General features: G+C 32.4%; 5 protein-coding genes and 1 long non-coding RNA gene across 10 annotated transcripts; 3 read left to right on the top strand and 3 right to left on the bottom strand.

Annotated features, from left to right (window-relative positions):
* Positions 1 to 9497: 9497 nt before the first annotated feature.
* LOC148283721 (uncharacterized) lies at positions 9498 to 9920 on the bottom strand. The gene has a single exon (XM_088243374.1). The coding sequence runs from the start codon at positions 9918 to 9920 to the stop codon at positions 9498 to 9500; it is 423 nt and encodes a 140-aa protein (XP_088099500.1).
* Positions 9921 to 21787: 11867 nt separating this feature from the next.
* Sam-S (S-adenosylmethionine Synthetase) lies at positions 21788 to 35364 on the top strand. 2 transcript variants are annotated; one of them, XM_088243417.1, is made up of 10 exons: positions 21788 to 22364; positions 22697 to 22774; positions 22885 to 23007; positions 26572 to 26684; positions 29368 to 29511; positions 31253 to 31339; positions 31614 to 31745; positions 33483 to 33665; positions 33979 to 34112; positions 34744 to 35364. In XM_088243417.1, exons 1-10 carry the CDS (start codon positions 22250 to 22252, stop codon positions 34844 to 34846), a joined length of 1212 nt encoding a protein of 403 aa, XP_088099543.1. In that variant the 5' UTR covers positions 21788 to 22249; the 3' UTR covers positions 34847 to 35364. The 2 variants fall into 2 exon arrangements, with proteins under 2 accessions (XP_088099543.1, XP_088099542.1); XM_088243416.1 differs by lacking the exon at positions 26572 to 26684 and adding an exon at positions 23338 to 23450.
* Positions 35365 to 39294: 3930 nt separating this feature from the next.
* LOC148283719 (myosin heavy chain 95F-like) lies at positions 39295 to 53475 on the top strand. Of its 4 annotated transcripts, XM_088243403.1 has the most exons (7): positions 39304 to 39500; positions 41426 to 41507; positions 42323 to 42399; positions 42711 to 42876; positions 43129 to 43243; positions 45336 to 45581; positions 53193 to 53475. In XM_088243403.1, exons 1-7 carry the CDS (start codon positions 39424 to 39426, stop codon positions 53327 to 53329), a joined length of 900 nt encoding a protein of 299 aa, XP_088099529.1. In that variant the 5' UTR covers positions 39304 to 39423; the 3' UTR covers positions 53330 to 53475. The 4 variants fall into 4 exon arrangements, 3 of the variants coding, with proteins under 3 accessions (XP_088099529.1, XP_088099530.1, XP_088099531.1); XR_015825524.1 differs by lacking the exons at positions 42711 to 42876; positions 53193 to 53475 and having other exon boundaries at positions 39295 to 39500; positions 45336 to 45358; XM_088243404.1 differs by lacking the exons at positions 41426 to 41507; positions 42323 to 42399 and having other exon boundaries at positions 39306 to 39500.
* Positions 53476 to 55868: 2393 nt separating this feature from the next.
* Vps13 (vacuolar protein sorting 13C) lies at positions 55869 to 123933 on the bottom strand. Its single transcript, XM_088243395.1, has 56 exons — positions 123761 to 123933; positions 122106 to 122192; positions 116806 to 117003; positions 115281 to 115504; positions 114869 to 115007; positions 114592 to 114790; positions 114221 to 114509; positions 113654 to 113765; positions 113303 to 113540; positions 111897 to 112030; positions 111026 to 111149; positions 109845 to 109997; positions 109480 to 109657; positions 107797 to 107990; positions 105643 to 105712; positions 104883 to 105030; positions 103900 to 104165; positions 103187 to 103324; positions 101354 to 101468; positions 100933 to 101165; positions 99638 to 99793; positions 99185 to 99424; positions 97327 to 97545; positions 95778 to 96062; positions 94493 to 94793; positions 93775 to 93953; positions 93179 to 93364; positions 92603 to 92697; positions 90981 to 91114; positions 90288 to 90431; positions 89992 to 90197; positions 89741 to 89878; positions 89130 to 89303; positions 88017 to 88219; positions 87828 to 87936; positions 86103 to 86294; positions 83994 to 84269; positions 82203 to 82433; positions 80925 to 81140; positions 78235 to 78438; positions 76354 to 76491; positions 75973 to 76119; positions 75279 to 75427; positions 74081 to 74212; positions 73562 to 73777; positions 72986 to 73151; positions 70915 to 71131; positions 69835 to 70010; positions 68127 to 68356; positions 66493 to 66688; positions 64522 to 64645; positions 63656 to 63771; positions 62094 to 62263; positions 60060 to 60186; positions 59171 to 59296; positions 55869 to 57316 (listed from the first exon to the last, which is right to left on the bottom strand). Exons 1-56 carry the CDS (start codon positions 123858 to 123860, stop codon positions 57119 to 57121), a joined length of 9855 nt encoding a protein of 3284 aa, XP_088099521.1. The 5' UTR covers positions 123861 to 123933; the 3' UTR covers positions 55869 to 57118.
* A 2246-nt stretch (positions 123934 to 126179) lies between these two features.
* emei (transmembrane protein 161-like emei) lies at positions 126180 to 135260 on the top strand. Its single transcript, XM_088243394.1, has 9 exons — positions 126180 to 126332; positions 126463 to 126831; positions 128271 to 128350; positions 129481 to 129696; positions 130179 to 130295; positions 130408 to 130548; positions 132387 to 132561; positions 133162 to 133419; positions 135007 to 135260. Exons 1-9 carry the CDS (start codon positions 126330 to 126332, stop codon positions 135124 to 135126), a joined length of 1479 nt encoding a protein of 492 aa, XP_088099520.1. The 5' UTR covers positions 126180 to 126329; the 3' UTR covers positions 135127 to 135260.
* LOC148283717 (uncharacterized) lies at positions 132942 to 134921 on the bottom strand. The gene is made up of 4 exons (XR_015825523.1): positions 134809 to 134921; positions 134507 to 134664; positions 133621 to 133809; positions 132942 to 133399 (listed from the first exon to the last, which is right to left on the bottom strand). It is a non-coding gene; the product is annotated as an uncharacterized LOC148283717 (long non-coding RNA).
* Positions 135261 to 142332: the final 7072 nt, after the last annotated feature.

The following is a 142332-nucleotide window of genomic DNA, read 5'->3' as shown; positions in this document are numbered from 1 at the left end:
CATTTAAGAGAAGGTAATATAGAAGTCTGGGCATCTACAGGGCATCTTCATCTCTGTTGCAATATGTTAATATAAACAGCTCCCGAGGGAGTTGTATTCAGTCCTTGTCTGTGAAAATTTGGACAAACTCAAAATATTGTTGTTGAATACGCGTATTTCTATTTTTTTGAGTTTACCTTTTAATCTTTATTTTCTATTGTATATGTTCTGTAACTTGAATTATAAAAATAAAACTATTATTTTATTGGTTGGTTGGAAGAAATTGCCATTTCGCAATAAGCCCGCCAGTGTACAAATAACATTATGTACAAAAAGTTAAATAAATGTTATTTATTTCACATAAAACTGTATTCTTCATCCACACGGACTCAGAAATAAGAAAAATAATTGTACATAACAAAAACATAAAATCATATTAACGACCGACATCACAAAAAGAAATCGAATGTGTCGGAATTCATATTAATATAGAAAACAAACTCTCTCCATACATGACTTTGCTAATAACATCGTAGGTGCTTAGACTACTGAAGCATATTAACAATATAATACACCTTTGGATTAATGTAATATGATTATGTAGCAGGTACATTATAAAAAGAGTGAGTGTCAGTATTCTCAACAAAAATTTCGAAATCAAATAATGACCTCATATTGCACTACCTTTGAAATGTTTAAGAGAACGATGAAACTATTTTAAAAAAGAACTAGGTATTTAAATTTTATTTCCTACGATAAATGTTTTTTTTGGGTCCAGTGCATTTCTGCTCTTCGGGTAAAAATTTGCGATGAGTTGAAATGTTTTACAGAAAAAAAAATTATTTAATTAATTTATTTCATATTCAAAATAACAGTACCAAAAAAATAATGCAAAGCCATATTTAATTTAAAAATACAACAACAAACCATCACGCAGTTTCCCCGTAAGGGTAGGCAGAGAGGATAGAACGACACATCACTCTATCTTTAACATGTCCATCTTCCAAGTCCGACTTTTGACATGTCCATCTTCCAATTATTTGTTGGATTTGGTCATGCCATGTCTGTCTCGGTCTTTCTCCATTTCTGCATGCATCAACATTTGCATTGTAAATATTCTTAGCCGTTTTTTCGCTGTCCATTCGCTCTTCATGTCCAAAACAGCGCAGAGCTCCTTTCTTGATTTTGTCGATAGTGCTTGTCTCAACCTTACATAATTTACCGATCTTAACATTTGTGCATCTATCGTATATAGTTTTACCACACATTAGCCTTAGAGATCGCATTTCGACAGCATTCAGCCTAATTTCATCCCTGTTTTTCCTATTCCATACTTTGCTCCCATTCATCAGTGTCGGGACCAGGACCCGTTGTGAACTGCTAATTTTGCTTCATGAGACAAACCATACATTTAATACGAATACTCTTAGTAGAGGTCAAATTATTTTTATTATAAATTACTGTTAATAATATGAAAAAAATGAATAAATAAAAATAAATAAATGAATTTACAATCAAAAGAAAAAACAAAAAATATATAAATAATTAAATTTTTGGCACCATTAATTTATTTAAAGCAAACCGTTAATTCAATCTTAATTAATAATAAATAATAAATAATTATTTAAAGCAAATCAATAGACATGTATTTTGTCTGCGTTCGGGTGGATGAAGAATACAGTTCTGTTTGTGAAATAGAACCAGAACCCTGGACAAGTGTTTTCTACATGGTGGCTTATCTCAGGTAAAAACCCTGAAAAAGGAAATCAAGTGTAGATGAATCCGCCAACTCGTGTAGTAGTTGTCGTGTACGCCTGCCATGTTTGAGGTCCTGAATCCTGACAGGAGGGATGTGAAATATTGGTTTTTAATACGGATCTAAACTGCAAGATTTCATTGTCCCTAGACTGGCACCTGAAGGGTGAGACTGAACTGATCAGAATACGCTGCAATTGAATAACCAATGCAGTCCCCTATGCACCACCGGGAGTGGATATGATACAAACATATGTATTTATTGTATGTACGCATTTATTTATTTCCTGGGATTTCGACATTAATGTAATTGTTATTTTCTGTTGACTTTCTAATCAAAAATAAATGATTGAGTACTTTAAAACTTTTTTTCTCAAGTTTGAATTGAAGAAAAATAAAATAGTTTATTACATTTTAAATGGCAAATATTGTTCTCATAACACAGTGGCATTTTGCTTCAATTTGACAAATATGTATTGAAAGTTTCGGGAGTACAAACAGCAATCAAGATAACCTAACAATTCATATCTTTACTGTAATGTAGCGAAATAATTCATAATTATGATTATTGCATTAAAAATAATAGTCATAAATAAAAACAAATATTAATTTTTATTCATTAATTATTTGAATTGTAATAACAAACAAATCACTATCAAACGTCAAATACTTGGTATTTTAATTCTATTCACTTAATTGTGTACTACTTTAACAGATTAAACATAAATATAAAGAATTTGTACTATCTTGAGATAGTCAATAGGTAGATAATATATTTGAATACCTTATGTTTAGTTGATGACTGACGATACGCGACGTCCCAACGCCGACGCCAGCGACGACACGACGCCGATGTCGACGCATCGCGACGTCAAAAACGTTAACAAGTTTGTCGTCGAATTTTAATGAACTTTCAACGAATAAAGCGATGATCACATAAATTATACATATTTTTACGTACATTGAAGGGTTAGTATTATGAAATGTATATACCTGCGGGCATTGGGGAACTATGTGTTTTTTTACAATTTTAAATTAATAAGGATCTATGAAATACATTCACGAAAAAAAAACTTTACCCAAGAAAACGATTCATTGCATTTGACCACGCTCCTAATTCGTCATGGGTCGGCTAAATTTCGAACTTTGTTTGTGACCGTTTAAATCAAAATAGAACATCGTCATGAATCTTGACGTCACAATTGTCAAGGCCAAAAATTTCACGGTTTTGTAAGGACATGTTTAAAGCAATTTCTTTTTAAAAATCATGCACGAAAACATTTTTACAATTAGTTTTTCTAAATAAATTTCACACGTTTTTTTTATGAGTATTCGTAGTATGTGATTTTTCCCTATTTAGACAAAACACATCTTTTACATCTTATTGTAGGAAAACTTTAAAGTATTTCGTATTTAAAATTAAAAGATCTTTAATAACGTACTCGAATTTAAAAATTGAGCCGAACTTTCATAAGGATATAAAAAATTAATCACAAATATTCTACAACATTATTTTTTACCACACATAATAATATTCACATCACATAACAAACACTTTTAGAATTTTGAGTTACACATTTGAAGAGTTTTTTATTTCAATGCAAATTTTGATAGTGACACTTTTGAGTTTTTAAAAAAATGTTGAGCTGTTTTCTTGGTAAAATACATCTTGCCCGACGTGATTGCTGTGCAGTATACAATCGATAATAATTGTTAAAGTTTCTATTCCGCGCTTCCATTTTCGTTTCCTTCCACAAAACATGTACACAACAAAATTAATTATGTGTAATCGTCATTCACTAATAATTTCTAATCATACTTTTTTAATTCCGCTATTCCACACAACACCTAGTCATCTCCTATGCGTTGTATGCAATCAAACATCCATAAAATTTTGTATTTCAGTTATATGAAGAGAACATAAACGAATTTAAACTAAAAATATAACATAAGGGTACATATTCGTGTAAATCTGTGATCCCCCATATTAAAACTGTTTTTGTACAATAATTGATCTTCATCAATATGTATGTACAATAATTGATCTTCATCAATAATAATTATGATATGCTAATTCGAAGCTAGTTTCTGATAGTAAAGTATCATTTCAATTTACATCTTACATCATCGCCACCTACTGATACTTCCGGGCCACATAATGTCAGCGTTCCTAATCTCGGTTCATTACTTTATCACGACATAACCAATTTGACAAACAACCTCCGCTACCTTTTGCAGACAAAATGAGTCTTCGGTTCACTAATTTGACCCCCGGTTCTGAGATAAAAAATTGCCCAAAAACATTCGTAGCAACTGGTATCTTTTATTTGTTGCATCATTTAAAAAAACGTTTTAAATTATGTACAAAATTCATTTGAAAATGTGCGCATCACCAAAATATATTTGATATGAAACGTATTGAATTGATGCAATCTTAGACAAAGTTAAGAAATACTGTAGACAACAAAAATATTAATGTTATATTTTACATTCATGTTTCAAAACTAGCTCAACTAATAGTTTCATTATAACTAAAGAATAACACATTATTTTTTAATGTTTATCATTTTTGCTCTGATACTTTTTCTGTGTCTTTTTTTAAATTAGTGTAAATTAATATAATGTAAATTCGATCTGATTTGATATTTTTGATACAAAAAGTAATAATTTCTTTGAATTTGACCCTTCACTGCCTAATTTATCGAATTCTAACTTAAAATATAGATTAACGTTAATATTGGTAAATATTAGTATTTAACCACTTGACGACTTTTTATATATTATATCGTATCTAGAGAGAAAAGGGTACGTCTCAAAATACTTATATTTACTAACATTAATTAAAATGTGTGACCACAAAGTTAATGCTGCGAACGTAAATAATATCAAATATGTATTTGTGAATAAATATTTTTTTTATGTACATACTAGAAAAAATAATGTTATTTTTAATTTTTTTTTCGTACTTTGGATACGTGATGCTGCATCGGGCATAAAAGTTTCAAAAATACAAGAATAAAAGGAAAACAAGAAAAAACGTTTTTCATGAAGAGTTTTTTCATCTAATAATGAAAGTTGCGGAAACAATTATAACTTAAGAAAATACAAAGAAATCACCATTCGAACATTAGCTTAATTTGTCTTTTGTCAGAACACGTGCAACTCATTGATATACATATATGTATACACTAGATGTAACACTAAGCAGCCATCTTGTGTTCCATTCAACTTAAGTTCCGGAAGTTACAAAACATATTCAATAGAAAAAAAATATTTGAAAAATCTAAAATTACCTTGAATCAATATTCTTACTCAATAGGAAAAAGGAATAATGAATAAAGAAGAAAAACAGTTGTTCCAATACATGAAAGTGCTGGATATGAGACAACTGTACCTAAAAGAACCACTTACATAATTTTGGTCGAGCAGTAAGGAGAGATCTCAGCAAAATGTTCATACGAAGTTTTCCCAGAGCACGAATTATGCCATAACCAAAATCTGTACAACTTTTACTCAGATACATCTCTCCTTTATCGCACCGAGAGTGTTCATTGTTTTGGAAGAGCGTATAGCGTAGCGTCCTCTCAAGGACCAAAATTATTTTCAAGAGAGGAGTTTAGGACTGGATTTTCTTTAGTCGGAGGGATTTTAGTGGGAAACTCATTGATGATTTTCCAAATGTTTGAGTTTGCTGTTTACCAAATTGATATGCCATATATTTATTTTTTTAAACTATTATTTTGTTTCTGATCCTATATAACATTTGTGAATATATACTCGTTTGTCTGTGTCGAGTAATTACTCGTCCCAACTCAACACAAGACCTTTAATCCCATGGAGTTGGGACTTTTGTCAAAAAAAATGTGCAATATACTATTTGTAAGCAAATAAATATATTATGAATTTATCTGACTGATTAGTCACACTGTTTTTTAAGTAAAATAAAAAAAAAATATCTGATGTTATTGATTTAAAATTAACGTACCTTCTTACCTGTCCACTCTCGTATTTTTTCGAAACCTAGACACTAAACAAAAATATAAACTGTACACAATGGTAACCAATAATGCATTTCAGATTGTTACTTGTTATTTTTGTAAGAAGTAAATGACATTTAGTTTTGATTTTTTTATTTAACCAATTGGTCCAGGAAGAAGTTTAAAAATTGGAAAATTGTTTTCAGGCGTTGCCTAGTTTGTGAAATAATTCGATCAGATGAATCTCTTCACAACAATAAAGGTTTCAGCTCTTTATTACTACTACTACCATCACGCCAATTCCCCGAAGGGGTAGGCAGAGAGAACTGCCACACACGTCTATCCTAGCATACATTTCTAGCTTCTTCCACATTCATACATCTTGTCATACATACCCTTCGGTTCTGCCTGCCTTTGACGTGACCAGACTTAAGATTTTGGTTTATCTGATCATGCCACGTCTTCCTTGGTCGTCCTTGTCTCACGACACCATTCATTTTCGCCATATTTATTTATGTATTTATTTATTCATATTTTTTGTCTTACAAACTTTAATTAATAATAAAAATAATGTCCCTCACTGGGGTGGTTACCCGTGCCGAGGACACTTAAAAATATACTTTTTTTAAAAATATTTTTACATTTGAGAATAAACAAAGAAGACTTACTTAATAAACATAAATAATTAACAAAATGTTACTGACATAATTACTGACATAGTATAATTAAATTATGACTCATAAATTGTGTTCAGCCCCTGGCATAACATATTAGTTTTAATTCATTGTAACTTGTCCTATGTACAATGATAGCAGTTAGTTCGCTAGTCATATGTATATTGTATTACATACAAGAAACTGAACGCTAAGAATCTAACAAAGATATATTTTTTTAATGAAACAATCAATGTTTCAACATTCACAGAATTGTGAATGTCACACAGTGTGTAGCGTGACCACTCCAAACCAGCCAAAGACAAGATAATAATATAATAAAATAATTTTGAAAATATAGATCAATGCTTGATATTTTAATTTATTTTTCATTACTCTCTTTCCGCACTCAATGGTGCATGGAGAACTGCATTGGTACACGAAGCTGATATTGAATGGTTTCGGGAAGGTATCAGGATAAGACGATCAGTCTTATGCTCCATATGCCAGTCCGGGGACAGTAAAATAATAATCATATTTATAAACACAACTTTATGTCGACCATGTCGGAAATCAGACCAGAGAAATTTTTCATAAAAGGCAAACGCGCGAGCTATTCGTTCATTTATTTGCTTTAGTTAGTTAATATTTTACAATATATTTTGTACATTAACTGATATTTACAATTATTAAACAAACAAACAAACAAACAAACAAACAAACAAACCATCACGCCGTTTCCCCGTAAGGGTAGGCAGAGAGTATAGAACGCCACAACACTCTATCTTTGCATACAGATCTCGCTTCCTCTACATTCATACATCTTCTCATGCACGCGCGCCGATTATTCCGACTTTTGACATGTCCATCTTTAAGTATTTGTTGGATTTGGTCATGCCATGTCTTTCTCGGTCTTCCTCTGTTTCTGCATTCATCAACATTCGCATTGTAAATATTCTTAGCCGTTCTCTCACTGTCCATTCGTTCTACATGTCCAAACCAGCGCAGAGCTCCTTTCTTGATTTTGTCGATAATGCTTGTCTCAGCCTTACATAATGTACGGATCTCATCATTTGTGCATCTATCGTACATAGTTTTACCACACATTCGCCTGAGAGATCGCATTTCGACAGCATTCAGCCTACTTTCATCCCCGTTTTTCCAAGTCCATACTTCGCTCCCATACATCAGGGATGGGACCAGGACTCCGTTGTGAACTGCCAATTTTGCCTCTTGTGACAAGCATTTATTTGCCAAGGTCGATTTAAGTGCACCGTTCACTCTGTTCCCGGCACTCACCCTCCTTTCAATATCTTTCTCAGTCATTCCATCCCTAGTGAACAAACTTCCCAGATACACAAAGTCCTCTACTTGTTTTAGTATAATTCCATTCACAGTGATTTCACATTTAGTCATACTCTCATTTCTTTCAAAAACCATCACATTTGATTTATCGACATTCATCAGCAAATCGCTTCTCTTGCATACATCGTAGACCTTTATTACCAAGAATTGCAGTTCCTCTTTGTTATTAGCAAGGAGTACAGCATCGTCACCATACAAAAGACAATTGACTTTAAATCACCCATTTTTGCTCCCATTCTTAAGCCTTTCAGTTCTTTCATGCAGTTATCGATATACACGTTGAACAGCCATGGTGACATAACACATCCCTGCTTCACTCCTTTATGAATGTCAAACCACGATGTGTATGATCCATTTACCCTAACACATGCTGTGCTGTCTTTATACAGAGAAGCAATGGCACGTGTTAGATTTCCGCTTACTCCGTACTCCGATAACACCTTCCATAATTTTTCTCTGTCAACTCTATCAAACGCTTTTTGCAGATCGACAAATGCGCAGAAAAGCTTTTGGTTTTTAGCAAGAAATTTCTCTGTCATGTTTCGTAAAGCAAATATTTGATCCATACATCATCTTCCATTCATAAAACCGCTCTGAATATCCCACACTCTATCCTTTGTAACTTTTCTTACTCTCTCAATCAGTATTCTTCCAAACATTTTGCCAACAGCGCTCAAAAGGCTGATTGCTCTATAATTTCCGCATTCTACTCTTGCACCTTTTCCCTTGTATAGAGGCATAACAACAGCCCTTCTCTAGTCTGGAGGAGTGTATTCTTCCTCTAAACATCGGTTGAAAAGTTTGTGCAGCCATACAAAAATTATTTCACCACCCGCCTTTATAAATTCTGTAGCAACATTATCAAAACCTTGCGCTTTTCCATTCTTCATATATTTGGCAGCAATTCTTATTTCTTCCATTCTTATCTCTGTCGTACCATCATATGCATTTAAACTTACCTGAGGAGGTGCTGCAGTGCTTATATTTCCTGTATGTGCTTCATACACCTCCTCAAAGTATTCCTTCCATCTTGTTTTTATTCCACTATCATTTGTCACCATTTTCCCATTTTTTTCCTTTTATAGCTGTCATACATCCACTTTCATTACTGTTTTGGGAATTTTTCACCGCTTTCCAGAATATATTTATATTTTCTTGGAAGTTCTCGGTCATTTTGATTCCCTCTTTTTCTTTCAACAATTTCTTTCGTTCACACACACCTTGTTTCAATCTCTTCTTACATTCATTATATATGCTTTTTAATTCTGCATACCTACTACCAATCGCTTTATTCACTGTCAGCAGATTTAACCATGCTTCCTTCTTTTCTTGCACTAGTTTTTTTATTCCATCGTCCCACCAAGCATCACCTTTCTTTCTTCCTTGTTTCGTTATACCGCATATTTCCATCGCAGATTCACACATACCATTTTTCAAACATTCCTACATTGCATCAATACTCATATTTTCCACACATTCATCAATCAGTCTAAGATTTACGGCCCTTTCAAATTTATCTTTTATGCAATCATTTTGGAGTTTTTCAACTTTGACTCTAGAAGGCGCCTGCATTTTGCGGGTCTTGGACCGCCATCCTTGAAACAAGATTACTCTTGATACCACCAAGAAGTGATCTGTTTCCATTTCGGCTCATCTGTACACCCGCGTATCAACTGTCACAGGCCTCAATCTAGAGTCAATGACTACATAGTCGATAATAGATCTTTCATTGCCTCTCTCCCACGTATACTGGTGGATATCCTTATGATCAAAGAACGTATTTGACACAAAAAGATTCTAGCAGTCTTCTTCCATTATCATTCTGTTTACCATCCCTGAACATGCCTAGGGCTGACTCCATCCCGTCTCTTCGAGTTCCCACCCACCCATTCAAATCTCCCGCAAGTATTACTCGCTCACTATCTTTTTTTCCATTCATTACATTCATCACACTTGTCCAAAACTTATCCTTCTCAGATTCGCAGTCAGAATTCACAGGAGCATATCCTATTATTAAAATAATACTCCTCAATCCAATCTTGAATCTGACAAACATAAGTCTAGAACCTATAAGGACATACTCTTTCATACACTCTATCATTCTGGGCGATAGAAACGCGGCAACACCCTGGCAGGCTCTGTCTGTATCTGGGACACCTGACCAAAGAACCAGGGCGTCACCGTGTTCCATCGAACCGCTTCCTTTTTTCCAACTTTCCGTTATACATAATATATCTTAACATTTATTCCTCATCACATCACACAATTCGTTCATTTTTTCACCCATGCGTCCCCTTATATTCCATGTCGCAATTCTGCATTCTTGCGTTTTCCTCCTCTGAGCATATTTTCATTCATGAATATTTATTATGACAACAAACAAATCTACTTCCAGAAATCTCATCCTACATTTGTAATCCTTTATACATCAAACTATTTGACAACGACAAAGATATTTTTAGGTAGGTTAAAAAAAACGTTAAAATAACTGGAGCTTAAATATAATTACTACGTCGCAAATAATAATCCCGCGTATACAGAAAGTACATTCACACTTTGTGTGTTTCTTCATCTAAATCAATGTTGAGGACATATTGCGCAACTGCAAACCTTTGAATATGAGATAAATCAATATTATTTGCAGGGATGCATTTCCCGGGAAAACTACCCCCACGTTATGATTACAGGCAGGTACGCTCGCTCCTACTATGCAGTCTGTGTACTATATCTGTCGCGTGAAGGGTAGAATATTCTCATTTCTAGATGCATTCCCGGGAAAACTACCTCTCGCACATTATGGTCCCAGGCAGGTACGCTTGCACCTACAAGTACTTTGTAGTCAGCGTTCATCACTGTATCTGTTGCATGAACGAAGGTAGAATATTCTCGTCTCTAGATGCAATTTCTTAGAAAGATTTTCGATAGCAATTTACGAAGACGTTTTAAAATTATTATTTTTTCGTTTCTTAAAGAAAATCTTTCGGGTTTAAACTGTCAGTAGGGTCGCAGTGAGTCTCATCTTGCTGAAGGGTGTGATTCTTTAAAATGCTGCTAACGCCCAGTTGCATTCCATGAGCAACACTACTGACTAATCCTACTCGAAAGCGTCCACATCGCGAACCCCGGGCAATGGGATTACACTCATAACGGTGTGATCACAACGGATAACGAGAGGATGAAAGGTGAATTTCTGGCGCCTCCAAACCAGAACCAACCAGCAAAGGGAAGGTAACTCCGACAGAAAAATCCACCAGAGAATTCAACAGGAACCCACTCTGGTCATCTTTTCCCAGGAATCACTATGGCGAGTACATCCAATAAGCAGTTGTCCTGGCTGCGGAATATAAGAGTAGCGCAGGACCGAGATGATTTCGCTGTAGTGATCGCCAATGTCGAGAGGACTGCAAAAAAATTGTAATTGTTCATTCTTGTACCCATCATCATTTCTAGAAGGGATACTGGATTACATCACCCTCGAATCTCTTCGACAATTTTTTCTTGAAAAACATTTCTGCACGCTGATTTTTAAAAGTATACATAATCCAAATATACTGAAAGAGATTACTTTGCATTATCCCAATAATTTTACTAGAGCGAGATCTCATGCACTGTTTTACGCACCCAGAAGCCAAACAAATGGAAGTCAGAATTCACCCATTCATATTCAGTATCTAATATCTATTTAGAAACTTAAAATCAGCGGTTCTACTCGTATGATTATGGGATTTTTCTTTAGGTGATTTATATGAAGGGCGTCGGAGTTAGGGAATTTAAAAATAATGATAGTAATAATTTAATCTGGCGTTATTAAATTTATAAAACCATTATAATGGACATAGGCACAAGTAAATACAGTATTTTTGACAATGCGAGATTGTTATATGGTCATGAGGGTGAATGATGGTTGTTTAATTTATACATGGACAACTGTATGAAAGAGATAGAATGTATGGGTATTGGAGCAAAAATGGATAATTTTTCAGTAAGCTGCTTGTTGTATGCTGACGATGCAGTTCTGTTAGCAAGTAAAATAGTCTCTAGAATGTATGATGTATGCCTAGAGAGCGAATTGGCGATGAACGAAAGTAAGTCAAAAGTGATGGTATTTGAAAGGGATAGTGAGGTTACTGACTGCATAATAAATGTAAACAACGAATGTCTCGAGCAAGTAGAAGAATTTGTGTACCTGGGAAGCATGTTTTCAAGAGATGGAAGAGTAGAAAAAGATGTTGAAAGAAGAGTGAATGCGGGAAACAAAATGAACGGAGCACTAAGCACAGTAATTTCTAATAAAAATATGTCAATCGAAGCTAAACTGGCAGTGCACAACGGAGTTTTAGTCCCAACACTTATGTATGGAAGTGAAACATGGAACTGGCAGAGGAAGGATGAAAGCCGAGTGAACGCGGTTGAAATGCGATCTCTTAGACGAATGTGTGGGAAATCAATGTATGACAGGGTTACGAATGATGAAATCAGGCGAGAGTGTAAATCTGAGACAAGTATAATTGATAAGATTAAGAAAGGGTCTCTGAGATGGTTTGGTCACGTAGAACGAATGGACGACGAGAGAATGGTAAAACAAGTATATATGGCAAAAATGAACGGCAACGTTAGACGAGGACGACCAAGGAAGACGTGGCATGATCAGATAAACCAAAATCTTAAGTCTGGTCATGTCAAAAGCAGACAGAACCGAAGGACATGTATGACAAGATGTATGAATGTGGAAGAGGCTAGGAGTGTATGCCAGGATAGACGTGTGTGGCGGTCCATTCTCTCTGCCTACCCCTACGGGGAAATGGCGTGATGGTAGTAGTAGTAGTAGTAGTAGGGTGAATGACAATATCCGACAACGACTCTCCATATAATATGCCAAACTCACGGTGAAAAGTAGTATCAGTAGTTAAATTCAATTAAAATCGCGATAAACGAAATGAAAAATTTTACAAGAGTAACTCACCGTCTTTCAAACTGTTTCAGGTATGTGGAGGAATGTACTTTCGCAGCTTTCATTTTCTTAATTGAATTTCTCTTTCTTTTTTCCCGCGTCGTAATACTTCTTCGTCACAAGCTCTGTCTATCCCGGTGATATATTATATTACCTCTATGGTCTACCTATGATAAAATTTCAAATGCTTCAATCCACTTTGTGACAGCTTAGGTGAGAGTCCAGCTTTCGACGCCTTAGAGAAGTTACATTTTGCTCACACAAGTATAATTGGCGAACTCGCTAACTATAAATAACTGCAACTATAAATTATATTTAAGTAATTGTAAATTAATCATTATGTGACCCATTTCTAAAGCATTTTAGATTACTCAGCAGTCTAGTAATACGAGTAGATGAATGACCTCTGAATAGTACCAACTACCAACTTATAAACAATATTTTGAGTGTGTCCGAATTTTTGTAAACAAGAAATGAATTTCACCCTCTAGTGAGTTATTAAGTATAACATATTGCAACGGAGATGGTGAACATTTAAGAGAAGGAAATATTGAAATCTCAGAATTTACAGGACTTATGACGTGTCATTAGCTGGGTGGTATTTTAGATCTTATCTACCCCTAGAGATTGATTAATTTGAAGAATGTTATTTTATTTTTATTTATTAAGGAAAAACAACAGTTGTTATATAAGAATACAAAATCTAAAAAATAGTACATACATCCAGTTAAAGTTCTTCACAAATATAATGAGAGAACATGTTACACAGTAAAGAGAAAAATAATATATTATATGAGACATGAGAGAAAAAAAGAGCTCGTAAGAAGGTTAAGGGATGAGGAAATATAGTGGAGGAGTGGAGGAGAGGGATTTTCATAATATAGTTGGCCAATTCAAAATTTTGATATTATAATAAAATAAACAAAAATAAAGGAACATAAACTTATTACACACTGACAAATGTTTCATTTTACAGTGTTTCAAAAAGTTTTTTTTTTTAGTCACAAAATTTTGCGTTAAAAATATCTAAATGAGGACAAAGTAAATGAAATTTGGAGCAGCTACGATAAATAAAATAGTTTTAAACATTTTTTTTTGGGCAATGAATTATAAAAAAAATTAACTTGTGTTGACTTTACGGGACAATTGATTGAAATATGCTCCAAGAGATATGGACCATCGATAAAATTGTTTAAAATTTTGAAGAGAAAGGACCGATCAAATTATTATTTTAAAGTGACGATACCTTAATTCACATAATGGCCACACTGATGATTAAACATCGATTTTCTATATCATAGAGTACATACTTCATTTCATTTGGCCCCCAAATCATCGAGCCACTCTCGAGTCTACTCCTCTGTTGTGGTATGGAGCCTGTTTTTGCACTATGACTTGGTTGCAGCATAATTACAAAATCCCACTTTGCATTAATATGTCAATTGTAGAAAACTAAAGTAAAACAATGAGATCGCCAGAATTATTTCGAGGCGCTGCGCTGCCGCCGGCCATCTCAATACAAATTTATACGTAGACAGGCAACTTACGTTTCGAAATATTTCCAGAATTCGATTGAATTACAGTGAAAATGTAATCACTTTGAAATGGTTTAATGCATTATTTAACTTGTTCAACCTGGGATTTTGAAAGAATTTTTTAACAGAATGTCGTGTAACAGGCGCACTGAGCATGACAGAAAATGCATTTTCGCGTGTTTTAACCTCAGTTTCTGCATTTATTTCAAATGGGGTTTTGAAAATATCATCTTGAGATTTAAATCACTACATACCTTAAATATTAACCTACTTATCCGAATAGAAATAGTAGTTCAATCATCAATAATATTGCTTCCGTTGGAATGATGCAAAGTGATGTTTCTGATATCTGACCCTTAGCATATGTGTGAACCATATATATATATAAATATATATATATTTGTCAGTGTGTAATATATATATATATATATATATATATTCACACATATGTTAAAGGTCAGATATTAGAATACATATTAGTAGTAAAATAACAAAATTATTTATTTTTATTATTTATTTATTTTATTTATTTATTCTTTTACATTGTTTGTATTCTTTTTTTATACAGAATTATGTTCCTTCACTGAGGTGTCCCGTGCCGAGGGAAACATTTTACAAAATGTGAAACATGCCTAAGATTAGCTATTTAACAAAGTTAACATAATAAAAACAATAAAAAAAACGTAATTAATCCAATTAAAATAATTATAATTAACATAATAAACAATAAAAAACAAAAATATTAATTAAAAACATAACCAATTTATATAGACCAATCAAAAACAAATTATAAACTGTGCATAAATTTTACCTATTTGGTTTGATCCACTCATCGATCCGTGCGCAACCCACATCCACTATCTATTTCTTAATAGCAATTTTATATTATGAGAATTTACTGATTGTCCTTATGGATAATGGAAGTAGATTGTACACTTTAACAGAGTAGTAGGTCAATCCTCTTTGACCGAAGGTTGTATTTTTAAAAAAAAAATTGCAGCATCAGGGTGGAGTATCTAGTAACTCTTGTATTTGTAACGGAATTAATAAAGTTTTTACACAAAGTTGTTTTTTAGATTTGACATTAAGATTTTCAAATATACCAAGGGAGTTAGTTTATAATAATACAATAAATAAATAATGTTGTTATTTTACGCATTACGTACATTTTTTGTTCATAAGTAGGTATGTCATTTTAAGATATCTATGTATATTTTTGTTATTTTTTATTACAATGTCGTCATTCGTTTTATCGAAACATGATAGTACTAATATAAATTTGTATTTTGTTATGTTTTCTGAAACGTAGCTAAACACTTACATGAATTCATGTGCAGTAGAACTCCAACTATCCGAATTGATTGCGACCGGACTTGTTCGGATAATCGAAAATTCGGATAGTTGGATTATTTCAGAAAAATGGGGGTATTTTAAGTAATTACCGAATGTTTGTTGAAAATTAAAGAAAATCGTCATCATCATCATTCCCTTTCCGCACCTAATGGTGCATAGGGCACTGAATTGGTACGCCAATCGCAGCGTATCTTGATCATTTATGTTACATGAAGGTAAAATGATCAGGTCTTACGCTTCAGGTACCAGTCTAGGGACTATGAAATATTTTAGTCTGAAAACACCCCTTTAAATAAATATTTCGCATCAACCATGTCGGGAATCGAACCTGAAACCTCTTGCATGGCAGGCTAACACGCTGACCATTACGCCACGAGGCCGACAAAGAAAAAGAGCTTTTAATTAATTAAATGAAAAGGCAAAACTTTTACATGTTAAACGTAGTTACAAGTGCTGTACATTAGTACAGTTTGTATTTTCACAAAGAATCGGACCCGAAATTAGGTTTCCCATAGAACGTTGCTGCAAAAACCCCCTGAAAACGGCATCTTCTAAATCTTTGTTTGTTTCTGCCTTCATTGATTTTCTTGAAGAACTTCATCTTCGTTTTCAAGCACAGACACGAAGTTTAAAAGTGCAGGTTTGCTCCTTTTGATGTCTGAAATCGTTGATTGTCCAACGCCGTACATTTCAGCCAAATGTTCACCCGTAACTCCTTTACCTGGTTCCTCTACAATTTTACACAGATAAACATAGTATAGACACACTGACTGACTAATCAAAACTAACAGTAGAGGAAGGGGGACAATTCGCAGAGGGAAGGACAATAGCGCGCGGAGACGGAATCATTATTTTGCGAATCGCAGTACGTTTCCGTCTTTTTTTTTTCTGAAATTCTGAAAGCGATTCGGATAGTCGAAGTCCGGATAGTTGGAGTTCTACTGTACATACTTTTATTTCTACTACGACATATTGCATTTAACCTTCTAGAGAATTTCATCAAAACAGGTAAACAAAATTAGCTCTCAGAACTTAGAAAAGGAACATGTAAAGTAACGTTATATTTTTATGTTTAATATTAAACAAATAACCTGACATTAAAAAAAAACATTGTTATTTACAATACAACTAATAATATTTTTATATGATTTGTTTAATTGAATATTGGCGAGCTTATTTCCAAATGGCAATTTCTTTCAACCAATTAATAAAACAAAAGTTTTATTTATAAAATTTAAGTTATTCAATAGATAATTAAATACAAAGCTAAAGATATAAAACAAATGGAAATAGCTGTATGTGTATGTAAATTACTCTAAATCAATACGATTACTCAATGGGAAAAATAAATAAACAGGAAAAACACAGGGGAAAGAGGACAGATTGGAAGAGAAAGGAGATGTTTCTTCAGACCTGATATAAACAGAGATATTGTAGAAACATCTTTGATAGTGGGTGGGAGATGATTCCACAGTGAAGCCGCATGGGCACCATATGAGTTAGATAAGAAAGAGGAAATGTGGATGGGTATTAAGAGGTTGCTTTGAGAATTAGAACGAAAATGTAAACCACCATGAACTGATAAGCGTTGAAAATTTTCACAGGAGTATATAGGTGCGTTAGGACTATGAAGTACAGTGAACAGAAGTGAGAGGGAGTGATAGTCTCTCCGCTGTCTAACTTTGAGCCATTTCAGTTGCCTACGATAATCAGAAATGTGGTCATATTTTCTGTGACCAAAAATACACCTAATGTATATATTCTGAAGTCGTTCAAGTTTAGGTATCGCTTTGCGCACAGCTTACATCAGTCGTGGAAACATCAGCGTGGGTGTACTAGAATGGGTGAGCATTTGATATAAATGGGTAAGAATTTTTGCAACCTTCTAAGTGAGTGAAAACTGTAAAATATTTTGCGGCTTAATTCATCAGTGTGAGCTCGCCAGCATAGATGTTGATCCATCAGTACACTTAGATTTTTACAGATTTCCTAAATCGGATGTATAATAAAATATGTTAAAAACGTTTTCCCAATCGTAAACAAAACCTGCGATGAAGAATGTTTATGTATTTATTTAAATTTTATATTAAATTATTTATTTACGAGTATAACCGTAACCCGGATTCAATTAAATAAATTTGTAAAAAAATGGTTACTAGATTCAGGGAGAGAAAAAACGGAAAATTTACTCAAAAACATTATTAAATAATAAATGGTATTAATTCAATATTGCATAACTGCATAATAAATTAATTAGTAGGTAGAAATGGTATTGTTTATTTTTGCATAAAAATGTCTGCCTTAAAACAGGTTGTATGTAGTTAGGCAGACTAGACATAATCCAGAGAAATATATTACCTAAGTATATACTCGTATGTGGTAGATAAAGCAATCTATACATGGACAACTGTATGAAAGAGATAGAATGTATGGGTATTGGAGCAAAAATTGATAATTTTTCAGTAAGCTGCTTGTTATATCCTGATAACGCAGTTCTGTTAGCAAGCAGCAACGGGGATTTGCAAAACATAGCCTCTAGAATGTATGATGTATGCCTGGAAAGCGAATTGGCGATGAACGAAAGTAAGTCAATAGTGGTTACTGACTGCATAATAAATGTAAACACTAATGTCTTGAACAAATAGAAGAATTTGTCTATCCGGAAAGCATGGTTTCAAGAGATGGAAGAGTAGAAAAAGATGTTGAAAGGAGAGTGAATGCGGGCAACAATGAACGGCGCACTAAGCACAGTAATTGCTAATAAAAATACGTCAATCGAAGCTAAACTGGCGGTGCACTACGAAGTTTTAGTCCCAACCCTTATGTATGGAGGTTAAACATGGAACTGGCAGAGGAAGTGTGGGAAATCAATATATGACAGGGTTACGAAGGATGAAATCAGGCGATAGTGTAAATCTGAGTAAAGTATAATTGATAAGATTAGGAAGAGGTTTCTGAGATGGTTTGATCATGTAGAACGAATGGACGCCGAAAGAATGGTAAAACAAGTATATATGACGAAAATGAACGGTATGGTGAGACGAAGACTACCAAGGAAGATGTGGCATGATCAGATAAACCAAAATCTTAAGTCTGGTCATGTCAAAAGCAGACAGAACCGAAGGGCATGTATGACAAGATGTAGAATGTGGAAGAAACTAGGAATGTATGCTAGGATAGACGTGTTTGGCGGTCCATTCTCTCTGCCTACCCCTACGGGGAAATGGCTTGATGATAATAGTAGTAGTAAAGCAATTGTATTTTTTTGTTAATAAACCATGATTATTGTTATTATTAATTAATTTTTTTTTTACATTTACATTTTTTTTACATTTTTTTTTTTGCACCACAACAGGCCAGGAGGCCTAATTACAGTGGTGAATTACATCACAGAGCACCCAGGCTTGAGAAAAATCACTTTTTTTTTTTAATTTTTTTTTTTTGTGTTCTCACCGGGAATCGAACCCGGAACCTTCCGTGCGTGAGTCAAGCGTCTTGACCACTACACCACGGAGGCCGCCGTTATTAATTAATTATGAATATGCAAAAACGTTTCACATTTATATTTTTATGCAGACCCAATCGTAAATAGAACTCAGAACTTTATGTTTAATTAGCATGAAGACAGATTTTCAATTATTAATAGTTGACAATTTAAAAATGTAAAATTTTCAATCAGTGTATTTATTTGTTATAAATGTTTTTTTATTTATTTGGAAAAAAAACAGTAAATTTATAAACAATTCATATTATTATATAGTGTATTTAATTAAAGTAGTTCTAATAATTTTTCTTCTTGCGGTGCCTTGTCAGGTCCCCCAGACGTTGGCCATCACTACAGCGAAAGCATCTCGGTCCTGCGCTACTCTTGTATTCCGCAGCCAGAACAACTGCTTATTAGATATACTCGCCATAGTGATTCCTGGGAAAAGATGACCAGAGTGGTTTCCCGTCGCCTTCTCTGGTGGATTTTTCTGTCAGGGTTACCTTCCCTTAGCCGGTTGGTTCTGGTTTGGTGGCGCCAGAAACTCGCATTTCATCCTCTCCTCTGTGATCACACCGTTATGAGTGTAATTCCATTGCCCGGGGTTCGCGACGTGGACGCTAACGAGTAGAACTGGTTAGTAGTGTTGCCGGTGGAATGCAACTGGGCGTTCGCAGCATTTTATAGAATCACACCCTCCATCAAGATGTGACTCTTTGCGACCCTACTGGCAGTTTGAACCCCTAATATTTATTAATATATTTTCACTTTAGAATAGTAATCCTCGGACTGGCACCTGAGGCTTAAGACTGATCATTAATCATCCCACCTAGCAAAAATAACAGAGATACGTTGCGGTTGGCGTACCAAGTAGCAATGCTATAAATCTATGCACCATACGATGCGGATAGGAAGTAATGATGTTATATTTACACAACTTATTAACATTATTTATTTATTTATTTATTTCATTTTATTTGGGATTTTTACAGCTATTACATAAACAAAATAATTAGAAAAATCTTAACAATACTAAAGCCAATTAAAAAAATCCACTGTAAATATAATGACACATAATATATAAGAAAAGAAGTTTAGTAATTTTATTTGTGTGACGTTTGTATTCATGTGTATGTGAATGTGTGTATGCGTGAATGAATGAGGGAGAGGATACATGTGCGTGTGGGAATGAAAGAGGGAGAGGGTGCGTTTGTATGGGTGCGTAAGTATGAAAATAATATATTTGCTTAAAACTTGTAAATTGTATTAAAAATGGTACAATAAAGAGCTTAGTAAAAAGTTAGAAACCTTTTTGTTAAAATTCAAATGACGAAATGATATAAATCGTTTTTTTTTTTTTTTTTTAAGTATGTTAAATTTCAAAACCGTATTCTGAAGAAAAAAAAAGCATTTTATTTTTTAAATTTAACTGATACACATCGAATGAATAATGTGCGACGAGTCCTATACAATACAGTAGGTAATCACAAAATGCAGTAAATACGAAATAATGACAATTATAATAGATATTAATTGTACTTACCACACTCTTTTTCAGGACTGATGCACGATACACTGTTTAACGACCACATCACTTTTTCATTGTGCTGTGTTTATTTTTAGATCGAAAAGATGTTCCTCTATTATCCTAGAAAACCCGTGTAATTCATACTGTACGTATGATGACCATCAGTGATCCCATGAAGTAAACAGAAAGGTCATGAACACATATGAACATACACATTCCAAAACACATTTCTTTTGTTTACACTGTGTCAAGTTTCAAGGGCTGAATAATTATTTTAGACGATTATTTAGCATATTATTCAGTTTTTAATACAACCCAGGTGCCTATCAATCCTGCATTTTTAAATATGGCAATACCAATAACAAAAAACTCAAATTTTATTCATTACACATTAGAACTAAATTTGAATTTAGCTTTTATGAAATCATATTATATAATGGAGGACAAGTCGATTAATAAAAATGTAATTATAATTAATAACAATATTATATATTATATTAATTATATTATATTAATATAATATAATATACTATATTATAATTGTAATTGTAATTATTATTGATTTTGTAATTATATTTTTTCGGATTCGCGGATCAAATGTCCGTGGTTCGGATCCCACTCTACTCCAACTTGATTCCCATTTTCTTATGTTGAGTTATTTACAACTCGTTGAAAATGACCCTCAAAATGAAATATTTGGGTAAATCATAAGAACGCAAATATTTTCTTGTTGACAAAAAATAAATAAATCAAAACCCCGTTTAAAAGATTAAAAATGTATTGATACCATGCATCTACCAATAAGCGTTTATACAAATTAGTTTATTAAAAAATTAACCAAAGAACCTGTTACTACAGTGTTAGATAGTTTAATGGATAAATTGAGTGTATTTAATCGTAAAAAAAAACTATTGGTCCAATCGGAAAAAATATTAAGTATTTTTCATGTTTTGATTTAGCGAAATTCGTCACATATTTTTTCCTTTTCTCCAATAATTTTAAATGTTAGTAAAAATAACACCTCTTGTTACACATAACCGACTACTCATTTTGTCGGTGTGAATTGTTTGGGGGTAACAAAAGACTATTCACAAAATGTTCAATTAAACCTTAAAATATAACGATTTCGCGTAATCTCCTTTAGTCCGTCATATTCGCGAGGGTTAATAGGTCAGCCATATATAAAATAGTGTTGCCAATAAGGCAAGAGTATAAATTACGATTACGCTTGTGAGAGCGGTCGTGTGTGTTCTCCGGTGATTTTCTTATAAAATAAAAGTATTTCCTTCATAAAAGTTATAACTAATTATACAATAATACTATTCGCATAAAACGCTCCCGTTTCATTTTTTCAATTGTGTAAAGAATATAAAATATAGGATTTCTGCAAAACCCTGTGTTCAAAATATTATCAAATAAAAGTGATCAAATAATACACTATTTTTAATTTTTCTAATCAACTGTTAACTAGTTATTCGAATTTCGCGGCGTTGTTCATATTGCGTGCGCTCGCATCACATAGACCAATCGGATAGCTCGTAACAGTCAGCTGACCTGTCTGAGGCGAAGTTATAAATACAAGTGAAAATATCAGCCAGGGTCTCTTTTCCAAAGTATTTGTCAGGGGTTGTTGGGGTATTGAGTTGAGTGCAGCGTGAAAAGGTTCAAAATGCCCGAGACTTGCAAAGTTAACGGCTACGCTAAGAGTAACGGTCATAATTATGAGACAGAGAATGGATCCACATTCTTATTCACGTCGGAGTCTGTCGGCGAGGGCCATCCAGGTTAGTTTCCAAATTTTCATTTGTATCTACCGAAAGAATATGGCCGACGACGCGACATGTGCGCGTCAATTATTGTAAACATCTCTTTATCCGTGACATTTCGGGAACTTAGCAATTTTTGACAGATGCATTTTTATTAGTATTTTAAATTTCGTAATCAAATCGGCTTCTGGTACCTATCTTTGTGTTTGTAAATAAGTAGGTAAACCACGCGGTATTTTTAACTGATACCGCACGTGGTGCTTAAATGTACCGCCAGTAATGCTCGAATATGAAATATGATACAAACGACATAACCACATAGCCTCTAAACTTATTCTTTTTTATTTTAGACAAAATGTGCGATCAAATAAGTGACGCTGTTCTGGATGCGCACCTTTTACAAGACCCTGACGCCAAAGTTGCCTGCGGTAAGATGCTTATCAATTATTTCCCTCGTTGAAAATGCATAACTGCTCCTATACTTCTTATCCAAAAATTCAAATACTCTAATTTAATTGTTCGAATGACTCAATTTCAGAAACTGTCACAAAAACTGGAATGGTCTTACTATGCGGCGAAATCACATCTAAAGCCGTTGTGGATTACCAGAAAGTGGTCAGAGATACAGTGAAACATATTGGATATGATGATTCTTCCAAAGGTAAATATTTCGTCACTCTAAATATCTGTCAAAATAGCTGTTGCTACGTGTTAAATTAATAAGAAACCCTAGAATTTATGTGCTGTGAAAATTAGAATACATTGAACCCCGTTAAAAGTGATATCTGCTGTAGCATAATAATATTGTTATGAGAATATCGCAAGTAAAGTATAAATACTGCGCTAGTCTTCAATCTCCTCTAGAAAAGTAATTTTGGTGTGCAAAAAACTTCGGTGTGTTCTTGCTATGATCTATTTGTTGGTTATTTTGCCAAAATGAATTTATGTTCAGTTAGCATGAGTGATATTATAATGTTTACAAAATGGTCAGGATTTGACTGGAGAACCCTCAATCTACTGGTAGCCTTGGAACAACAGAGTCCTAATATCGCCGACGGTGTTCACACCTCAAGAGAAGAGATGGATATTGGCGCTGGAGACCAGGTACAGAGGGAAAACCTTCCGGGATGCCTGCTTTTCATGACCATTAGATTAAAGCTTTATTATAATACATGCAAGTGGGGCAACTTCATGAAACATAATCAGAATCATAATTTTATAGATTTAATGCATTTTCTCCCTGCAGGCTGATATCGAAGAGCAACAATTTTTTCAACATCAAATACTCTATTCTAAACACCAAATTCCTACAGTTAATTTATTTCATTTACTGTCTTTACACTGAATTCAAAATGAATAATGATGTTTTAATGCATAAGGAAATTCAACAGATTAAGGCAATATAAAAATCGTATCTCTCGGTGCATGATTTAAGATAATGGCTATACAATTTAATCAAAACAAAAATTGCGCATGTCCTGGGTAAAAATATATCATTTTTGTTCGCATCCGAGTATTAAAGCGATTAGAATTTATACTGATGCGATAGATAATTAGATTTCAACTTTTATAAATGAGATATGAACGCATTAGTTTATTTTGGATATTTTACATTTTTAAATCATTCATTGATAACCTTTGTTCCTCATACAATCCACAAATTGTTTTCTGCATGATTTTAGTACAAATGTAACTCCCGGTATTCAGATTATTTTCCTTAAACACATTAAATAAAATAATATTGTGTATCAAATTATTTAAATTTCTGTGATACTGGCTTTCGATCAATTAACAAGTGTGACCCTCCGATAACCTCACATTACCTAAAGGAAGATAAATCACTATTCTGGCACTATTAGATAATAATAATTATCATATGTATAACTGTATACACATTTAAATTACTTCGAGTCACCATCCACCAATAATTTATTCATTTCTACTGATTACAATAAGCAAACAAACTAATAGCAGCCGTTCTGTATTCATATTTAACTATTAAATGGGTTGTTTTAGGAAATCGGACTATGATCCCAGAAGTGTTGAAAAGATTACAGAACTTTATGAAAATATTTTTCATTAATTCCAACAAAGCCCGACCTACTAAGACGGCACAAAAAACCAGACACTCGCTTACAAGAGAGGGAAATAATATGCTCGTATTAATTTACATAGGTGTATTTTCCCTTCTCTTTTCAGTAACTAACTGGGCGCAAGCGCCCTTTATATACGGTGCTGCAACCTAATTTATGCATTTTATGTATTAACAGAAAACTTTTAAAGGGGGATTAGCCTTATCAACAGAAATCTGCATGGATGAGAATCTTAAACTTAAATATGACGTTTGAAACAGTCATCAGTTTCGATCGTCCACCTAATTAATCAGATGATAAGATTTAAGTAGTGACAGCCTTCGTGGTATAGTGACTAAAGCGCTTGACTCACGCACGAAAGGCTCCGGGTTCAATCCCCGGCGAGAACACAAAAATATAATGCCATTTTCTCAAGCCTGTGTGTTCTGTGCAATTCGCCACTTTAATTGTGCCTTTTGGCATGTGTAAAAAAAAATAAAAAATTTTCAAAAATTATGCAGTTTTATGTAAAATTTTCCTCTCATCGCCGTAAAACCTCTGCAGAATTCAATGGTAATATTTCTTCGGTTAATTAAAAAAACCATTCCTAAATGATAGGAATAAAAGCAAAAACGCCACTTCTCATGATCATTGTTTTTGGGAAGACTTATTTCTTTTAAGTTCAATGTGCACATTCAACTCAACGTGAATAGTATGTTTGCTACCTGTTATACCACACACAAGTTGCGCGTGGTATAACAGGTAGCAAAAATTTGAACGTAAAAGAAAATCTTTTCGCTAATGGTTTTCTTGGTCTTCTCAAAAACAGTGATCATGGACAGTGTTGATTTGGTGTTAAAATAAACCAGATATTTTTGGTGACAATTTTAATATTTATTTTCTGATCATCTTTAAACTTGTAATTTGGAGATGTCTAACTAGACTAGCGTTTCCCAATCGCAGGTCCGTTGAGATTTTATACTGATCCGCAGAAATGCTTGCCGCCCATTTTAAGATTCCTGTGTCATTTGTTATTTCTATTCCTTTTATAATATAACATTAAAAACCAATAAACAAAATACTACATGAATAAAAGTTTTTATACCTGCGTTACTGGTCAGAAATTGTTTACCGGTCAGCAGGCTTAAAAAGGTTGGGAAATGCTGAACTTGATGATAAATCTGGCACAAGTTGGTAACTAACATTTCACTAATTGTGACATATTGCACTTAGTTAAAAGCTCATCCCAAATCAACAATTTATATAAAACCACAAGCAAAATATTTTCTTTTCATTAATAAATTTCATAAAAGTTGCATGCTTTTTTAAAATTCTATACATATCTACTTCTCCACATCTAGTAAATATTATCACTGTAACTCTCCAAAAAAAAGAGTCTAACTCTTGTGCTTGGAGAGTGACTTATATTATAAAACATTATTTTTTTATGGAATTTTACATATTTTTGTTTACTTTTCAAGCAATGATTATTTGATGCAAGTTATGAATCAACCAATTTTTTTTTTAAATATGTAGTTACCGACTTGTGCCAGAAACCTTACGATATATTCGTTTAGTGTACTTTATCACTCCAATGTATTCTTCATTTCTCTTGTCGTAATACAAAAAAAAAAAAAACACTCATAGCCTGTAATAACAAAGTAAATTGTTTTGCTCAAATTACAAATTCAAAAAGTTAAATTAAATTAATTACTTTTTATAATCACTCGTTGTAAAGCACTCTTGAGGTATTATATTATGAAAATGGCGCTTTATAAGTTATCCATAATAATAATAATGTAGCTCAAATATATACTATATATACTCAAAAATAATTTTAAACGTGAATTTTTTTTGTCATTAATAAATTTTTAAGATATATTATTCAAATGAGTTTTTAGATGGGCGATAATGCATGCCAATGGATTTTTTAAAAATCAAAATTCAGATATCAAAATTTTTTTTACGACTGAATTGCAAAGACTATACCATAAAAAGAATAATTAAGCCTATAGTAATCTAATACATACGTCATTTCGTATGTATGATATGCGATATTATGGGGAATATGAATGTCAGGGTATCGGTATTGCCGGGTGGGGTATGTTAGTGTGCATGTTGTATTAAGACCTTTCCGTGTGGGCGTGCAACAGGTTTCGACTACAAGACATGCAGCATCCTGCTGGCGCTTGACCAACAGTCTCCCAACATCGCGGCTGGAGTGCATGAGAACAAGCCTGACGAGGAAGTTGGTGCTGGAGATCAGGTCAGGCCTCATCATACTCGCTTGCTATTCTCTCATTCTATGGATAATCTATTCAATCATTTCAAATTGAAGTACCGATTAAATTCCTTATTTCATTGTTTCTATTAAAATCACTATGTATTTCAAATAATGTTAAATATTAGTATGAGTCGTTGAGTTTCTAAACACACTCTGGATGAATTTAGAAATAAAATAAATAGACGAGGGGAGGGTATCATTTATTAATGTTTCAAAAAATCAACAAAATAGAACTGAGTTGCAAAACCCGCTCCATCTCAGTACGTTTACTGTGTGGTATATTGTAAAACAATTATGTATTAAGAGTTACAAAACACGCTCTGGGCAAATTTTGAAACATATTTAGTTTTTGTGTGTTTTTCTCATGAGTAGAAAAAGCCGCCGGAGAAGATTTTGTAACTCAACAACTCATATAACCTCTCTTAATGTCCCCTGGTTTCATGACGTACCTGTCTCTTCATCAGGACTCTCGCTACATTATATGTTATGTGTGAGAACAATTAAATGGTTGCAATAGTTATGTTTCTGTTTATTGACCATTAAAAACTGTCTTCAAGTATATCACTATTCATTAAACTCTAGTTCAGTTAATAACATTTAAGTTAATCCTTCATGCACTTCATTTTTTACTGAAAAAAATCAGCTGAAATCCCGAATAAAAATATGCGTATGTACACAATACATTATACCATATGTTTCTTACGAAAAATTCTGGGTTTTGCTGATGATGCAAATTGTAATCCCTTTTTTATTAACTGAATGCCTTTTCATCTCGAGGTCTTCACCATTGCGCGCATGTTCTGTTGAACTATCTTTACAAAACTTGAATTAAGTATCTGAAATAATATGACTTTATCAGTGTTGTTTTTGTGCTCAATATTAACAAAATACATGATTTGTTCTAGAAATTTGCAATGGCCACAATCTTTGTTTATTCCTTTGATTGTATTAATTATTTTAATATCAGTAAACATTTGACTGAATGGGTCAGTAATAATAATGATGATATTGTATCGAACACTTCCAATTGTTATCACATTTTCTTGGCTATTATTCTGTAACTGTTTCGGGTCTCATAAGGTCATCGCATGCGATAAGATAAGATAGACACATATTGTGGCCAAATATTACAAAATCTGGCTAACATTTTATGAGAGGGGTGGAAAAACTCACCTCAGCATGTACAAAATTAAAATCATTCATATTACGTACCTGTGGCAACCAAATATGGTTGAATTGAAAAGCGATCAATTATAGCTTGCCTAAATAATAGGTATATTTGGTTTGGTTTGATTTGGCTATTGTAATCGGTATTTTAAACAAATTATTTAGGTGCTGCCTAAGGCTGTGTCTTACATTGCGGCTATTTAAAAAGTAAACAGCAACAGTGAAGCACTAATGTAACAGTTATTGCAAGATTAGCAGATTTACTGCTCGTTTAATAATTTACGTCCCATATAGTTACATCTCATATACATAAATACTACCATGTCTATTGTACTGTCACAATAGATCCATACACAGGTCAAAGTGACATCAGGAGCTTATTCAGCACCTACTAAAAATAAGAATGTCTATTGTCAATTATTATTAAAATCATGGTAATACATGGTCAATATACATCTTGTATATGTTAATGGTTTTTTTTACATATTCCATTAACAATCTGAGCTCCCTGCCTAAATATTTGCTGAAATTCGACCCGCTGAGTCAAATATAAAGCAAACTGTATTATGCAACAGGGTGATCGAACCTAGAAAATTGACAAACCTTCATATAATATTACGAATAGAGGGACACCCAGTTAGCCAACCAGATCGGAGTCTGGTTGAAACCAGACCTATAGAGGGACGCCCAGTTAGCCAACCAGATCTGAGCCTGGTCTAGTGATAAATAAAAATCCAGGGTAACTTGTAATGTTCATTCAAGTTTTTCACCTTCAATTTTAAAAATTGTTTCCTCTGCCTGCAATTTAAGAATAAAATAAATACTGTCCTTGCAATCACTGTGAAACACTCGTGTAATATGAAACTAACTAATGAATATATTCAATAGCAGTATTGTTTTGTTTTTATGTGTATTTTCATTAAAATATATTAGACAGCCAGCGCTGAAGTGAATGGAAGTCGTTGAACCTACCTTTTACCATCCAATTATAGATGACTCTCTTCCATTGCCAGTTTCAACACCCGCTATGTACATGGCATCAGTTCCACATGTTTGTGGGTTATGTCACTTCTGCACTGACTGCTTCACATATCGTCAGTGTTTTGTATTAAGGGCGAATAAGGCATTTTTTAGGAAAATGAGACTTAAGGCGATTATCCATTAAAAAAATCATCTTGCCGCAGAGTATCATATATATTTTTTAGATGCTCAATGGCAAGTAATTTACCTAGAGTATCATGTCAAAAATTTAAATTTTTGTATTAGGTAGCTCAAAAAGTAATTGAAAAATTAAAATACTTCTCCTGTAAAATTGTCATTTGGTTTATTCGCCCTTTCTTCTACTAAGCACCAACAAAATAAGTTAAAAACTACAAATCGGTTTTTCTTTGGCAGCTCTTCTGGGAACCTAAACAATATTTCGCAGGAGCATTAAGTCACACTAATCGTGAACTTGCTAATGCTAACAGTGATTCATATTTGGTTTTGTTTCTATCAGGGATTGATGTTTGGCTACGCAACAAATGAGACAGAAGAATGCATGCCTCTGACAGTTGTCCTCGCCCACAAACTGAATCAGCGTATTGCGGAGCTCCGACGCAGCGGAGAATTCTGGTGGGCCAGACCTGACTCCAAAACACAGGTAACATTATCTGACAGCCTTTTATCAGTATACGTCACATTATTTATTATATTTGGTCAACCCGCTTTACCCTATATAAAAAAAAAAACATTTGTATATAGTCTAAATATTTTTTAAGTTCGTTGGCTTTTCATTATATCCATTATTGCTTGCAATCTGTTTTTTTGTATTTAGTTATTTTTTTAAATTAGTATCAGATAATGGAACATTAATTAACGTATGTATCATAGAACTAAATGTAGATGTTTATGGGAAATTAGATGATTTGAGGAATTATGTTTTTTTTTTAATATGTCTTTAAAAATGAAGTTGTTTATCTTTATTTTATTAGTTGACATCCGATGGTTGTCTAGGCATTAATTTGTTTATTTTATTCAGAAAACACAGTCATACATAAAAGTATTAAAAGTAACATTTTTTTTTAACATAAAAAGACCAATTTAGTTTTCATAAATTATGCAAAAGATATAAACATTAAATGTGACAAAAAAAAAATAATAAATAAGAAATTCAAGTGAGAAAGTAATAATTGTTAACATTTGCGTTTTCCATGGAGGTTATCTTTGGTAATAAATTAGAATAAATAAAAATACCGAATGCACACTCCGAGCCATTCACGCACACACATGAACGCACATATAAAACATACAAAAACATATACATGCGTATTACATGTGGCACATATACATAGCATAAACCACTCAAGATGCACATTCAGTAACTATCCCAAATAATCGACCCCATGAAGAAATTTTCTGTACAAATGCAATGTGCAGTTAAAAATGTCTACATCAATACTGAGTCCATTATAATTTCTACAGGTACGTCTAATGAATGAATTTGAGGTATAATTGTTTTTACAAGTTGGTATATAAAAAACATAATTTAATCTGGTATAGCTAAGAGGACAACGGAAACTAATGTTTTGTTAAAGATACGGCGAATCAACCATAGTATTTAGAATTTTGAAAAGAAAAATTGAACCGCACTTAAAGCTCCTTTTTTGTAGTGATTCTATATTAAAATTAATCAAAGATGTGCCGTAATCATTTTCAATGTTACCAAAACGATATACCAGGCTCCTTATAAATTTATTTTGAATGTTCTCGATTAGATTAATATATACATTATACTTTACTTGCTTTTAAATTTGTTATTTAATTAAAACCATTTATTTTGTTATCACGTGCTATGGATTTATTCGAACCATCACTTCACTTTCACAGCCTCGCACCTCTGCTGGGAGAGCATTCCATGGCATACGGCCTGCGACCGCAAATGCGCGTTCACTAAATTTAGTGCGCTGTTTGCGTAGAGGTATAATAACTTTTCCTCTCGCCATAGACGTAGCTGATCTAAGCGTGAGACGCCTGTCAGCTAGTTCATCTGGAATGGATAGTTCCCTTAGATATTCTGCAGCAGAGTTGTGCAGTGATTTATATAAGCCAACAGAGTTTGTATTCCACCCTCTATGGAAAACATAGCCAGTGTAATTCCCGTAGTAGTGGAGTGATATGACTGAACTTAGAGATCCTGAAAATAAGTCTCGCTGCAGCGCCTTAACCAATTTAAATAAAACTGTTACAGCTTCCTGACTGGTTGTTTTTTTTTCCTTTCTTTGATTTAATATATTTATGTATAATAACTAGATGTAATATATTTACAATTTATTACATCTTAAGTCATTTTTAATATCTAAAACAAAACAATTTTTTGATTTTCTTTATAATGGTTGTTCCAGGTGACATGTGAATATCTGTTTGATAATGGTGCGACAATCCCACAGAGAGTGCACACTGTCGTAGTGTCTGTACAACATTCAGAAAAGGTGAGTATTTCAATTACAAATTCTCTTTTTTTATATTCTTATTTAAACTGTTATCAAAAACATTATAATTGTTAGTAAAATCAGGTATGTATGGGCAGCCAATCACAGGTCATAAGCCCTGTTAAATTCCTCGACTTGCGTATCTTCTCTCAAACAGGTTACTACATCTTTGTTGAAACATTGGTCAATTCTGATAAACTCCTTATTGTCAAATCCAAAATTTTTCTACTTAGATTTGGGCACATTATTTTTTTTTTTTCCTATTTGTCCGCAGGTCACTCTTGATAAACTACGTGAAGAAGTGATGGAGAAAGTTGTAAAAGGAGTCATCCCCGCTCAGTATTTGGATGACCGCACGGTTGTGCACATCAACCCGTGTGGACTATTCATCATTGGCGGTCCTCAGGTTAGACACAGGCAAATTTTGTTTCTTTTAATTTAAACTGAAATTGTTTTTTTCGCTTCTCTATAGAATTGTTATGAATTTGCACCATTCTTTCTTCAAATTTATTTTTAAATCTAGATTATATCTTTAAAATATATTAATCTCTAATGTTTTTTGGTTTTAAACTAGAGCATTATTAAAAAATACCAGTATTTTATAAATGAATTTTGCTGAGTAATAAAATATACCAATTTATTAAAAAAATTAAGTGGTCAAAGCTAAAATCAAGTTTTTTACATACTTATAATTAAAATGCAGTCCCACCAAGAAAAATGTTAGTAAATATTTTTATACAAGTATTTTAATTCATATGAGGACCCGCAAGTATTTTTATACAATGAAATTCCATCAAAAATAGTCAATAAATAACATTAATTGAACACATTATTTCTATAGAGACTGCAATTACAATAATGAGGAACTTCAGCCCTATGGGAAATTAGATATAAAAAAATATTTCTTATGCGTAGCAAAAGTTTGAGCACTAAAAATGCATGAAAAAAATAATAAAAACCAACTAATTTGAATGACGTCACTAGTTTTTATGAATCAACCAATGATAAGATAGTTGTGAAAGATTTCTGGTTTACGGTAAGTCAACAGGCTAATTGGCAGAACTGACCAAAACGAAGTGGAAGAGAACTGACGTCACACGCGGAGTAATTCCAAAAATACGAAACTTAAAGAAAATCGTAACGTTAATAAAACTATACATAAATTGTTTTAAAAAAAAAATTTGGCTTAGTTTAGTAGTCAACAACAAAAAAAATATATTAAAAACACAGCGGTGTCAGCGGAACTTCCCTTTATTCAAATAATAACAATAAAATTATAATTTTATTGTTATTATTTGAATTTATGTGTCGGAAAATATTTATATCCATATACAGTAAAACCTCGTTTTTACTTATTTTTTGTTTTGTACACCATTTTGTGAAAAGGACCTAAATTACATTGTTATGGTATTTGTTACAATCAACATAGTGTAAAGTTTCCGCAAACCAAGTTTTGTAAAATTTCCATTGAAAATCTAAAGTGTCTAATTTTGACATTTTACTCAATTGTGACATGCGGTTGACGCGTGAAGAATAAAGTCTTTACATCAATTAAATTATGATGCAGAAAGTTTGGAGAAAAAAAATATTATTTGAAGTTATAAACACAATTTGGAAAGAAGATTGTTTAGACAGTTATCATAAAAGTGTGAAACAGTTTTGCCGCGATGTAAATGACAGTTAAAAAAGTGATACTATATGAATAAAATTTTCCAATATTTCGGGAAAAAATCATTGTATGCATTTTATGCTCATTCAAATTTTTATTTTCGTGTTTTTAAGGTTAAGTACCTACATAAAATTATTTAAGCATATTTTTTTTTCATTCATTAAAAAAAACACATTGTGCTATTGATTGAAAAAGTACAAAATATTTCAAATGAAATCATAGGTAAATATGAATAATCCCCAATTATGACAGTTTTTGAAAAAAATTTCTGCTGTTTTTCATTTCCTCACTTTATTGTTTTCCTCGGTTTAACATTTTTTTGTTGCTCTCTTAAAAAATATAAAACAGGGGTTTTACTGTATTTTAAAACTATTTATGTACATGCATTTTAAGTATTCTCTTCATGTAAAATAAATAATTTTACTTTACTACGAAGTTGGTATGCAAGTGTGCAATGTTTTATTGGTTTTCCAGTCGGACGCCGGGCTCACGGGAAGAAAGATCATCGTGGACACGTACGGGGGCTGGGGGGCTCACGGCGGAGGAGCCTTCAGCGGGAAGGACTTCACCAAGGTGGACCGCTCGGCTGCCTACGCCGCACGTTGGGTGGCCAAGTCTCTCGTCATGGCCGGCCTTTGCAAACGCTGCATGGTCCAGGCAAGTGGTGGCTTTCTATTATATGACCGTGACTGTCAACCATCTCACAAATATTCTAAATAATTAAATCCTGTACATGTGAATTTACTATTCCTCGGCCTGTGTGCCTAGTTGTAGTTGTTCTATGAAATCTATTGGCAAACTAATTTTGTAATAATTTTGACATTGGTCTGTGTCTAATTATAATATGTCGAATTTCATCTATTTATTAAATTTTGGTACTGTCATGATCCCAAACCCCGGACCAAATGTTGAAGGATCAGTTTCTACTCTTGTACTTTCTATTTCACATAAAATTTCCATTGTATTGCAGGTTGCATATGCCATTGGTGTAGCGGAACCCCTTTCCATCACAGTTTTTGACTACGGAACCTCCAAAAAATCACAAAGCGATCTCTTAAATATCATTAAGAAGAACTTTGACTTGAGACCGGGAAAGATTGTGAAGTGAGTATATTCAAATTAGAATTATAAAATGTTTAGAAATATGCATTTGTACATATTACAATGAAAGCATCCACCCCTTTCCCGAAACTGTTCATAAAGACTCGAGTCTTTCTTCAGTTTCGCATATCAATATCAATTTTTTTTTAAACTAATGAAGTGAAAATGTAATATTTCTTTGCAATCAAACCGCGGAAATAACAACTAACTTTATAACTTTAAAAGCTTTCATTGTACCCCTCACTGCAGTATTGTCAATTTGTGATCAATCAAATACACGTGATCAGCACAATCACCTTTTTCTAATTTCCCAGTATGACAGTGAAGGAATACAGTGTTAGTTCCAAATTGAGACCGCGGCCGCACGCTCCAGATCCCGCCTCGGAAAGGAAGAAGAACATAGTAATACAAACAAATCAAACGACACAAAACCTAAATACATATAGGAAACATTAGAATAATTTGCCCTATACAACATGCACTCAAGCAACAGAAGAAAAACATATTAGTACAAATACTCTTTTAATGGTTTAAAGAATCTGCTATAAATTTTAATTGGGCAACGGACCAATTCCCTTTTACCCAATTTCGGGCATACGAGTAGTGTCTAATTATCCCACTATTGTTGTTTCAGAGAGTTGAACTTGCGCTCCCCGATCTACCAGAAGACAAGCACGTATGGTCACTTTGGACGTTCTGGTTTCTCTTGGGAGAACCCCAAAACACTGATTGAATGACTCCAGACCTGAACGGATCGGTGTTTATTGTACATAATTTATTCGGTATTGGTTTTGTGTCCCAATTAGCGTTAGTTTAGCTGTGGTCGCCTCCGAAACCTTGCTACGCCGTCCGGCGTTTAGTTGGAAATACTTAGGTTAGACATAAGAGGGGCCCACTTGACTAGGATCAGGCCACAGTAGGCCTCGGCTGTGATATGCGGCCGGAGGCCTTTCTGCAAATACTAGCACGGGTGTGAGACCGGACTAAGAATCTCGCACCGTGTAGTTTGTGTTGTGTTTACGTAAAGGAGCCGTATTGGAAAAGAGCCATTCCGAAAACACACCGGCCCTCCTAGTGAAGTGGAACCCTTTTGCATTTACCTTTTGCAGTGTCATTTCACGATCCATTTCCTATTTCCCTTTGGTAAATATACTCTTAGGTTAAGTATACCCTCGATAGGTCCGCGATGCTACCGGACCGATAATATTTATTGGTAATAAATGTATTTACTGGCCAGAACCAGGGTAAAAACTCATTTATTTTTGTATTACCTCTTTTTTCCTCCTAGATTATAAATTAAAATCGTTTTGGGGATCTGATTATAAATAATTTCTATAAAACAGGCCTATTGCCAGATATTGTGTCTTCTATTTGGTTGCTACTAATAATAAGATAAGATTTTTTCAATCATCCACTTAGTCAAAGTCAGACAAATACATAGTTGGTAGCTTTTTTAACAGAGATAATAATAAGACTTTATTTGTGAAGGGAATATGACAGTCTAAGAAATGACCATAAATCATGAGCTCTGTACAGTGCATTAGAATATTTCATAGGGGCAATACGTTTTCAAATAAAATATTTTTGTGTGCTGTATGTTTACCACTTGATTCACGACAGCCACTAACACATTAAACCTATGATTGACAAACATTTGAACGCCTAGACTTTTTTCATGTTAAAAATGTCCTCCGTCTCTGTTGAAATGTGTATTAGTCTGGATAAACTCCGAGGGTTTGAAATTGAAAATATGCGATTATTATTTTTATGGATAACTTATATTGCGCCATTTTCATTCTCTTTGTATTCTCTGCAAATCTCTTGAATCAGTATTTTTCAACCCTTATGAATATACGATACTCCTTTACAAGTTAAAAAAATCTGGTGACCTCCTCGGAACCCTGACTTATTTTGCGATAGGAATTTCAACGAACTGTATTTTTTTTTCTATCGATACTACGATACGATACTAACTTTCTTTCTATCGATACCTAGTATTATACATATATTAAAAAATCAATTGTAAAGTAGGAGCGGACGCAGCGGGCTGTCGCCGTTGCAGAAAAATCAGAATATTATAGTTTTACTGGTGTTGACGTGCTTAAATAAAATAAAATAAATCCGCGTGAGATTTACGTCTTCTGGACGAAGTAAAATGAAGAATATCCGGAACTTGACACAGGAAGCTTTGAAATGATCGGTACCATTTGCCACATCCTACCTATGTGAACTAACGTTCTCTTCGATGGTAGACATAAACATTAAAAAGAGAAATAGATGACTAAAATCAAAAAATATTTTTTTTTTGTGTCTCAAAAATAGAATCATTCTACAAATTGATAAAAAAAAATACACAGGCATAGCCTTCTCACTGAAATTATAGTATTTTTATTGTAGTGTATGACCTAAAACCCTTGCTTTTTACTTTTTTAACTTGCTCGTGACTGCGACCCCTTAAGCGAGGGTTTGCAACCCCCTTGGGGGCGCCCCCAAAGCCTCGCTCATGCGCACGACCCATAGGTTGAAAAACAATGTCCTAAATTATTGAAGATTTGTTGCTCTTATTTGCTTCAACTACAGTCGACTCCTCATTTAGATAAACTATTGATGTTGAATACTACATATATATGTATGTTGAATACTACATATATATGTATATACGCACAGTTAGCAAGAATTACTTGATAAATGTTTTTTGTGATAAAATAAATTTTTTTCTGACTTTCTTTGTATTCATTATTTGCACACTTGTGTATGCTGAGAATCACAAAATAAATTTTTAAATGATAATAGTTTTTTCTAAAACTGATTTTAATTTTGTGTTTAGGTACATATCGAAATGTTTTTTTAGTAGCTTTTAATGTAACCAAAAGCACAAAAAATCTCAATTAAAATATGAAATTCGTACGTAAGTTGTGTCCGAATATTTTTTTTTTGTTGGTATCCTCAAAAGTATGCAGGAAGATGCGTAAAATTAGTATACCTACTCACTGCAAAACTTACTTCATCCCAACCAAAAAATGAGGGAATTAAAAGCGAAAACATTGCTGTTTTTGGGAAGACTTATGTGTAATATAACAGGTAGCAAAAAGATTATTAATTTCAAGTTCAATGTGGACATTATACTTGTCTTCCCGAAAACCGTGATAATGGACGTGAAGGTTTTGCTTTAACTCCCTCAAATAAGATGCAAGATGTAAAACAACACAACACAAAACAAATGGGAAGTATTAGAATTTACAATGGCCATCACTGGGTAAGTATTTTGCAATAAGAATCATTAGAAATTACATGAACTAAAGTCACCCTAGGGTGTCTGTGAAATGGTGGCAGATAAAACTGATCCCATTACACCAAAACCATTTTTGTGCGGTAGATACATTCCACGGGGAATCGCACCAAAACACAAAAAAGTGAAGATGCATCCCTTGAATTTTAATTACTTTGAAATAGCTAAAATGTACCCAAAATAACATAAAACGAGTTTAGAGAATAATACAGCATCAAAAATTGTGTGCTTTAAAAATCTTTATTCATGTTATTAAAAAAAATATATTTACTTATTGTTTTGGTGGTATTTTAACCGGTCCAATGTTGAATCTCATTTGACATCGATTTTTTCCATTTATCATACTTCGGAAAATTATTGAAACTAATTTTATCATTTAAAAAAAATAATAACCATTTGTAGTAAAAACACGATTTATTTTTGAAATGTGGATAGTAATTATCTATATTTTATAATTTTCCAAAGTCTGAAATATGGAAAAAATCTATGTCCAATTAGATTCGTCATTGGGCCGGTAAGGGTTAAGGATGGCTGAATACCTGTAATATTGTGATGACGGTGTGCGCACCGACTAGAGAAATATTATAACTATCCATGCTCCGATCGCTCTATTCTTCAGAAGGAATAATATGGGCAGTTGTAAACGTGCCATTGTTCACAATCAATACTAGTGAAACATTGGATTTTGTATGTACATATGTGAACAACACGTTTTTAATTACATCCTTTTTTAATGGCTTAGAAAAACTGCATAGCTTCAAAATTGCACCACTTCATTGAGTTTACACATTTTGAACAATCAAATTTCTGAGAACTGATAATATTTGCGGGCAGAAGTATGTGTCAAGTCAAAATTAATGTTATAACTTTTTTACCATGATGATGAGTAATTTTGACATTTATCTTTGTATATAATCTAAGGATAAGATTATTTTTTTAAATTTAGGTTTTACTTAATATCTTAATTTGCAGTGAAGTATATAAAAAAAAAGTATCTAAATGGTGATTTTCACATTCCCGATAATTCCTTCATCTCTTTTGAGATATCGGTTTCTAGATAAAATCCTTAGTGTAATAATACGCCCTTACAGACAAAAACCATTTTATGATTATCAAACACGAAGTAAGCTACAGTTTACAGCAATGTAAAGCAGCAAGGTACTCAGGTCGAGAGCTGTGGTCTATTTCTGCCCAGGGATTTGACGCTGGTAAGATCAAGGATAGTAATGTAAAACTACAAAATTTAAAATGGGCAATTCTTCTGTGACTGCTTTAAAAGGGCCAATGTCGGATTTTTTTTTTCTTGCCAACATTTTGTAGAGGATCAAGATTTGGGTATTTAGTCAGAGATGTTATGTGCTGTCTGCAAAGCCTTAGTCCTTTGACAAAACTCACAGAGATTATGTAGTAACAAGTCTGGAACTCGTATTAAAAAAAAAAAGTGATTTTGAAATAAAAATAACATGGCTTTAAAGCAAAAAATATTTGATTTTCGCAACTCCTAGCTAATGAAAGTTAGCCACGTGTAAAAACGGCTATTTCTAAGTAAGCACCTACTATTTTTTTTTGAATTGTACAACTATTAAAGCTTATTATTTGTATAAATTTTATATTTGAAGCACTAACTTTGTGGTTATTTATTATAATAAAATAAATAAAACAACTTTGTTTTTAACCAAAAAAAATTTTATTTTTTTTACACAGACCGGTTTCAAAGCAAACAAGCTTCTTAGTTACGTTCGGTGGAAAAAAAATAAAAAATCAGTGGTTAAAAACAAAGTTGTTTTATTTATCCTATTATTTGTGTTAAATTACAATGGAAGTCCTTTGTAACCTGGCTTTGTATGTATGCTAAATACTTACTGATAATAATATGGCAATCAATCTCTGCTATCAGCTCCAAAGATAATAAATGATAATGATAACATTCTATTAATTACATATATTCATAAGGAATGTTTCAATCATTTATGATCTTTGACATTCAGTATTTATTACATGAGTTTGTTTTAAACCCCTATCAACATGAATGTATTTAAGAAACGACGAGTGAGTGATAATTCTAATTTACAGCAGGCGCAGTCTAACACTGTTAATAAAGGGTAACTAATTTGTTTTCAATATAAAAAATCATATACTAAGTATTAAATCTAGCTTGTTCGATATCTATCAGTGATCTTTACTTTATAGAGGTTTAAATATATTCTCTATTTGTCCATTCATCGTGAATTGTGTACATCTACTTTACATTTTATTTTTATAATGCATAAATTATCTCGAACATGGAACCCATTTACCAATAATATGCATAGAAAAAAATTAAACTGCATCTCCAACATGCAAAATTTTTTTGGAACATTAAATTAGGATAGATTCTATATAGTTGCTGATTCGCTCGAGTAGTCTCATGAAAATATTTAATTTTTTGCTAAGTGAACTATTCACATTGCACTATTAAGGTCAAACTGCACCAGAGCGGCAACACAAATATTTGTACTAGAGCTGCATTGCCTCGGGAAGAATAGTCACCCGCAACGTGACGCGCCGTGCCGTGAACACCGGTACAGTACAGTGCGCTACACGTCACAGTGCGTCACTAGTCAACCGCATTTGACGTTAATATCTATTCTCTCCTAAATTTTTTATCCAGTTTTTTTTACATTATCCACCACCATATATAATAATTCGTAGAACCTTTCTTTCGATATCCTGGGCCTCAATTACAATGGGAAGTTAACAGAGTTATTTGTGTGCGAAAATAAGTATATTTGCATGAACATTTAAAGTATCTTCATCGACAACCTATAATTGAACATGTTTAAAAAAAAAAAATGTATGCATATTTTGATTTTCAGACAGGAAACATTTTACTTTGTAGATAAAATTTAAGATAATTTTTAACTTCCTATTGTAATCGGGGCCCTGAAGTAGGTAAGTATGAAATCTCTCGGGATCTATTTTAAGATGTGGTTTTGTCTGTGTTCAGGTGGAGAACCAGAACCATTTATTTATTTATTAGTTTAGTTTGTAAATTTACTTACTAGTATAATACTGAAAGATAAATACACCTAACTTTAATTTATCTATAAATTTATGTACATGTACATAATTGTAGATTTATAGATAAATTAAATATTATATTAATACAAATGACTTGTCCCTATAGGAGCATTTCACTATATAGGTATACCTAATATACAAAGAGCATTTTGCACGAAAAATGGAGACGCTTCCAGCCTCCCCGAGACTTTCTGGCAACTCATTAAACATGTTTAAACCTTTTTAAATAGTTTATAGTAGCCAAACAAGACTTTGATTTTGACTGGATGGCGACTTTCTGGTATAAATCCTAAAAATGGAAATCGAGAGGTGTTCCAATTCAGTACTCTATGCACCATCGGGTGTGGATAATGGGATGATGATGATGAATAGTGTAATATTCTAATTCTTCCCTGTGTGATTTGGGAATTTCATGCTCCCATAATATTTTCTTCACCTTTCTGCCTCATACAATGCAAACACTATGATAATATCTTCATCAGAGTCGTCCATATCGTTCGACACTCAAAATTCAAATGTTTGATATAATGACGCATACTGCCGTGCTACTGCAGTTGTAGTGCTGTAGTGCGAAATCGCGAAGCCGCTGAAGTGCTGCGCCGCCGTAATGCGGTTTGACCTATACAGATGATTTGTGTAGGTAAACACATTACCTATTTTTGACTGGAATCTTTACTACTACTACCATCATGTCATTTCTCCGTAGGGGTAGGCAGAGAGAATTGATTGCCACATATGTCTATCCTGACATACATTTCTTGCTTCTTTCACATTCATACATCTTATCCAGGGTAGAGTCATATCCAAAATCTCATTATTTTCTTGCTGTTAGTTCTTTAATATTGTTCCAACTGATTTTACAATAGAAATCTATAATATGCTATACATTACGTCTTATGTGTGTTTGAAAGACACCTTAGAAGATTACATAACAAAAGCAATTTTTTCTTTAAATTACTATTTTCAGACTAAATGATGCCGTTGCTACTTGGTCTTTCGAAGAACTGGTGGATGTATTAGATAAGTCCAATAATTTAGAATTGTTGCGGGTAATTAATTCCTTTGCTATTTTTATTGCTAAAATTAATTTGCTTAATTAAATATTTAATGTACAAATGTAATTTGAGAGTCCCCTCACTAGGGTAACCTGTTCTAAGAAGGACTGTCACATGTCATTCAATTATTTTTTTTATTTCTTCTATCCTAATTTTCTCCAGCTAGATTTATTAGTTTATGTTTCAAAGTCATCCTCACAGGATTAGTCTGGCTCATAGGATCCGAGTACATGTCGAGCTGATTAGACTCTGACGTATAAATGCCAATTTAAAATGTTTTTTTCTGTACAAAAAATTAAATATTTCTGGATTTTACTTTAAAAATTGTAGTGCGATCTCTGCATTTTTCCCCTTGATTTTTCATATCTATATGTTCACAACAACAAATTGGATTTGTTTATTGAACTAGCTTGCATGGTTATAAAACGGTAGGTAAATTTGAAAAAGGCAATAACTTCTGCGGGCTAGTTAGATACCTACTGAGTCATGCATGGGAACCATAAATCGAAGTTGAATTCCCATCAAAGTCTACTTGTGTATAGAGCGAATTCTGAACTTTACCCATAATTGTAATTTTGATTATATAAGTTATACGGGATTGATCGAAGCCAGTCTAAATGAAATATTTTATAAACAAATATCCTAGGCTGTAATTTTTTTCTTTTACTTTTTATGTTATTACTCGGGTTGTGGTCTTACTTGAATATTCTTATATTTTACAAAATTAGTTTTTTGTTTCCATTCAGACAAGCGAAATTTGCTTGTCATTTGTATTTCCTTATTAATGGATTTATTACTTTTAAATCAAGGCTTGTCACTATGAACTTCATCGTCGACATCGAGCTTATAGGATTTGGGGGAACATAACTAACACAAAAACTCCTAGGTAATTTCCAAATACTTAATAGTATCTTAATAATCAGAAAGTCTTTGGTCAATACGGAATGTAAATGAAATTTATCATTTATTTAAAATGAAACACTTTGTAATTTTTACCACATAAGAGGTTAATATATTATAGCAAAACTAAAAATTACAGTGTTTCATTTGAAATAAATTAAAAATGTTTTTCCACAAAGTAAATGCTGAAAGAAATAATAAAATTTATCATTCTATTACACTTCCTCTTCATAACAAATATTTTGTGGTGTGTCAAAATCAACAAATATTAGCCCTAGGCCTTTGTATTGTTTCAAGGACTGAAAGTAAAAGTTTTAACACCACCACAAAACCTTATTCCGAAATTGCGCCAGTTGCTGGTACAAGCAGAAGCATGCCAAATAATGTTGATGATCTCACTACTTGGAGCACTCAGCAGTTGGAGACTACTATAAACACTTCAAATAACACAGAATTACTGAGAGTAAGTCATATTTGCGTTGAGTATAAGTGTTTTTAGACAAATACTGGATTAAACCCCTTAGAAATTTTGTCAAAAGTCAATGTTTCAACTTTAACATTATATGTATTATGTCACCATTCCTTCAACTTGTATGAATTTTTACCAATATATTGGTGCACTGTTACGAAAAAAATAAGTTTATGTATGTAACTACATAATAATGTCAACTTCAGTGAGCTTTATTACATAAATGCAATTTATTTTACATTCAAGGCTTGCAGACTCGAATGCCAGCGTAGATGTAATGAATATGAACGAAGTTTAGGGAAGATAGAGCTAAAGGCGATGGAAGATATTGAAAAATTGTTTTTAAAACAGAATTCTCCAGGTAAATAATTCATCAATATTAAAAATACCAAAAAAAATTAACTCTATTTAAAGAACAAAATAAATTACCAGTAATAAGTTTATAGCTTAAGACAACATTGTAAAATCATAATTTTTGATAATTAATAACCAAGTTCGATTTTAAAATAAAATTTATAAATATCGCCTCTATTGGACACCCTTTTATGCATATATTTTAATTATAATAATTTACCATTTCTATGATGTTTTATTTTTTAATATTTGAATTTTTAAAAGTCCGATGCACTCTATTCCTTTTCGGGATGCATTTTGTTAATTTAGAATCATTATTTTTTAATCGTGTAATTCATTGCAGAATTTTCCAAGCGATTTTCATTTTGGAATGCATCATTTTTTACGCACAACAGGAGCTGATTTATTTACACATTTTGAACCTTATTTAATTTATAATGTTTTTTTTATGTAAAATCAGTTGAAGATATCGAATCCTCGTGGATTCGATCATGTATCAAGAAATAAAGAACTTTTTAAATGTACTTTTTTTGTAACTGCGCCATGACTGACTGCAGCACGGTGCAACGTTATTGATAAAACTTGACAACCTTTTGTGAAATGAATGTTCAGAAGAACCAAATATTTATTTCTATATTGCAGAAATACTGCGATTTATTAAGTCGAATCCACAAGCTTTCGCCTTTACTCCACTTTTCTCCAAGCTCCGAGGATCGTTGAGCGATCCGCTCCTGCAGCCCCAACCATAAATACATCCAAAACCTGGTCGAAGGTTCCTCTTGCTTGCAGACCGCTGTATAAGGCATGCTCTAGACGTGGTTATTTTACAGACCAAGCGAAGAGGTTCCGCGCCTCAGGCCTCCGAATTGAAGCAGGGTATATGCAATTGGCCTTCAAAAGGGACGACCGCATCTGCGCGACAGCACCTGACTACGATCTTTCCCTGGAAACGGTAGTCACCCAAGAGGGTGGTACCCGAGGGGGTAAGAACAGGGCTAAAAAATCGAAAGGAAGGGTCATAGCCAGTCGTACAATCCCTGTATTTGTCTCACCACAAATCACAGGTTCCCTGCTGTTGCTAGCAACTCGCTGTTCAGGTTCCAGATTTTCAACTCGCAGCCAAAAGCTGGAGCAGTAGTCGGACCAGCAGTTTTTTGTAAGCCAAGTACGTCACCTTTCTGGTGGGGGCGAGCGCGCCTATCGGCAACAATGCGGAAAAATTTGGAGATGTTTTTTCTTGAAAACAGCACGGACGATATAGAAATGGCATTTTAAATGTTGATTCTACATTTCACATCACCACGACTTACCATTTTGGCGGAGTTTCTGTGACAGACAATTTTCAGTTTGATAATATAATCTTTTAAATCCAAAAAAAATATTCATACTAGGATAAGAGAGCATTGTATTTTTATGATTAAAGTTGAAACAACATTTTTTTTTTTTTAAATTAGCCATTATGATTTTTCAAAATGAAATTTTGGTAATAAGTCGTAAGTAACCAAGCACTCTGATAAAAAAAAACATGTGTTTGTCAACCAAAATCAGTACTGCTTATTGAATATTTTATAGAATCTATTATCATTGGTGATACTGCAATACTGTGTAACTATCAGTTTTTTTTTTACAGGGGAACCTAAAAACTGTTCTGTTAATATTATTACTTACGATTTTAATCAACCTAAAATACCACTGGAGTATAAAAACAGTTATCATTATTTAGAGTAAAATTATAAATAATTAAAAACTAGCGGCTCTTAGTTCCTAGAACAAATTTATGCAGTATTACAGTATCGCCGACGATATACATTATTAAATAAATATTAGCATTATTTTTATTTTCGACTATATAGTCGCTAATATATAGTTGGAACTCAACTATATAGTTGGAAATACTTTCTTGAAAATGGAAACAGGTTGTGGTGGAGCGCGGTTAGAACCTCTGATCCATTAGCCCGTAACACTGTCACGGGAACACAAATCAGTTAAAAATTATACTTTTGAAATGAAATGAATACATGGTTGACAAATCATATATGACTTTATTATTTCTGTATATTAGTTAAATAAATTATTTATGTAAGAACTTATTTTTTCAGCAAACTCAAAAAATATTTCTAGCCCAGAAATTCCAGTAACTTCTCCTCAAAATAATCCTATTCCTTCACAAACATCGCCCGGTAATGCCAGCCATAGCTATCAGGATCAACTTCGGTGCTTTAGAGTAGCAGTGTCTTCTGTTGAAACTGGGGTGCGCGGATGGTGGTATGGAGAATATAAAGGACAAAAGCTATCCAGGGAAATGGAAGTTATAGAAAATCGACCTCCTCTTTTATACATCCAAGGTGAGTTTTTCATTTTGAGTTCCTAACTAAAGCAGGTATTCATGTGCATTTAAATACCCACCTAAATTTAAGGAGTGTGTACATTTATGTAAAAGAAATACAGATAATATCTTTAGAGTAATAATCCAACCGAGTCGCCCATGTGGAGAAAAACCATTCTTTAATTATTCACCACGAAGTTAGCAACAGATTACAGCAATACAATGGGCCGTAGGTACTTGGGTTGAGAATTGCGAGCACTATTTGTTGTACTAAAAACCAAACCAAAAATCTGGAACGCTTTTGTTCTATGCAATAGAGCCTAAGGGCTCCAAAACGAATGCCATTTTCAGAAAAAGTGTACATGTTTGGATTATGTCTAAGGGGAGAGACCATTGTAGGAGACTGCTGCGAGATATTGCATAGATTTATATACTATTAAGCGTGTTGTCCAGATGTTTATTGAAATATATGTTTATGTAATAATTTTTGATATTATTTAATAATGTACATGCTTCCACTTTCCATTATGTTGTATCCCAACTCAACACAGGGCTCTTGTTCTCATAGAGTTATATTATTCTTTTTTTATTTAATATTTATTTAATAAATTATTAAATAAATAAAAATAATTCATTCATTTAAAAAATGTGTAAAAGATTCAAGGTGCAAGCAAATTCGGGGTCAATGTGGCCGCTCAAATTATGAAGAATATGTATCCATTGGTGTCAATTATTGTCACAATCTCAACATCCAATCTACCTACAAACTTGTTTCTCCTACCTCAGTATTCCTTTGTCACCAGCTATAACTAGACGGGTGTCTTTCATAATCTTTCATGATAACCGCCGTGCCACTTTGATATATCGTCGGTTCAGTGCCAAAGTCGCGAATGTGCAAAAACTTCATTTTGAGATATTGAGGTTTGAAGTTTAAAACATATTTATATTAGTAAACTTAGCTTCACATAGTCAAATATCTAAAAATCTATTAATTAAGATGACTTATTGAAATATTAAATTATTTGACATTTTACTTTATTTTTATAGCATTGTGGAAATGCATTACTTGTATTTTTTGTGGAGTTTTTACCTGGGGTTTTAAACATATTTTTTTAATATTTTCATTTTATTTTATCAATATTTAAACTGTTGAATAAGTATATCAATATTTTTATTTTTTCAAAATCATTTCAATATGAACTTTTTTTCACTAAAAAAGAAAAGGACAAATATTTTTTTTTTTTAAATCAATTTGTCATAGATAATATTCAGTCAGAGGCACTGAAATCATGAATTTTTCACATTCTCCATTGTAGCATAGTAAATTAGGCAAACAAGTAAAAACGTTTTCAATGCAAAATTCCTGGAAAAAATATTTGTGAAGTTGGCATTGCATAGATGTTTATTTATATGTATTTAGTCAGATTGGTGGAGTAGGTGATCAGATCTCGGTCTTATTACACAATTTCAAATTTGCTGTATCGTTAGTGTGCACTCTGTTTAAAATGAACTTTTATGGTATATTTACGACACAATGGCGAAATATTATCTATCTAACTGTGCCAGTGTGGTGCCCTAAGCTTGCTGCAGATGGCCTTCCTTATTGGATGCCGCCATTGGCATATAATACATAGACATGCCCTATAGCCTATAGACTAAAATATTTGTGAAGTTGGCATTGCATAGATGTTTATTTATATGTATTTAGTCAGATTGGTGGAGTAGGTGATCAGATCTCGGTCTTATTACACAATTTCAAATTTGCTGTATCGTTAGTGTGCACTCTGTTTAAAATGAACTTTTATGGTATATTTACGACACAATGGCGAAATATTATCTATCTAACTGTGCCAGTGTGGTGCCCTAAGCTTGCTGCAGATGGCCTTCCTTATTGGATGCCGCCATTGGCATATAATACATAGACATGCCCTATAGCCTATAGACTAAAATATTTGTGAAGTTGGCATTGCATAGATGTTTATTTATATGTATTTAGTCAGATTGGTGGAGTAGGTGATCAGATCTCGGTCTTATTACACAATTTCAAATTTGCTGTATCGTTAGTGTGCACTCTGTTTAAAATGAACTTTTATGGTATATTTACGACACAATGGCGAAATATTATCTATCTAACTGTGCCAGTGTGGTGCCCTAAGCTTGCTGCAGATGGCCTTCCTTATTGGATGCCGCCATTGGCATATAATACATAGACATGCCCTATAGCCTATAGACTAAAATATTTGTGAAGTTGGCATTGCATAGATGTTTATTTATATGTATTTAGTCAGATTGGTGGAGTAGGTGATCAGATCTCGGTCTTATTACACAATTTCAAATTTGCTGTATCGTTAGTGTGCACTCTGTTTAAAATGAACTTTTATGGTATATTTACGACACAATGGCGAAATATTATCTATCTAACTGTGCCAGTGTGGTGCCCTAAGCTTGCTGCAGATGGCCTTCCTTATTGGATGCCGCCATTGGCATATAATACATAGACATGCCCTATAGCCTATAGACTAAAATATTTGTGAAGTTGGCATTGCATAGATGTTTATTTATATGTATTTAGTCAGATTGGTGGAGTAGGTGATCAGATCTCGGTCTTATTACACAATTTCAAATTTGCTGTATCGTTAGTGTGCACTCTGTTTAAAATGAACTTTTATGGTATATTTACGACACAATGGCGAAATATTATCTATCTAACTGTGCCAGTGTGGTGCCCTAAGCTTGCTGCAGATGGCCTTCCTTATTGGATGCCGCCATTGGCATATAATACATAGACATGCCCTATAGCCTATAGACTAAAATATTTGTGAAGTTGGCATTGCATAGATGTTTATTTATATGTATTTAGTCAGATTGGTGGAGTAGGTGATCAGATCTCGGTCTTATTACACAATTTCAAATTTGCTGTATCGTTAGTGTGCACTCTGTTTAAAATGAACTTTTATGGTATATTTACGACACAATGGCGAAATATTATCTATCTAACTGTGCCAGTGTGGTGCCCTAAGCTTGCTGCAGATGGCCTTCCTTATTGGATGCCGCCATTGGCATATAATACATAGACATGCCCTATAGCCTATAGACTAAAATATTTGTGAAGTTGGCATTGCATAGATGTTTATTTATATGTATTTAGTCAGATTGGTGGAGTAGGTGATCAGATCTCGGTCTTATTACACAATTTCAAATTTGCTGTATCGTTAGTGTGCACTCTGTTTAAAATGAACTTTTATGGTATATTTACGACACAATGGCGAAATATTATCTATCTAACTGTGCCAGTGTGGTGCCCTAAGCTTGCTGCAGATGGCCTTCCTTATTGGATGCCGCCATTGGCATATAATACATAGACATGCCCTATAGCCTATAGACTAAAATATTTGTGAAGTTGGCATTGCATAGATGTTTATTTATATGTATTTAGTCAGATTGGTGGAGTAGGTGATCAGATCTCGGTCTTATTACACAATTTCAAATTTGCTGTATCGTTAGTGTGCACTCTGTTTAAAATGAACTTTTATGGTATATTTACGACACAATGGCGAAATATTATCTATCTAACTGTGCCAGTGTGGTGCCCTAAGCTTGCTGCAGATGGCCTTCCTTATTGGATGCCGCCATTGGCATATAATACATAGACATGCCCTATAGCCTATAGACTAAAATATTTGTGAAGTTGGCATTGCATAGATGTTTATTTATATGTATTTAGTCAGATTGGTGGAGTAGGTGATCAGATCTCGGTCTTATTACACAATTTCAAATTTGCTGTATCGTTAGTGTGCACTCTGTTTAAAATGAACTTTTATGGTATATTTACGACACAATGGCGAAATATTATCTATCTAACTGTGCCAGTGTGGTGCCCTAAGCTTGCTGCAGATGGCCTTCCTTATTGGATGCCGCCATTGGCATATAATACATAGACATGCCCTATAGCCTATAGACTAAAATATTTGTGAAGTTGGCATTGCATAGATGTTTATTTATATGTATTTAGTCAGATTGGTGGAGTAGGTGATCAGATCTCGGTCTTATTACACAATTTCAAATTTGCTGTATCGTTAGTGTGCACTCTGTTTAAAATGAACTTTTATGGTATATTTACGACACAATGGCGAAATATTATCTATCTAACTGTGCCAGTGTGGTGCCCTAAGCTTGCTGCAGATGGCCTTCCTTATTGGATGCCGCCATTGGCATATAATACATAGACATGCCCTATAGCCTATAGACTAAAATATTTGTGAAGTTGGCATTGCATAGATGTTTATTTATATGTATTTAGTCAGATTGGTGGAGTAGGTGATCAGATCTCGGTCTTATTACACAATTTCAAATTTGCTGTATCGTTAGTGTGCACTCTGTTTAAAATGAACTTTTATGGTATATTTACGACACAATGGCGAAATATTATCTATCTAACTGTGCCAGTGTGGTGCCCTAAGCTTGCTGCAGATGGCCTTCCTTATTGGATGCCGCCATTGGCATATAATACATAGACATGCCCTATAGCCTATAGACTAAAATATTTGTGAAGTTGGCATTGCATAGATGTTTATTTATATGTATTTAGTCAGATTGGTGGAGTAGGTGATCAGATCTCGGTCTTATTACACAATTTCAAATTTGCTGTATCGTTAGTGTGCACTCTGTTTAAAATGAACTTTTATGGTATATTTACGACACAATGGCGAAATATTATCTATCTAACTGTGCCAGTGTGGTGCCCTAAGCTTGCTGCAGATGGCCTTCCTTATTGGATGCCGCCATTGGCATATAATACATAGACATGCCCTATAGCCTATAGACTAAAATATTTGTGAAGTTGGCATTGCATAGATGTTTATTTATATGTATTTAGTCAGATTGGTGGAGTAGGTGATCAGATCTCGGTCTTATTACACAATTTCAAATTTGCTGTATCGTTAGTGTGCACTCTGTTTAAAATGAACTTTTATGGTATATTTACGACACAATGGCGAAATATTATCTATCTAACTGTGCCAGTGTGGTGCCCTAAGCTTGCTGCAGATGGCCTTCCTTATTGGATGCCGCCATTGGCATATAATACATAGACATGCCCTATAGCCTATAGACTAAAATATTTGTGAAGTTGGCATTGCATAGATGTTTATTTATATGTATTTAGTCAGATTGGTGGAGTAGGTGATCAGATCTCGGTCTTATTACACAATTTCAAATTTGCTGTATCGTTAGTGTGCACTCTGTTTAAAATGAACTTTTATGGTATATTTACGACACAATGGCGAAATATTATCTATCTAACTGTGCCAGTGTGGTGCCCTAAGCTTGCTGCAGATGGCCTTCCTTATTGGATGCCGCCATTGGCATATAATACATAGACATGCCCTATAGCCTATAGACTAAAATATTTGTGAAGTTGGCATTGCATAGATGTTTATTTATATGTATTTAGTCAGATTGGTGGAGTAGGTGATCAGATCTCGGTCTTATTACACAATTTCAAATTTGCTGTATCGTTAGTGTGCACTCTGTTTAAAATGAACTTTTATGGTATATTTACGACACAATGGCGAAATATTATCTATCTAACTGTGCCAGTGTGGTGCCCTAAGCTTGCTGCAGATGGCCTTCCTTATTGGATGCCGCCATTGGCATATAATACATAGACATGCCCTATAGCCTATAGACTAAAATATTTTTAAAAGTAGTCAGTGACACGAAAACGTACCTATAGTTACTAAGCACTGTTTATTTATCCAAGGCTGCATTCAATGAGCATGCATATGCCACCATAAATTAAAGGATACTCATTTTCGGTACATAAAAAAGTTTGTATTTTAACGCAAACAATCAACATTTGTTTTTGGTGGATCCCAATCAGGTTCTTTCCTTATATTTACGACCCATTCATTTATTTTTATTGGATTTTTAGGAAGGAAAAGAAAATATTAACTCACGTTTATTATATTTTAAAAACGTATACTAAAAAGTGCATCACTGAACTAAGAGCTACGCAATTGCGCCGCTAGGCGTAGTTTGACATTTACAAAGAATAATAATTATATTTGAATAATTATTGTTTCAAGCTTTATTAATCCACTCATGAACAAATATTTACAAATGAAAAGTTACACAATCCTTTTTACAATGTTTATCCGAAAGGTTTTTACGCATTTTCATGACACAAGTCATCATTTTTGAGGGCTCTGGGCATGTCTATGTATTAATATGTCAATGGGTGCAGCATATTTATAGTGTCAAGTGTCAGGATCAACCAATTAATGCAGGAACAAGAAATAACCGGAACAGGTTAGTGTAGGGTTGCCATCTGTCCCGATATATCGGGACTGTCACCATTATTGAGCCCTCTGTCCCGACGTCCCGATGAAACCTATAATGTCCCGATTTAATCTTTCACTGTTAATAAACAAAAATCTTCCACGGCCGTACTGACAATGAATGTGAAAATAAGGTGGCAAATGGTTTCAGCAATTGATGTATCTAAAGAATTTCATAGAAGTTGAACTTGCCTCAATAGAGTGGAAGCTGATAGGTTCTGTGAAAAAAAATATTTAATTTCCATTCTCGCTTATAAAACCATAGTGGAAAAAGTAATATCATTGATGTTGGCCCAGTGTAAAGGGCCTAAGGATATAGAAAATGGTGCCTAAATTTGTTTTTAAAAAATGGTGAAGTAAAAAAACTCAAAGCATTCCTGTTCGACACAGTCTACAATGCCTGAGTATTTCTTAATCAGAGCAAAATTATTTTTTTATTATTCCCTTTCTGGACATAATGGTGCGTGGAGCACTGAATAGGTACATCAATCGCAGCATATCTTGATCATTTTTGTTACATTGAAGGTAAGAGGATCAGTATAACGCTTCAGGTGCCAGTCCAGGGACTGTGAAATATTTTAGTGCAAAAAAACCCTTTCAAATAAATATTTCATCTCAACCATATCGGGAATCGAACCCGAGACCTCTTGCGTGGTAGGCAAACGCACTGACCACTAACACCACGAGGCTGACGAAAAGTCAGAAGCAGAACAAAAAGTCATTTTAAATTTGCATTGTCCGATAATAATTTATATTTTTATGGTTACTCTACATAATATTCTTTATTTTCAATTTATAAATTAAATAAATAAATTACTTCAATAAATCGTCTTGGATAACTTAACTTTTGCTATAACTTTTTTATTGGCTTTAATTTCCTGAAAGACATACTTCGATTAAATATCAGAGTAATAATTTACTAGAGAAACCCTTTAGCATTGCATAAAACAAAAGCGCTCAAAATTTTTGCTTTGGTTTTTAGTTTAGCAACAAACTCGTAATGGACGGTTTCGGTTTCCACTTGCAATTCTCGACCTGAGTACCTACGGCCTGTTGTATTGCTGTAAACTGTAACTAACTTCATGGTTGATAATCATAAAATGGTTTTTGTCCATATGGGTGACTATTAGCCAGTGGCAGTTATTACTCTAAGGATTACATGAACACCCTTGCAAACTGAGACAATATTTTAGGTTTTTTGTTCAGTTTATACATAGTAATCCTGTAAAACTAAATTACCCTGAACGTAATTTTTTTAATTGGCTGTAGTTTTATTGTATTTCTGAATGCAGGTGTACATGATGCATTAATGTCTCAAGTAACATTAGACGAAACTGGATTAACATCAAGAGATGCTGGAATTTCTAATCAAGACTTTCAAACAGAATGGGAAAAATATTGTGCACCAATGTATATGAATATGTATTGAAAAAAACTGTCAAATCCTAACTAACCCTATATGATTGTTTGTATAGAACATTACCTTATTTTTTATCCAAACTGTCAATAATTGTCAATTTACTTGTCAAAAATGTTGTAATTTTGCCACTTTGCAAATTTATGCACAAACCTTTTTTTAATAAACGGTAATAGTGCAATAAGGGGGGGTTCAGTGCTATGAGAAATTAGATTTTTGAAATGGCGAAGATTCTCTAAAATGTGTGGTAAAATTAATAAAAATAAACTATTTCAAATGTCACAAGTTCTTCGAAATCAACCAATGATAGAGTATTGTGATAGATTTCCGGTTCCCGGGAAGCCAACCCAGCAATTAGGACAACTCACCGAAGAGAACTAGTGATGCCCTCCGCGGAGTAATTAAAAAATTACAAAACTTTCAAAAATCATAGCGATGATAATACGATACATAAAAAGAATAACACTGAATTGCCTAATTGGCTTTAATCCTTCATTCGACTATTATAAATGATATTTTTGGTGTGTAATTCCTCTTCAATAAATAAATAAAATAGACTTAATAGGAAGCAATATTATTTATTTCCATAAAAAAAAAAAACATTTATCATAATAATGTATTATTTGTGAAATTAATGTTTGTAAATGTGTTTGTAGTACATAATTAATGTGCAAAACAATAATTGCAGATTAAGTATTGGTAATTGTGAAATACAATACCGTTTAGAAAGTAAGAAATTAAAAATACTATGTAGCGAATAAATAGAAAATTTCAGCAATATGTTCTGAAGTTGGTCTTAGGAAATATAGCAATATCAATGTCAATAATATAATATTACATACATTTTGTAAGTCATAGCGTAAGTCAATTGACCAATATAGATAATTATTAGATTTGCAATTTGTGTTTACTGTTTATAGTATAAATATTATACAAAATTTAAAACAATAAAATTGACTTCTTATTCTGATAAGTTTATATGCTAGAATATGAACTCCATAAATTTAAAATATTTTTTTGTTAAATGCAAATTAATGTTGAAAATTAAATAAAAATTTATGAACAAATAAATCTAATTTTAATCATTTATACAAACAACTGTGAGTAAAATAATTATCAATTTTGAAATGCAATGAACAGTTAGGGGAATGTAATGCCATTTTGTGGCTTAAATTTATAAATTTTACTATTCAATAATTTTGTAAAAGTTGATTCCCATTTTTTTTAATGATCAAAATTTGTTCTTGTGTAATGATTGATGTTGTCAATTTTAATTTTGACAGAATTATAATAATATGGTATAAAAGGTAACATAATATAACATATTATTTCTATAATATGTATTTACTTTTCACTGTTAACATCACAATATATTATATATTTTCTAAATATTTGACTAGCAGAAATATGTTTATACATAAATGTAAGTCAATGAAATCTACGATTGTTCAGAAATGTGGTATTGTATTGGTAAATTCTTTAACATGGCTAATATTTATCATACATTAAGCAGAAGTGAACAAAAATGAAAAAAACAGAGTAGCAATTCTACTTTTACAAAAAAAAAATAAGTATAGTATAGTTACAAACCAGAAAAAAATGCAAATACAAATTATTTCATGTATCCCTGACCTCTCGTAAAATAATCTAATTAAGTGATTTAAGACTTCTGTTTCATACAGTCTCTAATAAGCTACTTTTTTATTTCGTACAATGTTTTTAATATGTTTGTTGAATGCAACCACAGTTATACAAAATATACATTGCATCAATAAACAATAGCACACAAAGGCCAAAAAATACATCTAAGATAGGTACATAAATATTTCAAATATAAGAGTAATTATAATTTTCAAAATATGATTCAAATTGTACTTTTGGAGATCCTTCATGAATTGAATTTAGGTAAGAAAAGAACTTACGTTAGCGCAGATCAGCGCGTTAGATCTTAGGATCTCTGAGTTTATTGTCAATCAATGAAATATAAATGTAAAAATATTAAATATGGAAGAATATAGGATTTGATTAGTAAAAATATTATTATTATGAAGTTGTGCATTGTAAGTATTGTAAATACTATTAAATAATGTCATATTACAATGATTTTCACACAGAAATTGTTACATGTAAAAAGACTACACTAGACCTTAAAATATTGTAAAGTTTTTCAATGTTTCATATCAAAATGTTATTTTCTTTGTAGAATATAGATGTTCCTATTGCATTGGTTCATAACGTTTGAAGATTACTGAACCGGTTGTCAGTAATGTTAAAATAGTTTACAAGTACGTCATATAAATAACAAGTTTTTAGAACATGGAAGAATTAGAATTTTGAAAAAATAATCTTAAATCATTGTTTAAAAGGGAAGTTGTAAAAGTTAACGGTAAGACATTTTCATTAGATTAACAAAATGTTTTATTTTGCTTGGTATTTTTATTTTAGCACCTGAATATGGCAAACTAATACATACATATACTGTAAGATGGAAAGCTAATAAAATACATACATATTGAACGGTTGTAATATAGTTAATACTTTTGTGTAGTTCTTTTATTTTTCATATTTAGTGCTACAGCAAAAAAATTCAGGTACAATATTATTTGTAAATAAAATAATCAAAATACACATTACAAATGCACTTACTTACTTTACAATACAAAAAGCTTTGTATGAAAATATATGCACGATTTACAAAAAGCGGAACAACATACAAACTAATGTAAACTTTCTAAGTGCAAAAGAAGATTACATTGTAAACTGAATGTTCAATGGTCATAACAATAAATGATGAAAAAGTATACATGCGTGTGTTCAAATTCAAAAATTTAGTATGCTGACAAAAATGATTTCATAGTAGTAGAAAATGGAAATATTATTAGAAAAAATGTAAATAATATAGCATAATACATATTTTGTCAACTGCAGAAAAAAATGTAAAACTCACACGAAAAAAAATTACAAAATTTGTGTCTTTCTCAAATTGCTTGTGAATTTGCTGAAAATAATATTTTAAATATTTACTTTATAATATTAAAATGACACATTTCCAAATTGTATTACTAAAAAAATCAATTTGAAGTTAAACAATATTCCGTAGTTGACAATTTGTGAAAATGCTATTTAGAGGTAGTTAACTTTTGTGTTTAATTTTCATTCTTTCGAATATTATTGTCACTGAAATAGCAATCAGCTGACACCGCATAATACCATATGTATTACAATACCCACGGCTTTAGAGCCAGACTGCAAAACTCATAAAAATAATTGTGTTAATCTTAAAAAAAAATCCAATCAATTTTAATGAAAATCACATGAACTGAATTATTACAATTAAAGTTGTGTAAAAATTTGAAAACAACTCATGTGGTATAAAATACCAAGTGATTATTCATTTAATAGTTTTAATGTTTTTGAAAAACTACCGATCGGATTCTCGCCTATTTCCATTACCACTTACTTAACGTGTGCACTTTACGTAAGCTAACTCCTGGAAGTCAAATCACATTTTATCGATTAATAAAAAAACTCATTCGGATTCTTCTTTTTTATTAGTTTTCAGGAGGAATATCCTCTCGAAGTTTGATCTGACTCGGAAACGGCGTATAAAAATAAACCTAAATGTAAATATTAATAAAACCCGGTGCTGTAAGTGCTCGATTGCAAGTGATGCAAGTTGAAATAGTAAGCCAGCTGCATGGCAACTCTACGAAGTGAAACTCCCCACGGGAACCGTGTTCTGGGGGAACCAGCCTCGTGCACTATACCAGACCCCCTGGACATGGCGACCCAGTCCTCCTGTCAGCGAGAGTCCTTGATAAGCCGCGAACAGTGTTCCGCAAGTTGTGTTTTGGTGGCCTCATCGTGGAGGAGAATCAGCTTTCCTGTCGTGGCCGAACTGAAGAAACGTTTCTTTCCATCCACTACCGGAATGAATACACCTTTATCCACGACACTTGGTACACCTGACAATTCGAGCCATGTATAAGACCATACAATCTAAAAAAAAATTACCAGTATAAATATTTATACAGCAAAACTCCTGTTTTACATTTTTAAAGGGAGAAACAAAAAAAGTCTAAAACTCAGGAAAACTTTAAAGTGAGAAAATGAAAAATGTATGGAAAAAAATAAATTTCATTAAAATATAATTATTGTACTAAATTTACTGAAGAAAAATTGTAAGAACTGTCATGATTGGGGATTATTCATATTTGCCAATGATATAATTAAAAATATTTTGTATTTTTTTAAACAAAACTGCAATGTGTTATTTTTTTATTGAATTTAAAAAAATACATGCATAAATAATTTTATCTAGGTACTTAACCTTAAAAACACAAAAATAAAAATTTGACCTTGCATAAAATGGATATAACGATTTTTTCCCTAAATATTGGGAATTTTTTTTATATGGTATCACTATTTTTAGTATGGCACCACAAAATTTCAACTGCCGTTTCCATCGCTGACTGTTTCACACTTTTATGAGAACTGTTTAAACTATCTCCTTTTCACATTATGGGTGTAAAACATCAAATAATATTTTTATTGCCATTTTTTCAAACTTTCTGCATCGTAATTTATTGATGTAAAGACTTTATTCTTCCTAAACATGCGTCAACTGCATGTCACTATTTAGTAAAACGTCAAAATTAGACACTTAAACAAAATGGTCAATTACACTGCACCTGCTTTGAATTTAGTTTGAGGCAATAATTTACACAATTTTTTTTTTACCTTGATTTTACTCTCCATTCACGCGGCGGCGCGCGGCTCGTCTTTTTACAGATCGAATGAGTTACGAAAAAAAATCGACGTAAAACTGGGTTATGAAAAATGTAAAAAAAGTTAATTGGGGGGAAAATTGAATGAGAATGTATGGAAAAAAGTGGGACCTTAATATGTTGGTGTAAAAAGCGGGAAAACGTAAAAACGAGGAATGTAAAAATGAGGTTTTACTGTATTTACATATATTTATTAGACCATCAGACTCCCGGGCTTTTCAATTTTCTAATGTACAGTGCATCTGTACATAGAACTATAATTACAGTCTACTATCAATTTTTAATATTATGTTACATAAATAATATTTATTCGTTTAACCTGTGGGGCCGATCATCAGACTTAAAAGTTTTTGTTAAATATTTTTTTGTAACTTTGAAAATTACAAGATAATTACAGTGATATTATTTTAAACTTGCAAATCAATATCAATTCTCCAAAACTCAAAAGGTATTGGTTAGCAAATGTATATTATATAAAGGATATTGTAAAAAATAAAAAAAAATTAAACTATAAAAAATATGTTTGAATAAAAGAGTTTACTGTGAAATCATGTATGTAGTTAGCTTTATAATTTAGAAATTAATGCTATTTTTTTGTTTTCTGCAATAAATGATTTAATACGCCTATAATAAATCAATAATAAAATTCAGTGAATAGAGCTTAGAAATCAAATGAATTATTAATGTTAAATATATTAGTAATACATAATATGTAAATATGCCATATTTTAGTGTTGGTAAATGAGCACAAAGTTTTTTGTATTCATAGTGAAATTATTAATAATATTGTATATGAATGTTATGTATGTTAGTAAAAATAGAGATATTTTTTTTAATTAAAGAAATATTAGCATTCTTATGATTAACTCAAATATTTCAATTTTGAGCCATTTGGGTAGAGTGGAGTAGGTGGGGGGAAATGGAATATTTAAATTTTGAGCTATTTTTAACGAATTGTAAATAACTCAGTAGAGAGAAAGGGTAGAGTGGAGTAGATAGGAGGAAATAGAAAAATTTAGATACACCTTTATGTTATGTTTTAGAAAATGTGTAATATTTTCGTTACCTGCCAACCACCAAATACAGTGTTCTTCTCTAGATATGCGATCCTTTTATCAGTACAAAGAACAACTTCTTTCGTGGCCACTACCCAAACGTGGTAAACGAAAATATCTGTAGCAATATACTTCCCCTGAAAACAAACCTTTCCATAAATAATTGACAAACATTAAATGCAGAATAAATTGGCCTAGTTTCTAAGATAATAAACAAACAGTAATATAAATATTATGCAATGTAAAATGTCTATTTGACATACACCTATTTAATATTTTATTAGTCTTTACGGATCAATTTTTTTTCAGACTACAATAATCTAACAACGTAAGAATTCAAACTTCCCTTGCATAAATAAACATTTTATATCCCTTCTTTGCCACTTGTTTCATTCTTCTGTTCTTTTTCTTTCACAATTGAACACCAATTAATTAAAAATTACATGTCATAATTTCATGAATATTTTAGAGATTTTTAGTAAAGAGAAAATGCCTCAAATTTGCCTGTCATTCTTATGCGTCGTGGCTCAGTTGGTTAAATGGCCAACTGCAAAACTGGCATTGCGTTTCGATTCCCGTCAGTTGCGAGAAAAAAAAAACCAGCATAAGTTTTTTTTCACAATTGGTCTGGGTGTTGTGGTGTATAATTCATAACTTCCTTCCATATCCTTTTTTTCCTCCCTGTTGACAAGCCTCTAAAACAGTAGCTTAGCGGGTTATTCCTTTTAATTTCAATTATTAATTCAAGGTATATTTCATCGGCAGGTGCTAGTCCATTGCAATACACCGGCCAATTTACAAGAAACATGTTTGTACAAACCGGTTTTTGGTCTACAAAATCTGAGCGGATTAAAGTATTAACCTGTCATTTAATAAAACACGATATTCACAAGTGTTTACCTTGTCCAAGTCCCTGAGTAACTTGTACCCTTCGGCGTGACTTTTAGAGTAAGGTCTAACCAGACCATCAGCCTCGAGCCAGCGTGAAGCGCGCATTCTTGTTACTTCTGAAGACAAATCGGCAGCCCTGGACAACATTTTGTTATTTTAAATTACACTTTCAATTAGCTTTTACACGTATAAACATACAAATGTAGATACAAATCACTGTATAAAAAAACAAGACTAAAAATCTAATTTTTCATTGAATTTCCAATTGATTCTTTTAAAGAACACATAATTTGATATGAAATTGGAGGTATAAAACAAATCAAAATCATCAATGAATTGGTTTGCAAGAAACTGAATGCGGGTAACTGATAAATTTAATGAATAAATCTCAGAGTAATAATTCTCTAGAGAAGCCCTTAAGCTCTATTGCATAGAACAAAGGGGCTCCAAATTTTTTATTTGGTTTTAGTTTCATTTTTAGTAACAAGCGTGTAATGGATGGTTTTGGTTTGCGCCTTGAAATTCTCAACCCATGTACCTAAAGTCCGTTGTATTGCTGTAATCCATTGTTAACTTCATGGTCAATAATCATAGAATGGTTTTGTTCCGTATGGGCGACTCTATTAGGTTATTGCTCTAAGGAATAAGTAGTATTATTATTAGGACTGAAACAAAAATTGAGATTGAAGATGTAATACAACCAGTGATGCAACCAGCCACGGAACCACAGCCTCAGCTGTTAGATACATGTTTGCAGCAACTAGGCAGAGGATAACGGACGCTGGACTTCCTACAATAAGCTACCCTATGGTTATCGTTTATCATTTTTGCTAACCATTATGTTAAAAAAATGCTCTACGTTTTTTATTTTCACAGGAGACATTTTGTCCATCTATCGTCCGAGCTGCGAGCAATATGGTCCCAGCCCAGCGCCATTTCAACGTTGCAGCTCTTACAATAATGTCCAGCACTCCTGTTTTGATATCATTTCTTTTGTTATCTCTAAGACTAATCCCCAGCATCGCTCGCTCCATGGCTCCCTGTGTGACTCTCAGTTTGAATGACTTTTTGTTAGACGTCTTAAACCCATACACGAGTAACGAAAAACTGACTTGGAAACCTCTGCAGAAAAACACAGAAAGGACCTGTGGAGAGAGGAGCTTGGTGATAGGCTCTGGATAACGCTATTCGAAAACACAAACACCGCACACAGTTTGGACTTCCCTACGTGGAAAGCTCTAAACAGACAGAGGATAAAGGTGACTAGGTGCAAAAATAATCAACAGAGGTGAGGCTTTCGGAGGGAAATGACACGAGCTGCAATTGCGGGGAGGTGCAGAATGATCCTCATCTGCTGCAGAGTCCACAAATGTGGATGACTTGAGGATGGCAACTGACGAAGCAATATTCGTTGCTGCAAACTGGAGTGGTAATGTCTGATGTCCAGACCCGTTAAGTAATGAAAATAAAGTAAAATATAAAAAACATGTTTATATACTAGGTGTTAATATAAGATGTGTCTCTTTTTTTTATTATTTAAAAATGAACACCAAGAGTAAAACTTAGACCCTGTTTTCTCCTTAATTCCCTCAATTTAACGCGAACATAAAGAAGCGTCAAAAATGCTCGTTTTGAAGGCTTGTAATCAAAGAAAATAAAATTTTGTAATGTAAAAGCAAACACAATATCTTGTAGAGCAGAAAAAATTCTTTCAAATGACGTATAAACTTGACCATTTGTTTTACTTTTAGTGCTACATTTGGAAAAAAACGGACACAACGTAGGTCAACACCATTATGATTTATACCATTCGTTTTAGTGCATGGATTATGCAGACAGGGACTAAACTTAATCGAGGTGCACAGTTTAAATAACTGTAAGGCAAGTACCAATAAAGTCTAAAGTTAAATAATAATTTCAGTGTATTTGTCAAAATGGGTTATATGATAAAACAACCTCTTTTGACAAAAACACAAGAATTATTTAACTTATAACATTTGTGATGTAACTGGCCCTAAGTATTTAATATTAAAATTTCGGAACCTTTTGACGGCATCAAATGAACCGGAAGCGAAATCTACCACCCCCGCAGAAGGTCGCGCCACCAGTCCTACCGCACCCTTCCCTAGTCCCTTCAGGAAGCCCACAGCACCCTCCTCACGGGCTCCCTCGATAGGCTTAGTGAACACACCCGAAACTCCGTCCACCACACCCTGGAAATAATTTGTAGATACAGAGACAGTTTTTGAGAGAATGGAAGTAAATTAACAATACAAGACTGCTGCTTTACTATTGTTTATTTTACAATACTTATCTGTGTTCATTATTAGTAGAAATAAACAAACCAGCCATGTGAAATCTAACAGAGAATGGCTCATTTCACACATATCCAAATCCACACACCGCGGTAAACTTAGAGTGGATTGACATTTATTAAAAATTTATTCAGCGTCTATTCTCAGGTAAAAATCCTGCCAAAAAAAATCGAGTGAAGATTAGTCGGCCTCATAATGCACTAGTTATTGCATTTTCCTGGCATTAAATAAATAAATATAATAAAAAAATATTACAATAAATATCAATCCATCCCGTTATTTTATCACTTTTATCTTATAGAATTCGTCTACATTTACAAGTATTATCATTATCTTTGTTGGTATTCACAGGAGGATACAACAATTTATTGATTAAAAGGGTATGAATTCATTTTGAAGTGTAACCATTATTTATTGCAATTTAACAAAACTTAACAAAGTTTAATTTTAAAATCACCTTTAAATAAAGGACCAATTGGTGTAACATCAAATGGAAGGCGGCATGCTTGTGAAAAATTGGATGAATAATCAATGACAGTATCTGTTTACGCTGGTTTCTGATATATGTTAAATTCTATTTGTTTTTTTTTTATAATTGTTAATGTTATTTCTAAAAAAATTCAATGATTATCTTTTTGGATTTCTAATGTAAATTTGTTTTTTGTTTAAGAAATTGATAAATTTTAGAAATAAGGTTAACTGGCATTCTGTTCTAGTCCATACGACGAGAAAATGTCATCGACATATCTCTTCCATAATTTTTTTTTTTTGTTAAAATATTGTTTACAATGTTATGCTGTGGTGATTGCATCCCCCTATAACTCATTATTTACACAAAGTAGTGACTTATGTGTAAATAAATGGTTTAAAAAACAAAAGCTTGACTCACGCGCGGAAGGTTCCAGGTTCGATTCTCGGTCAAAACACAAAAATTCAAAATGTGATTTTTCTCAAGCCTAGGTATTCTGTGCTGTAATTTACCACTGTAACTGGGCCTCCTGGCATGTTGTGGTGCAAAAAAGACACCTCAAAAATCATGTTCAGTCCACGTTTCAAAAGTACAGATGAACATTTATTGTAAATCTCAGGTCACATAAATAGGTGCTTAAACAATAAATTAAGAATTATTGTATGCATTTCAACAAGTTAAAACCGCTAAAATAATTTACTGAGGAACAGATTTTTGAGTCGTGTCACTTACATTATCTATTATACATAATTTCTTTTACCTAGAATAATGTCATGTTTGTAGTCAAACTTGTAAACATAATAATTAGCAAAACATATTACCATCAGAAGTCCCTTTCCACTCCGAGCAATTCCCTCTTGTAAATTAGCTGGAGGTTTACTGATAATATCTCTTCTCTTGCGCTGGTAATCGGAATCCAGTGATAATGCAGCCAACCCTGTTGAAAATTTATGTTAGAAACTAACAAAGTCATCTACAATATAATACTATATTCCAAATATCTAAGAAAATATAAATATTTTGTTAATATTTAAAGCATTAACTTTGTGGTCAAACATTTCAATAAATGTTAGTAAAAATGTGTATAAAACACCAGCGTGCACTTGGTGTTGGCTTCTAATACACGGGTCCTATCCCCGGTTTTATATTTTTGTGCAACTACTATGGTGAAGATGTATAGTGGGATTTGTGAGTCCGATTGAATGGATTTGCATGGAAGAGACAGGTACATCTTGAAATCGGTAGATATAGAAAAGTCGGTAAGTAGTTATATACAAATATTGACTAACATTTATTTGATTTTACATTAAAATTTAACAATCCAAAGAACTTTTCTTATATTTCATGAGTAAATTGTCATTTTTAATTTGATGATAATGTTAAGTTTTCAACTAATGATGGTGAAAAGTAAAAAAAATACCATTTAATAAAAATGAGAAAACAATACGTTTCTAGATTTTATTATTTCAATCGAAGACCTTAATTTTAAGAGTTGGTTAAAACAACAATAAACTCAACCTAGATAAAATTCAAGGATATTACATATTTTTGTATAAGAGCGTTGACATCTTTTCAATACAATTCTACTGACTTTTTAAATTGTTAAAACAGAACTCATTTCTTTAGATTTGTTTGTTTCAGTTTCAAAGCTGTTAATTTTTAGCAAATACCGTGACATGGAAATTACCTTTTCCCATTGCTCCTGTAATGCGAGATACAGCACCAGCTGCTCCCCCCACTGCGTGCCCAAACAGAGAACGCATTCCAAGCATCAGACCTTCGGCAAACTCTCCCGGACCTTGGATAGCTCCCTACAAAATATAACACCAGATTATTAACTATAATATAATACGATGGGGTAATTACAACAATGAGGTAACTTCAAAATCAGCATTTGTGTTTTTTTTATGATTTGTTCAAATCGTATTATGATGATTTTTCATGATTCATTTTAATCATATTATGATGATTTGAATGCGTGACTTGTCTATTTGTAGCATTAATGCAGGAAGATACAAATACGTGTTTTTATTGGGCAACCCAAAAATGCTGATTTTGAAATTCTCTAGTTGTAATAACTATCCCACGATATTATCTTTTTGACAAATTTGGTTGCTTGGTTGTAAAAATCTCAGATTCATTTAGTATCAATAAGCAACATTTATTACTTGATATTATACCAAGTCCAACAAATACTTGAGGATGGACATGTCAAAAGTTGGAATAATCGGCGGGCGTGCATAAGGAGATGTATGAATATAGAGGAAGCGAGATCTGTATGCAAAGACAGAGTGATATGGCGTTATATCTTACAGTTTTGTTTATACTTTACAGTTTTTTTAATGGCACCTGATGCATAGGACTGATTATCATATCTTCATGTATATTACAAATGTTGACTGATATGCTGCAATTGGGCCCTATGCTTTACTAAGTGCAGATGAGAGAATGATGATGATATTTCCAGATAGAAAACATAACTTCTATTGTTTGTATTTTTGATACCATGAAATATAATAAATGAATGTAGGGTTTGGAATCTTTTAACATTTCCCTAGAACATCTTAGGGATCTTCTTAGACCTCTTTGGAATTTCTACAGTCAGATAAAACATGAGAAACAATTGTATTTTTTTTTTTTTTTTTTCTCGGTTGTGTTGCATTGTTTTTCCCTTGCTTATTATTTATCAAGGTGATATATTTGTGCTGTTTTTAGTGTTAGTGCTTTGTGTATGATTTTACGTGTAAGTGTTTGTGTACTGTCAATTAGTTTACAATCACATCAAAAGCACTAACACAAATACATGTGTCGGCGCCCCCGAATGCGACTAAACTTGTTTGTGTTATGTATTTTGTTATTTGTGTTCGTTTTTATGTGAGTCATTTTGCGTGTTTGTGTTTTGTGTACCTATAACCTCTGTTTTCATGGGCTAGTTTCGCTTTCCGACATTCGTCCAAGTGTTAAGGGAACCATGAGAAACCTTAACAGGAAAGGGAGGTATCTGTGGAGAAATTTTGATTAGTTTACATTTTAATATTGTTATTATCACAGATTGTTATGACAAGTATAGAGTGCCAGCCTCTTTACTTGTTCATGGGTCTTATTCTATCTATAATTACTTTAGCAAAGTTCACGAACATCCCAGAGAGTAACCTGTTTTGAAGTACCTGCATAAAATCTTCAAATGGAACATTTAATCTGTTGCACTCTTTTTCGAAAGAGAATCGATCTATGGCAAACATGGGGCAGTGAAACAACAGATGATCTACGTTTTGCTCCGTCTGTGCGTCGCAAGGACAAGCCGGATTATCTTTCAATTTAAATCTGTGAAGATAAGAGAGTGTGGCTCCATGGCCCGTTAGAATTTGGGTTGACTCGAATGTTGGCGTGTTTGATTTTCTGAAGTTTTTGCACTCTTCTAGTGTCTTTAAAAAGTATTTGGTTCCAGAACCAGTGGTGCTGCTTTGGTATCGTTCTTCCCATTCTGTTAAAGTCAGACTTCTTAATTCTCAATTGTATTTACTGTGCAATCTATTTTTTGTGTTTGACTTATACGTATATAATTCAAAGAACTAATGTAAAGAACATTTTTAATCATTAATAAAATAATAGTGCTCAGTTTATAAAATAAAAATATTCTTTTTCAATATAAACTGACCTGAATGGGTTCGTAGAAGAGGTCTTCAACACCTTTAGTTAAACCGATGACTAGGCCATAAGGATTTCCTATAACATCCAGCCCCAAAACCAAGACATACAGCTGTTTAAGGGCTTGTCCTGTGTAGTGGCTAGTGGCAGTAGCTACCATCTCCTTCTGCGAAAGGAATTCGTATGTTCTCTCGTAGTAAGCCAGCCTGTAATTAGAAAAACAACAAAATAAACATGGCCTTGTGTAGTGTCCTCGAATAGTGATAATTCTAGTTCTAATCTCTTCTATGCATCCTCTGAAGTCAATCTGCTTCCCGTAGTTCAGACATAAATTACCAGACTATATTGTTGCCTTAAATTAAAAGCAATGTAAGTAATATTTTTCTGTATTCGAGATTATGGTTGAATATTTTTCACCATACAAAATAGCATTTATCTCAGTCATTTGAATGAAGAACTTGTTGACAGAAATGAGGTAAAACACATTTCATCCCTTAAGTAACAAAACCGGGCAAGTATTTTTGTTATTTTTACAGGGTGGCAATAAAAACTGCTTATTTTATTGATTGATATTTAGACTCAGAGTTTTGAATAGGCGACAGATTATGGATAAGCATTTCATTTTATAAGGTAATTTAATTGAGCTTTTTAATAAAATAAGCTGTTTTTTCATCATTCTGTAAAAATGACTTATGCGCTGTTTATTTATTTATTTCAATAACGCCCCGGGGGCTCTTACAGCCCCGCCACACTATGCTCCTTGCGATGCTCATCACTATGCTCCTCGCGCTGCCGCCCTCTCGCCCGATGTTGCCCTCTCTGCCCACACACTGCTCTACCCGTGAAATTAATCGTGACGATCCGCACTTGTCATTTGTCTTTGCTAAACAATGGACGATGAAACTGTGGCAGCGTGCGCGCTATGCATTTTTAGTATAGCTCATTATATCAATGTCATACAAAGAAATATACATCATTCAAAAATGACGCGTGCGTCTTGTGTGAGCGCTCAAATGCGTACTGCGACCGCGCGATTATGTAGCCAGCCACTTGCGCTCATTTTGCTGGTCCTTTGAAGGAATGCAGTGGTGCATTATCCAGCCTACAAAGAATGCCTGTAGCGTTGTCACTGGAGCAATGTGCTCTACTCCAACTACAGCAATGGAAGCGATGTAATGCCTAAATCCTCTACACATTCATGTGCAGATGAAGGCAGGCATGACCATGCTACGTGCGATGGAGTCAGGCAATGCCAACTGTAAATCTAGAAGTATGAGGAATTTGCAGCAATACCTCATCGATAATCCAATGTTAGCTATGCCATCGGATGAAATGACTATGGAATTCAACTTCCAAAAGCATTGTATGGTGCTTATACCTGATTGGGAACAATGGCTGCCCAGTAGCCAAGCTCTTTATATACCTGGGCTCGGAAGAGGAGATTTAGCAAAATGTAAACTCTCGCCTTCCACACAGCAGCCAGGCTCTTTATAAACCTGGGCTTGGAGGGCGAGAACTATTCACAGGGACCCGTCACAATAGATCTTCACAGGTCGCAGTGACGTCAGGAGCTTGAATAGCACTGACCCCCCCCACCTCTAAGAATAAGGCGACACTATGTTTTGAGTATAAAAATAAACTTACTTGAATATGACATCATTCATGTCGGTAAGTGTGACTCCCAAGCCCTGGAGAAGTGTTCCCACAAAGGAGGGCAGTTGCTGAGCACCTCCCATAGAGAAGGATACATGCACCTTAAGGGGAGAGAGGTGAAGAAGATCGTAGAAGTGTTTCTGATCTGTTGCGGTGTACTCCGCTACTACAGACTCTAAAGGTCTTCCGGCTGCTTCCATATCCAAGGCAAACCTCTCAGCCTATAAAAGCAATATTAATCAACAAAATCTCGCATGGTAAAATATACATGAAGGATAACACAGTTTAAGAAAAAATTACCATTTGAAACAATGTAAAATTTTGTCATTTGTGATCCCATGGTAGTATTATGGACTTTGAATAAGAGAATAAATTTCTCGAATTTTTACGGCCGTTTAGTGCTCCAGATCAGAAGTTTAGAGGATTGCTCTCTACTCTACCATAACTTGATTCTCATTTTCTAATTTGTTAACAAATAACTAATACTGGCGGGAAAATTTTAACATTTATAATTGTTAAGAACTCAAATATGTTTTGATTAATGTAAAATTATGTTTAATTAAGCTAATAGAACTGTCAGTAAATTTATATTTCTACACTAAGGTATAATTAAATAGAGATGATGCTTCATAGAAAGATATTTTGAAATTATGTTCCAAAAAATGAGCGCTGTCACATTGCTGAAAATGAGTAGTAAAGTAAAAAAGATTAACTGTCTACGACAATTTACTGTGAATTCAAAGCTGCATGTTGCGCCTTTTTACACTGCTTCACGTTTACTGACTGCAAGTTAGGTTCCGGAACATAGGTTGAATGAAACACGAGGGGGTGCTTAGTGCTGCATCCAGTGTATACATATATATCAATGTACAATTCCTACACACACATGCATGTGTAATGATGGCATGATTTCAGAACATCTGTTATATGAATTAAATTTTTCTACTGACATTTCTTGATTTTTAGTTTCATCTTAAGCAATATTTTATTTATTAAAATCTTGTGTTTTAAAAACAGATAAATTATTCATTATTTGATTCAAAACACAATATGCACAATTTTGATCAAACTAACTATTTGACTGTCTCTTTTAATCTGGCTGAGATTTCAATGCGTTCCCCATTTATATAAGAGAGCAATTAGTTTTGTTACAAAGCAAATGGCCGGCGCCAAGACGCGCCAGTTAAAATTAAAATTGCCAAAACAAACAGCATAGTTCCAAAAAATTACATAAGTTCTATTTCCTTTATAAGAAATATTACTACGCATCAAATCTAAATATTTAAGAGCTTTTAATACGAATTGCGTTTTTCAAAGAAATAAAATTATTGTCAAAAATATTTTTCTTACAACACCCTGTTGTACTCTTAAAATGTTACATACACAATACACATTGTTTCTTATTCATGTGACACTACAGTCTAAAAATAATGATTAGGCAAAAGTACATCTTTACAGCTTCAAAACTGAAATATAAGTACAAAGAAAATGTTAGTATTAATTACGTCATGCAAAAAATATCCATGTGCTTACGCAATAAGGCATTATCAGAATATTCCAGTAGGTCAAATAGACAGTTAAAATATCTATAGAAATCTACTCACAAAAGGTCTAAACACATATGATTATGGAGATCTACTTTGATACAGCAGTATAAGGCTTTAGTGAAATGAGATTATATAACAAAATAAATACTTACAGCAACACTTTCTGAAATTTCTTCAGCTGGGAATAATCCCATAAGGGCGTTGATAAGTCCCATATCTATCTTGACATGAAACTCCTGTACCAGAAGCTTGTAATACTTATATTGCTTTACACTGGTGTGCTCCATGAGCCTCTGCACAATGCACAACTCCACAAATGGTTTCATAGCTGAAAAAACATTGGAATTCTTATTATGTAGCCCAAGTTGCTATTTAAAACCATATACATATTGTGTCAATCAGTACGCTACGAAGCGGACTTATTTTCACTCGATTTCCTTATTCAGGATTTTAATCTGAGAGCAGCCATCGAGTCGAAACCACTTGTGCAGGATTCTGATTCTATTTCACATGCAGGACTGTATTCTTAATTCACCAGGACACAGAGAAATGGTGGGTGAAAATGGCATATTGCTTTAGCTGTAAATAACCGTTTAGAAAATGGAAAAGTTGTGCTAGAGCAGGGTTCGAACCTCGGCCGCCTGGTCCAGAGTCTGTGACAGTACTATGGGACAATAGTGAAAGCACTCACTCCATATACTCGAAAACCATTTTAAAGACTAAGGGTCTTCCTGACGGTTTTACACAGTTTTTTTTCATCAAAAACCGATTAGCTTTATTATTTTCAATTTTATAAACTGTGATTTTGATTGAATTTTACTCTACTGCTTTCATTGGGAGAAAAGAGGAGAGAGGGAAGAGGAGAGTGATGTTGCAAACACGAATGATAGCAAAAACAAATATTCCCTTCTCAAAAATGTTTTCCCTCTCTGATGCATCAAGTTTAGATCTTAATACCAACAATTTAGAACTTATTATCATTCGCTCTTCATACAAGTCACCAATTTTTTTTTTCATGAATCACCACTTATTTCTAGGTTATTAACTACTTAAATTTAATCATGTCACAGCGAAAGGATTGCAACACTTCGGGTTAGAAAGGCAACACTTCATCCCTCTTATAGGAAAGGACAGTACAAAATATTTGTTCAACTCATACCAGGAGACATTGGGCTTTGACAGTGTATAGGCAACACTGCTTCCCCTTGATGGGAAAGGGACTACAAATATACCTTGGTGCGAGGCCACACTGCGTGGGGGGGCCACGGGGGCAAGCACGACGGGGAAGGTGGCGGCCGGCAGCTGTTGGTCGGCCTGCAGACGATGCAGGCGGGCATGCAACTGCGACCGGTGGGAGCCCGCCCCGTACTGCGCCCACAGCCCGGGCTGCAGCGTGCGCCGCAGGAAGCGCTTGTTGGGCCGGAGCATCTTCATACACTCGAAATCCACCTGAATATTTTGTTTTATTACTACCACAATTTATACTCACTCAATTGTTTTAAATTTGGCATGGTTTGATGGGATAATGTGCTGCTGCGCTGGTTGGAGTGTAATTCAGTGATTGTGTTATGTAGGTGATTTACATGAACTCTTATCAAGAAATCTTCTGGTTCTTCTCAAAATTTAAAATGTTTTGTTCTTTGCAATCTTTTTTGTTACCACCTTAGTATTGATGAAATGTAAGTTTCAAGTGAACTTACATAGTTTATAAATAGTATATAATTAATATATAGTTTAATTATCATTAGATATAAGTTTATTTGAGGAAATTCATATCTTATAATGTTTGTACTATTTTAAGACCAAATGAAAAAATAAATAAGTAAACCCTGTTTTGTTTGCTGTCTACTACACTATGATACATTCCCACCTATCATATATATCATGTATGTGGGGTTTTGCTAACAAAAATCAGATCTCGAGGAGCAAGTTCTTCAGAACAGAGCTCTAAGAAACATTCATGGACTGAAATGAGATTCTTATGTCAAGGATATTTACTGACAGACATCCAGCCAGTCTGAAAGCATTTGGGCATACTCAAAACATTGTTGAAAAATACTTCCTTTCAAGGTTATGCCACTGCATGACATCACCAACACTTTTTCGAATATCATAAACTTTTCTGCTCACACAAATTTCAAATACACATTTAATCATGATATTCACAACCATAATACACGAAACTAGAAAAATCTTCATGTATCTAAATTTCACTCAAGGAAGTTCGGAAAAAGTCTCTGGAAAATATTGGCCATTCCCAATTTAATAAACTGCCCGATGAACTAAAAAACGAAAAATCGAACAGCAAATCTAAAAGTGTTGCAATTAAAAAATATTGTACTGTCACAAAAAATGTTTTCTTTTTATTTACCGTCCCAAATGAGTTGTTTTTTTTATAACTTCTGGGAGTATATATGAAAAATATGTGCTTCCAGTTATGTTAAATTTGTTGCCAACCGGTCCTAGAAATCTACCAAAAGAAACTGGGGCAAAATGAGAAAGTGGCTATTCGATCAGGAGTTTATCCACATATGGATGAAAAAAAATAAAATATGCCTATTATGTACATGATTATTTGTCTAAAATAAAGAAGCATTGTGAATTCCAAGGGCTCTAGTGATAACCTTCGCTTGATTTCGGCTGAACTTTATCAGGTTAAAAGCGAAACTTTGCGAGTACCCTTTTATCAGTTTCTTCGCATGGTGCTGACCAGGTACTTTTTGCCAGAGAATTACACTCTGCTTCCTAGTCCATGACCTAAGCTCATTACGAGGAGCACATTTAGGCAACCCACAGTAGAGATCAAGGCCTATTGGGGCTGTTCTCAGCTCCCAGCCTTGCCGATTCATTAGCTGCCTCGTTACTGCCATGTTTGGGTGTCCAGATACCCAAATTAATGTCACACTGTTACACTCGCCGACACAATTAAGCGCCTGTAGGCACTCCAAGGTTAATTTAGAATTGATCTTGACAGAGTTCCGTGCTTTCAGAGCAGCCTAACTGTCTGAGAGAATATAAATTCTTTTGTTTTTGTATTGTCGTCGCAAATTTTCATGTGCACAGGCATTGGGTTCTGTTTGGAAGACAGTGGGATAGAGCCCTAGGCTAATAGAGAACCTTTTCACGGGTCTAACTCCGCGTATCCCAGTATGGTATGTCACTACTTTCTATTATCACTATTCTAATGTAAAATAATCTACCAAGAATTGAAAGCCATTGACCAATGATAAGATAGTGTACTTTCACTAGTAAATATATTTATAAGTATAAAACAGAATTATTACAATCATAAATGCAGCATACCTCCGTTTTAGTGTCTATTAATACTCTTCCCGGAACAGTCTTCCCGGCAACCTCACACTCTGCCAGGAACCGCTGGTACGCATCCTCTACCATGGCTGTGTCAGTGATACTCAGAGCTTTGTAGCGCCGATCCACGTGCTTGCATGTCTCCCATATTATTCCGGAACTTGAATAATAAAAATACTAAATACATCCGAGAACCTCGCCCACCACATAAAACTAAGACAACCTCGCCGGTACAAAGTTCTTAAATAACTAAATTTATGATAGATACAAATCTAAACAGAGATGGGATTATTAGGTGGATACAGATATCTCAACAGACATGAGGAATTATTAGGGAACATCAAAATTCAGGCATTAACAGGGCTAAAACATAGATAAGGAACATTTTTGAAATGATATATATGCATTTACAATAAATTTTTGTAGTCTACGCATTTACATGTTTGAGCATGCATATTCCAGCTGTGAAGTAAAAGTAGTGAAAATTTGGCTTCGGTATCTTCCAATTGTAATGGCCCCCCTGTGTTAAAAGTTCTGGACATATTCACATTATTGAAAAAAAAATCTCACCTGGCAATACTGATATACATGATCTCCTGGCGCGCTATGTTGTTGACTAGAGACAGACCGATCCCGTGCATAGACAGGGTCACCTCCGTCTGGATGGCCCCTGCCTCCCCGGCCATGTGGGCGGAGTGAGCTATCATCACCTCCATAGTGAACAGCAGCACTCGCTGCATCCCGTCCAGGAACGACACCCAGTATGCCCGCGCTTCATTGCCCAACCTAGGGAACATTTATGGCACCATCAATGAAAAAGTTTAATGCTATAATATTTTGTGTCTAAATATTTGTATACAAGCAATGGATAAAATGTTTTCCATTTCTGTTGTGATGCATCAATAGCAGCTAAATACACAATTCCTTCTGTAGTTGAAAAAATATCTAATATTGCTATCAATCCCATATAATTAAGGATACATACGATAATCGCTAAAAAGACGTTGAATAAAACATCAATGCTAGTAAAGAAAAAAAAAACGTTTTTCTATAATACAATATAAATTACATAAATAAAAAAAGCCTTACATAAAATCACCAAAGCCATCTTTGCGTAAATCATTTTCAACCTCTTTTTTCTTGTATCCTTCAAACATGATGACTTTTGGTCCTGCTGGATTTTCCCATGGGTACATTACACTGTGCATGCCTTTCAGTGTCCTAAAAATAAAAATAAAAATTTATAGACCATATTAATTTTACGACAAAAAGGGATAATAGTTGTCTACAAAATTAATAAAATAAGTGAACACAGTAAAAAATATACATATTTTCAAAAAAGACAATACAAATGAAAGGGAAATTAATCATAATAATAATGAGAGAATAATGAAAACAGAGATTTTTTTACTCAAATTTCTTGGCCATTTTTAATTGGTCACAACCCCAACATATTTATGCGTATAATATATATAAATGTATTTTATATCAATTTTAATTATTTATGTTAGATATATATTCAAAATTAACTACATATCGTCAGTGATACTGCAATGCGTAATCTGTTTAATTTTATATGACTGGGTTGGTTTGAATAAAATAAACTCAGAAAAGTTCTCTACTGGGTCATGGAAATCTACAAAGTTCAATAGTAAATGTAGTTTGCGGTCAGGGAATTAATGGTGAACTATGGATACTGAATGGAGAATGGACAATGGAACAAAGAGGAGTAAGGTAAGGAGCTAACCTAGACCGTTTGGGATTATTGTGAAGATGGCAGCACCAGAAATCGAGGCAACTAAACAAATCACATCTATAAAAGGATCAACTTCAAATAATTATTAAAATGTATTAAAGTCTGTATAACATTAGAAAAAATATGATGAAAAATTATACATAGAATTTTAGATGGCATAATAATTTATTTATTTACTAATTTTTTCCCATCATAAACAACGAATTATATTGTACAACAGATACTCTAATTAGGTCACCTGGGCCCATATTACAATGGGAAATTAACTTAAATATAGTGCAAATAAATATGAATAATCCAAAATTAATGTTGGCTGTAAATTGTATTATGTGCAAAATAAACAACAATGTCGCAGAAGCAATGATACATGTAACTGGTTATCATAGCTTGAAATACATAAAATAATTATAATAAAATAGATACTGATTAAAAAATAATATGCATGAGGAAAATTTTAAAGAAATAATTTAATATAGGTATATTATGTATTGCAAAAACGAATAAATTATAGTAATTAATATAAGTACTTACTTTATGTTGATGCTTTCCTTTTCCCATAGCTTGACATCATATGGCGTGTGGTTGATTATAAGTGCAGGAGCCAACCCAGGTCGGTACTGTCTCAAAGTTACATAAACACCTCCTTCAGTTACCAATGTCTCCACATTTATACCCCCATACTAGAATTGTAGTGAAACATTTATTTGATTGTTGATTAATTAATAAAATTCCACATTCAACAACCAATAAATACACAATAGTTAGGGATCGGCAATGTTTAAAACAAGTTACAAAACATTTCGAATAAAATTTTTGGTGTTCGTTGATATTTAAAGAAATAGGAACTCATTTTGTTCTAAAACTGATCAACATTAGAAATTTGAAACAAATTATTAAAAAACTATAAGTAAATAATTGCATTGAATTATTTTCTCATTTGTCTTTCTACTAGGCTTAGAGACTATAAAAAAAGACGCATTTACACAGTAGGTATATAAAATAGTTTTTATAGTATTTTTCAAAACGTTAATTTAAATATAAAATCCACAAATAAAAAAAGATAAAATAGTTATACCGCAAAACTTGACAATGAATTAGAACCGAAAATATATTATATAGGTTTAGGTTAAAAATGTGTTAAATTTACATATCTGAAAGCAAAGAATGTGACTGGCAAGATGAGTCAAAATCATAATGTTTTTATGGATATTATGGTTTTAAGTACCTCATTATTTAGTTTGAGTAAGGAAGTGTGCTGATCAGTATAGATGAAGGGAGCACTAATTGCTGGATGGTCAGAGGCCTTAATTTTCATTAATTTATCTTCCTTTTCGGACTTTGGCCAGAGAGGTGTACTGGAGTTGGGCTCAACCTACAAAGGGGAATAAAATAAAATCAATAATCTAATTAAATGATCACACTGAGTTACATTTACCGTTTTCACAATGTTTGATTATTCTAAAAATCAATTTAAAAAATGTAAGAATAGAATAAATATTGACTCTATAGGATTAAAGGAATATTTTTACTTTAGATGGTCAGATAGCTCTCTTCAAGAATAAAAATAAATAAATGTTAAAGCAATAACTGAATGAGAATGCTTTACTTTAGTGTAAGGATCGCCAGGTCTATCCACTTCCTGGCACTCGATGGTGAAGGGAGCATTGTTGATGAGCAAAAAGTACGGAGTGAAGGTCACTTGTTTCGTCAGACTGTTATATGTAAGGTGATTGGATACACCGATCTGTAAAAAAATATGTATGGGTAAGTAATTACATATTATACTTTAAAAATACCAATTCTTTGTACCTATTTTACTTATTGTAATATAGGTAGGTACAAAATATTAAACATAAAAAATACATGTGTCTACAGTGGGGTGTCCTGTGTCGAGGACACTTTATATTACTATTTTTCATTATTATAGAGCACAGAAATAAATATTACAGAGAAAATTAATTGATTAAAAACATAAAGAAATGCACCATAAAACATCGTGTATTTACAAAATAAATTACCAATTGAGTAGAGAATCAAAATTGTTATTAATATTTCAAGCATTGACTTTGTGGTCAAACATTTTACTAAATGTTATTAAATATTTGTATATAACCATTTACTGACTTTTCAATGTCTACCGGTCTCGAGACGTACCCGTCTCTTCGTCAAGACACCTATTGAACTAACATGCCAAGGGTTTTGCATGTTAGTTTAATTGATGTTCTGATGAAGAGACGGGTACGTCTCGAAACCGGTAGACATTGAAAAGTCAGTAAGTGGTTATATACAAATATTTAATAACATTTAGTAAATCAATGGGGTTCAAACCATCAGTAGTTTCGCAGTGAGTCACATCTTGCTGGAGGGTGTGATTCTATTAAATGCTGCAAATGCCTAGTTGCATTCCACCGGAAACACTACTGACTAGTCTAACTCATTAGAGTCCACGTCCCGAACATTGGGCAATGGGATCACACTCATAACAGTGTGATCACAGCAGATAACGAGAGGAGGAAAGATGAGTTTCTGGCGCCTCCAAACCAGAACCAACTAGCTAAGGGAAGGTAACCCCGTCAAAAAAATCCACCAGAGAAAGCAAGGGAAACCACTCTGGTCATCTTTTCCCAGGAATCGCTATGGCGAGTACATCCAACAAACAGTTGTCCTGGCCTCAGAGTAGCGCAAGACCCAGATGCTTTTGCTGTAGTGATCGCCAACGTCGGGGGGACCTGATGAAGCACCGCAAGAAGAAATCGAAATTGATTTGGCAGAATGACACAATCCATTTTACATCTACCCACCTATTCACTCACCTCACTCTTATTCTATAAAAATCGTATTTTGCTCTCATTTCGGCTACATCCACAATTCCTCTTTCTTCTCTAACTCATATAGTGTCCATGCGGCTCGACTGTGGAATCATCTCCCATCCACCATCAAAGATGTTTCTACATTATCTCTGTTTAAATCACGTCTGAAGAAACATCTCCTTTCTCTTCCTAAATCTCTCCTCCTTTCCTTTTTCCTCTTTCCTCTTTTTCCCCTTTTCCCATTTTTATTTCTATTTTTATGTATCTTTAGCTTTTTAATCTTTTTTTTCTATTGAATATGTTCTGTAACTTGAATTATAAAAATCAAACTTTTATTTTATTGGTTGGTTGGAAGAAATTGCCATTTGGCAATAAGCCCGCCAATGTACAAATAACATTATGTACAAAAAGTTGAATAAATAAATAAGAATGAACACTCTGTGACTGACTCACTACATTCATCTTATTAAAATGAAGTATTCAAAATTCACCCTGCTGCAATTAACTTCATTTCAAAAGATACTACACACTTCAAAGCCTTTTTTTTAAATGAGACTTTCATTGTTTTATTTATAAAAATACAGCTACTCTAACCATGTACATATTATATGTTGTGAGGAACTAGTGGGCTAGTTGGCCTTATGCGTATTTAGAAACTATTTAGTCACATAAATTACCTGGTACACCATTCCAGAATGTTTACAAACAACAACTCCCGAGCTCCCAGGAATATCGAGGGAGAATTTCTCGGACCAGTCTCCATTTCCTACTCGGATAGAAGCTTTTTTCTTGCCAAAGAAATTTTTGGCCCGGAACGAGAAGAGAATCGGTTCTTTGTAGTCTGCTGGGTGGTACAAGATGTTACTCAACTCTTCAGAGGACTGCAAACACACAAAACCATTAAGACAAGATATCAATTTATAAATACCATGCATAAACATACAAAAATTAAAACATAAGATACAAATATAGCGTGTTACTCATAAGAGAAACGAAAGAATATTACATACATACCCACATTATTAACAATCACCACCGATTTTTTCATTTTTTTCATGCATTATTACTTTTAGTTTACATGTTTTGCATGCATAACATAAAAATGTGTAAAAAAATCTCACTAGTAAAAAATGGCATGAGAATAAGCTTAAAAAACTAAAAGCTGCAAAAATACTTTTAGATTTTTCCAGTCAATTTTTAAATTTTACTCTGTTAAACTCAATTAGTCAAATCCACACAAACATTAAGCGGTCTTTGAAACAACATTTTCAAAATCATTCAAAAAAACATTTTGACAGCGTTTTAATATGTGCTTAGGGAGATGGTTCATGGTACTTTCAGCCTGTAACGAAGACCGAATAACAAAACATTATTATTTAAGGCCATTTAAAAAGAAAATAACATAGAATTAATTCATAATATATGAATAATTCATATATTTTTATACACTACATATTTACTACCCAATTTTTATTAAGATGAAAATTCAAATAAGACTGATCATAGTTGATAACTAAATTCTCTTCGAACATTTTACCTAATCTAAAAATTCTAATACCCTACATACATCGCTACAACTTAAAAACAAACTGCTATTTGAAATACAACATAAAGCAAAATAATTATACTACAATGACTGATATAAGGCAAATTTATTCCTATAGTGAAATGATTCTACCTAAGATTTATTTAGCCACTAGCGGCATCAAAGGCGACGGATCTCATATTATGGAAGAAGGTGTTGGAAATATATATGTATTTAGAATAGTGCGAAAGAAGTATGGAAGAACAGAGTTAAAGTTGATAGGTATATAATAATATCATGATTTTAAGTTTAAATTTAAATGTGTTTAGCACCATTAGAAGAGCATGAAAACAAAAACCTTCGGTCGTAACATGAAATTTTACTCTTTCTACACATTTAGCAAAAACTATTCAATTTATAACATATTTCGCTTTGTAGGAAATAATAAAATTTTACTATGCAGAACACAAAAAGTTATGTGCATTCAATACACCGAGGCAATTGATACCTTATGTGGACTGTCTGTAGAGTTTCTTCCTTCGTTTTTGCGTGATTTCTGCAATGGAGACATTTGTTGCAAAACAAAAACACACAACACTCGGGACAAAAAGGTCTAGCAATAAGGATAAAAAGAAACACCAGAAAACAGGTAAATAATTTTTCAAATATTAGGTACTGCACACTTCAAAATATAATAACTACATATTATATCACCACAAACGTATCTTTTGTCATTTTTAGTTTACAGTAAAAATTCACATATATATTTATATGTACAAAATGGATTTTAGCTTTATTCTATATGTTTTATGTTTTTGTATCCTACCAAAGGTCACTAAAGTTTTTAGATATTACCAGAATTGAATACAATAGTAATTATAATTAAAATGATTTTCATTATGCATAAAACTAAAATAATTTGAAATATTAAAAGATAGGAAGTAAGAAAAATACTATTGGATAGTAACTACAAAAACAATTACGTCCTGGTTTGTAGCCATATAATTCAGACCGTTTTTTTTGTATTACTTGTGCGTCTGTGGAAACAAATGAAACCATTATATTATGTATATTTTTAGTATCAAAAACATTTTTCACTCTGTGGTATGACATTTTACACTTATTTGTATAAACCATGACCATTCCACTAATTTTGAGGTTACTACCTCGTCATCGGGACTTATACTAACTTAGATTACTCACGTTACTGTGTATATTATAAAATATTGTGAGAAAAAAACAGAATAATGAAAGAGAGATAATGTGAATCATAATAGTATTGATATTAATAACATGTCTTTAACTTCCTTTAAAAGTGAAATTTCCAAAAATAATTTAAGTTATAATGTTGTGCCTTGAATCCGCAGCCTATATTATGCAGGTTATGTGCAGTTCTGTATGAAGGCACATAATAAATGTACACTGTATGGTCAACTATAGTTGTATTATTTATTATAATGTGCAACTGTGTGACCAATATTCATTTAAATTTCTAGAATTATTATAAGTTTTGTATGATTAGTTATTTTATGTTATGTATAGTTTTTATGTGACAACATTTACAATAACAATATTATGTGGAAGCCTCTAATTGGACTTTATGATATGTATTTATGGTATAATTGATTCTTATAAATGTATAATTGTCTGTTAGCTTTCCAATGAAATAAAATAAAATAAAAAAATAATAAATAACAGGAATATTTTTAGAAGAGGACTAAAAGTTAAATTTAATTGATCATTTATTATGATTTATTTAAGAACTTTGAGAAAATATGAAAGTACTGAATAGTATTTAATTGGTAATGAAAAAATGTTGATAGATGATTAATGTCTTCTTACCCTGTAAGCTAAGCTGAGTCCAGTTTTGTTCAGCATCCAGAAGGGACAGTAGAGGGTGAAGTGTTGGCTCCCATTGACTGTGGTGCAGTGCATTCCCAAGTCTAAGGTCATTTTCATTGTACTATCGTGCGAGTCAAATGACCAGACACTGAATTCGGGACCGTCTTCGGGAATCTCTCTAGTGCAAACCCAGCATTTTTCCAGATAATCTGGTAGCTAAATGAAAAAGAAAATTCTATAGAAAATCATTTTTCTCGAGCATTATCTTATTGAAACAAACAATGAAATTACTTGCCACACCATTCATTCATCATTCCCTTCCCACACATAATGGTGCATTGGGCACTGCAGTGGTAACCCAACTGCAGCGTATCTAGATTGTTTTTATTGTGTTGCATGAAGGTAAGATGATCAGTCTTGCACTTGAGGTGCATGAAATATTCTAGTGTTAAAAATATTTAATGTTGAGAATCTAACCCGAGACATCTCGCATGGTAGGCAAACCTGGTGACCATTTTTGACCACGAAGCGTACTAGGACTATTGTCAATTATTATTAATTTATTACCATTAAAATTATTTTACTGCCTTTTATAAGTAGCAGATTGGAAGTATCAGTTTTATTTTTTTATAAAATGAGTCCTCAAAATTGAAAAGCTCTGTTTCTAGGCGGATTAAGAATACAGTGCTGTGTGTGAAACAGAGCCAGAACCCTGGACAAGTGTTTTTAACTCAATTGCTGCTCTTAGATAAAAATCCTAAATACGGAAGTCAAGTGGAGAGAAGTCCGCCTCCTGTGTAGTAGTTGACGCATTCACCGACCATTTTTGAGGTCCTGGGTTTGATTCCTGGCAGGGAGGAAGTAAAATATTGATTTTAAAGGTTATTCAAACTGCAATATTTCATTGTTGCTGGACTGGCACCTGAAGTGTATGACTGATAACCTTACCAACATATAATAGAAGATTGAAATACGCTTAATTTAGTTTAACAATGCAGTGCCCTATGCATCACTGGGTGCGGAAAGGTATACAATAAAAATCGATCCTAGGCAAAGAGTGCTTATTTTTTCAAAAATTTTAATAAGAGCTTTCATTACAAAGCTGCCAAGAAAAAAAGCTACAGAGTCTTGTATGTTTGACCCAAAAAAAACTAGTTGTAGTGAGAAGCTTTACTCAGTATTCAAAGATAAAGAGGAAGGTACAAAATCACAAAATACAATCAATTGAATGCCATACCAATTAAAATTAAGTTGATATATTATATGTAGTATCATTACCAGCACAACGATGCTTGTACTGCCGGGCTCAACCTGCGGCAGGTACAGGGTGTCTCCAGGCTTCACGGGGTGCTCCAGGGGGCTCTGGATGCCCTGTGGGGAGACAACAGCGGCCACAGGCAAAGTATTTTGGAACACCACCGCCGGGCGCAGGGCGATGTTGTAGCAAGCGGAAGCCATGGTGTGGCGGACTGTGTCTGCAAAGAATACTTGCTCCATCTCCCCGACCACCTGTTAAATTCGCAATTTAAATATCAAACACAATATACAATAAATATCACTAATCTTTAACCCTTAGGACCTGAAATAAAAATGAGTGGCCAGAGCCACCCGCCCGAATAAAATGACAAAAATGGGGTAACTTTCATGTTTTTTATTAAAAATTTATACTACAACTACCATCTAATGGAGAAAAAATAAACATTTCTCATAAACAAAGGTGTAAAGTGGCCACTTAAACCAGCCAATGACGGGTCATAAGCCCTGTAAATACTTAGACTTCCATATTCCGTTCTCAAAAATTTTTTCACTCTCTGTTGCAACAAATTTAGAAATAAATACTCGATTAAACAAATTTCTATTTTAAAGTACGGAATAAAATAAATCAAATTTTACAATTGATAATCGAAGTTTGAAAACTGGACAGACCAAAGCGTAACCTTTTTTACGATAAAATAATATGGAAAGTAACACTTCTTAACCAAGAGAGCAAAAACTGGATCCAAGGACTGTGCAGTGTACAGTGGCCGAAAAACAAGAGAAGGAGAAATGAAACACTGTGGTTTTGCAAAAGATGCTCATAGAAACCTGGTCTTCACCCAAGATCGTGTTTTAAAAAATACTAAGCTGAGAAAAAAAATGAATAGTCTTGAAATTAATCATAAAAGGTTTTTTGTAAACTTTCTTGGTTTCTTTATTCTTAATCTATATTCTATCTTTTCTATCTTTTTGCAAGAATTTAATTTAGACATAGCAAGCAAATGAGTTCAAAGCGTTAGAACATTTAAAACCGTTTTAATTTTACCGGGCCGATCATCAGCGTTAATGATTTCATCCAAGTTTAATAAAGTTTTTTTTGTAATTTAGAGAACTTCATAGTACTAACGTCACATAATATTCAGTGACTTAAGTATTCATTTTAGTTATGAAAAATGTTTTTCACATTTTGTATCAAAATTAGACTACGATAAAAAGGGTTAAATGTATAATTTATTTGAAAATATAAAACATTGTTATCAGATTGAGGTCATCAAACATAATTATTTAAGCATAATTCCATAAAAAACAATAAAGTACATATTATTTTTAGCTTTGACCACTTTTGTAATGAAAACTATTACTATCAATCCTTCCATAAAACCATGCGAAACATGTTGCAAAAGTCAATTGCGTAATAATTGTCACAGTAAAAATAAAAATACAATCTATAAATCAATTTATAGAGTATTTACTTCAAGTTTTTATTTCTATCATATTTTTCCCTTCATTTAAAATATATTTTTTCTTTTATGCATTTATGTATTCATCAAAAAAACATTCCACAATATTTACCTTAATTATATATATATATATATGTATATTTTTATGTATATATATTTATTTTTCATTTTTATAATTTACCCAAATATTTCAATTTTGAGGCCCATTTTCAACAAGTTGTAAATAATTTTAGAAAATTAAAATCAAGTTGTAGTAGAGTGGGGTTCGAACCTCGGAGCTCTGATCTGTGAGTCCGCGACACTAGCCAAAGGATAACAACCCGATTTGTATGTTATATAAACTCAAATATACCTTTATAAAGAACTTGTCCTTTTGGGTCCGATTCTTGTTGGCGCATGAGAGTAATTTGGTTTGTTTGATAGAGTTTTGCAGGTCTTTCCAAATAAAAGGCTTGACAGAGACATTGTACCCCTCCATTGAGAAAAACACTTCTCCCGTGGGAGTGTGTACAGCTCGCAGGGGAAGATTCATGACTTCTTTTGGCTCCACTGTTCCTAGGGACTCCACGTAGTTACCTGACACTGTCATGAAGTGCACTTCCACCGGCACAGATAGATGGTTGGACACCTGAAAAACAATAAGTCACAACAATTGTCATAATAATTTAAATAAATTTGCACAAACTAAAACATAGTCACAATACTTTGAACAAATATTTAGAATTGAAATCTTTATTTGATATAAACATTTTTTTTTTAAATAAAGGCTGTGATAACTTCGAACTAGGTGCCTAGGAAAAATTTGGTAACTACCCAAAGTAATATTTTTCATAGAGGGTTGAAAATGTTCGATGGTATGCAAGAATTGTTAGAGCAGGCAAGGAATCTTGCAGTCTTTTGTAAGTTACGCTATATGTATATTGAATCTTTCATGGATAGAAAAGGGGTGTTATATTAATATGTAATTTCAATTGTTTTTTAAAAATATTTACATACCTCTGCAAAATCAGAAAATCATACTTAAAATAGTGATACGTATATGTTTATGGATAAAATAACTTCTTCCTTTAATTTGAAGTTTTTACAATTGTTATTTATTTTTTATAATTTTAACACGTTGACCGCTGTTCTGCCAAAGGTGGAAAATAGATAATGTCATTTTTTCACGTGAAATCACGTTAACGATGTCCCTAGTTCTTTTAATAAAATATTTTATTATATATAACATTCAAGCGCAGTGCCAATGAATAAACAACTTGCCACGACAGTTGCCGGTGGAATATTGACAAATAGAAATAACATACTGTGATAACGCGTAATTGTGTGATCGACACCCATGCACTACCTTTATCACCCACTAATCCATGATCGGCAGTCAACAGGTTAAGATTAAAATAATAAAGAGTAAGACATAGGCAAGTACAAAGCATTCATATCGGATTATCACATTGACCAATAACAAAAATGTTTCAGTAACGAGGCATCATGAAATCAGCTTCACGATTTTACACTTAAGTGATTTAAGGTGTTTTCTGACACAGGACCTTTTTTCCACTCACAAAAGGAAAAATTTTCTCTAAAAAATTATAAGTTTAGTTTCATTTACGAAAAACAATATTGTTATTTATTAGTATTATTATTTTTAGAGAATAAAAGGTTTTTTAGTAGTTGTTTTTTTATTTTTTTTTAAAGAAATATTTGCATTCTTATGATTTACCCAAATATTTCAATTTGAGGGCCATTTTCAACGAGTTGTAAATAACTCAGTATTAGAAGATGGGAATCAAGTTGGGAGACATTGCCCAAGCGACCACTACCCCACCACAGTGCACTTTTATTACTAAATAAATACACTTAGAAAAGTTAAACTACCATTATTCAGCCATCATAAAATGATGAGCGGAAATATGTAAAGTCTATATTCATACATGTCGGATATATTCATGCATGGTGATCAATAATAATAATTTAGATAATATCTATGTACCTTAGAGGATAAAACACAGGAGTAAAATACGGAAATCCACTTTTTGCCGTTTTGCAATTTAAAATGAAGAAATTATCGCGATAAACTATTTTATACGAAAATAAAACAATAAAGTCCACTATCGTCGTAAAAATGATTTTTTTGTTGAAATAAAAATCCAAAGTCCACTTTTAATATAAAAAAACATCAGTAGTCCCAGATACCCTATTTCAATATGTGCTATTATTATCAAAAAAAGCATTGTTTGACAATGAAAGTTATTTATAGGTTGAAATTATTTCATTTGGTTTAAAAGCTATGATGTTTTTGAAATCCCACAATCACAAAATCTGATTTCCTGAATATTGTAAAAAAAAAAAAATATATAAAACTTTATAACTGTACTGTATGTTTCCTAAATAAAATAAAATAAATAAAATTGCATTCAATGTGACTTCGGTGGTTTACCCTTTGAGGTACTGATATTATGTATACCTGTATGACGCTGCGAAGTGAAACTTGGATGGTCCCTTCTACCATAGCCACCTCCGAGATAAGACCACAGCCCTCCAGGGCAGACAGCCCAGTGGACTCTGTTTGAGCAGGAGCTAAATTGCCTTTTAAAGGAAAGTAGCGCTTGTCTGCACGGACAATGGGTAAACACAATTCCGTATTTATCTCTTTAATCTAAAAAAATTTGTATAAAGCACAAACTGAGTACATAAAATAAATATTATTAATAAATGCCTTGACAGGGGTTGCGCCCATATTGAAAAATACATATACTTTTTTTATAAAATAAATCTCAAAGAATAAGTTCAGCTTTGTTTGCAATTTAATTTGTTTACAATCAATACAAAAGTTAATATGTACAGAGAAAGTAATGTATTAATCAAGCACACAAAAGTTCATAATATTTTTGTGAAAATTTGAAATATCTTTAAATCATATATCTTTTTTATTCAAAGAAATGATAAGTTTTGAAGCATCCATTTTACCAGTTAATTTATGAAATCTACGATTTTTTGGATAACATTACATAAAACGTTATACTATAAATAATATTTATTTTTATGTCAAAGCTGTAGTTCTTTTTTGTGAGAATTTATTTATTTATTAAAAAAAACTTTTTATCAGAAATTTGATATTGTTATATTTTTGTTATAATTAAAAACATAAGACTATTTAATATTGTTTACTTTTAACTTTTGTTCATAAAGGGTCTTTAGGTCACAATCACCAAAAGAACTGTCGGTGAAACAGAAATAAAAACAAGCACAACAGAAAAAAATATGTGTAAACGGGTAACCCCCGTTGATTGCGGGAGATACGTTCTGGACATGGCAGCGATAAGCTAAATTTTGCAATCAACGGGAAATTTTTCACAGAATTCCATCGGATATTTTTCAGTTTATACTATATCTGCACTAGCCGATTCGCCAATCATTTTAAGGCAATAAAAGTTTTCAATCAAACCAACCTTTGCTTGCTTTAAAACCTGTTAACATTAAAAGATTTTAAATGATCCCAAAGATTTTTAGTTGTCTTTTTTTTGCACAATTGATGGCACCGTCAGGCAATTTGAAATCCCTGCCTACAACTGTAACCACCATTTTGTTTTTTTTAGTTTCTTTTCTATTTAGTGAAAAATATTGCTTTATAAGGAATCCGCACTCGCTGGGGTCGCAATCTACGGAGGTTACCTGTATTTACCTAATTTAGGCTTGTAGTTTTATCAAACAATAAAATAAAAAATACAAGTTACTTTAGTTCCGTTTGACAAATTAAAGAAAACGATTACATAATAAAGAAGAAAAAAATATTCATGTAAAAATATAAACTTTTACTATAGCACGGTATAGGCTTTCATATTCCCTCTTCATAAAAGAGGACACCCACTTCATTCGTCGCCGTGCACATTATCATGACCTTAATTGAACTGTCTCGCCCATTTCCTTACCATCGAATCACTTATTACATGTTTTCCGTACACCTCACAGATCTGATGATGAATTGATGAACTGGTTTAATGTTCTTCGCATTAAGAAAATAAATCAGACTATATCACAAGTAGCGAAGCTCCACGAAACAAACACAATGGTGTCTACTCCTTCTCAATAGTTCAGGGAAAGAACTACGCATGAGCAAAACTACCATCGCAGCGCTGTGATGGCAAGACAAGCCTTGTATTTATGTATACATAAATGTATGATTACTTACCTTGACATACAAATTCCATGAAGGAAGATCTTTATTGAGACCTGTTGTAGTTACAAGTCCTGAACGAAGCTTCAATGGAAGAGATTCACCATGTTCCAATGTAACAGAACTAAAAATAGAACAAATCATTGTGTCACAATGAAAACATTTTTATATTCATATAGTAATAATAAATACATGTTTACTTACTCGTTGATAACTGGATTAACAGTTTCTAGCAAACTGCTGTCGTTTGCATCCGTATACACGGAGAAAGATCCATTTTCTAGCAACATTACAACAGTCAGTCCAGTCTCGTTCTTCATAAGATATGGTGAAGAGATTGAAGTAGATTCCTCCAATACTCCTCCTTGGACGGCAGAAGAAAAGGATTTCCCGAGTTGAGTAAACACCTGAAAATATAAAAGCAATCAATCAATCTTAAAACAGTAAAATCATTATTTAATGTAACACATGGTAATAATACATAGTTCATATTATCCGCATCGTGGTAAGGGTTGGCTACTACAAAAGATCAGAATTTAATTCCCAAAAAGATTGACACCAAATATTTAGGTGTAGAGTGTTTTATAAATAATATTTCATGGTCCCTGGACCAGCGCTTCAATAGTAAGACGGGTCATTTCACCTTCGAAACATACTTAAATACATATGTATAGTCCCCAATGCACAATAAGAAGTAAATAAACATAAGAGAGAGAGAGGATGATAAAACTTGTCAAGTGGCAATGATTTTTCTTAGGTCATATTTTTTTAACTGTTCAGCATTGGTTGAACCCTTTATAGGCCACCTAGAACAAAGTGGTGCATAAATATTCCACCAGAATTGAGGTATTTATTTTCTAATATTTCGTATTGATAGTAAGTCTTACGTCACAAGAGTATTGTAATAACGTGCACTGGTGGATCAGTCTTCCACTCAGATTTTTAAAATGTGATATTGTCTTAAAAAATAAATATTTTATTAGGTTTGCAAGATATAAATCAACACAAAATATGTGCATTATAAAGGGTTAATCATTTTGTAATCCAAAAAAAAACCCAAATATAGAATTTAATAAAATAATCCTGGAAAAATGGCATCCGGATAAAATAAATTTATTAGATATAATGGGCATTGTAAAAAATTATGACAAAAAATATTATATGTAAACTTTTTTTTGTGGTCTACATTTCATCAAATTATGACTTTTTTTCAATTTTTGTTAGATGGCCAAAAACATTAGGCAAATGGGCATTTTATTCACATCCCAATCAAATCCAAAGTAACTAATGAAAAAGAGAAATATGTGGGATATTTACTTGAAGCGCGGTATTGGTAATGGTGAGTTCGAGGGGTTCTGAACTAGTGAACTCGACAGCAAGACTCGGTTGGGGTCGGATGATCTCTCTCTCCCCCTGATCTAAGTGTTCATCCCCTACTGGAGAAGTGGCCAGGCTGCCATTGCTTTTCGGAGCATCCTTATTCATTTGTACCTAGAAACAAGTTGAATAAAATAGTTAGCACTTTCAAACAAAAAAATGTGTCTTTCTGTTAATCAGTAAGTCCGCTGAGCTAGGACAGTCAATTTATTTTATATTTATAAATTAAGGGATCTACCTAGTTTTTTAATTAAACTAATTAATAGGTTAAAATGTTTTACAGAATAAGCAACGTTAGAGTGCATTTTATTTGACAGGCGATGGGCAAAAGTATGAAATAACTTAATTTAAAATTCTCGGAATGCAGATAAAATACGGATAGCATCTTAACGAAAATAAAAAAAAAACATATTGTGATGCCTAGATGATTATTTTTTATGTTTGATATAATTAGATAAATGAATATAGTTGTTACCATCCTAGTACCAAACTACTTATTATTTTGTTTACATAATAAAACAGTAAAAAAAAATTGTTTAATTATCACTTACATGCATTTTCAACTGCCACGGAATGTGTTCATAAACAGTTTCATTCAACACTTCAACTGGCTCAAGAAGCGGTTCCCACAATGCCAGAGAATCATTATAGTAAGAAAGTTGCATAGACCATGTGGATTCCATACTCAACTGAAATAATTTTTAGGTCACTGAATGTACAAATTTGAGAGCTTAAAATTATCACTTGTTATTACAATGCAGTATCACTATAGATTGGTAAAATATTATCAAGTTTTTCAAACCTGGCCACTCCAGTCCTTGATTTGGGCCTGCAAAGAAGCTTGCATAGTCAACATGGGAATAGTTTCAGTGCCTAGACCAGCCTCTATAGACAGTATAATAACAGGAGCAGCCAGGAGACAAATTTCTCCGGCCACGGGAGCCACAACAGGAGATGATGGAGTCTCATTAAATAAACTACCTCCCTCTAAAGCATCCTCTGCTAGTTCTATATAAAACATAATTCAGATTAAAATAATAATAATTTTAAGATGTGTCAATAATTTTGAAGTAGTAATGAATGGTGAATTTACCATACCTGTTTTCAAGAACCAGTACATGTACTCTTGAAACGGTTTGACTTCCCATAAATCTTTATAAACAGCGACGGTATTTTGTGTCAGTGCGGCGTCATCAGATTTAGTCATGGTCACCATCACTCGATTCAATAATTCAATTGTGGCTGGAATGACAATGTTATTTTTGTTTTAGATCATTTATATTGTTAAAGAGCAATTTTTTTTGCAGATTCTACAGTATGAATGTAGATTAATAGAGACTAACAATTTTCAAAATTAAATTTATAGGCACACATTTTGAAATTTTCATATTTAGCAATAAAACAAAGCAAAATAATATATTTTGAAAGTTCACTTCATCATAAAAAAAAACAAACAATCCGTTTCCTCGTAGGTGTAGGCAGAGAGGGTAGAATGCCATACCACTCCGTCTTAACATACCGACTTCGCTTACTCTACATTCATGCATCCCATGCACTCACGCTGATTATAATATGTATATCTATATATGAGCTCTTGTGCTTAGTATGGGAGTGAAAATATCAACTAATATGTATACAATAGTGGAAAAGAACAAACTATCGGTGTAAAAGTTAGATTAATGAAGGTGTGAGGGATTGTTCCTAGGGTGTGCGGGCAATCATCTATTTTGTACAGTCCTCATTAATGATGAGTCCCCGAGATTTTTATCAATATCTATTGTATAAACAAACCTGGCGACACATTTAGTATTATATCGGTCAAGGTGATATCCACGTGCCATCCTCTATTTCCTGGGGCGGAAGCATTCAGAGACACGTCACAAGGCACTAAGACAGAATAGCGACCGGCGGATCGCACGCCAGACCTGTAAAAATCAATTTATTTATATTTTTCCAAAAATATTTACATGTGTAATTGTAATGTAATCTATATTTGAAGTCCTGCTGAAATTAAAGCAGATTATTCAGGAGGTTCTAATTTGTATTTTTTTATCTAATCTAACACATTCAGCATTTGTCTACATAGTGTCGCGATACGCTTCTAAATACAGTGTTTTCTGTTTGCGCATGACGTTTTTTATCATATTATTGCAAACGAGTCCCTTTCTTTTTCAACGCAACTATTTGTCCGGGGGTTTCCCATTCATCAGCCGGCCAGAATCCCTTCTCCGCCCTCTCCTCACGGCTCACCCCTCGCTTTTCGTCTCCCGACTGACAGGTGTACATGCGTTCCTTTTTGTTCTCCAGTCTTGATTAAAAAGGCATTTAAACAACTCGTTGCCGGGCAAGATTCCCTTCTCTCAAAAGACGCAGTCTATTTCACGGCTGACCACTCTCCACTATATACTTTTAACTACCATACTTGAGGTACGAGGTTCAATTTCTAACGGGCTTGTTGTAAAATATTTTTTATAAATATGATGTTACACTGAAATATCGCATATTCCCTGGACTGGCACTGAGGCGTACCTTTATGTAACACATTATCAAGATACGCTGTACTTGGTGTTCCAGTGCAGTGTCCTATGCACCATTGAATTTGGATAGGGGTATGATGATTGTTAACCTTTTGAATCACCTTATTACCAAAAGAACTTAAATTTAACTCACATTGTAACAAGAGCAAAAGAAGAGAGTTGCTACTCGATCAAGAGTTAATATATGAATAGTAGCTTAGGTGTAAATATTTTAATTTTTCATATATTTTCTTGTGTTTAAAAAATAAATTTATATATTATTATTTGTATAAACATGTTTATTCTGATCTTTCCGGCTGTTAATTTTTATCTGTTATTCATTGTTTTTATAAATGTAAATAATATTATTAAGTCAGTATAAATATAATCTTCACCAACAAGCTACAAAAAGTGGCTTGGTGGGATTTTAGTTTTAGTAAAAATATAAAAAGTGAAATTTTTTTTAAATTGTAAAAATGTATAATTATGCTATTAAATAAAAAAAATAAAAAATAAAAATCGGGTTCTGGTCCTGTGGCTAGTATCTCGGACTCACGGACCAAAGGTCCGTGGTTCGAATCCCACTCTACCCCAACTTGATTCCCATTTTCTAATAGTGAGTTATTTACAACTCGTTGAAAATGGCCGTCAAAATTAAATATTTGGGCAAATCATAAGAACGCAAATATTTCTTTTTACTTTAAAAAAAAAAAAAAACTCCGAACAGTAAAAAGTGTATTTCGGGTCTAATAAAATTGGCCATCCCTGCTGTAAAGTACTCTAAATGGTAAGTGAATTACTCTCCCGAGCTACTATTTCAACTGTCAAGATTGTTTTTTTTTTACTGGATGATAAAAACACATTAGTACATAAAATGAACATAATGTTGAGTCTTACTTTCCAAAACGGCAAGTAAAAAGCTGGAACTGTTGAATGGAGCCATTCATTACTTTTTGATCTTCTGTCATCCTCATCTTGAACGATATTTCATTCTGTAAAAAGAAAAAACTAGTTGACTGGGAGATGTTCTCAAAAACTTACATGGAATAAATAATGTTGTAAAATATTTGTGAAAATAGATACATATATGTCAATTATTGTCCAAATCATTTTGATTATGCATAACATTTTCCTACCTATCTAAAAATATTTCAACACCTCGAAATCCATATTGATTTTGTCTGATTCATAACATTATATCTATACATATAACTAAAAAAACAATGCATTTAGACTGTGTACCCAATTACACTACAACAATAACATGTCAATCAAATGTACAAAATTCAGGCACAAATCAATATTAGATTTTTGGTAACAGTTTGAATATCTTTAAGCTCGTAATTTGAAGAGATCTGCTAAATGAACCGGATGATCAATGTGTTAAGTTTAATTAGTTTTTAAATAACAATATTTACAATAAAATAACCACAAAGTTAGTGCTTCAAATATAAACTTTATAACAATATTTACATTGAGCACGAGAGCCTGGCAGTCCTTGTTTCCCTCCATACACTCGACCAGAATGATGTCTGGTTTCTCCACCTTGAGATTGATGGTCATCATTCCCTTGGCCTGCGGTTTAGGAGCAGATACGGAGACTACACTAGCTCCAGCCTTGGAGCTCTCCTTACCTGATCGGGAACTTTTCTTCGATAGCTAAAAATATTTAAAATAGTTAATGTGTAGTAAAGTAAGGATTTAAGCCGGTTTTGTTGAAATATAAGTAATGGAATCTAGGGATATTTTATTTCTTAATTAATACCTCTTACAACATTGTTCAAATAATGCTCTTTGAATTTGTAGTTTTAAATTCATAATAACTTGTGAAAGTGCCTCTGATGCATTATATCACATTCAGCATGCATGTTTCCAAATGACGAAAACCCATACTCGTTTCATTGCATCAGAAACAAACAACATTATTTTTTAAATAACAGCTATTACTGTGATTTACTGTATTATTTCAAACTTAATTTTCGGGCATCTGTTGGCTAATATTGTTTTATTGAAACTTATTACTTAAAGTATAGATAAATACCAAATTATTATTTTTTTAATTGATTTACCTTGGTAGGACGAGAATGGCTCACTTTAACAGGAACAACTTCCATAACCTCGATAGGCTGATCAGCCGTGGGTACAGGAGGTGGACTCATTACAGATAAACCGCTAGTCACAAAATCTGCAATCTTCATAAGGAAGTCCATAGAGAGAATCAGGTTGAAACTAAATATTCGGACGTCCACTGAAACAGAAGAGTTGATAATTTTATTCTAAAATGATTCAAAGATGTATATAAAATCTCAACGATTGGTCCATATTTATTACCATAACTCAGAATTCTTGGTAAAAGAGAATACGTGTGATTTTTACTGCAAGGTCTGACAACACTCAACTTTTGCAGGCTGTCGACTTCGCATCCGACACAGCCAACACCGAATTCTCTTTGAAACATTTTGTAAACCACATAGTTAAAATTAAGATGATTTTGGACTAGAAACATTTTTTTTTCTTGTTTTTTTGTTCATCACAACAGGCCAGGGGCCCAATTACTGTGGTGAATTACAGCACAGAATACCCAGGCTTGAGAAAAATCATATTTTTAATTTTTTTATTCTCACCAGGAATCGAACCCAGAACCTTCCGCGTGTGAGTCGAGTGTCTTAACCACCACACCACGGAGGCCACCTTAGGGCCGCATTATGTTATTGAAATATTCAAAAATAATTGAATACAAGAAAGTTGAGATTTCCAAAGCAGATTAATTTCTAAAGTTGCACTTACTGAATGTATCAGATTGTTTCTGAGTGTAGGTGACATCAATCATACTCCTCAACTTTTCATCGGTGTCTCTGGATATGTTACTAATGGAGGTTTCACTGCCGGCTTCTGCCTTCCTGGACATGAAGCGGGTTATCTTGGACTCGCGATTGGGCCTCAGGTCATCCAGGAGACAGTCCACCAGGAGAAGGGAAGTGTACATGGAGTCGTTGGAAAGCATTTTCCCTTTAATGGACAACAGAAGTAGGCTGAAGCGTGCTAAGCCTACTTCATCTGAGCTTCCAAGCGGTGATTGTACTTGTGACTGTAAAAATACATTTATAAATGTACCATTAATCTAAGACTAAGAAAAACAGGTTTCTTAAAATTCATATTTATAACAACAAAATTATCACGAAAAAAAATCTCACAAAGGCGTGGCCTGTGTCTGGGTATACATTTTATTTTCAAATTGAAATTAAGGCTGCTGGAAGAATACGATAGATATCAAAAAGTTAAAAAATGAGTGCTGGTATTAAAACTATTCATTAAAAAAATAAGCTACTTAAATCTGTTTTTTTATCCATAATTTCAACAAAAATTTCAATCGAAACATATTTAAATAATTAATCTCTATCATATTGTCCTTATGAAATGAATTGAACAGTTTTGAAGCTATGAAAAAAGAGCGTCTTTGCCCGAGTCTGGATTTACAATAAGGGATTTCAAGTAAACTATTCAATCTTTGACTAGATCTATTTATTTTTTTAGGAAATGAATGTTGGCGCATAAAAACATATTTGAGACATTGCTGGCAACAGATTTCTGTAGCTTCGAAAGTTCAGCTTCCTGAAATAATTTATTGGAGGGAAAAGTTGGAAAGGGTATGGAAGACAATATCAGCTAAATGTCTGCCTCTATTAGCTAAATGCTTGCTGTTTTTATAACATTTTTAATCACATTTTCACAAATTTCAACTGGTATTTTATTAAATATTGTTAAATTGATATTGTTAAAATAAATTGATACTAATGGTTAAAAAAAAATTTTTTTTGATCAAAGCTAGTGACACAAACAGGAATGAACCATACCTGTAAATTTTTCCCAAGTCGTTAAAAAATCCGTGTTAAGTCGGAGCACTTGTGTAATGCATTCATAAATATATATATATGCATACATACATATACATACACACATATAATATACATATTTACATATCATACTTATACATATATATTATATTACGTATTATGTTTTTACATATAATTGGGCATCTCTATATATTATACTTTTGTTTATCTATGCTTACATTTGGGGAAGTTTTAGTCATCATCTCGATTGTGAGACTGTCCATGGTGAAGGTGAACTTCATAACAGTCCTGGTAGTAGCAAGAGCATCAGGTTCTTTTTTCTTGGCTGCAGCCATGGCTGTTTCGTTTCGTTTAATGGTAGTGCCTTTAGAGGACTCCATGCTGACACTGGTTTTTAGAACTGTCTTCTGTATCTCCGGGGAAGCTTTTGTTTGAGAACCTTCAGTTAAGTTCTCCGATAACACCTTCATTAACATCTTAAAATCTTCATTACCAACAGTAAGCTAAAAACATTAAACATTGAAAACCATGTAACAAAAATTTTAAATTGTCGTGGTTTTTATAAAAACTCTATTAAACAATACTTCTTGCAATATCACCAAACCTGCTATTTTCCATGCATTCATATATTTATTTATTTTTTCATTGAATTCTTTATGTACATAATACGAAAATATAAGTACATAGTTTTATCATCATCATTCCCTTTCCATACCTAATGGTGCATAGGGCACTGCATTGGTACACCAATTGCAGCGTATCTTCATCACTTTTGAGACATGAAGATAAGATCAGTCTTAGGCTTCGGATGCCAGTCCAGGGACTATGAAATATTCTAGAGAAAAACCATATTTTTAAATTAATATTTCATACCAGCCGCTATGTCAGGAATCAGACCCGAGACCTCTTGCTTGGTAGGTAAATGGGCTGACAACTACACAAGTTTAGAGTTTTTTAGGTTTTAAAATTATCTTTATAACGCAATAACACGACATTACCATACTCCTATCCACACTAGATAGTGCATAGGGCACTGCATTAATGCACCAAATAGAGTCTATTTCAATTCGTTCAATTCATGCCAGTCCGGAGACAAGGAAATATATTATGTTGACTTTAGCCCTTTATAGGACTCATATTTCGTATTGCAATTCTTATCAAATACATATTTTTTTAAAGATATCAAACATATTGCATTTGAAAAAGCAAAGTGAAAGATTGACCTATTAGTGTACGTTATTACGATACTCTTGCGACATAAGACTTACTATTAATATGAAATATTAGAAAATAAATACTTAAATTCTGGTGATATATTCATGTCCCACATTTTTTTTATTTAGAAATAAAAATAAATATAGATGTTCCTGTAATCTACGTAGATATTTCAGTTTCGGGGGGCATTTTCTACGAGTTGTATATAACTCATTAGAAAATGGAGATCAAGTTGAGGTAGAGTAGGATTCGAACCTCGGATCTTTGATCTGTAAGTCGGCGACACTAGCCACAGGACCACAAGCCGATTAAAATGTTCTTGGTGTCCTATAAAGGGTTAACAGGAATCGAACCTGGGTTCTCGGGCATGATAGGTGATATGCGCCAACCACTATTCTAAGAAACATATTTGTCCCCACTTAAATGTTTTTTTCAGGATTTTGTCCTGTAAGTAGCCATCAAATCGAAAATCCTTTTTTAAAGTTCTGGTTCATTTCGCACACACTGGATTTTTTTCTGCAGACAACAGGTAAAAACTGATAATATTTTTACCTTGATAGCCTTCATTCTGCCCGACAAGTCCATGTCAGGTATCTTACTGTACCAGGCACAAGACAAGTTCCGTTTGACGATAAGGCTGAAGGTGGTCGGTTTGAGTAACATCTTTTCATTACTGACACCATCCACGGCGGGTGTTAACATCACTCTAGACAACTTGAATTGATCCAGAGCTAAAGTCAACTCATCTATCACCACAGGATGTTGCTCGGCCTATAATATGCAAAATCGTATCAATCAAATATTCACATAATTAAAAATGCCAATCAAAGCGGCAACCAATAAGAAACGAGCCAAAAGAGAAATAGCATTACAAAAATGAATTACCTTTTTTATAATATGGATTGTAATCAGTTTTTTAAATTCGGTGGGATTATCAAATTGCATAAATTAAAAAACCTTTTGAGAAGTATTAGATATTTCAACAGAGATAGAAGGCCTCTTTGCGAAGGAAATACGAAAATCTAGGTTTTTACAAGGCTGAGAAAAGAATAACTGACCAATTAAAAAAAGAGGTGCTGCGTTAGTTTGTTGGTTTGGACATGTAGAGCAAATGGACAGTAAAAGAACGGCTACAAGGATTTTCAATACGAATGTTGATGGGTGCGGAAAATGGGGAAAACCGAGAAGTCCAACGAATACTTGAAGGAGGAAGCGAAATAACTATATAGAGGAGTGGTGAGGTGTTCTATCCACTCTGCCCACCTCTACAGTGAAATGACATGACGGTTTGTTTGTCTATTTGTTTTGTTCATAGTTTTTTACAGAGTCTTATCCCTCGAATGGGTTAAAGTGATCACCTTGCACACTGCAACATTTACCACTTCACCTTTACTAAACATCAATTTATTTAAATATTTTAACTTCTTTCATTTTTGTAGAGCTGAATCTTTTATTAGAATGGTGGACGGCACAGAGTGTAGAAATCCTTGTCCACATCCGATGGTGCATAGGGTGCTGCATTAGTACACCAGATGCAGCGTACCTCAATCATCAATTACACAAAAGTAAAGTGATCAGTCTTACGCTTCAAGTGCCAGTCCAGGGACAGTGGAGTATTTCAGTGTAAAACCACCTTTGAAACAAATATTTCACATGAACCCTTCCAAGAATCGTACCCGGGACCTCAAGCATGGTAGACAAACGCGCCAACCACTACACTACATGGCGGACTAATCTCCGCTTGATTTTCTTTTTCAGGATTTTCACTTGAGAGTAGACATCGAGTCAAAAACACTCGTCCAGGATTCTGGTTTTATTTCACACACAGAACTGTATTGCACACTAATGGAAAGTGACCGCTCAAACCAATCAATAAGAAATCCTTATAGTAGACTTCCACATTCCCTTCTCAAAAAGGTTCTTTATCTCTGTCAATAAAATCACTGAAGAGTCAAATTCATTACTTGTCTCAAAATATTTCTGAGAATTATATAACATTTAACCTGAGCAATAATTCGTGTAAATTACATAAATAGTTTTGTAAATATGCAAAATGAAACAAGCAGATAAATCATGAATGTGTTTGAATAACACCTACAGCTTAAAAAAAACATTTAAAATTAAATTTGAAAATGCATAAAATGATTGTGGTATAGTCCATTAATTAATAAGCAACAAATGCCGTGTACATGAACTCAAATGCGTTTTTGTAATATTACATACATAACTGTTTCCCTCATTATTGAATTTCCGCAATTGGTGCAAAACACTGGGAGATCTCTGTGGATAAAATTAGTTGAAACCATGTAAAACAATTATTTCAGGAAAAGAAGAGGATAGGGGATAAAATTTGAAGGCCAGGGATGGTTAAAGGGTTACAAATACATTAAAATTAAAAATGGTAACTCACATCAACGTTGAGATCAATAAACTTGTTTGTCAAGGATATGTACCCAAAATCAACCATAATAGCAAAGACGCTTTGAGAGTTCTCTGGAGCAACAACAATAGGAGCCTTCAGGCGAACGTTCATGGCTACTTTGGTGGCTTTTTCATAAGCGTTTTGTACATTGGCTTTTGCAGATTCGGCTGCCATTGCCGAAGCATTCTTAATAGCTTCAACTGCGGTTTGGAAATTGTTGAGGAAACTCTGCAAAATCACACAAAATTAACCAGTAGAAAAAAAGTGTGGATTTTATAGAACTAAGTGGAAAGAGTGGCGGGGTGACCTTACAATTAATAATAAGAATGGTCATTTGAAAAAATTGCAGCAGCATCAAAATAACATGAAAAAATATTCAAAAATAATACAGTAAAAAAAACATGAAACTTCATCGTTTGATAAAATGAACAAAATACTCACCAACATTGATGTTACAAACCAATTGAGAAATACAATTCGTATACAACTAATTTGTGCATCTACTGTCATGTCATTGCTGTCGACGTTGGTATAATGATCCATATTATACAAAACCAACTGCAGTGTTAGGGCATCACCACCAACAATTGAGAGAATCTACAAAAAAACATACATGGGATATTTCAATACAATAATTATTTTTTGAGTAAATAATGAATTATCCATTTAATATAGCCAACTTTTCATTTGAAAATTAACCAATCGTATAACTTTCAACTTCCTAGCCCCTCCGCTTCCTAGCCCACACCCCCACACATTCAAATACCTTTTCAACATAGCCCAGTTTTTATTTAAAAATTAACCAATCATATAACTTTTAACCTCCTAGCCCCTTCTGTTCCTAACCCCCCACCCCCGCACATTCTGAAACATATGTTTGGATGCGATGATGATTGCATTCCCCTATAAGTATGCATGTAATTTATGTATTTTTTCATAAATACTGTGTATAATACGGTGATTGTAAAGGTGAATGTGTATTTTAGAAGGGGCGGGTATGTCTCGAAACCGGTAGACATAAAAAGTCGGTAAGTGGTTAGATACTAATATTTACTAACATTAATATTTTTTAAACATAGAAAATCGATTATGAATCTAATTTTTTTAATAAGATACTTTAATTACCCCTTTTTATTGTAAAAAAAACAATAATCATATGTCGTATTTGACACTGCAATTATACCCTATAATGTTGCCGCACCACATTTTTAGCATTTTGGCAGCCAAAAATCAGTATAATTATATATATAATTAATTAATTCATATTAATAATTCATATTTTTTCCCATCATAACAGGCAAAGAGGCTCAATACTACAGCGGTGAATTATACCACAGAGCACCCAGGCTTTAAAAAGCATCACATTTGAATTTTTTAGATTTTACCGGGAATCAAATTCAGAACCATCATGTGTCTATAATCTTAGCGAATAAATCACGGAGCCGGACAAAGGCTTATTTTTACAAAAAAAAAAAAAATACACTTTGTAATTTACGTAAAGATCACCGGATAACAGAAAAAAATACAACAGATAATTCAAATAAAAAACCGTCAACGACTAACTTTAGTTAAAAATAGATTTAAGCAAATCAGCTTTAAGAGGCTCACTTCAAATTAAAATAGTAATAATTGAAAAAGGGGGTTAACTTTGAAAGTATCATACATTTTAGTGTTTTACTCAATACTGCACAGCAATATCAGCACAGTATTTATAATTTTGTATAAAGTTATTTTACCTGTTTATGTATAGTGGCCGGATTGTGATCAATAACCCTAATGTCTTGCAAAGTGGCGTTAACTTGGGTATAAGAATTTTTCATGATAAGTCCCACTTTGAGCCCCGTTACAGCCATCAGGGCTAAGGATCGTTCTTCAGTAGCTATTTCAACTCCAACCTGTTCCATAACCATGTTCACCTTGAGACCAATTGTCTCTACATGGCCTCTTTTCTTTAACTTTGAAGCGATTTCTAATAAATGAAAGAAAAAAGATTAACATAGGGAAAAACTACGTAAAATAATAAGTACAAAAGATATGTCAAGTACTTCAAGACACACGGCTCAATAACCCAGAAAACCTCAAAAAACTGGTATCAGTTCATTAATGTAGTGAGTCTATATTATGTAAACAAGTTTGATTATTATGTATTGGACTTACGAGTGGCCCTCCCCGGTTTGGGAAAAGCTGTTTCTTCGTCCTCAAGAATGGTTGATAGCGGTGTACCAGCAGAAGCCATATGCCCCTTAGAACCCTGAACTGCATTTAATCTCATCTGAAATAAACATTTCAACCATGTAATCATTATGAACAACACAAGTACAAATAATAGTCCACAGCAAAAAAAACTACCCATAACAAATATTATATTTTTAAATGTATATTTATATTTTTAATAAAGCAGTTCTTATGAATCCCATAAAATTACTGCGAATTTACACATATCAACTCACAAAATCATACACTTTTACAATCATATGGACGTAGTTATGCAGAAAACCGCCAGTCCACAATTTTGAAAAAAAGAGATATTGGTGTTAAAACTGTAATAATCATCTTCTGAAAATAGTGTCGATCACAGAAACTTCCAAACTCATTATCTGACCCACATTTTCCTCATCATTTAATATGTATAACACAATGTTTTTTTTAAAAAATGAACATATTAATGTTAATATGTGCAAGCCTTATCTCCCAATTAAAAAACAGCTGGTATTTTCAATTAATTAGGTTTTTTTTATATATTATTTTAACATATGTATGTATTTTTTAATATATATTTATGGTAGTACAAAATTTTGACCAATCTCTTCTTTTGACCAGTCTGTTTTTTGGTTGGCTGGAAGATATTGCTTTTAGCAATAAATCCGCCAAAGTACTTATTCTTTATACTTGAAGTTTTAAATAAATAAAAACGGCATTTCTTAATACGCAGAAAACATCCACAGTACTCTAAAAATCATTTAAACTGGTCAAATACATAATTAGATTCTTGTTTGTAGTATAAAAAAACCTGATGTATTCGTTGTTTATCATTTGTCAAGTCAAAAACATTAGAACTGTTGTGTAGATTTCAGACTCTTTTCATAAAAGTGCTATTATCTCAGTTTCACTTTTTTATGGCTGGCTGCTGTCTACATAACTATGTTCATACAATAATCGCATTATCCGGATGAATAAGTGCCAGACGTTATCCGGATATGCAGAAGTCCGGATAGTTGGATTGACCCTCAAATTAAGGCAATGTTTTTATTTGTTTTTGTTGGCGGCCTCCGTAGTGTAGTGGTCAAGATGCTTGACTCACACACGGAAGGTTCTGGGGTCCCGGTGAAAACCCAAAAAAATAAATGTGATTTTTCTCAAGCCTCGGCGTTCTGTGATGTAATTCACTACTGTAATTGGGCCTCCTGGCCTGTTGTGGTGAAAAATATGATATAATTTACTCTAAGATCACGTTTTGATTGCTTTTGAAATAATACAGCGAATTGAAATAACATTAAAACTTACTTAAACATATCCAGCAAAGTTAATTGCTTTGACGAAAAAGCTCATTTACGAGCAGCGAGGTCCTTCTTTCGAGGTTTTATTTCCCGATAAAGATCCAGATATTTGGCAATCTAGACGTCTGGAGTTCGGATAAACAAAGTTCTACTGTAGTATTTTGAAAAGCAAAAATAAAATTCAATATATTTTTTCAACATTTTTTTTCAACATTTACTATTTTTTAAGTGCTACACCGTCACCAATTTTTGGGTTGATCACTAGAAGCTCTGTTGCCCCCAATTCCGCCTCAACCCCAAGTAAAACATCTTCTCTAGCAGGGTTTTCAAACTGAAATAACTTTTACTAAACATAGTGGTCCATTCCACTACAGTCAATCAACTTAAAAACAGCTTATATTATCTGTTGAAGGATCAATGAAGAATGAAGGTGTTCTAAAATAGGCGTACCAGCAAAGGTTGCTTGTCTACAATCCAGTAATGATAAATTTACCTGGTAATTACTTGCAATGGTGATCAACTGACGAATGCCTTCTTGATGCAATAAAAGTTGTAGAATTGTAAAGTCTAATTCTATCAATTGTTCGACAGATCCATAACGGCTATGGAAATCAGGACAAATCTTGTTTACCTGAAAAAAGGAGACAAAATCTCAATCCTAAGAAAACTTACTTTGCGCTATACATTTCTACCATCAAATTCAATTATCCATAGATATTGTGCAGTAAATGTATAAAACAAAAAGATCAAGGTTATTTAAATCAAAATGAGAATATTATGGTAATGAAATGGTATTGAATCCAGAAAAATTCCAAAACAAACCTCTCCTAATTAAAATATATTTTAGAACATGGGCAGGTATTAGAGTTACATAATATTGGACTCCATAAATATTTTTATGTGGTTCGAAAAAAGGTTATAGTGCATCTTTCTGCAAATAAGTTACCAATTTGTCATACATTTCTATGAATGTATGTGTATCCACGAATGTAGTAAGTATGATATATTGCATACCATTTTGCAAGTTTCAGCAATAAACTGCAATTTCAGATGTCGGCTAATCCTTAGCTTACATTGGTTAAAAAGTAAGATTAAACAAAAGCTGCAAATTGGCACCATTAGAAGTTATTTAAAACTGAACATAAAATTGAAATCGCAATGTAGTAATGATGCATTTTCAATGTACATATAAGGTATTAGACTTACATTACAGTATTTAACCGAGAATAAATAAGGTCTCAAATCTTCTTCCCCTCGTGGTGTTCGGACAAGATGCAGTGGTTCAGCGGTAGATGAGCGGTAAAGTATAAGATCCGCTCCTCCAAGACGGGCACTCGCCTCCAGGGTTAGAGTTCGCTGTACGGCATTCAGCTCTAATCCATTCAAGGCAAAGGAAATGACACGATGCACTTTAGCACCCTCTAATTTCATCGGAGATTCTAGAGACTTCTTCATTACGCATAGAGTGAATTCTAAAAATTAATATAAGACAAATTAATGATTATTTATTTATTTACTGATTTATAATAATTGTACACACGTGAACCGTCAACCAGTTCAAAAACCGTTTGGATGGTTTTTTGAAGGAAGAAGAACGCAGACAAAAAGCAGTACACGAGATATAGACAAAATACATTAATAAAAGATCAGCAAAGGCTGCTTGCCTATAACGAATAATGATAATAATAATAATGAAAAAGACAGTTAACATAAGTTTTGTAACAATGGATATATCGGATATGCCCGAACTCACAGAGTCGAACCAATTTTAATGTTTAAATTAACAATTTTAAAATACAAAATACATCATCATCATCATTCCCTCCCGCACCTAATGGTGCGTAGGGCACTGCATTGTTTTACCAATTGCAGCGTATCTTGATCATGTTTGTTACATGAAGGTAAGATGATCAGTCTTACGCTTCAGGTACCAGTCCAGGGACTATAAAATATTCTAGTGTGAAAACACCCTTTTAAATAAATATTTCATATCAACCATGCCAGGAATCGAACCCGAGACCTCTTGCATGGTAGGCAAATGTGCTGAGTGTTATAAAAAAACCGACTGAAATAATACCGGCTAATGAAAGAAGGAAAGACTGTTAAATAGGTAGTTCTGCTTACTCTTCCTCTATAAAAGTAATATTTTATTATAGTAAAATATTTATTTTATCTATGATTTATTTTACCTCCCATTATAAAATTAGCCTCTACTTCGGTCAACTGCACAAAGTCATCTTCTAAAGTTGTTTTAGATTTATCAGTTTGCCTCTTTTTATTTTCCGCGGGGTCAAAATATTTCAGCAACGATAAACTTGATGATCGAGATTCACTTTGCTGAAAAAATTGTATAAAATTCACAAATGAAATTATTCTTTAACATTTACAACACAATTTTTGAAATAATATTTTATTGTTGAATCAGATATATCTTAGCGTCCGAGTAGATAGCGTCCAGTAGACATACTTATTTTGTAAATTCTTCAATAGTCGACTACACCGACTCGTCGGCAATAAGTATGGAGAAATTGAGTGTTTCATTTTCCATTGTCAGTTTTAGAGTAAAAATTCTTACAGCGATAAAATCAAAATAACTTAAATTATTCTAATGTTATAATTTTTTAAACACATATAATTATGTACCTACCAACTTTTCTGAAATATTTTATCATTACTTATGTATATCTATAAAGCATAATGTCATTCGGTACTTTTAAAAAATAAAATTGTTTATTAAATAAGTATCTACATATTAACTTGTTATATCATAAAACGCTTGAATTTTAATTTCATGTATGTTATGTAAAAGCTCTCTGGGCGTATATAGATAATGAATAAAATAAATAAACAACTGACTATTTTCTTGCATCAAATTTAGTTATAATAAAATACAATAAATTCTATAATAGACCTTGGCTGTACACTAGAAACATTTTTTTTAAATCTCACCTTAATTGGGGTAACTTGTTCATCCTTGGGGAATGGAACACTGACCAGAATTTCAATCAGTGTGATTAACCTGCATAATTAATATTAAGTGAATACATACTTTTCTATTCAAAACATATTTTTATTTTTATTTATTTAATTTTACAATACGCCCAAGGGGCATTTACAAAAAATATACAGTTAAGTACAAACATAGTGCGTAAAAATTTAAAAGATAAACAATACATTTCGAAACAATAAGAAGCATACTGCCATGCAAAATAAAAAGTGAAACTTTACATAGTAAAAAGAAAAAAATAATTTTATATGGATATAATAAAAGTAATTGAATTAAAAAGCAAATTGTAAGTAACTTGTAAAGAATTCAAACAAAAAAATAAATACATTTTCATATACTTATAAGCATAAAAATAAATATACAGGTAACTACAAACAAAGAAAGTAATAATTTTATAAATACACAACACATTAAAAGAAATAAAAAAAGATTTTATATACATGTAGAAACAATAAAAAGCAAACTGCAATGCAAAATAAAAAGCGAAACTTTGCATTAAAAAAAAAAAGATTAAAAAATATGAATATAAGAACAATGTTAAAATTAAAAAACAAATTGTAAATAACTTGTTAAGAATTCTAAATATATATATACACACATATATACACATATATACGTATAAAAAAATGTTATTAACAAATTAATCTTAAAAACAAATAATGAAAATTAGTTAACAGTAAGTATATGTGTGAAAATAATATAATATACGGTACACAAAAATATTTGATAAATTAATATCAGAAAGAGATAAGATAATAATAATACACATCAAAAACAGAGAAAGAATTGTATGAAAAAGAAAGTTTTATTACGACATTAATAATTTGCTTCAAACAGTGCATTTAAGAACGTTTTAAAATTAATAATTGTCGTATTAAAAATGTCTATTTCACAAGTAAATTTGTTGGCTAAGGAATGTAAACGCGGAATCGGAGAGTGTCGTGCATAGTTAGTACCCACGTATGTACTCGTAGTTGCAAACAACTCCGTACTTCTAGTGACTCGATTAGGTATTTTGAAGTTAATGAGATTCAGGAGTTCACAACAATCGAGCTCCGAATTTAAAATTTTAAATAAAAAAAGGAGGTCATTTATTTTTCTACGATCTTCTAATAAAATTAAATTTAAAGTGTCTATTGTACCTACAATTATGATATTTAGTTTTATATAAATTGCGTGCATGAGAAGATGTATGAACGTAGAGGAAGCGAGGTCTGTATGCCAAGATAGAGTGATATGGCGTTCTATTCTCTCTGCCTACCCCTACGAGGAAACGGTGTGATGGTTTGTTGTTGTGTTGTTGTTATAAATTATCCTTACACTGTATAATATTCACCTGTCTGAAGATTTTTACATTTTTTTTTTTTTTTTGCACCACAACAGGCCAGGAGGCCTAATTACAGTGGTGAATTACATCACAGAGCACCCAGGCTTGAGCAAAATCACATTTTTAATTTTTGTGTTCTCACCGGGAATCGAACCCGGAACCTTCCGTGCCTGAGTCAAGCGTCTTGACCAGATGCCCATTAGAGGGTGAAAGCGCTAATTGGTCAAACAAATAAGTGGAAGTGTACCAAGTATTTTTTAATTAATAACTTACATAAGTTATTACATCATATTGTTTACAATTAGTATACAAGAAAACTAATTTTTTCTTCTTGATCTTTTTTTCTATTTTCTACTAATACCATTACCCCATTTCTCCGTAAGGTTAGGCAGAGAAGGTGGACCGCCACACACGTCTTTCTTGGCATACATTCCTAGCTTTTTCCACATTCATACATGTCCTTTGGTTGTGTCTGCTTTTGACATGACCACGTCATGTCTTTCTTAGTCGTCATTTCCTATGTTACCATTCGTTCTCGCCATACATATCTGGTTTACAATTCTTTCATCATCCATTTGTTCAACATGGCCTAACCATCTTGGCGACCCTGTCTCAATCTTATCATTCTTATTTTCATTCGCCTAAGAGACTGCATTCACTCTGCTTTCATTCTTCGTCTGCCAGGTGTTGGGACAAAAACCCCATTGAGTATTTTTATTTTCTTTTAGTTAAAATTTACAGAGGAAAAACTTTCATAATAATAATTAACCTGTCTTCGGATACATTAATTCCGATGAGTGGTAGGTGTCCGGCAATTTTAATTTTTGGAAGTCTGGGATCATCGGTTATCAGGCACTTGTCAATCTCAATCTTGAGAGTTGTCGGTTGCAGCAGGTGAAGAGGAGTAGCTGTAGTCTGCATCAAACTATTTTTCCAATCTTCACCCTTGTCAGCTATTACCACCTAATAGGGACAAGTAGATATCCTTTAACATACATCTTTAAGATGCAAACAAATTAAATATCTGACAAAGACGATAAGCAGTTTAATAACGTCGAGAAAGATAAATATTGCAAATAATATCTTTAAAATAATAATATATTTTAAAGAATCATTTGCATTCTTATGGCTAACCTAAATATGTTTATATATATCAATTTGGTTGCCATTTTCAATTACTCGTAAATAGCTGTTAAAAAAATAAGGGTATCAAGTTAAACTAAAGTGAGGAATTTGGGCACGGGGTCCTCAACACTACTATTAAACCACAACCTGACAATTTTGTTCTGCAAGTTCTAGAACCAACTATCACATGCACTCGCCTATCCCTAGGCTCCATAGATATGGCAATCAGTATGAGGACAAGGCTGATATATTTGGTTCTGGACTTGATAGTTATAAAACGAGTCTGATTTCTTTTTTTCTCTCTCAATATTATTCTTAAACTTTTCTTTATATTTAAAAATGTTTTTCCTTTTTTTGTTTTTTCATATTTATGTATTTATTTCGTTAATATTTTTGGTTGCTAATGTGTATTTACCTACTTGTTACTATTGTTATAGTTATGCAATTTTATAATTTTTTGTTATGTTTTTATACATGTATTTTATTTATTTTTTCATATTTATGTTCCATATATGTTAAAAGGCAATTTATGCCGTTTATGTAAAATAAATTAAATAAATAAATAAATAAATATAGCAAACTGTCTACAAATAATTTGGATTAATATTTATAAGAACACAAGTTTCAGAAATACTCATCGGGTGTAAATATAAACAAGACATTTTGGTAGCAGAGATTTTTAAACTGTTTTTACATAATTTTTAGGTGCAAAATCCAAAACAGTTTTTAGATTGCCTAGACGAAGCAGTGTAAATCATGAAGATGTTATTATGTATGTGGCGAATACACTTTTTAAAAAAGTAGAAAAACTATTTCTGACTTTGTGAATGCCGAGATGCCATGATTAAAAAAAAAAGATGAATGTCAAAAATTCACACAAAATGATAGCACAACTTTGCTTATGAAAATTCAATTGTGAAACAACCAGGTGCTGAGGTAGAGTACGGGCAAGGCAGAAGTTTATGATGGGGGGGGTTATGCAGGAATATACAAGTCAGAATTAACAGTCAATGGGCAGTTAGTAAGTTGAACTAGCAAATTACATCTTAATTTTAGGAAGAAAACAAAAATTTTAGCTTTTAAAAACATCCTACTTTTCTTATTTTTGCCTTTTATCAATACTAAAATATCAACACATTAAAAATATCTAAATTCCACTTTCAAGTCTTTATTTTTTTTTTAAATTTTGATGGGCTGTGTAGTATAACCATCTACTCGTATATTCAGAATTCTCAGTTAAAAATATCAAATTAAATTTACCCTTTTTTATATTACATGTACATATTTGAAAAATATAATTTGATAGTTGAACACAGCAAAAACTAACCTGTATTTCTGTAAATTCCAGGTTAAATTTATCATACGCATGTTTAATGGCTTCCTTGAATATTTCATCATCATCTGCACCGTCTTTGAAGAGTTGGTGAACATTAAGTGAATTCTCAGATCTTGGGGCAGACATTATCTTGATAGCACCAAAGTTGACGATTGCGCAAGCTTCATTCCTATAAAATTTCCGTATGCTTTTACATATAATTTATAATAAATCAAATTGTAATTTAATAAAAGAGTTTCTAATTCATCAGCCCAGTTCTATTATTTTTAGTAGCTTTCTTTCATTTGTATAATCTCAAACATTATTTAGTATTGAACACATATAAACATTTTAAATAAGGTGAGATGAATATTTACATGGTGTATATTCCACTATGGGGCATAATCAAATAAGATGAACAGATCACAATATCTATATCAACAACTGTATGCTGACTGACAGCATACTGGAGACCCAAGGAGGATTGTTCCTTCAAATTAGACAGCCTACTTTCCGCAGCGGCTTGCAATCTAAAACAAAATATTGCATTCATTAAATATAAAATTGTGGTTTATGTAAAAAAAATAAACTATCAAACATAACACACAAATCGACTTTATATAACAGATATAGAGAACATATTTGAAAATGAAATTTGAAAGTATAGCCATTTACAGGGATTATGACCAGTTACACTCTGCGTAACATTCTACAAACAAACAACAAACAATGTACAAACATTTGGACGCACTCAAAATACTGTTTTCAAAACATCGTTTTCCTCCTAATATTTCGAGGTTTGCAATTTTTACTAACTATAAAAAAACTTTACTTTGTATTATATTAAATCAATTATATTTTGAAATACCAAAAGAGTAATTGATAATAATCGTAAGCAGAAGTTAATATGAATCATACTACAATCTAAGATAGCTAGCAACTACAGCTTTTGTTTAATATAGCTATATATATTTTTTAATATCTATGCATGAGAATGAGGAAGTTCAGTGCTATGGGAAATTGGGTATAAAAAATGTTTTCTTACGTACGGTAAAAATTTAAGCATTAAATTGTACAGCGAAGTCTCTTGAACATGTATGAAAAAAATGTTTCAATAAAAACGAAATACTTTAAACGACATCATTAGTTCTTCCCACCGATGATAGGGTGCTGTGATAGATTTCGGGTTTACGGGAAGCCAACTGACAAATCAGCAGAACTCATCGAAGAGAACTTGTGACATCACACGTGCAGTAATTTCAGAATTACAAAACTTAAAAAAATGACAGCGCTGATAATACAATACATAAAATTATTTTTTTTGCCATTTCATAGTCTATTAACGAATATTAAAAAAAAACGTTTTCCACATTGTAAGAAAAAACCCTTTCCGATGAAATGAAATCTGACTTTAGAAATGAAATTTAAGAGATTAGATAAATGTAAACCATTCTTTTTAATAATTTTATAAAATACCGAAGACATATTTAGATATTTACGGTTCTTTTGAATGGAAAATCAATATTTAGAATATAAACACAAGTTAGACTACACTTACTGACTCAAAGCTGAGGATTCTGCAGGAGGTTTGAAGACTTCAACTATTTTAATGATAGTCTGAGCATCGTATACCATCTGAAGAGGTTGGGCTGACACCTTAACACGCTGCCCGCATTTGCCATCTAAATATAACAAGTAATGATTAAAAAGAAAAAATAACCATATCATACTCTTTTCGTGGTTTCAAAATACTCTTAAAACATTTTAGAGAAAAAAAATTCAACCACAGAATAAAATATTAAAATATAAATCTGTACCTTAGAGGATAAAACACAGGAGTCCACTTTTTGACGTTTTGAAGTTAAAAATGCAGAAATTATCGCAATAAGCTATTTTAGGTGTGAATAAATTACCTGACTGACTAGTAACAAGCAATAAAATATATTTATCACTGTTAAATGCTTAAAATCAAGAAAACATGTTTGAAGGATAATAATTTTTGAAGCGTAAAAACAATATATGATTTATTTAATATTTCAGAAATTTTGAGATCTCACTGTTGCCAAATTTTTTTGTGACTTAAATAATGTAATTAAAAAAAATATGTATATATTAGTCCATACATATTATTCAAAAATCTTAGCATACTTAGCTTAACTATAGCTAAAAAAAAAACTTGAAATACATTACCAATATAACTACAAGAAAATGATAGAATGTTGTTTTTTTTTTTCTAGAAATAGCAAAGCAAACTCTCCGGACAGCAAAAAAATTATGTGATATTTTTCTTTTGACTTTTAATTTAATGTCATTTATGGCTTTGTATCTGATTAATAAAGATCAACAAAAGGCTCCCATTAAAATTTTGCTATTCTAAAATCACCACAAACTGGAAACTGGAGTTTACTGTATTGAAAAGATTTTTTTACCAAGAGGATTGGTTTCGAACAGGACATCCAAAAGACTTGTTCCAGGAGTGATCTGTTTGGATGTCACAAGATGAGGAGTCATTCCTTTCTGTTCAACTCCTGATACAGTAAACTCTTGCATTCTTACTACTACCCTAAAATAAAAGATAAACAAACTATGAGTATTAAATTTTAATGACATAATTATTAATAGATTCTGATAAATTTTCATCAGCAAAAAAAATGATAAAAAGATGAGCAATTAAAATTTAAACATGGTAATGCTTCGTTTTATGTTTTTAAAACGGCATTTATGTATAGTTTAAAGGGTTTAGTACGACTTTCGACGGTGCATCAGGTGAAAAAATATGTACTTAGATACAAAAGCTTCTTTATCATTCATCATCGTTCCCTTTCCGCACATAATGGTGCATAGGGCACTGCATCGGTACACCAATCGCAGCGTATCTTGATCATTTTTGTTACATGAAGGTGAGATGATCAGTCTTACGCTTCAGGTACCAGTCCAGGGACTATGAAATATTCTAGTATGAAAACACCCTTTTAAATAAATATTACATATCAACCATGTCGGGAATCGAACCCGAGACCTCTTGCATGACAGGCTAACGCGCTGACCATTACACCACCGACTGATCATTACTATATGAAATAACGATGGTCATACATAATATTAACTTGCTGGGTACAACAATAAATAGTGACTTAAATTTATAATAGTGTGTCACCAAAATTGGAACCTAATTGATCTAACAAATAGATTCATAATAGTGGCATTGTTTCTGTGTTTGGTAATCAGATGAAAGTATCACATTGTTATTAAATCAATCAAATAATACACAAGTAGTGTTGATAGAAATGCTCCTCACCGCTGGCTTAAAATTTAATCGATTGCTAAACTTATTATTTTTCAAGAATATTTGAATAAATTAACATTTATATTAAATAAGTGCACTGCGATTTAAAATTATTTTAATAATTAATAACCATCAGCTAACCAGACAACTGTACTTTTTTTCTCCAGGGTAGATAAAAATCATATATAATTACTATTTTAACTACCAAGCATGGAGGTTCAATTTGAAATCAATATTTAATGAGGGAAATTATTAGTACATATAGCTGCTTAATTAAAAAATATTTTTAACAACAAAATCAGTCATTTAATTATGAAAACTCACATACATGTATAATATTATGATACTTTAGTTTGTGACACTGAAAGGCATTGTCGAAATAAATGTTGAAAGTTTGATTCTTGTCATAAGCAAGGATATATAAAAGAGGTTTCACTGATTATATTTTATAAATACCTCCCTTCATTTCTTATTTAAATAAGCCAAGATTTGGGCTTTGTAGAGATTATCTTTATTCTAAATTTAAGTAATAAGTTGAGCAGTTTATACCTTACGGCATTAGCGCTTGGTCTCTGTTCGAAAGAGGCCTGAACATGGTTTAACCTGGAAGTGACAACGTCATTAACATCATCCGTGACATTAAGTACAAGACAGCCTAGTGTAAAGTGACACTCGGTAGCCACAAACTCTATAGGCAAATGGGTAGGAGCACTGTTTTCTTGATAGTCAATAGCTTGGTAAAGTTTCGACTTTTCATCGGGAGTCATTGCTTTTTCAAACTGTTTCACTGAAAAATACAAAATTTAAATTCCTATATATATGCAGGCAAGAGCGTATCTTATTTTACATAAAACTATAATAAGTCTGCTATTTCGTTTAAATTCTGAGGATTAAACTTACTTATATTAGTAGATTCTGACAGTTCATCGTCTTTTTTGTCTGCTCCTCCCCACCAACTGAACCATCCTTTTTTCTTATTTGCTTCTTCTTTAGCTTTTCCTAGCCTCTCAACCTTGTTAATAAAAAAAAAACACAAAATTCTATGAGACATCATAAACAAATTAGTAATACAAGCATAACTCACAAAATTATATTTATTACAAAAGTTTTTTTTTCTTCATAAAATACATTTCACTTGGCATGTATATTCACCCTACAAAAGGTCCCATTAAAGTCTCCTCATTAATATACATATAGTAAAAGCTCTAGATCTTTTTTTAATTATTTAACTTCTTGTGCATACATATTTGTACATTTATTTATTTTCAATTTTTTGTTTACATTTTTTATTACATAATATATCATTACATTATCATTTTATTACATAAGCGGGCTAATTCCCAAATGGCAATTTCCGCAAACAACCATTAAAATAAAAAGTGATATTTTTATAATTTAATTAAAATTATCAATACGTGTATTAATTGAGAGCCGTAGTACTATAAGCTTTTATATGTAGTAACTTACTTCCATTTCTATTCTTTGACGGATGACCACTAAATTAAATAAATCCAATGTTTTTTCACAGTCGTTGAGAAGGGACACCAAATCAGTGGGCACTTTGTTAGTGGGGGTTTGTAATTTGGTTTGGTACGCAACGGCATACCTCTTGCACGTCTCACGGTGAAAAGAAATATGATTCCAATCCCAATTCCTTCTTCTTCTCTTGACTTCACCCTCTAAAATGCATGTATAAGCGAACTTCCACCATTCTTTATAATGGTTTTTGTATGTGTTTAAGAACGGGCGATATTTTCTGAAAAAGTGACGTAGCATAAAAAATACTGAGTTTTTATATCACATGTCATGAAAATTGTTTTATTATTTAATTTCACTACCTGTAGGGTAATCCTTTGGTCATTCTATCCATTGAGTCAGCTAACATCATAACATCTTGATATTGTTTCTTTGTTATTCCTATAGCCAATTGGTCCATATCTAAATTAAGTACTACTTTGGGAATAACAAATTTTGGGGAATCTTGTTCCGGTTTTGGATTGAGTTTAAGTTTAGAAGAGGCATTAATTGGACCCAAAACTGCAGAAAAATACACAATTGAAAATTATTGATAACCAACACGTATTTTGTTAAAAATCAGTAGTAAAAATTACTTACTGTATTTATAATTAGAAGGTTTGACTGATTTAGTAGCAATTTCAGACATAAATTTACTCAACATTTCAGCACGAGGTAAATTGGAATATAAGGGAGAATCAGGGTTCCAATACATGGCTAATCCTTCTAGATCTAATACCTTGAAAGAAAATCATTAGAATAGATTAGAAAGCGTACATAATATGCTTTTTTGTTTATAAATTTGTATTTGTTTTGATGATGAGGTAGTTACCTCTCTGATGCTGGTTACTTAAAGTAGTTTATACAAATTTATCAACAAAAATGTGTTGAATTTCATACTACAATGTGATTTTTTTAAAAAGTTAATAATACACAAAGCACTTCAAATTCTATGGCCATGAACCTGTCCTGTGTAATAGTTTTTTAGTTACTATCCACATATTGTACTCACCTTATAAATTTTCGTAACCGCTTGCTCGACAACGGCTTTTCTCCATTGGTCATCCATGGTATTAACAGAGAGATTGTGAAGTGTGATACCGAGGGAGAATGGTGACCCAGGGTGTGTTATTTTATCTTCATAACGGACATGAATATCCTTTATATTCAATTGAACATTTTTTATTATCTGAGTTACGAGTTTTTCAACAAAGGAATCATCAACTTTTGGATGATCTGTAAAAAAGAACCATGGATGAATTTAAAACAAATCATCAAAGCACAATTCACTATATTTTTATCATCAACAATAAATATAATACACATTTCATAAATATTTATAACTTCTTTTAAAAGCTACGCCAAGACAAACATTTTAAAAATCAGTGTTAAATATTCACCAACTAAAACCTGGCCAGCAGCCATATTTTTACCATCTGCTTAGTATTAGATATAATGAGTATTATGGTAAAAAGAACATATTTATTAATTACCTTTACAAATGCAGTTACTCATTTTTTATTATATTTATAATATTTCTTAACAGTAGCATAGGCGGCCTTTGGTGTGAAGGCTAAGACATTTACCTCTCACACGGAGGGTTCCAGGTTCGATTCCTGGTGAGATTGCAAAAATTAATTGTGATTTTGTCAAACCTAGGTGTTCTGTAGTGTAATTCACCGCTGTAATTTCGCCTTCTGGCCGATTTTGGCCACAAAGTTTTATGGGTATTTTTAAAGATATTTCAAAAAAGCTTAGAAAATAATAAAAATAAATGACAAACAAACAAACCATCGTGCCATTTCTCCATAAGGGTAGGCAGAGAGGAAAGAATGCCATATCGCTCTGTCTTTGCATACAGATCTCGCTTCCTCTACATTCATACATCTTCACGTACACGAGCACCAATTATTTTGGCTTTTGACATGTCTATCTTCAAATATTTCTTGGATATTGTCATGCCATGTCTTTCTCTATGGTCTTCATCTATTTCTGCATCCATCAACATTCGCCTCGTAAATCTGTTTAGCAGTCCTTTTGCTGTCAGTTTGCTCTACATGTTTTACCACACATTCACCTGAGAGATTGCATTTCAACAGCATTAAGCCTACTTTCATTCCGTTTTTTCCAACTATACTTTGAATACTTCGTTCCCATACATCAGGGTCGGCACCAGAACTCCATTGTAAACTGCTAATTTTGCCTCTTGCGACAAACATTTATTTGCTAAGGTTGATTTAAGTGCACCATTCACTCAGTTTCCGGCACTCACCCTCCTTTCAATATCTTTATCAGTCATTCCATCCCTAGTAAACATACTTCCCAGATACACTATGATACATATGAAATTAAATGGCTCCTTGAAAATCACAATTTGAAAGTATGAGTTTTATAATTCCGTTGCCAAACTGTATTTCTGAGATATGAATTTTCAATTGTGCAATATTAAAAAAATATATGTACATGCATTATGTACATACTTACCATGTGCTTCTTCAACTACAATATCCTCAATATACAAGTGTGTTAGTATTTACCTTTTGCTGCCTCTCTCTTCTTGGCCTCCTCCACTCTCTGCAACTCGCTCTGTTTACTGAAGAGGAGGTTACGGTCTTCCTTTTCAGGATCATATTTTACTTCTTGATTCGGAGCAACCAGCAAAAACAACCTCTCAACGGAGGCTTCCACAGAAGCCCCATAAAGATTCTTCCATGGGATTTTAAGGACCAACTTTCCTGAAGGATAAAATATAAACAACATTTTATTATATGTCGAAGTGATAACATAGTTAGCAAGATCCCAATTAATTATGAACTATATTTAAAATATCCAAGCAACACAGCAAAGCGAAAGATTTGCAAAGGCTAACTAATTTAAACCAAATGTGTACAAGATCCTGTGTAGTTTTAAATAAAAATATAAAAATACTATGTTACATTATTATTGCTTATAGTCTGTCATTGGCTGGTTTAAGTGACATCTTTACACACTGTAATATTCACCATTCTGCCTATATTTGAACATTAATATTTCTTCAATTTTTCCATCTGTAATTTTTGTGAAGTTAAAGAGCTGAAGCCTTTGTTGATACGGGAAAGAATCATCTAACTGAATTATTTCACCTTACATACTGGGCATCGCCCGAAAATATTTTTTAATTTTTATACTATTACTACTACTACTACTACTACCATCACGCCATTTCTCCGTAGGGGTAGGCAGAGAGAATGGACCGCCACACACGTCTATCTTGGCATACATTCCTAGCTTCTTCCACATTCATACATCTTGTCACACATGCCCTTCGGTTCTGTCTGCTTTTGACATGACCAGACCTTAGATTTTGGTTTATCTGATCATGCCACATCTTCCTTGGTCGTCCTCGTCTCACGTTGCCGTATTTTTGGACCAGCTGGTTTAATCAACAATATTTTGAGTTTGTCCAAATGTTTGCAGATAATAACTGGATTTCACCCTCTGGGGAGTAAAGATTAAGATGCTGAACACTTCAGAGAACAGAATCCCTATATTTTAATATTCCTTTCTCTAAAATATTTTCCTAAAAATTTTTCTCTAGTTTATAAAAATAAAACTTATTAATGTTTATAAAAATATTGTAATCCATATACCTACAATAAATTTATAAAAAAATACTTTATTGAGTTTGAAAATAAATTAGAGTTCCCAAAATATAAACCATAAAATACCACAAACACAGTGTGAAGAAAATATTAATCAGAATATTCAAGATGCTATAATATGTAAAGAGGAAAGAAACAGTGTTGATTTCAAATGGTTGATTGTAAGTATTTAGGTCTAAAAAGTAACGAAAAATTCATACTGGCAATTCTCTTCTTCGACATTTTCTAAACATTACACAATTTTATGTAAACATCGTTGACCTATTAATACACATAGTCGCGTCATATAGGTATTGAATTGAAGAGTAAAATATTTTTTAAAAAAGCAGTGACATGACAACGAACCTATAGTTGCAGAGTTTGTTTGTTTAATTTATTAAATTATTTTTAATCATTCTTAAATTTATTTTATAATTTTCATATGTATAAAATGTATATCGACAGTGGAAAGGAAAAAGTTGCCGGTACAGGAATACATCAGCTCCCAGGACCGGAACAATGGAATTAATATTGCAGATGAAACAACATTTAAAATCAATATTTCAATGTCGTACTAAATATTTTTAATTTTCTCTCAAATTCAATAAAAAATAGTGGCACAAATCGCAAAATATGCCATTTCTATTTCTTAAGGCTGTAGTCTGATAAAACGCACGCAAAATGAGGAAATCATATGATTTTGGCATTTTAAAACAAATGTTTTTTCAATCGCGCGATAATAAAAAAACATAAATTAGATAAAAACAATAATTTTTAAAGGTATTTCTGTTGATATACTTAAAAGTTTTATGTAACGAAAATATAATTACTTTTAGACCGGCAGATTACGCCATTTCAAATTCAGACTAAACTTAGGTATCTGGGATCTCAAAAAAGACTAAGTATTGAACTTAAATTTGCTGTCATAATTTGAAGATAATAAATTGAACATGAAAGTGGCCGAAGCAAAATTTTAATTTATTGTTTTTGAAAAGAAATACAAGCATTTTTAATCACATACATTTTCCTTTATTTCTACGTAAAATTATGCCTTCGGTAATACTTATATAAAATATTTTAGATGAAATCTTTTTTTATAGAATTGTATTATCTTTTATTTAAAAAAGAAGATAATTCTGGTTGTAATATTTAATTTATAACAATATCTTATTAACATTTTTATGACCTTCATACCTGCCCTTATCGGTACCAGTACAATCTGATTTTTCAACAATGTCGATTGGTCACAAATTTCAACATTGTCAATAAGTCACAAATTTCAAAAAACTACCAAAAGCAATTTGATTATTTTTTCTCAATCCCCATTAGTTAGATTTTTTATGGACAAACAATCGAAACTGCATATCAGTCGACATGGTGAAGTTGTGGTTAATTGTAAAGATTAATAATTTTAATAAGACTTAAAGTTTTTGAAAAAACCAGAGTAAGAAAAGTTAGTAAAAAAAACATTACAAATAAAAAATATGATAATCAAGCTGGTCCTAGTAGCATTGTATTAGTTCTTATAATTAATAACTCTAAAAAGAAATGTTTAATTTAATGAAAATAGCAATTGAATTTAGAGGCCTGCCCTTTTTGAAAGATGGCAGCCCTAGGTGTAACATGTACATTATACAGGGCTGGTATTCCGTATTTACAGTGCGCTATAACATGTATTTAGTACGTAAAAACGCACTTTACTGCGCTATAATTGTGTTTGTTATACCAGCCTAGGAGTACTTTATAATATTTCATAAGCCGGTAGCTAGAGAGCCCCTTGTTATATTAATGTAAGTAGTAACTTTAAATACAAATTATTTTATTTATTATTATTTTGTTTTTAAATCAATGCAAGTAATTTATAAGTCTATTCAGTATTTTTTTAAATATTTATGTACAAAAAGAAATCAAGAATGATAATTTTAACGAGACAATATCATCTACGTGGATTACATCATTTGACCTCTGACTTGAAATTCAATACCGCTGTTTCAGCCATTTCTACAATCAACTTTAATTATCACCTCACACATACCTTAACAATAACTAACACCTAAGTGAATATTATTTTGTTATCACTCATAAGAATGTGCATGAACAAAGTGGGTCTATTAAAAGCATAGAAAAGTAAGCCACATAAAATTACAGAATAAATATGGCATTGTTTCATGAGAAGATCTTTTCATGTATTTTAATTATTTTTATTTTTAAGTAAGCAATAAATTACGATGAAACGATATTAATAATTAATTAACAATAATTTAATTTTTAATTTTTGAAATATTTTTTCTTGCGTCGACAAACGGTACATATGGCGTTTTGGCGCCAAACTTGTACGAAATGTTTATTAGAAGCGCAGTCAGCAGTTATAACGCGTGATGTCAAAATGAGGTGATACCAACTGCAAGCTGTTTTATATGTGGTCATTTTCAAAAACGGAAATTACAAATGAAAAATTGATTTCATTACATTGATATTTATATCATTAGAATTATAAAAATCAGTTCTAAATATATTTTTTATTTTTAATGTTATTCCTGACTTGTGAAAATACCCAATTAGATTGGAAATTTTGTTTTTAAAAAAATGTGTGGTTGTTCTGTGCTGTAATGCACCATTGTGATCTTGGTCTTGGTCCGTTTTTAAAAAAAAACATAATCATAGTTTATAATTATTTATTACACAAAAAAAGATTTTTCACAGATGGAGGGTTCCGGGTTCTAATCTAGGAAAAAACACATAAAAATCTTAACCCTGGGTCTTTTGTGATGTAATTCACTACTAAAACGAGGCTTCCTGGCCTGTTGTATGGCAAAAATTAATTAATATAATTTATTAAATCTTCAACTTAACTCGTTGATTGTGTAAATGAATCATGGAATTGAACACAAGTACTTGCAGGTTTATTTTGATTAATATAAGGTAAAAACATTTTACTTTAATAAATTCTATTTGAATGCACATCTAACATATATTTGAACATATTATATGAAATAAAAGATTAAGTAAAATAATATGTACAGGCAACTTCTTGCTACAATAATAATTATAATCTACAAACATATTAGCTTTGTAGCATGTTAATGCTTATCTGGATGAATATTTCAAGGGATACTTTTAGATGGAAATGTAAAACTAGATCAGAGCTCTGAGGTTCTACTTACCTACTCTACAACAACTTTATTTCTATTTTAAAGCAGAGCTACCTGTTTATTAGTTGATAAAGTAAAAATTCAAAGATTAGAGTACAGATTCACAAACTTCACTTTTATATGGTTTCGAAATAACAAGATGGGTTTTCAATTATTTTTTAAACATTTAATCTCTTACCACATACAGAGCCATATCTGGCTTGAAGTATAAAAGTGGATATGTATTTTGTCTCTGTTCTCAAGAAAGCTATCGCGTAAGCATGGTTTAAGTGCATGAAGTGCCAAATACGGCCAATTATATTTTGGGTTTTTAATGCATGTAAGGCTATATATTTATTTTAGGCCGATTTATTTTACTTTACAATTTGAAAAAAAAAAACGTAAATCATTTTAATACCCGTATGCAGAGACAAACCTTAAGGTGAGGAGAGTACATTCTATTGTCTTCACCTTCGGGTTATTCTCTGCATTTAAAATTAGAATGTACTTTCCTCACCTTAAGTTTTGTCTCTGCATACGGGTATTAGTCTCCTCAATAAAACATTATTTTTTCAAATCATAAAAAAAGCCCATGCGGTTTGGGGTTAACAATGCATAATAATATTATAATAGTCAGCCACGTGGTGTAGTAGTCAGCGCATTTGCCTACCATGCAAGGTCCAGAGGTCTCGAGTTCGATTCCTGACATGGTTGACATGAAGTATTTATTTAAAAAAATTTTTTTTTTACTCTAGAACATTTCATAGTTCCTGGACTGGCACCTGAAGCATAAGACTGATCATTTTACCTTAATCCAACAAAAATTATCAAGATACGCTGCAATTGGTTTACCAATGCAGTGCCCTATGCACCATAATGTGCGGAAAGGTAATGATGATGATGATGATAGTATTATTACACACTCATTTTTAGACTTTCCTACACCCCTTGCATTAATTTAAAACTTATGTTCTAACAGTGAGGAAACCCCAGTGAGGTCACATTATTTTTATTATTAACTATAGTTTGTAAGCAAAAAATTATTTGTTTTATATATAAAACAAATAAATAAACATCTGAACTTACCTAAGTGACCGAAAATTGTTTGCACAGGTAAATCCAAGTCATCCAAGGCATTTTGCTTGAGAACCAAATTTTCCAAAACAACATCACCTGTAAAAAAAAACAAAGTATTCAATTGTGCAGTTAATACAGTTTTCAATGCAGTAAAAAAATTGCAAAACTATCCGATAGAAAACATAAATATTAAGATATGATATATAAATAAAAATATATTTGTAATTGTGACTAAAAAACAAATGACGCTATCTCCATAGTAAGTGAAACAGAGTAAATCAACCTATCATCGGCTGGTAAAAGTGGTCATTTTACATACTGTGTGACATTCTAATGTTTAAACATCCACATTTCCTCAACTCTTCCAAATTAATTGATACGGGTAAGATTCATTTGGCTAAATTATTTCACCTACTAGGCAAGTCCTGAACTCATCATTTTCTATGTAGAGTTGTGAATATAATTACCACTCCTTTTTATCCTTGATTTCAAAATTATCTACCACAAAGGAAACTTTCTGAGAATATAATAAATTATTAGTCCTTGGTCCTTTTAATAACGCATTATTTTTCCGCAGTCAATTTCCCTTTTTTATTTATAAATTTTCCTTTGTGGCATAATCCATCTTCTTTAGGATGAATTGCCTATATTTAAAAGTAAGTTAAGCATATACAGTAGAACTCCGTTTATCCAAACTCCAGTCATTCGGATTGTCAAATATCCGGATCTTTATCAGGAAATGAAAAATAAAAAAGAGGTTATAATAATTAGCCATAAGCTCGAAAACGAGTTTCTCCATCAAAGCAATCAACTTTGCTGGACATGTTTAAGTTAGTTTTCAGCGTGATTCCAATTCGCTGTATTATTTCAAACACAATAAAAAAGTGACGTTACAGTAAATTTTGCATTTTCTTTCAAAAAATTGCCTTAATATAATGGTCAATTCAGTTATCTGGATTTCAGCATATCCGCATGACGTCTGGCACTTATTGATTCGAATAGTTGGAGTTTTACTGTAAATAATAGGGCGATGATCTGTTTTAAGTAAAATATAAAAAAATAAGAATTTTCTCAAGATTTCGATTCGATTTTTCATGAATTTTATTTTTTTACTTATTCATACATTATGTTAAAGGAATTGGCATCGTTTTGCGTAAATGCATTAGTCAAATAAGTTCAAATAAAATATACATAAGTCAATTTAAAAAAAAACAACATTGTTTAATGTGAACATAATTATTTTACAGTGGTTAAAACAATATTTTAAATTTTAATTCTACTAAGACCATGAATACATTTTTTAATTTGCATATTTTGCACATTAGTGTGTTAAAGTAGGTAGGATTGCAATAAATATTCGACCTGGTTCAAATTTTAGTATATACCTACCTATTTGTTAAGTTACAATAGAATAACTAATCTAGGCTAAAAAGAAAATAAAATTATAGGGTTGTAATAATTTTTAATGGCAAATCAATTTATATGCAATGCAGTATTCTCAGCATATGCTACATCATTAAAACAGTTTGTAAGTATTAGACCACCAATATAATATCAATTAGAAAGTGTGATAAACAAGCGAGGTGTTGAAGAATTACAAACTTCGCGCTAGACATGTGCAAAATATTACATATTCTTTCTAGCAATAATATAACCCTACTTACCACCCCATATACCAATTTTTAATTGGGATCTATCCAAATTTTCCACATAGTCTCCTAAAAACCTATTCAAAACATCGACAACGATACTCTCGAACACCATGTTTTAATCTAGATGTATTTCATGAGGTCATATTTATTCGTGAACTAATCAACACACTGTCAGATCCAAACTCAATACAACATCTAAAATGAAGATGACATTTACTGTAAGGTTGCCATAATATAAATGGCATTTCGGCAAAATATAATTATCGTGAATTCTTTTTTTTCATTCGTAAGGTTACACATGGAAGTTACACAATTATAGTTTTGGTAAAGAACTATTTTTACCGGGGAGTGATACAAAACTAACATAAATACAGAATGCTATTCGCAGTTTTATTATAGAGTCAGTTAAAAAAACAAACGAACTAGAGTTACTTTTTTAATGTTAATTTCATCAACCGAACACCATATTTATAAAAGGAGAAGAAGAACAATGAAATACCATAACGTAATATCATAATTTAACACTAAAACAATAATACATCATTAAGTGAATGCATATTCAATCAATATAATTGTAGCAAAAGTTTTTTTACAAAATGAGTTTTTATGGAGAAAATCTTGAACTCATCCGAGCCTAAGAGGTATGATTAGGATTTCCGAGGACATACTCTTTTCAATAACTTTTATAGATTAATTTTTCTGCATAGTCCTGCCCCATAATGTTAAGATCGAAGCATAAAAATATTTTTTTTAAATTTCGGCCAAATTATTTTGATAATTTTTTTTTTTTTTTGTCTTTTGACTTTCCCCGTATAAAGAGAAAACATTTGTTTTCATCGCTGTACGGTTGAATAATATTTTATGTGTTAGTTAGTGTGCACGCGTGCTTTTTGCTATTTGGTCGCTTATTTCCAGCGATAACCACAAAAATCCGGATTTCGTACGTCAAATTTTACATGTTTTCCACCTCCCAACTTCCTAATGTACATCCACGCAAATGGATTGGACAAGAAGAGCGTGATGTCAAATAGCAGCCTTTTGCAACTGTATTTTTTGTGAATATTTATGAATTTCGCTAAAAATCACAAATATTATGAAACAGTTTTATAAATATTACCATGACGATCTTAATGATATTTCTTTATTTGTTTTATTCGAATTTATAGTATTTTAGCGGGGGTATTTCAGCAACTTAATACCTATCACATACTACGAATACCAATCAAAATATGTGAAATGGATTTAGAATAATAAACTGTATTTTTAAAATCAATGTAGTAGTAGCATAGGTGTAAATATTTTAATTTTCCATATATTTTCTTGTATTTAAAAATTATATTACTTTTTATTATTTGTATAAAGATGTTTATTATGATCTTACCGGCTGTTAATTTTTATCTGTTATTCATTGTTTTTATAAATGTAAATTATATTATAAAGTTAGTATAAATATAATCTTCACCAACAAGCTACAGAAAGTGGCTTGGTGGGATTTTAGTTTTAGTAAAAATATAACAAGTGAAATTTTTTTTCAATTGTAAAAATGTATAATTATACTATTAAAATATAAAAATAAAAAAAATAAAAAATATGGATACAGTGGAGAAATATTTTTTATACATAAATGTAAAGAAATAAATTTGATCAAAATATGTTGCAAAAAAAACGCGACGTGTTTTGCCTTGATTGTTAAACTTTAAACTTTCATACTCCCTTTTGAAAAAGATTTTCCGTTTCCATTGAAATATAATTTTTTCAAAATTCATATTTTTTAAAAGACTAAATCCATTAATAACTTGTCTGTAAACATTTGAACGTGTTTAATATAAGTTTAAGAAGCAAAAATACATATTTATATATTTACTTCATTTGCTGAGGATAAGTTAACAGTAGGTATTAGATGAACGCTCCATGTGCTTTAAAAAGACACTTTACACATATTACACACCTACAGTTATTAATATTATATTCAGTTTCAATATGATTTTTTTTATAAAGGTTTTATAAAATATTTTGAATTTATTAAAAATTTAACATACTTTAAAAATTATTTTGGTTATCAAATTCTATTTTTAGATAAACTCGAAATATATTGTTACTAAGCCAACTGGTCTAAGATGAAGAACAAAACCATAAAAGTTGTTTTCAGACGTTGCCTTGCATGTGGAATAATTAAATCAGATTAATATTTTCACAACAATAAAGATTTCAACCGTTTAATTTTACTAAATACAAGAGAAATGGTGAATGTTACCGTGTGTTAGTGGCAGTGAAATCAGTGAATGACAAGTCATAAGCTCTGTAAATGCCTAGACGTCAATATTTCCTTCTCGAAACTGTTCTCCATAACTGTTGCTTTTATACGTCACACTTATTGTACGTAGCCACATTATTTATATTTTGCATATATGCGAAATGTTTTTTTTAATCTATCCACCCTTGGCCCAAATGTCTATTTTCTATTTATTCTTGCTTTTCGAAATACTACTTTTATGAAATTGTGAATTCAATAAGGCGTTCATGAAAGTATTTTGAACTATGCGGCTTCTCTAACTACATCATAGTTTTGTTTTTATTTATCATGGTAAGTTCACATTTTACAGTAATTTTTACGTATTCTCTTCAATTAGTTTATTTAGGTTAAGTGCCTATTTATAGCTGTCCAGATATCTGGATATATTTAATTATTTTAATTTCGTGGTATTTATTTTCAGGCCCTTTTAGGAGCTCAACTTGTTATAACTCTTGTTATGGTGTCTGTGATCCAAAAGATAGGTTCACATTATTCCTTTGCAAGATGGTTGTTGTGCTCGACTGGTCTCGTCAGATATTTATATCCTACAGATGATGAGTTAAAAAGTCTCGCCGGTGTTCCAAAAGACAAAAAGCAGTCTAAGAAAAATTACAAAGATTACGATCAGAATGGAAAAGTGGACACTTTTCACGTGCCCCGTAATTTGGACATCCAACTCGAAACGGCCAAAGTATCTGCTCTTGATGTCATTCATTTAAGATACTATGCTGAGTATCAGTGGCTCGTAGACTTTTCAATTTATTCTGCCATCGTCTACACCCTGACAGAAGTAAGTAGGAAGAAATTATACGAGGAACACCTATTTATTTAAGTAATATTCCTATATAGATAAAGATTTCTGAATTACTCTTCATTCTGGTTTTTCAATTAATCATTATCTGAATACGATCATTGAATTTGTCTCGTCTCTTTTTACAAAACTTATCGTCAGTGATATTGCAATACCGTGTAACCAGTTTAAAAAAAAAAAAAGGTTTTACTGAAATAAATTCACTACAGAGCCGTTAGTTTTTAATTATTGCTATCTTACTCTCAATAATGATAGTTTTTCTGATACTCTAACGGTATTTTTGGTTAATTAAAATCGTAACTAATATATATTAACTGAACACTTTTTGGGATCCCCTACCAAAAAAATCAATTGATCGTTGCAGATAGATCAATTGGTATTGCAGTATCATCGACAATATATGTAATTTTTTATTACTACAACAGGCCAAGAGGCCCAATTATTGTGATAAATAATACATAACCTTTGGGCTTAAGAGAAAAATCATATTTATTTACTGTGGTATTTAGTCACCGAGAATCAAAGCAAAGCAATACGGCCCATGTAAATTCCGGTATCTTCATCAATTGAAATTAAACTTCAGTAGTTGCCTACTTTGCTGTTACCGGTTGAACACAATTAATTTTGCAGCAGGGGAACTATTAAAATTATTTATTTTTGGTTTGTATAAGTCATGAAAATGTAGACTTTTTTGAAAACTATTTTTAATATAAAAAATATTTTTTACTTGGTGGTATGACATTTTACCTTTTTAAAAAAAAATGTATAAACTACTTTAATTTATGGTAAAGTTGTCGATCAGTCGGTTTTTTATTTATTTATTTAATAAACACCCAGAGGGCTCTTACGATATACAGTTAAATATACAAATAAAAATAAAATAAAATTATAGAAAATATACAATAAAATCATAACTATTACACTAAACATGTAATTAAATGAAAAAAAAGAAAAAGGCAATAAAGTAAAGTAAGGTGAGTAGAGAAACACTAAAAAAAGGAGAATCGAGGGGATGGCCATTCGATGGATTGGATAGCTGATTTGATTGCAGCAGGAGTGGTGTGGAGCAAGTCCAACAGCTCAGCATAATTATTAGCAGTTCTGTGGATGCGCGCCAGGGGTGAATGGCGGGTGAAGTCCTATTGTAAATTTTTTAAAAGGTGTCCTATTGTACTCGCACTGGAACATGTGTTGGAGTCTGGTAGTCCTTGTGGGTACACGAAAGTTTATCAGGGACAGTCATTTTGGGCAATCTATTATGGTGCATATCACTTTGTGCATTAGAGTTAGTTTTTGAGGTAACTGCCTCATCCTCATTTACTTATACTAACTTAAAATTGCACTCTTAAATAAATTATATCACAAAATATTGGAAGAAAAAAACTAACCAAAAATACCATTTTGTTGCATTTTTTCAGGTGTATTCTACGTACTTCCCACTGAAGGAAGAAATAAATTTAAGCATGATGTGGTGCTGTTTAGTACTTGGATTTTCATTGTATCCTTTCTATAAAAATAAAACAGTGTCTTTTGGCTCCTTATACCTCTCACCATTTTTAGTTTATGTTTATTTTTTGTGGGAAAGTAGAAAACATCTTAGCAATATTATTGTAATATGAGAAGTCATGGGAGCTTAAGCGACCTTTGATATCAATTTAATCCGAGTATGTAGTTAGACATAAAAAAATCATATGTTTTAAGACACATTTACTCGAGCGCCAATATTTAAGCTTTAAGCTCAACAAACAAAAAGATTCTGTATGGCTAAATAAATGTTTCACAAAAAAATTCTACCAGAAAAACATAACCGCCAAATTTGTATGATCTCTCAGTTTACATAGTTTATTTCCTTTCAATTTTTTAAGAAGTGCTGCGCAGTGTACTACAGTTGTAGTGCGATTTGATTAAGAGTGAAAATAATATTTCACGTTACTGCGACACGCCCTGCAGTGTCGCTCTATTGCGGTTTGACTTTAAAGTAAAAGTAAAAAATGCATGGAAGCAATTTTGCCAAAAACTGTTTAAATATCGCTTGAGTTCTTCTGTCTCTCAGCGCCTCAATTACTTGTGCTAGAGCTAAAATATTACTTTTTAAAAAGTCTATAATATTGACTCATTCAATCATGGTAGTTACTATACCTAGGTTACTTCAAAATCAATATTTTTGGGTAACCCGCTAAAAACACATATTTGTAGAATCCACGGGGAGGATAAAAAAAATGTGTTTTTAGTGGGTAACTCACAAAAGCTGATTTGAAGTTACCTAGTTGTAGTAATTACCTCACGATATTATCCTAATTATCAATTACTTAATCTTACGTTTTGGCTACCAGTTCAAGATTCGTTCGTGTATGTATGTGAAATGTATATTTTGATTAAATATCACAGACATTTCTTGATCAATGTAACTTGTATTATCATTTCTACCACAAGAATAGTTTTTACTATAAAAACTTATTATTCTGATTTTAGGTACATAGTAATTGTGGAACTGTTGTGTTCATTAAAAAAAATAGTTAAATAAGTTAAAAATAAGTTAGATGAAGCTTTGAGTTCAAATTAATGATACAAATACATATTTGGATATTTCATCTCAAACTTTTCCTTACATTTTATGTTTTCTGACAGAAAATTGTTATTCCATTTGACACTTCAGTACTTCAAGGGAGAGGAATCAATTGGTGAACGCTCTACATGCATTGTAACAGGATGTGTGTATCTCTTGATAGCTATGATGGTTCTCATTGTAGATGAGAGGACTCTCGAAGTCGGCTTGGAAAAAGCTTATACCAGCTTCAATGAAAGTGCTTCAGTTTTTCTCAATCACCAAGGATTAACTTCATCGTTAGTATATTTATTTTTCATACTAAAATTTAACCGTATTCGAGTAAAGATTTTTGCATTGATTTTATAGTATGTATATAAAGGGTGTACCTATTCAGAATTTAAGATTAATTATTAATCTTCAGCCAAATTCTCAGTTAACTCTGTGGTCAGATTTTTTGAGGCGAGAAAACTACAGAGATGTTTCTATACACATCAATTCTTCAAAAGATGTGAAAAAGTTTGTCTGACACTTATTAAAGTTATTTATTTAATCTACCGTTGAGCATAATGTTGTTATTCTTAACACAATTTTTCATGATTTTTAATGCAAATTAAATAAATTATTATCACCATCAAACATGCTTTAAAATAGTTTTCACTTCGCATATATTACTTGTTGTTTAAGATATGTTTATTGCAATTGTCTTTTTGTTAGTCTAATTTTTTCTTCTCTTTTCTAGTATTATGAACATGATTGTTTTTTATTAAATTTCTTATAGTGGCCCAGCATCCAAATTAATACTAAAACTTTCACTGGCCGTATGGTGCGGATGTATAGGAGCTCTGTTTACTTTCCCTGGACTTAGAATGGCCAGGATGCACTGGGATTCTTTGACGTAAATATTCACGAAAAAATTTTTAATTAAATAAATTTATTTGATCATAAATTATAATAAAATAAAATAAAAAACAAATATTTACAAATAACTTTCTTTTTTTTTCTTCCAGGTATTGCAAAAACAACAAAATTCTTCAATTACTCTTGAATGTCAGCTTTGCTTTGCCATTTATTCTGGTTATTCTGTGGATTAAACCTGTTACTAGAGATTATTTTACTACGAGAGTTTTTTCGGGGATGCAAGCACCATTGTTAGTATTTTCATAATTTATGCTATTACCTTCATGTAACAAAAATGACCAAGATATGCCGTGAATGGTGTACCAATGCAGTGCCCTATGCGCCATTAGGTGCCGAAAGGGAATGATGATGATAAACTAAAATTTTATTTTTTAATTGAAATTTTATACATATTTCAACAGAACACCTGCTTTAAAAGTATATAGTGAAAATCATATTTTTTTCCAGATCTGTAAATGTAATTATTTTTATTTATTATTAGTTCAATAGATATTTTGTAGCATTATTTTATGAATAAATTTTATTCGCAGCAGAATTCAAGGATAATGCTTAATTTAAAAAAATTGTAATATAATTTAAAGTACCTCTATTTTAAATATTTTCTCTTACTATTTTAAATATTTAAATGAAAAAATATTTGCGTTCTTACAACTTACCAAAGTATTTCGATTTCGGGGCCATTTTCTGTTAATTGTAAATAACCATGTTAGAAAATGGGAAGCAAGCTATGGTACAGTGGGGTTTGAACCTCAGACCTCTGATCTATGAATCCACGACAGTCCAAGACCTCAACCCATACAAAACAATAGCATTATTAAAAAACAACAAAGGAGAAAAAGTATACTTACCTATGTTGAAAGGTAAAATAATAGTTGAGATTTTTATTTTTAAAAAGTGGCGAACATAAATAGATATTTCATAGTATTAGGCCTCTCCCATGAAATTACCATTTTGTATTAAAAAAATCAGTATTTTTTTGTATGAAAATTATATATTGAATTAATCAAAATGTTATTGTTAGATTCATATAGATATACAGTTCTGCCATTTTAATGGTAGCTGATTGATGCCTTTGCAGTGAAAGTCCTGTGGGCGGAAGTTGACAATTGCTATGGAGGCATTCACCAAATCTTCGGAAGAAATTTTTTTCTCTTCTCAAAAGTTATCTTTTTTTTTTTAAAGTCATCAGTTGAAGCAAGGTTCGGTGTGTGTGACAGAATGTCTCCAGCTTCAGCTATTGCAGCTAAGATACCATCTGCCATGAAGTGTGCGGCTAGGCATTGTCGCGAAGCAGCAGTTGTGATGAGCGATTGACCAGCTTCGGTTGTTTTACTACAAGCTTCTCCATACTGTCTGCAATTCTTCACAGTGCATTTGTCTGCAGTTATAGTTGAGCCAGATCTTGTATAGTTGTAGTGGATAACAGGACCACCATACTGTTACCATAATCTATATGCATCTTTTCTGTGATCATTCTTTTTGGGCATTATTTGGCTGGAGTCCCTTTATCTAACCACTACGATGAACGCTTAAAGTTGTCGTACAATGTCCATTTCTCGTCGCAAGAAAATAACAACTCATAATTCCCTCATTATTGTGTCAACTCGGCAAAGCGATGCTAGCATCGATGCAAGCTTTCTGCTGGTGTTCATCCAGCTCATAGGGTACCCATTTCTTGAGCTTCTTTATTTTGCAGACTTTATGTAAATGACATAATACTGTTTTATCCCTTACGTTGAAACCACAAACCACAAGAAAACAAATGACTATCTGATTTTGAAAAAGAAAGAACACAGCTTCAAAGCCAAACATATTTGAATTTGGAAATCTTACGCCAATGAAAAATAGCCACATTAAATTGGCCAGTTTGTAAAAATTATAATTGCAATTGTAAGCATGTAATATGTGAGTTTCTTCTAATGATTTGATTAAAAACCAAATTTTGTTACAAGGCAGAAAACAAATTGCTTAAACAATATGTTTTGTTTGTGTTATTCAGTTAAAATTTGTGGTGAGATAGCATTTTTTTTATTTGAAAATAAATTATAATTAATTTTGATATTTTTAGATTAACTGATCACGCCTTTGATACCCTTCGCCTCCTAATTGTGGTTGTTGCTGTATTACTGCGCCTTGTGTTGATGCCAGTTTATCTTCAAGCTTATCTCAATATGGCATATATTCGCCTCGAGGAACAGAAAAAGGAAGCTGGCCGAATCACCAATGTAGATTTACAAAAGCGAGTGGGTTTATTCATATATTTTTACGACTATCTCTTATTCCTAATGAAAATTTGAATATCACTTTTATATGATTGATTCTGGGCTAATTTTGTCAAAAAATATAAAGTTAAAATTAAATTGACTTATTTTTTCATGAAAATGGGTTGATTTTGATTACTTTTTTTCATGCAACCCATTTCGACAAAAAGTTAACCCGTATTTAACTTTAACTTAACATAAGTAATTACTGATGTATTTTTATTTTATTTTAGGAAAATATAAGATAATATTTTACCTACTTTACACTACGAAATTTCTAAAATTAGCACTGAAACATTTTTCTTACTACATAGTTTTAAATGAAAACTCATCATTTAGCATATTCAAATCATCAAAAATTATTTTTATTTATTTTTTTATGAACAATATTTTCATATTGTACAAGTACACTAATGATCTTTAGATAAAATAAGCTCAATATCTTTGCTTGTATTTATGAAAATTTCCCAGATTTAAAAATTTTGAAGTTATTTTTGCATTTCAACAATGAAAGTCGTAAACATTTAACAATGTATTATCCTGTTTTTTTTTTTCAAATATCATTTCATGTCTATTTTTCAGATCGCTGCTGTATTTTACTACCTATGTGTAGTGACCTTGCAATATGTGGCACCGATTATCTTATGCCTGTACTTCACTCTGATGTACAAAACCCTGGGTGGCTACTCCTGGTCAGGGCTGTTTGCGGATTCCAGTCCCGAGGAATGCGGGCTGGAGCCACCACCGATGCCCCCGAGTCCGCCTATTCCAGATGTTGAAGATCCTTCCATCGGTCAATCAGCGGAGAACTTCCATCTGGCTATGGAAAATTTGAAATCGGTGAGTCTACTTTACATCTCTAATATTCTTATAAACCAAACTTCATCAAAATCATAAATCAGATTTAATGTATGTTTATTTAAATAAAATAAAATGAAAATTTCATAATATAAATAAGGGAGTTGGATATATTATTTCATTGTAATATTTGTTTTACTTATGTGTTTTATGACAGCTGTTATAAAGCTGTGAGGTCCATACCAGAAAGGTTTTCACAGGGGAGCAAAAAACTCTTCTTTTTGCAAAAAGGTCAATAATATTTTATTGCCCTTATTTGTCTTTGCTACATGTTCTTTTTGTTCATTTTCTTGTATATATGATTCTTCGTGCCACTGTTGTAATTAACTTGGTCGTATGTATAATAAATAAATATCGATAAACGACAGCGTTCTAAAAATAAGTACATCCATTCAAATCTTTAATAATCCTTGTCTTATGTGTGCATTATATGAAGTTTTTATATAAAACATTTAAGTGAACACATTTCCACTAGCAAAAAATGTATGTTTACATGATTCTATTAAATTATGAAATACCTTATACACGGTTTTTCAGGGCCAGACTGCGAAACTTCAGAGGAACATTCCTCATGGCAAGCTTTAAAAAAAATGCAAATAAAATTTTTCCAAAAAGTAATTTTACAAAAAAAATATATATAAACATATTGTTTTAAAGCTTACCATGAGGAATGTTCCTCTGAAGTATCGCGGTCTGGCCCTGAAAAACCGAGTATATTTTGTAAATTCACATTTTCTAAGTTTTATTAACTTTAATAGCAGATTAACTTGATAAAAATAATATATCGACGCTGGAAAGGAAAAAGTTACCGAACGACATGTAGCAACTTTATAGAAGAGCCAATTCAAGGTTTTTTTTTTATTTAATAAAGAATCTCGTATTTTTAATTTTTATTTAAATTATGTAGAAATCATGCCAAAATGATATGTATGTATGGGGTTTTTTTATTAATTAAAAAAAACTTTAACTAGCTCTTCTGCAAAGCTGTTACATGTCGCTTGGCAACTTTTTCCTTTCCGGCCTCGATATGTATGTCATATCTTAGTAACCTTTTTAGACCCAAACTTACCACAATGTTTCCATGTTTTCATTGGTTGTTTATAAAATATCTTATTGTTGGTAAAATGGCAGATTAGCAATTTTCGCATGGACCGGTGATGTTACTACTAGATTTCATTATAACAAATTTCAAAATATCAGTATACCTATTGGTATATAGTCAATCAACTAAAAAAAGCACAAATGGCATATCTAGTATTATTAGGGAATTTATGTTAACAATTTATGTATTATTAGGGAATTTATGTTATCATTGTTTGAATTATGAAAATTTTATGTTTAAAAAATATTAAATTTTGATAGATTCTGTACCTATTGTATGTACATTTAAGTAATTTTTACCCGGTCAACCTTCAAATCCACCAACTTTAACGTTTGATATTTTAAACATACCAACTGGGTACGCAGAATGACATCACCTCACTGAGAGTCATTCAATACGTTTAAAGTGTTTAAATGTTTTATTTATTTAGTCTCGTGTGTATATAAACCTTATTTGTTTCTTCCCAGGTATTTACTACAGACGTGTTTAGAGGTGTATTGGGATTCGCCACATGGTGGAGTTGTTTTGCTTGGTTCGCTACGTCATCACTTGGAATGGTTTACCAATCTTACTTCAGAAAATCTTAAAATGTTTTATCAATGGGTGATGACATGTACTGTATTTAAAAAAGACATAATGATATGCTAATTATTGTATTTATAACTTGACCATTTTACTCGAAGGGAGTAATGTTATTTTTAACTTTTTATACGGGGTTACTTGTAAGTAGACCCGATCCTTTCAGGGCGTGATAGTAAGGTTCAGTAGAAACCAATTTGACCATGAGGTACCCTGGTCTAAAGCTAAGCCTCTTTGAGATATTTGATTTTTTAATATTTTTAATGAAAGTGTCACCTTGAAGTCGAAGTCACTCTTTTTGTAAAATTTTCAGTGTTTTTTTGTAAAAAATAACTTTCATTAAAAATATTTAAAATTCAAATATCTCGAAGAGGCCTAGCTTTAGACCAGGGTACATCATAGTCAAATTGGCTTCTACTGAACCGTACTATCTCGTCCTGAATGGATCGGGTCTACTTACAAGTAATCCTGTATATAGTACTGTACATACATATCTATGTATTTTCTTTGCTATATTTTACTACGTTTTTGCAATTTACTATCATTTACAAACTTTGTTAATTGCAAACAGCAAATATCACATTCTTTTGACGTGACAGTTAATCTTAAAAAATAACTATCTACTGCTGTAATAGGGAATTATCACATATTACGAATACCGATAAAAATATGAAGAATAGATTTAGAAAAATTAATTGAATTTTCTAAATCAATATGGATATTGTGGAGTAATGTTTTCATACATTAATTTTAAAATAAAATTGTTAAAATATGTCTCCACCAAAATGCGACATGTTTGGCCTTGACAATTGTGATGTCAAGATTTGTAACGATGTTCTATTTAAATTGAAATAGCCACAAATAAAGTTCAAAATTTAACTGAATTGTGACATATTAGGGGTGTGTCCAATGCAATGAGCCATTTTTGCAGGAATTTCAAATTATAAATTTAAAAATATTTTTTATGCTACTAATAAGCATATTTTTTTTTTACTCATCTGTAATTCATACACCCTTGTTAATTTAAAATGTTAAAATAGTGACATTTCCCTATTATTGTTTTATATGTTTTAATAATATATTTTTGAATGTTCATGTGAATTTCCCCAAGTATTTTTTTGGTACAATAATTTTATCTCTCATTATTTTAGTACATATTACTACTGAGAATTGTTTCTTTACTCTTTACATATTGAATGTGAAGATAAGGTTGTGATTTTTTTAACTATACACCATATATATATATATATATATATATATATACTATATGCCTTTTTTTTTTTTTTTTATGTTAATATGTAGTAAGAAATGTTTACATGAACAGTTAAATTCACTAGATGAAGAATTTTTAACTGGACAATTTTAACTGTCTACTTAAATTTATGTATAAAATGTTCTGAATCTAACTGTAATATGTGTTAATACTTATTTTGATGAGGAAGGAATGTAGATTTTATAAATGATTGCTTACGACTTGTATTGGATTTTCTGCTCTTTATTAAGATCTCTAAAATCCAAATGTTTGGTGCAAAATAAATGCGTGCTATTTATAAAAAAAATAACTGCATGATGCATATTTTTTTTATAATTAAAGATTTTTTTTAAAGTTTTAGAATTAATTAGTTTAGTTTTATTATTAATTAGGCATGGTGGAAAATACCAAAAAACATACTGTAAAAATGATTTTGGTTGAAAAAAGTTTATTCTTTTATGTTGAGCTAGGTATATCAAAGTTAAAAGGTTAAAAACACCTCTTAAAATAGTAATAGGTTTATTAGATAGTTATAAGATACCTCTAGAGCAGCAAGTTTATTTTGTGGAATTTGTTAGTTTCCTTATTTTATATGTGTCCTGTTTACATATTTTCTAACTGCAAGGTTCAAGATTATTGATTGTCATAACAATATGTTAAAAAATCTTTTCCTAGAATATGTATCAATAATAAAATTATAATATTTTTAACAATACATTACTTTGTATATGTGATATTTATAAATTATTATAAAATAAAAACTTTCTTATTAGTTTGACACATGTAAGTTTATTCTATTAAAATAACACAAGTATAGTTTCGGGAGAGCACTCCTCCAATCGATGGGTGATATTACATTAAATAAAATCAAACAAAAAAATATTTGGTAGAAACTTAAGTTGGATTGGTGGGTTGGTTCACTTATCTAATACGAGGTTGCTACTTAAGTTTTGAGATAGACAAGTAAAAACAAATATTTATAATCGAAAATAGCTTTATTGTTTTTCAAAATATTCTCCTTGAAGGTTGCATGTGTTTGAACACTTTTGAATGTGTTTGAACCAATTTTCAAAGCATTTTTTCCAGTCCGATTGAGGTACCTCCAAAACATGTGATTTGAACGTATCAACCGCTTCTTCAGGCGTCGAAAAACGTCAACCTTGCAATTTATTTTTAATATGCGGGAATAAGAAAAAATCATTGGGTGCCAAATCAGGACTGTACGGCGGATGACCCATCAATTCGATGTTCTGAATGCTCATAAATTCACTTGTTTGAGCTGATGTGTGACAGCTTGCATTGTCGTGGTGGAGAATGATTCATCTTCTGCAATTGGTTTCCCTTATTTTTCCGAACACTTCTGGCAATCAAATGGTGGTGTACCATTCAGAATTGACTGTTCTACGTTGCTCTAATGGAACGGTGGCTACATGTCCAGTTATTCTGAAAAAACAGGCGACCATTTGCTTTGAAGTGCTTTGGTTGGATTTGGCTCGTCTTGAAAAACTCTTACAGTCGATTGTTGTTTAGTTTCGGGTTCATATGCATAGATCCATGATTCATTGCCTGTCACAATCTTATAGACGTCTTTTTAAGCACCGCGATTGAATTTTTGTAACAATTGTTTGCACCAATCCACACGAGCCTTTTTTTGAGCCATTGTCAAATTATACCGTATCCAACGCGAATAAATCTTTTTGACGACCAAACGTTCATGCAATATTGAATTTATGCGAGTGGAACTAATGCCCAAGCATGCCTCAATCTCATGACGATCTTGCAATATCAGTTCACCCAAAGCGTCGATTTTTTCTGGCACATCAGCCGATTTTGGACGACCTTCACGAAATTCGTCTTGTAACGAAGTGCGACCACGATTGAATTCAGAAAACCAGCGAAATACGGTGGCTTGAGATGGTGCTTCATCACCAAAAGTCGCAGCGGGTTCCTCAGCACACTGTTGTTGGTTTAATCCACGTCGAAAGTCATAGAAAATCATCGCACGAAAATGTTCAAGATTTAGTTCCATTTTTTTAACAAAATCAATTTTTCAAGTATCTGTAAACAACACAAATATCACTCGTATAACAAAACGTTCGGAGTACGTTTATCATTAAAAATGGCAAACTTTATGATGACTATGTCAGATTTGACATATTCACACTGGTGTTGCCATATCTCATTATTTAAGTAGCAACCCTCGTAGAATAAACTTATATGTGTAGGATTTTGGTAGTTGTTGGGGGTTGGAGCTCCTTTCGCCGTTGGAGATCAACAGAAGAAATGATGTTGGTGTTCAGTGTGTATTTATTATGTGGCGAATAAGATACAGCCCTGTGTTATGGAGCGCAAGAGTAACGTAGAGTAAAAACTTACTGGAACTGACTGACTGACTTGCTGCATGATTGCGTTGAACTGACTGTTGATACCACTCTCTTTTATAGGCTGAGTTTGTTTTTTCTTCATCTCTCCATGGCAAAAATGAAGTTAATGTTCTCCAGGATGTCGCACATGATATTTCATCCAATTTCGTCACTGAGTTAACGTCTTGGATGCGATACTGTTGGTCTTGCAGAATATAATGTTTTGTATCCAAAAGAAAATGCCGAGTTGCTTCTTGAGTCATTGCTCTATATTTTAGGTAAAATCATTTGGCACGTGTGTGTCATTGATCAATGGACTTTGACCCACATATGTGTAACACTAATAACAAAGTTTTTATTTTATAATAATTTATCATAATATGTAAATGAAGTGAATGGAATGCCGATTCAATCAATAAATTGACATCATTTTAAAATTTTGCATTCAATGTTGATTTTTTGTTTGCTTTAATTTTTAGTGGTTTTGGTACATATTATATCTGCACTATTATTTAACCAATATAACACCGTTTTGTGAACTTTCGTATGCTTAATTAAAAAATATTTATATGCGCAGTTGAAATAATAAATATAAGTATTATTGTATTAATCGCAATCAGGTTGTGTATTATCATGGTCTCTGGATCAATGAATCTGTCCCTGGTTTTCGTTTAGCCACCAATTGATTTTCAATTTCAATCAAATATATTATTTTTTTCTATCCCATATAGAAGAGCTCCATGGTGTAAAGGCTAAGACACTTGACTCACACACAGAAGGATCCGGGTTCGATTCCCGGTGAGAATGCTATTTTATTTTTAAATGTGATTTTTCTGAAGCCTCAATGTTCTGTGTGTCAATTCACCTCTATAATTGGGCCTCCTGGTCCGTTGTGTTGCAAAAAAAGATAATAATTACAGCTATTTAAAAATGCTCCCAATGCTCCCTTGGTTATTAGGTCAAAATATTTACTATGAATTTTTCAAATTATGCATATCGCTAGCCCAAAGTAACAGTGAGGTAAACTTAAAATTTCCTTTTTTGAGATACACATGCAGATATGTTAATAAATGAAATAAATTAATGATTTTCGAATAGTAAAATATTCAAGTGAACCTATGTGAAAATATGATACATATTCATAATCTACTTCAAATAATTTAATTCAGTCAGACCATCTGCACACCTTAAAGTCCGATTATCTCTGAATATGTTCTTCAGAAATATCTCACTGTTGCTTTAGGCTAGCGATATGTGTAACTGATGTGATTTTTATCAATGTAAATTAATAAATGAAATCTTGATGTGTAATATTAATAAAACATGTATAAAAATGAAATTGTTTCACAAATAAAATATGAGCCCAAAGACATTTTCCTACATAATACCATATACACACAATATTATTTAAGTATGTTTGTACAATATTTATGTACATTTATAGTGATTCATAAAATTGATATTGAATCATTTAAAGCAGTTTTTTTCAACCTTTTTCATGACACGACCCCCCTAGTATCAAAAAATATTTTGCGACCCCCCAACCCTTTTTTCCATGTATGTTAAAAATATATAATACCTACAAAAATTTTAGGCGTTTGCGTTATTTGCAATCTGATATAAACATATAATTAAGTATTAAGTACATAAAACATATAATTTTAAATTGAATACGTGGCCAATTGATAACTAACAAACAAATACAAACATATTAGATGTATATAAATAAATAAAATATATCGTTAGGGTTAGACTCCCAGCGCCATTCCCAGCAGGTTCCGGATGTTAGCAACAGATGGCGCTGGTAGTCCGAAAGATCCACAAGTTTCGAGACGTTTCTTTACGCTTCGAGATAATTCTCGCTAGAATGCGCTGGCCTATAAATACGGCGGTCGACCGCGGCCATGGCAGTTTGATGCAAGACAGCGAAGCAAGTGGAATCAGAAGCAATCCCGATAAGTGGAAACGATTCAGAAGTGTAAAATCGGTGTTATGTGGACTGTAAGGTGCCTTGGAGTTATAGTAATTAGAGACTGATTTGTGAGCGTAAGTCACGCGTGGTCATGTCTGCTGTTTAATTGTTTGAAGAGCGCGAACCACTTGTTTTACGGTACGCATTTATTTGAGTTGTTATAATTGAAAATGGATAAATTCCTGAAAAGATCATCAGAACCATCAACGTCTAGCGGGAGTAGTGGAATAAAGAAAAAACGTCTTTATGACAACATTTATTTAAAATTTGGGTTTACTGTGATTGACAGTAAACCGCAGTGCGTAATTTGCTTTGAAATTTTGTCAAGAAAAAGCATGAAGCCATCGAAGTTGGTATGCCACCTAAACACAAAACATCCTAATGAAAAAAATAAACCCGTGGAATTTTTTTAGCGAAAATTAAAAGCTCTTGAATGTCAAAAAACTGCTATAGGACAAATGTCCAACCTGAATGAGAAAGCGTTGCTCGCTAGTTATCGAGTAGTTTTTCGTGTGGCTAAAGCAGGGAAATCTCACACTATTGCCGAAAATTTGATTTTACCAGCGACTTTAGATATAGCAGAGATTATGTTTGGCAAGCAAGAGGTCGAAAAGCTCAAAAGTATACCTCTCTCTGACAATACCATTCAACGCAGGATAAGCAATATGGCGGCTGATGTTCGTGATCAAGTCATAGAAAAAAATAATGAAAAGTTCTTTTGTATCCTTGCAATTTGATGAATCAACGGATATTGCGAGTTGTGCGCAATTTGTAGCTTTTGTGCGTTTTGAATCCAATGAAATAATAATGGAAGAAATACTATTTTGCAAGGCACTTCCCAAAAATACCACAGGTCAATGCTTGCATGGCATGTTCCTTGAAGCTACGCAAGATATGAATATCGATTGGGCACAAAAATGCATTGCTATTTGTAGTGACGGAGCAAAAGCCATGACTGGTGCGAAGAGTGGATTTATTGCTAGACTGAAAGAACAGATGCCAAACGCTTGTTGGATGCATTGCTTTCTCCATCGCCAAGCTCTTGCAGCCGAATCCTTACCGCAAGAATACAGTCAAGTTCTTAATATTATTATTAAAATTGTAAATTCTATTAAAGGAAAAGCGTTGCAGACTCGATTGTTTCAAATCATTTGTGAAGATATGGGGACACTACACCGTAATTTGCTTTACCATAGTTAGGTGGTTATCAAAAGGCAAAGTACTGACCAGAGTTATGGAACTTCGCGCTGAACTTTTAGTATATTTACAGCAAGCCAAGTCACATTACTCTGAATTCATTTCTGACCCGGAATTCCTTTTAAAATTGGCTTTTCTTTCTGACTTATTTAAACATTTAAATAACTTGAATAAAAGTCTTCAAGGGCGTGATGAAAATGTCATTACAGCAAAAGACAAACTCCATGGCTTGGCTGGCAAAAAATTGAATTGTGGTCATCATCTATAAATCAAAACAACTTTGATTCATTTTCGTCCACACAGTCTTTCATTGAAGAAGTCGGAAGCGAGATCAACATCAACTCATATATATCTGGTATGAAAATAGTGTTACATAATTTGAAGAAAGAATTGTGCCATTACTTCTCACTGCAAGAGATATCGGATAACA

The sequence above is a fragment of the Micrasema longulum genome, unplaced genomic scaffold (genome assembly GCF_059751315.1).
Source record: "Micrasema longulum isolate JH-2025_06_02 unplaced genomic scaffold, ASM5975131v1 h1tg000210l, whole genome shotgun sequence".
In the NCBI taxonomy this organism is placed as follows: Eukaryota; Metazoa; Arthropoda; class Insecta; order Trichoptera; family Brachycentridae; genus Micrasema; species Micrasema longulum.
This window is presented reverse-complemented; position numbering and strand designations above follow the sequence as displayed.

Bases quoted from the DNA above. Each gene is read 5' to 3' on its own strand.
- LOC148283721 (XM_088243374.1), bottom strand. From the start codon at position 9,920: ATGGAACACGGTGACGCCCTGGTTCTTTGGTCAGGTGTCCCAGATACA.
- Sam-S (XM_088243417.1), top strand. From the start codon at position 22,250: ATGCCCGAGACTTGCAAAGTTAACGGCTACGCTAAGAGTAACGGTCAT. The intron at 23,008-26,571 runs GTAAATATTTCG...GGCGTGCAACAG, and splicing joins ATATGATGATTCTTCCAAAG to GTTTCGACTACAAGACATGC. The intron at 29,512-31,252 runs GTAACATTATCT...TGGTTGTTCCAG, and splicing joins GACCTGACTCCAAAACACAG to GTGACATGTGAATATCTGTT.
- LOC148283719 (XM_088243403.1), top strand. From the start codon at position 39,424: ATGAATGTATTTAAGAAACGACGAGTGAGTGATAATTCTAATTTACAG. The intron at 43,244-45,335 runs GTAAATAATTCA...TTATTTTTTCAG, and splicing joins TTTAAAACAGAATTCTCCAG to CAAACTCAAAAAATATTTCT. The intron at 45,582-53,192 runs GTGAGTTTTTCA...TTCTGAATGCAG, and splicing joins TCCTCTTTTATACATCCAAG to GTGTACATGATGCATTAATG.
- Vps13 (XM_088243395.1), bottom strand. From the start codon at position 123,860: ATGGTGTTCGAGAGTATCGTTGTCGATGTTTTGAATAGGTTTTTAGGA. The intron at 115,505-116,805 runs GTAAATACTAAC...TCTTTTTTACAG, and splicing joins GAAGAGAGAGGCAGCAAAAG to ATCATCCAAAAGTTGATGAT. The intron at 99,425-99,637 runs GTGAGTATTTTG...GTGATTTTGCAG, and splicing joins GGTTTGTAACATCAATGTTG to AGTTTCCTCAACAATTTCCA.
- emei (XM_088243394.1), top strand. The intron at 128,351-129,480 runs GTATCCTTTCTA...GTTTTCTGACAG, and splicing joins TTAGTACTTGGATTTTCATT to AAAATTGTTATTCCATTTGA. The intron at 133,420-135,006 runs GTGAGTCTACTT...GTTTCTTCCCAG, and splicing joins CTATGGAAAATTTGAAATCG to GTATTTACTACAGACGTGTT.